Source organism: Perca flavescens, chromosome 6 (assembly GCF_004354835.1).
Source record: "Perca flavescens isolate YP-PL-M2 chromosome 6, PFLA_1.0, whole genome shotgun sequence".
Taxonomy (NCBI): domain Eukaryota; kingdom Metazoa; phylum Chordata; class Actinopteri; order Perciformes; family Percidae; genus Perca; species Perca flavescens.
The window spans coordinates 12748137-12877175 of NC_041336.1; the positions used below are offsets into that span (position 1 = coordinate 12748137).

General features: G+C 39.7%; 4 protein-coding genes and 1 long non-coding RNA gene across 11 annotated transcripts; all 5 read right to left on the minus strand.

Moving 5' to 3' along the window:
• Positions 1-11843: 11843 nt before the first annotated feature.
• drd2l (dopamine receptor D2 like) lies at positions 11844-41926 on the minus strand. Its single transcript, XM_028580269.1, has 8 exons — positions 41770-41926; positions 28454-28843; positions 24734-24843; positions 19693-19829; positions 17444-17661; positions 16459-16542; positions 13778-14132; positions 11844-12130 (listed from the first exon to the last, which is right to left on the minus strand). The coding sequence occupies exons 2-8, from the start codon at positions 28814-28816 to the stop codon at positions 11934-11936; spliced, it is 1464 nt and encodes a 487-aa protein (XP_028436070.1). The 5' UTR covers positions 28817-28843; positions 41770-41926; the 3' UTR covers positions 11844-11933.
• Positions 41927-43636: 1710 nt separating this feature from the next.
• On the minus strand, positions 43637-71284 carry xrcc1 (X-ray repair complementing defective repair in Chinese hamster cells 1). Of its 3 annotated transcripts, none has more exons than XM_028581074.1 (18): positions 71234-71284; positions 70950-71042; positions 69766-69873; positions 69494-69652; positions 69068-69145; positions 65231-65354; positions 64883-64989; positions 61057-61219; positions 60738-60972; positions 59665-59781; positions 54054-54135; positions 53260-53359; positions 49551-49599; positions 48583-48719; positions 48262-48352; positions 48100-48175; positions 47394-47520; positions 43637-43921 (listed from the first exon to the last, which is right to left on the minus strand). In XM_028581074.1, the coding sequence occupies exons 1-17, from the start codon at positions 71282-71284 to the stop codon at positions 47413-47415; spliced, it is 1878 nt and encodes a 625-aa protein (XP_028436875.1). In that variant the 3' UTR covers positions 43637-43921; positions 47394-47412. The 3 variants fall into 3 exon arrangements, with proteins under 3 accessions (XP_028436875.1, XP_028436876.1, XP_028436874.1); XM_028581075.1 differs by lacking the exon at positions 43637-43921 and adding an exon at positions 45330-46327; XM_028581073.1 differs by lacking the exon at positions 43637-43921 and having other exon boundaries at positions 46415-47520.
• A 671-nt stretch (positions 71285-71955) lies between these two features.
• Positions 71956-84282, minus strand: LOC114556512 (B-cell receptor CD22). 3 transcript variants are annotated; one of them, XM_028579442.1, is made up of 10 exons: positions 83892-84282; positions 83626-83704; positions 77906-79416; positions 76253-76657; positions 75316-75627; positions 74964-75227; positions 74192-74464; positions 73648-73750; positions 73387-73552; positions 71956-73274 (listed from the first exon to the last, which is right to left on the minus strand). In XM_028579442.1, exons 3-10 carry the CDS (start codon positions 77946-77948, stop codon positions 73116-73118), a joined length of 1725 nt encoding a protein of 574 aa, XP_028435243.1. In that variant the 5' UTR covers positions 77949-79416; positions 83626-83704; positions 83892-84282; the 3' UTR covers positions 71956-73115. The 3 variants fall into 3 exon arrangements, with proteins under 3 accessions (XP_028435243.1, XP_028435245.1, XP_028435244.1); XM_028579444.1 differs by having other exon boundaries at positions 76253-76654; positions 83892-84281; XM_028579443.1 differs by lacking the exon at positions 83626-83704.
• Positions 84283-88307: 4025 nt separating this feature from the next.
• On the minus strand, positions 88308-96527 carry LOC114557255 (uncharacterized). 3 transcript variants are annotated; one of them, XR_003692778.1, is made up of 4 exons: positions 96416-96527; positions 94094-94184; positions 90805-90964; positions 88308-89191 (listed from the first exon to the last, which is right to left on the minus strand). It is a non-coding gene; the product is annotated as an uncharacterized LOC114557255 (long non-coding RNA). The 3 variants fall into 3 exon arrangements; XR_003692780.1 differs by lacking the exons at positions 94094-94184; positions 96416-96527 and adding exons at positions 91606-91788; positions 92979-93290; XR_003692779.1 differs by lacking the exons at positions 94094-94184; positions 96416-96527 and adding an exon at positions 91606-92094.
• A 23336-nt stretch (positions 96528-119863) lies between these two features.
• lim2.5 (lens intrinsic membrane protein 2.5) lies at positions 119864-122569 on the minus strand. Its single transcript, XM_028581639.1, has 4 exons — positions 122395-122569; positions 120826-120975; positions 120464-120598; positions 119864-119925 (listed from the first exon to the last, which is right to left on the minus strand). The coding sequence occupies exons 1-4, from the start codon at positions 122567-122569 to the stop codon at positions 119864-119866; spliced, it is 522 nt and encodes a 173-aa protein (XP_028437440.1).
• Positions 122570-129039: the final 6470 nt, after the last annotated feature.

Below are 129039 nucleotides of genomic sequence, written 5' to 3' on the forward strand. Positions count from 1 at the left end.
TCTTTGTCTTACTGTAAGAGATTGTATAAAAATAGTGATGCTGTTTTTCCTCTAATGAAGTTGGGTTTCTATGTAAATAAACTGCTGATTGTCAGATTAGAATTGCAGTGAGCCACTAGAATCCCTAAAATCAATTTTTGTACTGTATGTGTTTTTAGGCATAAATCATTTGAAACAACACTACAAATTAGTGTGCAACACACACACGAATACCTCTTTCTTGTTCAGGTGCTGAATCCAAAAAAAACTGTTTAATCGTACTTTCTGTCTGCCAAGCACACACTTTTGTAAGCCCGCTTTAAAAAATCTATCTCATTACATTCAAAAGTTACATTGTTTCCAACCCAAATTGGTTCTATAAGGTACCAGGTATAAATGGAGTGTTTAAACACTGTTGCAAAAGGAGAAAATTATTACCAATGGAGATGTTACTTTAATAATATTACTATGATATGTGGTAGGGTTAGCTCAGTTGGTAGAGCAGGCGCACATATATAGAGGTTTACTCCTTGAAGCAGCGGCCGCAGATTTGACTCTGACCTGCGGCCCTTTGCTGCATGTCATTCCCTCTCTCTCCCCTTTCATGTCTTCATCTGTCCTGTGGAAATGAAGGCCTAAAGATGCCCCAAAAAATAAATAAATATTACTATAATATATTCTAACAATATATATGAAGTCATTGCAATTACTTTATATAACTGTGATGTAAATCACTGCACGCAGTTTGGGTCAACAATGAATTATTTTTGCTTCAGCGCTACAAACTTTAGAAATAAGCTTCTTATAGTTTGTAGTGGTAGTGTGATGATTTCCCAAAATCCAAATTAAATAGGCAGTAAAGAGCCCCTGCAGCCAGATCTACATATGTGATGTTCAATAAACTCTGTTGTTCCAGGTGCAAAAAGCTCACTGATTGAAGAATTGAATTGCCCTCAATTTAGCTGATCTTGACTTGATTATAAGAACATAGAATTAACTTGGACTTATGGATATGCAGATAGGGTGAAGCACTACCTGGTTGCATCTAAATTGAGCTCCCTAAATTGACTAAATATTTTCTCCCTTAACTGATGACCCATCTCTCTTACTTTCATTCCCCATATCCACCTCTTACTCAACAAAACAGTGAGCTGCAGTGATGACCCAGTGAGGGGAGATGATGGCACCTCCACAGACGTGTTTCCCTCTCCAGTGCATGCTAGCCTGCCAGCCCCACTTGTCCTTGGCTGCAAACGTCCCCCCAACAATACGCCGGCCATCACCAACTAGAACTTGGCAGTCTGAGTGTGAGAAGGTGAACAAGAAGAGATTATTATAATTACAATCCACACATCCCTTAATCAGTGTAATTTGTATATATCTTTTTTACCTGCAGTGATGTTTTGTGTCTGGTTCACTGGATTCTTAGACAGAAAAGGCTGCTGAGTTGGGACACTGCAGTTCCCCATCATACCACAGAGAGGAGACGAATGACTGAACTCAGACGGGAATACCAGGAACTTGACTGATTTCAAGAGAGAGAAAAAAAACAGTGACACACACACACACACACACACACACACACACACACATACACACACATGTTAACTTGAACAGTAAAGACTAACATTACAGGATCATCACAGAATTCTAATTATCAAAACACCCAATACAGATTCCCTGTCCACATTTTTTTAAATTACTGCTGACTCTATAAATAATGACACATATTTTAACCTCAACACGTTATTTTGAGCCCAAAACATGTTCCAAAGACTGCAAAATACTCTCTATATTCTCTTTTGACTCCTCTTTCTGATGAATTATTTAAATTCATTCAAAAGCTTCAGAGACCATATTAACTGGCATTTTTTTTTTTTTTTAGATTTCTTTATTTAAAAGGGACAGTGCACATTAATCAACATGAGTACAATGTCCAACATGTAAATGTGCCAGATTTAGCCGTACCGGCTAATTTTCATCTGCAGTGCCTAGCAGGTTAATGACTTAAAAAACAATAAATACAATACAACAATACCAACAAGTACACATAAAATAAGAACAACATATGCTTACATAGGTAAAAACATATCTGGTACTACATAAATACATCAACGCATACTGAGACAGTACTGTAGCAATGAATACAAACACATTATTCTGTATTATGGGAACATATTTGATTAGCCAATAGCCAATGTTTTATGGATTTAGAGAAGGATTTGATAGATGTTATGTTCCTTAATTCTGTGGGTATGGCGTTCCATGTATGGGCAGCACGGAAGGAAAAAGCTGACTGTCCGAAACTACTTTTTCTACGAGGTATTTTACAATCCCCTCTTGTAGATGCTCTGGTCGATGTATTTAGATTTTGTTGGATAAAGTTATTAAGTGGAGGGGGAGCCATACCATGAAACATTTTATATACCAGTAAAATATCAGCAAACCTATTCCATATGAAATGAGGTTCAGTAGGGTACCTAAGAGAGCAGAGATGATGACCAGAGTGGTGATGGTAGAGAGGCTCACAATCAGTAGAAGCTCGCGAAATGAACAGGCTTGAGGTTGTGAATCTGCAAATAGATTAAAAACAAACAAATAAATACATCTTTAAACTATAAAGGCCTTGAGCTTCAAGAGAACCTGACTAACCTCCTAATTTCTAGGCCCAGTACTGGGCTGCATAAGCCATTCGCAAATCCAGCTGTAACATAACAAACACTAAAATATACAGGCTCAAAATATGATTTATTAATTGTTTATTTTAATATTTACTTACTGGCTCCAGATCTACAGCTTTAACATTAATTGTAGCTACTACGCCTGTCAAACTGTTTAACATGCAGCTATGTTAAACCTTAAACATGCAATTACTGATTTTGTTTGGCCACTTGGGTACAGCGGAAACAGGTTGTGAATACAGCATTGACATATCATCACTATTTAAGTCCATATGGTGGAAAGTTGTGTATTTACACATCCAGAACAACATTATCTTTAATTTGGAGTCATATGTTTTTCCCACCTAGCAAACATTAGTCCGATATTTACTCTATTTTAGCTCTGTTTTTGGTCTCTACCAACTCTTAAGGGAAATATCTGGCTCTTTAGCTGCTCAATTCTCCACTATGTTCACCAGCTGGTCTCTAACTGTGTGCTGTTTGGTGCTATTGTACAGTGGGGTTTCAAAGATGTTTCTCTAAAAACAATAAATCTACAGACCAGACAGCTAAACAATAGAAATCATTAAAGCTCCATAAAGCTGAGGAGAGCTGCAGATTCAGTACATATAGCCACTATAAATAATTTTGAATTTTGAATAATTTATTGTTCTATTTCATATAGGCTTCGCCCTCTAAGAGCTTTTGCTATTGGGTTAATAACTTCACGCATGCACAGTTGTGAAGATTTCTTTCGCGCCCTGTGCCCAGCACGGGCCTCTCTTACGTCCGCAGATACTGTATATTACTGCTGTGCGACCAGAGATCTGCTCCCTATTTTTCTTCAGCGACAAATTAGTCTATGTTCTGCTTGTGGACCTTGTGTCGCAGGTGGCATTGGCTACATCAGCTTCGCCCTTAACCCAATAGCAATAACTCTTAGAGGGCGAAGCCTATACGAAATAGAACAATAGTTATGTATTGTAACTCCAGATTCTATGAGTATGGGCACAGCCCTCTAAGATTCAGGTCACCTGCTTCACCAACATTGGCTGAAGAAAAATGCTAATGTCGGGAGCAGATCTCTGGTCGCGCAGCAGTAGTATACAGTATCTGCAGACGTAAGAGAGGCCCATGCGGGGCACAGGGCGTGAAAGAAATCTTCATGACTGCCCATGTGCAAAGGGATTAACCCAAAAAGCTCTTAGACGGCTGTGCCTATACTCATAGAATCTGGAGTTACAATACGTAACTATCATTATAGAGAGTTAAATACATTCAAAAAATAATTTGTATAGCACATTCAAACACAACTACCAGAAATGGCGTGTTGCAAGTTATGAGCCTGAGCTGGTCAGTCTAACCTTTAGCTGCAAGCTGCCTAAGGGTCTTTGGGCCTTTTTAAGCATGATCACCAAAAGGCTCCGTTCAGAGGACCTGAGTGAATTGAGGACAGAGCACATCCATAATGTGAGGTAAAGCATGAGCTGCATGCAATACCTTGGAGGTAAAAAATGTTGAAACCAATTTTATGCTTGACTGACAGCCACCTGAGGCGGGCGAGTGCTGGTGTAACGTGGAACCTCTCACTAGTTTTTGATAAAAGCCTCACAGCATTATTCTGCAGTGGCAGGGGGACTGACAGTGATGTTGTGGTAAATGTTATTAGGTGAGTCTATCGTGAACTCTGGGAGGTAATTCATGCATGTTTCCTTGTATAACTTATATCAGTTTGATGCTCCATATGCCGACTGTGACATATTGTAAACTATGTATATGTGCTGTAACAATATATACCAAACTAAAAAAAAGTGTGACAAACACTATCCCGGAGGATACACTGATAGGCTGGGTTCATCCTCCACTTTGTGCCTAAAGCTGAGACAGTGGATTGGCTAAAACAAATGATGAGAGAAAATGAGATGAAAGCATTTCAATCTTTATAATTCCTTCTAAATCATGAAGAGATAAACAGATCGGAGTAGGGCAGAGTTTGAAGAAAAAAAGTAAAATTGCAATACAATGTTGTGCCATCTGTCCACAATCTTGACATACGTTAATCTACCTAGAAATTAGTTAGGTTAGTTAGTTATCATTAGGTGAAATTGTCAACATGGCTGACATGGCGTTGGTAAAAAGCACAATTTAAAACAACATATGATACACCTGAGGGGGGTAATTATTGGTCAGAGAATAGACCAACATTTTAACAATAGATAATCCTTTTTTTGTGATGCAAATCAATCTAGGGTGGTGTGAGAAATCCGTCGTCTGAGTCCTTTTAAAAGATACCGTGACCAATAGCATCAAAGGCCCTTTTGAGGTCGAATAGCAATAAAATAGATTGTACATCTGCACTCTCCCACATTATGGTGTTATTGCTGAGGCTATAAAACAGCTTCCTCGGCACTCTATGTTTTGAAGAAACTGAGAAATGCTATTGTATCTATCTTGTCTAGCTGATAAGAAACCACTCTGACTGAAGAGGGAATAGGAGTCAGGAACATATGGATGGCTCTGTCGTTTTGTGGAATCAATGGGTCAAGGCTGCATTCTAAAGAGAGGCTGAAAACTGGCTTACATGAAGAAATCACAGATATTTTTAGGAAGTTAGAAAACAGAGCACAATGGAAATAATCATACAGGGACAGAAGCAATGATTTATCTTGAAAGAAAACGGTGGTAAGACACTTAGTGTAAAATATGAATCTTTTACAGTAAAGGGGACACAGTATTAATAGTATGCCAAACCGATCTCAACAGCAATGGAGTATTGTCTGGTTATGTATTTTGGAATAGGGGGAAAAAAACGCTTTGTCTTGTTTGTATTTCTTAGCACCAACCCCAACCGTCCAGAGTGGCGCTAAGCCCTGGCAGCAGAGATAGCGAGAGGGGCGGGACATCCTGTGCATGCGAGACACACCGAATGTAAGGCTTTATCCAACGTACATCTGTTGAGCCAGACTAATCTGATCCTGACAGGAGATGGAGCAGAAGTGTCTCCAACACCTTTGAAGAACTGGCAAGGCAAATAATGACTTCATTATATAGTAGGTGATGAAATTTTGGGCCAACTCTTTGAAGTTTTTTTGTGTGACTAGAAGGGATAAAACACCTAATATGTCATCATTTAAAAAGACAAGAGCAGCAAGGGGAGCAGTAAAGGCCTGTCTGTGCAGATGAAGAACCTGAGAGTGTTTAATTTTCATTTAATCAGCAACATAGTCACTTCACATCTTTTACTTTCTGCTCTTTTGAATAGTTGGGCTCTTGGCTACATATTTTCGTTTTAAGATACACATTGAATAATTTATTCACAGGGATTAATTTTCAGTGGTGCAAGGCTGAGTGCAGATCAATAATGCGGCTGATTTCACTTGGCTACATGACTAAAGAAGCTCGCAGATAACTGAGTATTAGAGATGTACAAGATTATTATGATGTAAAAATAACAACAATAATAAGGAGAGAAGGGTCTACAGCCAAGCTAGCGGCTCTGTGAGGCTGTTTAGGCATAGTGGGTGCATCTGAGGATGATGAGAATGTCATTAGTGTTGCAGGTATTTAGTCATAAACCAAAGACCCTGACCTAAACTCAGGAAGGGTTAGGGTTAGTTGGAGTTGTTGCCCACTTTGACCAGTTGGTAATCCCTCCTTGATTATTTTGAATGGCTTTTCTCAGACAGAGGGTAAATGCAGATGCAGCAGCCATGGAAAATATGAAATAAATAAGTGTTTTTTGAAGATTAAAGCATGTAAACATGTTCTAGTAAATACACAAAATACAAGTATGAACCTGGAAATGAGCGTAATTGGTCTCCTTTAATTATTACTACACCTGGCTCTTCAGCAGGGAGATCTTTGGGTAACATGAGGCCTACTGATCCCTCCTCCAGTGGGCCTCCATCTGACGGTTTCCTCTGCTGAACTTCCTGGGAATTATCACTACAAGGAAGTGCTGAAGCCAGGGTTTTTTGATCTTCAGCCTCCGAGGAACCGGAGGGAGAAGATAAAGTTCCTGGAAGTTGAGCCTCTGATGTTACTTCATATAAGGATGATAGCTCTGGGTATACATTTCCATTAGCTGGAGGTTTATAGTGAGGCATGAGTGTGAGGACCGTAGAAGGGACCAGAGACGATACACTCAGTACTTCATGACTAGTTGGACTTGAAGATGTTGATGACCACTGTTCAAGGGACGGATAGATTGACGCAACAACTGGCTGCTGTGCATCAGAAGCGCTGGTGCTGCTTGCTTGGACGTGCAAATGCATGCCTGTAAAGTCGCGGGTAGCGCTCATGAAATTCAACGTATGTTTAAAGTTAAGGTTTATGCTCTTTGGCGTGATGGTGTATAGCTTGTGTGGTCTGATCAGCAGCGTACATGTGTTGGTCCAGATAAGATCTGCTGGATTTCAGACATGGCTGAGCTGAGAGGTGGGACACGGGCATGGAAGGAAACCCTCAAAACCTCAGCTGAGTCCTGCAAAAGAAACAAAAGCAACAACAAATAATGAGCTTGGAATAATGCTTCTGTGAGTAACTTTAAGAAATTAGGTGCTACAATTCCCATATAATATAGAATAAGTCTAATATGGTTCTTATAAAGTGCATTTTATTATATTCCATTACTCAAAGAAAGAGTTTTGTGAATTGCTCCTTTTTAAGCAAATGTCAGATTGGATCTTGGTAATTTAACCTGATTAAAGTATGAGACAGAATTAAAAAATCCAGAAAGAAATTACTGCCTCGGTTAACATCCAAATAAAAAGTTTGCTTTGAGGAAATACTAATAAATAAATAAATAAAACATGTAATTCATGAGCAAATGTAAAATAAGGTCACAAAAAGTACTCTCGTAAGAATTATGAGTTACGTTACTAACGCTGTTTTAACCTACATTGATTACTTATCACTGCAAGAAAAGGCCTATATGACATTGATTGTTCAATACAGTTAACTCATCACATCTTCACATCTCATCACATCAGTGTACTCTAAACATGTTTTCAAGCGCTCTCACCTGAACGTCAGGCGTACAGATTTGTACGCTTCATTTGTATGCGAGGGATTATTCATCCGAGTGGGTCTCCTCCACTTAATAAACCAGCATTGTACCGGAGTGGGGAAAAGAAATGTAACACTGCTGCACCGTCAGGGACAGGACACCGAAGACAGCCCGCCTGCTCCGGTGCATCTTCAATCCCAAGATACAAGATGTGTGCTCCGTTACTATGAATCCCTCATCTTCAGATGGCACACCTCTTCTCTTGTGATTCTACAACTCTCCTGCTCCTCTCCTCAGTTGCCACTCAATCATCTCGTTGTGTCACCCCCTTCATCATCTCCCTCCTTATCCTTCCAGTCTACTTTTCTTCCCTCTCCAACTTAGCCTTCCTCCTCTGGTCAGAGCAGGGCGAGGCTGTAGCAGGCAGGTCAGTAACGGATATGTGCACTCTTGTCATTGGGTGTCTATGAAATATGCATGGGGATAATTGGGAGCTTGGCTCAGAGTTTAATAACAGAGGGTAATGTACACCACACGAATGAGTTGCTCCCACTCACAAGCACTGAGGAACATAATGGCAGCACGGAAAGACACACATTCACAGAGTCAAGGAGTTGAATTTCTTATAGTTGAAAGATATGTATCCAATAATCATACTCATTATATGAATCAGAAAAGGCCTATTGTGTGTGTGAGTCCTGTGTGTGTGTGTGTGTGTGTGTGTGTGTGTGTGTTTGTGTGTGTGGCCAGTCTACTTCAGGGTATTTTGTTCGTCCTATCACGTTACTTCCTCAGACAGTGCGAGGTGCTGGGCGCTACAAGTAACCCCAGTCGTGGCGTTACTCAGCATCTTCTAGGTAACACTGCTGAGTTCACTTTAAAGATCAAACATGGTGGAGGAGACATGACTGCATCACCTGTGGGCAGGTACTGTATGTCACTGCATCTGCAGCATTGGAAACATGGTGCAAAACACATTTCACTAAACAAACTGACAACATTTTCCAAATAACTGAACTGAAAACGTCCCATAAAATTAGTAAGTCAAACGAAAAACAAATCATTCCCTAAACAACAACAAACCTTTTTTGTAAAATGACATTTTATGTAACAGACTAAACAGAGACAGATTTTTACCTAAATAAATAACTTCAAAAACACAAGACAGAAACACTTACATTTTACGAAACAAAGACGGAAAATATAATATAGATATATAAATATAATAAGTGCTCACACGATCGACTCTGTGAGGCTTTTAGTCAAATGCTATCGTCAGCATGCTAACGTGCTCACTAAAGTTTGACCAGGGTCAGTAGGATTCATCCTCTGGAGAACATGAGTGTCCGTACAAAAAATGTCATGGCAATCCATTCGATAGCTGTTTGAGATATTTTAGTCTGAAGCAAAAGAAAACAATAACAGCAACCAAACATTTAGCAAACAACTAAAGTGTGTACAAACTGCTCTTTTCTTGGTAAATGTCTGTTTTGTGAATGTGTTTGGTGAAATGGTTTTATTTAGCTATGTAAAATGCACTAGTCTTCTATTTTCTTGCAGTCACAATGTTTTCAGCCTTGCTAAACGTTTCCTGAAGTGCTTTGGTGTTGTATTATGCTAAATGCTTTTTTTTTGTGTGCCTCACATCTGTAATATAGCTACACAAACATTTCTATGCTGAGTATTGCTTGCTTGTTGATGTTTATAGCGTGAGCATGGAATTGCACCTTCTCCATCTGCACTGACACTGACTGAATGAATGAATAAATAAATGAAGCGTGCAGGCTCCATTTGCTCCCATGGTGTCAGAGTTCTTGTTTACTCCAATAACTTTGGCTGGCGACTCGCATAAATCCGATCTCCTGAGATACATACAGCTCTGCCAGCTTCGTTTCCCTTCGGTATCGGTCCAGGAAGGAAAGAAAGGCCTCTAGTTCAGCTTCTCCACAGCAGCCCTCGAGGTGCAGCAGCATTTGCAATTTAATAGCATTTGGTTTATCCTGTGCAGACAGGCATATCAGCGAGGTGACAGGACACCAGTGTTCCTGTCGGGAAGCGTCCAGTCGCAAAAAGTCAACCAAACTTTTATATCCATTCCTCATTTCACTCTCGGCAAGTAGACAAATAAGCATGTGCTCATATTATGCTCATTTTCAGTTTCATAATTGTATTTAGAGGTTGCACCAGAATAGAATTATGTGGTTTAATTTTCCAAAAACACCATATTTTTGTTGTACTGCACATTGCTGCAGCTCCTCTTTTCACCCTGTGTGTTGAGCTCTCTGTTTTAGCTACAGAGTGAGGCATCTCACTTCTGTTCCATCTTTGTTGGGAGTCGCACATGCACAGTAGCTAGGTCAGCACTGCTAGCTAATCAGAAGCAGAGTATGAGGGTGGTCCACGCTAGCAGCTAGGCGAGCATTATAACGTGTGTTACAAAGTGACACACATACACAGAAGTAAAGGCTGGACTACAACAGAGCTGTTTGGAGCAGTTTGTGAACAGTGTTTTCTGTTGGAGATGGTAAGTCCCCTTGGGGTGGACTTTGAGCTTTTTCACTTTGTAAACCTATAACATGCACAAAAAAGATATATAACACAATAAAGGAAAGGTAAAAAGCCAAAAAGCATAATATGACCACTTCAAAGGAATTAGTTTGGATCACAGACTGTGTTCTGGCTAATATAAATTATATTAATAGTATTGACTGGTATCACAGTTTAAACATAATTATGAAAGGAGTCAAAACAATTCAACCAACGTTCTACCATCTACCAATGTTCAGTGGCAAAATGTGTTTTTAGGTGTGAATTTTAAGGCTTTAGTGCGTAACTTTTTGATATTAATGAACGTCCGTTACATTCAAGCCATTGCCAAATGAGTTGCTACAAAGCTAATTAAGACTATTAGCTCCATACAACTCTCTCTGTATTTCTCACAGAAGGCTTGTTTCATGTGGACGCACCGACAATTTTGTTGTCATTAATTCCTCATGGGGGCGACAGAAACTACGTAACTACTATAGCTTCAAGGTAATCAATAAGAAGGAAAAAAGGATATTTCAAGGGCAAAATACTAATTTAAATATGCATTACAACATGCCGTAATCTTTTGGGAAACACTAGGTAAAAATACAAACACACCATCCTCCAATTTCAGTATTAAAAACAGTATTTTTCACCATATTGACAGACGGGATGGGGGCTTTTAAATATAACAAGGCTTATCCAAAATCCTCAGTGTGCACTGAATACCAACAGCTCAAATGTGTGCAATACCTGTGTCACACAGGCATTGGGGCTCTTATTGCTTTTTTACTACCTCTGTGCCACTGAGAGAGTGAAAGGATTTGTAAATCTCTTATATTTTATAACTGGTTGTGCTTTTATTCATGCATTGCACTCATTTGTATTTTGCAGATATGTTTATGTAATCTATTCTACTTATTTTCTTTTGTTTTACTAGGATACAGATCACCTTGTAAAAAAAAAACTTCTTTGGGACATATACAATTAGTAAAGTTAACAAAATCAATAAAATAAAATGTATTTTTTAAAATGTATTATTATCAATGGTTTGTACAATACTTGCGATTCCTCTTCTAAACCAATTAAATTATTATTTACAAGACCAAATTTTACATGTACGCACACTTATTAAAAGCAAAACATGTACACATTTAATTAAATGAAAGCTCTTTTCACTGTGATTGTGAATGTGCGCTCAATCGCCAAATCAATAATTCTGCCTTGGTGTAACGTTGCAAAAAGTATGAAAAATGGTCGAGCCTTTGGCATGAGAGTAAAAAACAAACAAAAAAACCCCACTCCTGTACAGTTCACAGTTTTTTTTCTCTTTACCTTGACTTGTTCCAGTCCTCTGAGAAGGACGAGCACATGCGAACAAATAACGAGATGCCGGTTGTCAGGATTACAAGACAAACACAACAGCAAACGTTTTGGGAAAACAGTCACGTCTCAGGGAGTCTTTCAGTGTGGATGCTGTGGAGAGATCAGTCCTCACATATATTCCTCTTTCAGACTGTATGTACACAAAGCAGTGCATGTCATTTTTTCCATAAATATCTCCAGCCTCGTTTGTGTTCTTTTAGCTATCTCTTACTTGTCACACTCTCTTTTTATGATCGTCTAGCATGTTTTCATTTCAAACCCTCCCCCATTTCCTGTATATCAAAAGTGACGACTACTTCTCTCTCTCTCTCCCCCTCCTTTGATCTCAAACCAACGACAGGCTTGACAGTTGACGCTTCTTCTCTCTCCAGCTCTCAGCAGTGCAGGATCTTGATGAAGGCTTTGCGAAACTCGATGTTGAAAGTGGTGTAGATGACAGGGTTGACAGCGCTGTTGAGGTATCCCAGCCAGGTGACAGCGCTGTACAGTGAGGGCGAGATGCAACAGCTCCTGCAGTGGGCCTTCAGCACGTGGGTCAGGAAGAAAGGCAGCCAGCAGATGATGAACACACCTTAGAAACAGGGACAGGAAGTGGATTAGACTAGGCGTCTTCAACTTTTTTTAAGCCAAGGACCCCTTAACTGAAATTAAGACGGAGCAGGGACCCCCTACTACAAGTATTGTATAAAATGAAGTTGGTATATCAAACTGGGCCTACAATAACGTTTAGGGCGGCCTAAAGCCTTTATACATACCTTTTTAGTGCATAGAATACTAAGCTATTAAAATAATAATTGTTGGCATGATTTTATAAATAATGTTTTAATGTTGCCTTTATACATACTTTTTATTGCATAGAATACTAAGCTATTAAAATAATAATTGTTGGCATGATTTTATAAATAATGTTCTAATTTTAAACATACATGTGACAGTGAATTTGTATCTGTGGATGGCTATCTTAGTGACTACTTAATCTAGCCTGTCATCACTGTTTTTTCACAAACAGGCTGATTTATATTTGCTAATAATATGTTGGATTCATGTTAAGGCATTTTAAATTTAGAAAGAAAAACTTTCAAAAAATTTATAATTTGGTGGCCCCCCTGCAGTAACTCTGGAGACCCCCTAGGGGTCCTGGACCCCTGTTGATTATCTCTGAATTAGAGGCTGAGTTCCTGCATGTTTTTAGCCCCACATGTACAAATTCTTCAGGGGTATAACCAGGGGCGTAACACTAAATTCTGGGCCCTGTAGAAAGGCATTTTCTATGGGCCCCTCCCCGCACCAACAGCTATTCATTCAAGCATATTTTTGGGCCCTTCTCACATGAGGGCCTTGGGTACTCAGTCCCCTTTTTCCCCCCAGTCCGACGCCCCTGGGTATAACTAATGAAATATCCCGCCAACTGCTGCATTTTATTTCGCACAGAACCATAAAACTACGGAAACAATACATAAATAGATACATTTAGAGCTTCGTCATCAATTCCAATCACAGTGTTACAGCAGCCAAGTCACATTAATCACAAAACATATGAGGTAGGCGAGAAACAAAATATAATCAAGTGAAAAGCCATAAAATACGGAGAGCATAAAAATTGGTGCCACGGATGAGTTGACAGATTTGACAATTTGTCTCTCATTGTAATAAGTCAGACTTTCTTCAAAAATGCATTCAAAACCTTTCATCTAGAACAGGCTCATTATTTTCAGTTATTTACCAGACCACCACAAGATCATTTAAAACAGATTTTCACCTAGATTGTCTGTCCTCATTCAACCCCCCAAAAAAGGTGCTCTTGGTATAAGCATACACAATGCCTATGGTAATAGAAAGTGAGTTAAAAATTGGCCAAAAAAACTCTAAAACTGAAGTGTTTTAAATAATGAACTCTGCATCTATATAAAGACAGTAAAGGAATCACATGTTACCTTTGAAAGTTAATGAGGTGGGATTTAACAGATTGCAGTTAATTCATCACATTTGCATAGAATGACTTAAGATGCAACATCCCCAAATAATATTAGACTGGTGTGACTGATTACATACATAAATTACATACAGTATTCATGTAGACTAGTTTGTTTGTGTACAAACACACACACACACACACACACACACACACACACACACACACACACACACACACACACACACACACACACACACGCTACAAGTGTACATGGCTCATTATTAACTACCCGCTGCCGCTCACCAAGCACAATAGCGAGCATCTTTGTCGCCTTCCTCTCCTTCTGCTGTGACAGCCTCCCTCTCACCCTCTCCTTGGTCATCCCCCATTTCTCTCTCCCTCCACTGCGCTCCCTCCATCCCTCACGGCCCCTCATGCCGTCCTCGAGGGTGGCGGGACGAGGCATCAGGGCCGATCGTGTCACAGTGGAGGGAAGAACCGGGGCAGGTCCAACTGAGATGGCCAGGGAGATCCTGGCGTGGGCCGAGTGGGAGGGGGTTTGGGGAGCAGGAGGAGGAGCCAGGCTCTGCTCGGTCTGCGGCAGGAACTGACCCGGCTCCACTTCGAGAGGGTGAACCATCGCCTCCTTGACCAGGGTCTGACACATAGAGAGAAGAGAAGGAGGGTGGTGAGGGAGGTACGCGCTGGGGGACAAACAAAGATGTGGATGCTTGATGGTGAAGATGAAACGAAAGTAAAAGAAAGGGGGACGTTTATGGAAGATGGGACAACAGGGAGCAAGCAGAGCATCACTGCAGAGGTAGTCTCGCTTAGCCAGACCTTCCTTCGCAGCGCTGCGGAGGAGGGTCTGGCTAGTCCACACAGCATTCCGGGATGGGATAAAAACATGCTCTGGTTTATTGGCATTTTTTTGTAAACAAATCACAATCATCATATAGCCTCGGGAAGGGACGTCTTTTGGTGGAACGTGTACGTTCAAAGTTGCTTTAGTCGTGCAACAGAAAACTCAGATTGGACAGTGAATAGTCTAGCCAGCTGTCTGAATTTTACCTGCAGACATCTGAGGAGCATAATGTAGTTTATAGGGGTGTAACGATATATCGTGGTACGATTTATCGCGATGCAAAAATTTTACGATATGTATCGTAGAGGTATGGCGATATTATTATAATAAAAATATATATATTTTTTTTTACTACCACTATATAGGTGCTGACACACATATCAGACGGCCGACCATCGGCAGAAAAGCCAGTCGAGATGATCAGTCACGTCCCCGAGGTCCAAAAAACCATAGATATAGAACAATATGCAAAAAACTGCCTCGGGACACATCAAAAAGACGAGACGAGACGTAATACGCCTCCATAACAGCAGGCGGCGCTAATCTGTATTGTTGCCCAAGAAGTGACAACCGGCAGCTGATTGGACGAACACGTCACATGGGTTTGTTTTCTCCGGAAATTGAGAGCCAGACTGTCATGGCGGCTTGTTCAGAATACGATCTCATATTGTACTAAAATAATTCACTGAAACGTGTTTCTGAAAACATTTTAAGCGAGAAATAGGCCGTGCAGTTGCTGAATCGGTCTTCATTTCAGATCAACAAAGGTCAGTTTAAAAGATTTTCATCAGATTTTGAGAGACTCTAGTCACCTCATTCTGCTCGCCATTTCCGGGTGAGTCCCGACTGCCCTGCCGCCGACCGAACATGTCAGGTCGGCCAAATTTAAAGCCGACAGCCCCCCAGACTGACGACGGCACAGGACACAATGAACAGATTTGCGTCACTGACCTCGCCAGACTGTCCAACGGCCGAAAATCGGCCCTGTGTGTCCCGGCCTATGACGTCCGTTTAATCCTATTGGTTGAGCTACCGTACCCGCGTCATGTTTACATTCACTGCATTCATGCTCCAATGAATAGGATATGACGTCTGACTTTACATACAGAAGGTTAAACTAAATCTTGATTTATATTGAAGTATTGTACATTCTTTAAGTTGTATGTATAACAAGACAGGTATTGAACACTGTTAATTTTAAATAAATCTGTTATTTGATTTTCAGTTGAATTTTTGCATTTTTTTTCAAAATATCGTGATACATATCGTATCGTGAACCCAGTATCGTGATACATAACGAATCGTGAGCTGAGTGTATCGTTACACCCCTAGTAGTTTATAATGCCAACACAAAGAAAGCGGAAAGTGACAGACGAAACGAGGGACATCCAGCGAAATTTCCGGAGCAATCCCGGAAGTGAAAAGTTGTGGATATAAACTAATAGCCTCGTGAGACCGTCCTGATCTCGCGTGCTCCAGTTTTCCACTCGCAGATCAGTCTGGCATCTTGAGGCAGAGAAAATTTGGAGCCGTTAGCCAAACGACCGGGCCAATCAGCGTTGGTTTTGAGGTGGGTTTAGGTGGTGATAGACAGATGGTTTATCCAATCAGCTAACCAGTATTTTCAGCCAGCGCTAGCCCTAATTCTGTTAGCTGCTGGCTAATGCTTTTTTCTCTTGGATCCTTCTTTTGGAATATGGTCCGGGAACCTGAAATGGTGACTTTTATTCGTAAATTCTCGTTACACAAACGGGAAATATCCTTTACCGACATGTTGCTTGCTTGCAGGAGCTAACGAGCTATGCTTTGCCTGCAGCAGCAGGGGCGGGCTTGTGGTTGTATTTTCATACGCTTAGTTGATCTGATTGGTTGATTTGGCCCGTCTATCACCAACATAGGTGATAGACAGATGATTTATCCAATCAGCTAACCAGTATTTTCGCTCTTTCCCAAAAGTTCTCCAACGGAAAGTTCCCAGATGGATATGCCGAGCAAATGCGAAGCAATCCATCTGGCGGAGTCAGGTTAATAAACTACTGCAGAGGCAACATATTGTATAAGAAAGACAGGAAAGGGAGAGTGAAGAGAGAGAGGCCATCCGTGTTGCTGAGAGACTCACCACTTTCTTGCGCTGTGGGCCAGCGGTGGCGGGCCTCAGGATCAGGGTGCACAACTTCACATCCTCTGGTTGTGTACACTTATTCTGAAAGGGAAGGCGGCAGCATATAAAAATATGAAAAGCCCAACTCAAACTGGATTTTTGAAGTTGATGCCAATATCAATATTTAAAGGGTTAAAAAAAATTGTTAAAATACACTGGCAGGAAATCGTTTTGTTAAGCATCAAAACAAACAAAAGTGTTTAATAAGCGTTAGGTTTTTTTTGTTACATTTAGGCCCAAATATACACCAATATCAATACTGTGATTAAATTAAATCAGCTAATATAGTGAACATGCCGATGCATTGATTGGGGTCTTTTCTAGACCAAATGGAGCACATACACTGTAGAAGAGGACAGCAGTTACAGTTTTTGCCGACTGCCTACACACTGGAATCAAAAGAATTACACAATTATCAAAACCTTACACTCAAGGAGCAAAACATTGGCCCAGACGTGCACCACTATACGCACAATGTCAGCATCACACTATTTACAAAAAACTATATTTCTCCATTTCTATAGTGCGTGAACCTGATTGGTGTGTCTACAATTAAGCAATCATGTGTTTGCACACCTGATGGCTGTGTTTCACAGATTGGCTCATAGGTGTGGTCATTTGACAGTCAGGAAGTGACATCATGACATACTTCTGTGTCTAATGAATACAAGTGTGTTTAGTGTTTTGCAAATCACTGTGTGTATTGTTTTGCAAAAAGTGTGAGGCTGACATTGTGCGTATAGTGGTGCACATCTGGGCCAATGTTTTGCTCCTTGAGTGTAAGGTTTTGATAATTGTGTAATTCTTTTGATTTCAGTGTGTAGGTAGTCGACAAAAACTGTAACGCCAAAATTAGCCGGAAGAGAAAAATGTGAAAACACAGTAAAAATAAACGTCTTAAGAATGATCAAAACACAGTTGGCATCCAAATTTGTGACTCTACCTTCCTGTGTCGATGACCTTCTCCCACATCAGCTCCGCCATGTGTGTGCAGGCCGTGTCTGCGCGGCGGGGCGGTGCGTCTGCCTCGCTTGCGCAGCACCACGCAGATCTGCGCATAAACCAGCAACGTTACGATGAAGGGAACGTAGAAGGAGGCCACCGATGAATACACCACGAAGGCCGGATCGGCAAAGCTGCACGTGGTGCCTTCCCGGCTGGCTAATGCAGAGAGGAAACATGCAACAAATGAATATTGTAGAGAAACGTTCAGAGAAGATTATATGATTTCTCTGTTGTTTCAGTTTGAATAATTTATGATTTTTTTATTGTTTTAATCAAAAGAGTTGGATCAAAACCACTCTCATGTACCTGGGGGCAGCTTTGCAGACACACACACAGGCACACACACACACACACACACACACACACACACACACACACACACACACACACACAAAATCCAAACATGTAATATTTATGAATGTCATGTTTGCAGTCCCACAGATCACATTGAATTGCCTTTGTGTCTGAATTGTCAGCCAAGGAACTGCTCTTTTTTACACTTTGTTTTTTGAACGGATGAAACAAACAATGTTGATGATGATGACTAACAAGGAATAACTGAGCCTTACACGTGCTAGTAGGTGGATTATTTTACCTTTGGACAGGGCCACACTAGCTGTTTCCCCTGGCAGTAGATTCATTTTTAATGCATATAATGAGAGTTGAAGCAATTTTCTCTAAAGCAAAATAATGTTGATGCAAGTTGACCATTTGAGAACAAACACTGGCACAAGAACTGAATGGAAAATCTACCCAAGAAGTACTTTTCGTGTGTTGTAATCTATGAGCAGCCTGTTACTGAGGAGAGTGAAATATATGTTTTTAAATCTTTCAGTATTTTGCTGTGTTTTGATTGTCAACTCAGGCTGTCTCTCACATAACTTCTTGTTTTCCACTCATTCTCAAGTGGTTTGCTTTCAGTTCAATGCGAGCACATTTCACATTAAGTCCCTCCTCGCAGCTGCCTTCATTAAAGTAGGGGTTAGCAGTCGAGCATCTTCACTGCTGCTCCTTTTGTGAGACAGCAAACAAATCCAGGATTATGTGTTCCCACTTGTTTGCACGTCATCTGTCATTCCCTCAATGAGAACAACATATGGGGAAATTACTGAATGGTCTGTTAATCTGTGCTAATGGATATTTAAGTATAAGGTCTGTTTGTTTACTGAGCAGCATGAGATTTGCTTTCTATCTGCTCAAAGATTGATAATCAAATTCAGGGACAGATGATTCAGAGCACTGCAATGTCTGTGAGTACAGAAGAAAATGTGTATGATGCTTAGTTAGTGAGTTAAATTAGGGTAAAATATCGCTTTGCAGAATAGTGCAAAAATTCAGAAAACATCCAATAACAGCTGCAGACTAAACTATCCATGAAGGACCCAATCTTCCATTTCCATATTAGCATTAATTAAAAGAGCCGTTTTGTGCCTTAACCTGTATTGGTGTGAAACAGGACACGGCCCAAACAGCAACCATGTTAAATACAGGCTGAAGCTAAAGCAGTGAATGCTGCACCTGTAACAAGGCTCTTCAATGGAAGTGAAATGAAGGATCCCAAAATCCTTTTTGACCTCAAAAAGTCAAGTCTTGTAATGTGTGCCTGGGTGGTATTGTTAAAAGGCTGAAGAGGTGAAAGTATCCAGTTTTATACAAGACGAAAAAGCAAAAATCCAAGAAATGTCTGAAAAAAAAACGTTTTGTGTAAAAAAAACATTGTATTTCTTTGTTATCCTTTTAATCAACTAATGACCCTGCAGGGGCCCATTTAGGGGTCCCACCCCCGAAGTTAGGAACCACAGCTAAAGATGCTGGCCCTCAGAAAACTCCGACCAAAGTCAATTGTTTTCAGTTAAAGGCAATAGGCAAAGATAAGCTATCTTCATGTCTTTATATCTTAAAATAAGTTTATCTTTGGTGAACTATAACGTGAATTTGTGCTGCTGAGCAGTTGCACAACTGTCATGAAAGTGATGACCATATAGTGTAACCGCTGCACTACCAGCAAGTAGTCACTACATCACCAAGACCACAGCACCACCTGTTTTGTGAGGACATGTGAATGAATCTGATGTCACTTTGTGGATTGACCGAGCACTAAGACTGTAATCCCTGGGTGGAGCTCACAACACACTTAACTAGTAAATGGGAAGTAAGTTGAGAGAAGGGATCAGATGTAGCTGTTACCAGTGTTGTTGAGTCCAAACAGTAAAGGGCAGGAGATGGCAAAGGAGAGGAACCACACCACAGCAATCATCACCGCCACCCTCCTCCTGGAACTGTATCTGGTGTTGTAGAGCATCGGCATGGCTACCGCTGTGTATCTGCAATAGTACACACACACACACACACACACACACACACACACACACACAGAGAAAATACATTAGCATGCCTCTCTCGCACTCACTCATGGCGCATGCATTTGAACACATTGTCAATACAGAGTAAACACATATTGATGCTTCTTCAGACTTCATTATTCCATCAACATGTTCTCACATTTTAAAGTGAACTCAGGCACTTGACACAGAACACAGAATGGTCGAATTTGCTTCATAGAAGGTTCCTAATGGAGTGAAATGACCCGGAAGTAGTTAAGTGGCTGCCATGATAATAGCCTTTCAAATTGTCTAAGTCAAGGGTCTTCTATGTTTTTTAGGCCAAGGACCCCTTAGCTGAAAGAGACGGAGCAGGGATCCCCCATAACATATTGTATAAAATTGAGTTAAACTGGGCCTACAATAATGTGTAATAGGGCGGCCTAAAGCCTTCATCCATACCTGTTTTATGGTGCATACAATACAAAGCTATTCACATTATTATTATTGACATTTATACATCATGTTTTAATGTTAAACATACATGTAGCACAGTGAATCACTAGGATTAATTGTATCTGTGAATGGTTACCTTACCTTACCTACAGGCCAATAAGCCGGTCATCAATGTGTAAAATTAAAAACAAATCACAAATAGGCCGATTTATAAGATAAGATAAGATAAGATAAGATAAGATAGACTTTATTAATCCCACACTGGGGAAATTCCTGTCTTATCTTTGCTAATAATATGTTGGACTCAAGGTGCTTCATTGTTTCCTTTGTTACCTCCTTTAGCATAGGATACACTGGACCATCATTTATGTCCTACAAGTCCTTGCGGCAGCAAAATTGAAAGCGATCACCATGGTGCGCAGTAGCGCAGTAATATTGTACATATTATATATATGTGTGTGCATTTTATTTTTAGTGAGACATTGCAACACAATAGACCTAATAATGATAATGCACTTTATGGCATTGTTTGAGTGGTTTAATAAACCGGTTAATGTGAGAACTTTACTCTCCTCTCCAACGCGTAACATGACAGTGAGCATGTGTTTACAGAACTGTGAATGAATGGACCGCTGGATCCAAAGTTACACAACGCACCGGACACTGGTTTATTTATAGCCCAGAGCAGCGTCTGAAACAAGTTACCAGTTCGCCCCCTGGCTTATTTCAATATATATGTCTTGTTAAAAACTTGTACAGATATGACTACATTATTATGACCATGTGTAAAAGTAGGAATATTATGTAAAAATGTGTGGATCGGCTCTGACGGCATTCAAATCAATTACCTGAAATACCCATACAAGTTACTTACACCCTTTCTACAGTGTCTGTAGGCTATCGTAGTGATATATCAGTGTTTTCTTCAAAGATGTACTGTTTTTAGTAACTGTAAATGTTTCCATGCGCACAGTAATGTTACTTTAGCTGATATCGTGGGACATTTAAACAGCAAAACTAAAAAAATCTAATTATAAAGTTGCCAGAGAAAACATAACTCGACTTTTATAGCTTATGAAATAATCGATGGAGTCACGCTGTTGACTGCTGTTCTCGTGCGTGAACGCGCACAGCAGCAGCAGCAGACAGCTCTGCTCTGTTTACAGTTTAGAGAATATTGTCCTTATTAATAATGTAGGCTATTTCTGTCACGCACCCACTACCATCTAACCCTTATAACATAGAATATGTAGCCTACCATAGATCTGTAGGTCTAATGCGTTCTGCTTATCTTGCATACATGTAACAATTATTTTACAATCATCCTAATCGGGATTCATGTGGATAAAAATTTGTGGACAGGAGGGTGAGCTGAGCAACCAATAATGAAAATAAACTTTATTTGCTGAACACCTTTCATACAAGAAAAAGCCTACAGCCCAGTGTTTTATAATAACGAAATTACATGCAGTGGGTGCTTCACATGAAACGACATAACCTAATTATTGCAGAATAAGAAGGGGGAAAATGGTGATGAAGTAATATTTTCCACCGGGTTGTCCACATTTATTAATCCTTTTGAATTGTCCTTCACACCTTTCCTTGACCTCATGACGTTTACCATCGCGGTTAAGGAAAAGTGGTTAGGAAAAGGACTTAGGAGGTAATTTTTTGACTTTTCGACAGCAGCCAAGCCATCATTGCCTGTTTCAAAGCCCACTAGGACACAAAACACACACCTGCCGGCATGTCAAAACCAATTCAAGCCGTCTGCTTTAAGCGCAGGGGTGTGCCGTCTTGCTGTAATCCAGACTGCGAGCAGTAACCCAAGACTCTACAAATGAAACTCCGCTTTTAATAGATTCAATTCCCAGAAGGTCTTTGTTGTTTTAGGAGTCAAAATCTGCAACATGATGTTGGAGGCATAGTACTTTAGTTTACCTCAGGAATATATCAGCTGTGAAGGAGTCCTGTAGGGATTGTGCACAACAATGGTCTAGGTCTAGAGATATACATTTCTAATTCCTAGCTGTATAGCTACAGGACAAAATTAAACAATATTAAAGGTGCTCTAACATCTCACTATCTGCTAGCTGCCTGTTCCCTGAACACACGCGGTCTCTGTAGACAGCCCAGGCTCCACAAACGGCAACAAAAACACACTGCGCCAACCTGCACCACGAAACATAACAAACACTGTTCCAGCCAATAACCGACGAGAAGGATTTGGGGGTGGGGGTTGGGGGGTTAGTGCACGGAAGCACGGAAGGGAGAGGGAGGAGATGGGATGAGGAGGAGGGAGAGGGAGAGGCGAGCTAGCCTCAGTTTTGTTTGACAATATTTCGAACATCAACAAGAAGTAACGTCACCCAACATCGCTTAGAGGACCTTTAACTTTAAGATTTTTAAGATTAAGTTATGCTTTAATGACCAGGGAAAATTAAATTTTTTTAATCTGCTGTTCGTTATTACACACAGGCCCCAATTACACACACATTTACAAACAGGACCTAAACATGCACTAATGGAGAGATGTCAGAGTGAAGGGGCTGCCCATTAAAGGAGCACCCCAGCAGTTGAGGGTTCGGTGCCTTGCTCAAGGGCACCATGGCAGTGCCCAGGAGGTGAACTGGCACTTCTCCAGCTACCAGTCCACGCTCCGTACTTGGTCCACACGGGACCTGAACAGGCGACCCTCCTCTAATTTTAGGCTGATGTGTAGACTGTGGAACCAAAGTGCCATGAATAAAGAGGATGCAGACACTGGAATAAACTTCCTCATGTAACCGCTGTGTATTTAGAGAAGAAATAAAACTTAAATAGTTAAGTGGATTGGGGAAATGGGGATCAGGGATCATTAATTAGGTAATCACAGTCCCAGCTCATTCACACAAGAGCACATTCACTAAGAAATATTGGAGAGAAATTGGAGTAGAAACATTAAATATGATGACTTTATTTGGGTTTATTCTAATTTTATCCAATTACTTTCTATCATTCACAACTGGAGGACTGTGTATAAAAAGGGCTCAGAGTCTGACTCTTACAGTACACTAATATAGACGTAATCATCCTTACATTAAAGTTGTCAGGCACTTTAACCTTGTAATTAGCCTGGTTGACACCAGACCCTTCTCAGTTGTAACTGAGAGTGGGGTCTTTGTGAGGTTCATTCGCAGCTCATTTTACAAAGGGGCGTCACCAACGGACGCCACTCAAATGCCTCTGGGTGCAATTGGATAGTCCTTCAACCAATCAGACCAACGATCCGGGTGATGTAACAGCGACAGCGGCATCAACGGTTTGCTGCGCTTCGGTAGCCGTCACGTTGAATGTAAACAAAAAGCTGCTCGCCGTCGCTGCGCTATCGTCATCGTGTAAAGCCCGCCTCAACGGTTGTGATTGGTGCCTCGATTTGGAAAAATTGGAAATGGGCTTGAATGGGCTCTTGGCCAGACTGACTTGCAGAGCACATCTCAAATTTGCCGGAAGTCCGTCAAGGTTTTCCCATGCTACCTTGTAGTAACTGTTTTATTTTTAACTGATCAGGCATGAAGCCAATACAACTGTCTAACTGCAGTGCATATTTTATCGTCAGCTTTGACAAAGCAATTAGACTCTATCCTTAGATATTGCACTAAGTCTAAACTGGTCCAGCCTCAATGTGTGACTTTGTCAGAGTAATTAGGGTGTAGCTGCAGACAGCCTGTCTGGTCACCTCCCCCTAGACCCATGAGAAGGACATCAGGTGGAACGCCAAATCATCATAGACAGTCTCCTTGATCCATGAAGAACAAACTCTAATGGCTGCAGAAGACAATGTAAAAGCCGCAGTAAAGGCCTGACATTTCCTGCTGATAGACAAACAGATGACTAAAGTATGTGGGGCTTCTAACCTGCTGCTGTGTGACAGCTGGATGACGAGTGCATTTTATTTTTTTTAAGATTTTTTTTTCAGGCCTTTATTAGACAGGGCAGCTGCAGATAGGAAATGCGGAGAGAGAGGGGGAGATGACATGCAGCAAAGATCTACAGGTTGGAATCGAACCTGTGGCCGCTGCGACAAGGGCTGATCCTTTGTATATGGGGCGCACACTTAACCAGGTGAGCTACACCAGGTGCCCCCGACGAGCGCATTTTTTAAATGTTTTTAGTGGATGCGTGTGTGTTTTTCTTGTATTGCAGGCACGTGTGTTGCCAGCTCTTTGTCTAGCCCAACTTGAAGCAATCAAGATCAAGACTAGGGGAGAGTATGAAGTAAATAAAATACATATTGATGTTTTTTTTTTATCATCATGAACTCACTGTTTCTTTTTCTCTAACTGTAAGAAAACAGAGAAAGACGATGAGAGTGTGTTATACGTTCAATAAATCAAAGAATTAAAAAAAAGAGAGAAATATGCCCCAGTAAAGAGAGTAAACCAAAGAGTAAAGTTTAAGCGAGAATCCACCTGTCGATGCTGATGGCACAGAGGTTGAGGATGCTGGCGGTGCACATCATGACGTCCAGGGTGAGCAGGATGTCACAGTGGATGAGACTGAAGTGCCACTCTCCAACCACCTTCAACAAAACAAACACAAACTGACATACAACAAGACATTTTTCCTTCACTTTCATTTATAACTTATGTACCCTTCAAGGGCTTTAATTACACCACTCATATTGTACATTTTGGCTGATACATGTTGTAAGCCTAGTGGAGTAGTGTTAATATTAACCAGGCTGGATCACTCAGAAGTACTTAATATTTAATTCCATTTGTCCTTACTGCGGGCCCCAATGACTCATTTCTGAAGTAACCCAATTTACCCACAAGGTTGTATTGTATCTCCAATATCACATTAAAAAAAGATAGTGGGTTTACGGATAAAAAGGACTGAATGTAGTAATTGGTATTTTTGCCTTTTGCACATTAAATATTTATAGTCTGCGAGACATGAGGACTGAATTCAAGTTTTTTTTTATTTTATTCTGGAGCTTAAGTTCTAATAACTTATAAGTACATTTCAGAAGTGTCAAGTAACGAAGTACAAATACTTCGTTTTCTTACTTAAGTAGAAATTTTGGATATCTATACTTTACTGGAGTAATTATTTTACAGCAGACTTTTTGGTCCGTGTACTTGGCGGCCAACGGATTTTCGTTTTGAAAGGAAAAAAACAAAAACGAAAAACGGCCAGTTTCCCAATTACAATTAGTAAATAGGAAAACAAAAAACAACCCATTATTCGTTTTTTGTTTTGATATTAAAAAACGGAAAACAAAAAACTATCTCGTTATCCGATTTTCTTTGATGTGTTTGTAGATGGAACTCGGAAATTAAATTGTGTATATAAATCTTATTCCTCATTCATTTTTTTCGTGACCCGGAAGCGATCGTAGGTAGTAAGCGGCTGCATACCCGGAAATCATTTGGACATCGATGAGACCATGGACAGTTAGAATGATACAGACGTAAAAATGTTTTTAGACGAATATGCTAGTTTTATATTAGAAAACCGAAAGAATGGGATGTCTTGTGGGGATATAGCAGCTGCGTTGGGTTCACAGTTTGGAACGATACGGGGGTTTTCTGAGAGGAGTGTGCGGAGGTGGTGTGCTCAGCAGGGACTTGTGGCGAAACACAAGTTGACTTTTATTATGAAGTGGTCACAGGAGATTAGCGCTGATTGCTCTCATTCATCAAAAATGAGTCTACACAACAAGACAACCATCATAGTCTAATAATAATAATAATGAAGCGAAAACATTTTCAAAATTTCTCATTTTCACATAAAAGGTCTCTAACGTTGTTTTGCGCCATTGCTTTGGCAAATATCTGTCAAACAAACTAAAATCGAAACCATGATATGGCTTTCCCTTATCAAATTGCAAAAGACTCCGATTTAATACAACAATATCTGTCAAACAAACAGGGTTGTCTATTGCCATTGTCTGAAAAACAACACAGACTCAGCCTGAAATAAGTTATTGTTATTACATTTTTAATAATTCATTTAATTTTGACCCTGTGGCCTTAGCAATACATAAGCCGTTCTTTAATGTCGCCTTGTGCTCCTTTTTTTAAATTTAGATCAACTTTTAATGGTTATATTTCTGAACAAACAGAACAGACAAATACAATTGAACAAGGTGCTCCTTTTTTAAATATATATATATTTAAAAAAAAGCTTTTGTCCTTAATGTCATTTTTTTCCCCTTACATTACTTTTACTTTTATACTTTAAGTAGTTTTGAAACCAGTACTTTTATACTTTTACTTGAGGAAAAAGTTGATGTTGAGTTGATACTTCAACTTCTACAGAAGGCTTTTCAAACCCTAGTATCTATACTTCTACTTGAGTAATGAATGTGAATACTTTTGACACCTCTGGTAGCCTACATTTTAAATTCATCAGTAAGGTTTTGACAATTAATTAACCACTTGAGTAATTTCTTGTGCAAAAATGCCAAACATTTGCTGATTCCTAAAAAGCTGAACTCCTAAAAGGTTGATAACTTGCTGCTTTCTTTTGTCTTATGTGAGAGTAAACTTATAATGTTTGAGTTTTGCTCTGTTTGCCAGACAAAATGAGCAATCTGAATATGTCATCTATTCTGAAGAAAGCTGCAACAGGATTGGAAAAGTTCAGGACAAAACATAAACGTTGCAGGCACAGGAAAAATTCATTATAATGTAGGCAGAAAGTTAGCTCATTATTGCACGATTAAATTACAAAAATGGACAACATGACAGGCTGTTTATTATTGAGTTCAACCTTGCAAGTAATGTCTTCCTGTAACCATATGCCTCAACACATAGTGTCAGATACAGCACAGTTTCAGTTTAGCTAGTCTTTCTTACACCTAACTTGTTTTTCAGGCCAGCTGTGTTTGTTACAGAGCTGTAAGTCAATCGACAGAAAATTCATTCATTCATCTGCAACTATTTTAATAACTGTTCATAATATTTGCTGCTTTTCTTTGTCTTATGTGGTAAACAAAACATGGTTAGTGACTGTTGGTTGACTAAACAGGCAATTTGATGACATCGCTTTGAATGAGATGTCACGTGCATATTCCAATATTCTCTGACATTTCATAAACTAATTGATTCAAGGCAACAACTAACTATGTCACTATTAATTCATCGGCAGATTAAAAAAGTGAAAAAATGTCTTAAAATGTCCCACAGCCCACGGAAGATGTATTCAAATTGCTTGTTTTTGTGAACAAACAAATTTGTTACATAAATAATCAGTTTACTCTCATATATGACAAGAAAGAAACAAATCTTCACATTTGAGAATCTGGAACCAGCATATTTCTTGATAAATTGCTAAAACCGATCGATTATCAAAATAGATGTTGTAGAAGAAAATGAATTACCTAACAGTTTTAGTCTCGTTTTATCCTGATATCCTCTTTCCTGTTCCTATTATTTTCTCTGATCAACAAACTTTTAGTGTATCCTGTGTTCAATAAGTCTATCTGCTTTTTGTCTAACTTAGTGTTAAAACAAAGCATTTCACTTTGGTCACTGTGAGTGAGACCTTTTGTTTAGAGTCGGAGCCAGCTACAGCGGAGTTGGCACTTCATTTAAACAAAGGACCTTTTTTCAACAGTTTGAGCAGACGTATTGGGTCTATGCAAATATACTCCAGTTTTGTGAGTGAACGTCTTCTCTGCTTTTTGTTATTCTGTAACTTTGTATTAAAACCATGACCAGAAAACTCATTCTGGTCAGAGAGACTCCCACTGCTTCTTGTGAACTTCTGTCTCCGCTGCACAGTGAATAAACTCATCTGAACCGGCCACTTTATTGGACCTGAGAGAGCTTTTTCTTCCAAAGTGTCAATTCATTTTCTGTGGATTTACTAATTGTTTACTCGACTAGTTGTTAGAGCTCTACGATGATTCATCAATTAACCGAGAAAATAATCAGAAAATTGATCTTTAATGAAAATAATGATTCAATGTTCTGTAACTGCTCTTCTGAAATCTGATGTTACTGCTTCTGTTTAGCATGTGTTGTAATGGAAAACAACAAGCTTCTAGAGAAACAAGAACACACAATCCATAATATTTGTATTCACATTTAGTTCCCAACGCATCAAGCTGTGTGTGTGTGTGTTTCTTTTGTCAGAGCACTGATCACAAAAAGTGCAAGCACTCATAAGTGCACACACACCTCCATGTAGACGCCCCAGGGCATGACCAGCGTGGCCAGCAGCAGGTCGGACACAGCCAGCGAGACGATGAGGTAGTTGGTGGTGGTCTGAAGAGCGCGCTCCCTCGACACAGCCACGCACACCAGCACGTTACCGAACACCACGCAGAAGATCAGGAGCACCAGCAGCACGGCGTAGAAGTTGTACGGAGGAGAGGAGGCTGACGGGGAGCTGGTGCAGTTGGAGGGCGCCAGCGAGGAGGTGGGGAAGGATATGGGGGAGTATGACGGGTCATGGGTGACAAAGTGGGAGAAATTGTGTTCACGGGAGGAGAGAGGGAAGGAGGGAGGGGAGGTCTCCTCTGACTCGTTGAGGGAAGTCATGATCACGCTCCAGTGGACATGGTCAGGCTGAAAATTGATGACACAAACAGAAGGTGAGAAAAAAGAATTCCCTGGCCGGGATGCTTAATGGCCCGTTGCGTACTTGATTCAGTGTTTCACAATAGAGCCGACCAAGATTGGCTTCTGAATCTGACAACAGAGGAATATGAAAGAAGATTATTGTGGCACCAGGGTTGATAATGTGTCTTTGGTCTCACCTCAGAGAAAAGAGACAACTTAGCAGGGCACCAACACAGGACATGCATACAAACAATACCACGCCTCGCCTACATATATACACACAAGTAGAGTCAAGGTCACTCCATGTTTTCCAAACCACTGACGGAAAGAGAGATAAAAGATCTCTCAGATCTCCACAGGGGCTTCTTGGCCCCTAGGGCACTTGAAAGGTCAACTGAAAGCAAGTAACTCTTTTGTAGATATAAAATCAGTTTAACTCTATAACCTTAACTAAAAATAAAGATTTGAAGTACGACAGACTTAAAGCTTTAGTGTGTAACTTTTTGAACGCCTATTACATTCAAGCCATTGCCAAATGAGTTGCTATAAAGCTTATTAGGATGATTAGCTCCACACAACTCTCTCTGTATTTCTCAGTATGGCTGTGTTCAGAAGATGGTGTCGTCCGGTGACTTTCCCGCGCAGAAGCTTGAGTGAAGATAATGACCTCTTCTGTAGAGTCCATCATGTTTTTTTTTAATCCTCTGTTTCCTCCTCAGCTACTAGCAACTGCGTGGAGGAGGGGTGGGGGCGGTGCGTGATCACGGAAGGCTGGTATCATGTGGACGCGCCGACAGTGTTGTTGTCATTACTTAGAATTCCTTATGGGGGCGACAGAAACTACGCACTATAGCTTTAAGGTTGGTTTAAAAAAGAAAGTTATTATTCGAGCAGGATTTTATGTTTCTACCGGTTGTCTGGCATCTTCTCGAGGCAGTAAAGTTTGCTTTCTTTAAACACACAAAAGTTCAACAAAACACATTGTTTGTATCTTAGATACCTAATAAATGTCCTTCCACATAAAACATTTGCAAAGCCATTTTAAAAAAAATATATTTTAAATCATGCATTGTTTATGTCCATGTTTACTATGGATGTAAAGAGAGCCAGATATAGTACCACCATTTTCCCAGTGGCCACTCAGGGTACAGCAATAATAAAATCCATCCCAACAATTTTTCCCCCATACCACCATTATGAAAGAAAAAATTGATCTAGGTAACCTTAACAGGATACCTAGATCTGCAAACTTTTTGGTATATGAATTGCAAGCAATTTATAATTTTTTGTATTTATATTGAGTGAGTGGGCGCCATTTAGGAGTCTTCGATCTAACCAACAAATGTCCTTTTACATCAAACATTTGCAAAGGCAATTTTAAAATATTTTCCAGATGGCCCCGTTAAGAAATGGATTATCCTGCAGGAACTGTTTAGGGATATTTTGAAACTTTCTTGTCTTCACTATGAAAACTCTTTGATTCCATCACAACCAGCATATCCAAGCTGCGGTCTCTGTTCTGCCCAAAGAAGCAAACTACAAACATTTTACTGCAACATTTGAAGTCAGAAGAGGGGGACGTGCATGATACTCATACACTAAGACAGAGTTTAAATAAAGTATCATTTTAGATTTATTCAGAAACAGATTTCTGTGGATGATTTAGGAGGATTATGACATGCATACATGTTTTTTAAAGTTTGAATATCAAGATTTAAAACCAAAACTGAGAATGTCTCTACTGTCATACAACCTGATCTTCTCCCACATATGTCGACCTGCTGAAACTTGTCAAGTAAAGTAGAATTTGTGGGGTCGCTTTGTGATGCAGCATTTACCTGATACCAAAGATTTTCACACTAAGGTAAGACAAAGACGATACAACCGGAGAAACAGCTTAATCCAAGAACCAATAATTTATAACTACTTAAAACAGCAAACTCCTGCTTAAAACTAACAATTAGTAACCAGCTCCTGGAGGTTCATGTGTTTCTGCATGATGAGGATACATGAGAATTTTTCTTCCCTCTCCGATCTCTCTGCTCTGACACACTCCAACAACCAGGCTGTATAATAGCAAAAAGCTGCATACAATATTTATCAGCAACAGGAAGATAAAACGGACCACGGACTTGCAGTATCTCTCCTTCTATGAACTTTCCCGTCAGTCCCAGGGTGATGAATAAATTCAGTGAGAATTCCGCCACCTTAAAACCAATCACGCAATCTACTCACCATCACGTGTCTCACACTTACAGTACATATCCCCTGTCTTTCTCTGACCCTAACCTGTGATATGCATTGCTGATCAACACATGTCCAAGATGAGTGGAGCCGAACAAATCAATAATCCATCCTCACCTGTTGAGCTTGCACCACTGGCCATAGCACCTGACAGTAGTAAAAGTCAGTCCAATCACAACAGGAGGCAGCAACGTGCCAGAGTGAAGGAGAGGGCCAGTGCTTATCTGGTGAAGCTCATTTGAGTGAGCAGTCGATAATGGAGATTATTAATCATTTTTTTAGATATATCAGGGTCATATCAAGAGGCAAACAAACAAACAGCAAATGCCTCAGATATACTGTAATCGTTTTGGCATCAAAAATAGACAACTTTCTGCCAGCCATGATTGTGGAGTTCAACTAAACTGAGCTAATCTCACCTCAGTTTTCTTCATAAATGAGTTAAAAGACGTCAGAGAGATGCCCCAAAGACAAAGGAAAGGAAAAAGCTGTTAACAGATAATAGATAATAGTAATTGTGATTGTAATTACTCACATATACGTTTTGTATGTATTGTTTGGACCCCAGGAAGACTAGCTGTCGTCTCGGCGGCGGCTAATGGGGATCCTTTTAAATAAACAAATAAACAAATAAACAGATAATAGACTGCAGTGTTGTGCTTCAATAAAGCTTAGGGTCAAAGTAATCAGCAGAGTAGAAGATATAGGGCCCTATCTTGCACTCAGCGCAATTGCTTTGTACACCGACGCATGTATCATTCCTATTTTGCACATTTGGCATTTATTACTTTGCCGCATCTCGGACAGCTCCCGCTGGCGTGCGCCAGGCAAATCCGCCGTTATAATAGCAATCCACCATGGAACAAGCGCGCCTGCTCTTAAAGGGAATGTGAGATGGCGATCTGATTGGTTATTTTCACGTTACGCCCAAACTACACCTAGCTACTTCAGACCAACCCATTTAAGATTTGCGTCAGGCGCAAGAGTCATTTATCCCACCCGAGATCCACCCACAAAGCTTCTTGCGTTTTGCGTTTCATACTTGCGTTTCAGATCGTTAAAATAGGGCCCTAAATCTTCATACGGTACTGGGGCATGCTTATCCCAGAGCTGGTAATGTTTTGTTTCCCATTAAAATTATTTATTTTCATTTTTATTAAAACTGATAGAAAAACATTTGGAGCTAATATGTGTATTTTCCACTAGTGTGATCACAACACAAAATTTCTATTTATAATCCAAATTAATAAAATAAGCTACTGAATAGACCTTGTGGTAACATAAACTTACAGTTGGGAATCTCCTGCCACAAAAGCTTGATTTAGTAAAATTAGATGGCTGAGAGAACTACTTTTGTAATAGTTTTTCATGCTTTTAGGTTGTAGAAAGACCTCTCTCAGACTAGATGTTATTTTGTATTAAGGGTTTGCAAAAAGAAATCATGTTTAGTACATGAAGAACAAAACGCTGTACAATGGTTCAACCAGACCTGACAATTGAAAAGGCAGTGCACAATAATACCTATAACCAGATGGCGATTTGTTAATTAGGTGGAACGGATTGTTTGTTTTGTTAGTTCACCTGTGACTAGCGAACCGCCCCGTAAACGATTATTTTTTAATACCCCCACCACTGTCACCTAAGATGAGACAAAAATCGCCAAAAAGGCAGGGCTCAGTGAAAAGATCAAATTACAAATCCCTCTACTACTTCAGCACCACGGACAGCGCCATGAATGTGTCATCGTTAGGCTACTGATAGTTCAGAGCCATGATCAAGACCATTGACTCAACTTGCACAAACCTCACTCAGATAACAGATCTAGGAGTCAGGCAGACTAGACCAACATATAGAACTAAATCCCTTTTACCCTGCACTCTCTCTGCTACTAGGGGATGGCAGGTTAACAAGGGGCAAGCATTTGGGTCATTTTGCTAACAAGAGGGATGGCATCTTCCCTTAAATCGCCTCCTGTCTATAACAAGCTGTAATAAACAGGTGTGTTGCTTGTGCTATAACTATTCTAAAAACGTAACCCTTGAGTTGTCCTTCAGGTCACAGGGACCCGTTGAGTTTATTTGACGTTTTGTATTGGCCTGGCGTTGACCTTCGGGTCCCCGGTGACCACTCGCCTCATCTATTCCTCCGGGGTTTCTTGGTAGCTGACATGAAATGAAAAAGGCCCTGGCGACCTTGAAGCACAACGCCAGGCTAACACAAAATGTAAGTGAACTAAACAAGTCCCCGTGACACAAAGGACAATACAAGGGTTGCAATAGAAATAGAAGGTTAGTCTAGGGTTAGCACCTTTTGAATTGGATAAGATAATATCAGCTGAACATATTATGGACTGACAAACCACAGTTAAAGCCTATTCAATCTAACCACTGAGTAGACTGCAGAGGGCCCAAAGAATAATGGACAAACTAGTTATTAAGAGCCCCCTTGCCCAGTTGTTGTTCAATCAGGATCTAGGGTCACCTACGCTTTTCTAGACTGGAAAACAAATTCATATCAAAGTTCCAACAATATTCTTTCATTTCATGCAACACTATAGGGACAGTCACCAAATGGAAGTTTGAATAATTTAATTGTTCTTCTTTTAGGAGTAAAACTATTCCAAATGTAAATAATACATTTGGTGTCTGTATTATACTTTTTTTTATCTCTGTGAAAGAAGAAAAACATAAATATAACAGCTGATTCCAAACTAGTGTAGTTTTGTTAACAAAGTAATGCATTTCTTTCATTACAAATGGAACCCGAACACAGTAAGCAAACTGAAGAAGAAGCAGAATAATGCGGAGCACCAGCTGTCTTCAGCTGCGTTTGCAATCATCAGATGCTACACATTGAGGTGGCAGTGAACATCTACGATCTAACTTTAAAATGCTGGATTGATGCATGGACTGAAACTGTCTCATTGTAACAATACCGTCCTAAGAGCAAAAAACACAAGATAGAAGTGAAAGTGAAAAAGTCCTTTATCTGTGTCTCCTGTCTCAACATAATGGATGTTGCATTATTTAATGTACAAAAGAATAAGGAAAGATAGAATGATTCATCCCTATAATTCCTCTAAGACGTCCTTGGTTGTGTTTATTTTTTTTCATCCTTCAAGACATGAGAAAGCTGCTACTGTTCTATTCAAATGACTGTAGCACATCCTCTAAAACACATTAGCTCTTTTCAAGGATAAAATAATAAAACATTGTAGGGAATGCTGAGCCTCAAATTCAGTGATATTGTCCATTAACATGAGTTTATCATACAAGTGTCAGATCAGAAAATGTTCATATGTTGTCACATCTGTTGTCAGTTATATGGTCCATTTCATAAAGCATTGAAAAATTACCTATTGTATTGTTTAAGGATAAGGACTTGCTGGTCCGTTTTACAGCTTCTTAATTCTATAAAAGAGATTAGACTGCTTTCTACACTTCTTAAAAGGTAATTTGGATTCAACGTTACAACACTGAAGTCTCACTTCACCTTCAAATGAAAAAGACGACAGCAGCTGATGATTAAACAGCTTTACACACTGAATGTATTGCTAATGAATGCCACCTAGGGCTGGGCGATATGGAGAAAATCTAATATCACAATATTCTTGACCAAACACCTTGATGTCGATATCGCGGTGAAATTGTAGGGTTGACAATAGGGCTGGGCGATATGGACCAAAAGTCATATCCCGATATATTTTGGCTGAATATCGATATACGATATATATCCCGATATTTTTTCCGCAAAGTGAGAGCAAATGTTCAGTCAAAGTCAAAGCCAAATATGACATGTCACATGTAGTTTCATAGAAACCGGCTATTTCAGTGAACAGTTGCAAAATCAAATGAATAAATAATAAACATGTTTCTTCACCTGGTTCAATGCTCAGCTGTTCAAATAACAATAAAATGTGAACATAAATACAGTATAACAACAGGAGTACCTTTTATGAAATCAAAGCGCCATAAGGTTTGTTTTAGTTTTTTCCAACGTTTTAAATTGTTAAATTTTTCTTCTACACATTTTCAGCACTTATTTCTACGTCCCATATTTTCTAATATAGGGCTGGGCGATATAGAGAAAATCAGATATAATATTCTTGACCAAATACCTCGATATCAATACTGCGGCGATATATTCTAGAGTTGACAGTTCTCTCGCAAAATATCTTCACACTTAGATTTTAGATAAATAATCAATAATAAAACAGCTAGAACAGTCTGGTAAGTTCAGAAAAGTACATCACTTCACTGTAATGCAGCCTTTAAAACCAGGAAAAGACACTTATGTCATATCACGATATTACGATATCCAAAATCTAAGACGATATCTAGTCTCATATCACGATATCGATATAATATCGATATATCGCCCAGCCCTAGTTGACAATTGGCGCTTTGACAAAATATTTTCGTAATTTCATTTTAGATGAAGAATCATCAGTAATATAAATATAATGACTAAGCGGTTGAAGGCAAATAATGGAACAGTCTGGTTAGGTTCAGAAAAACCTAAGCCATAATACAATATTCAAAATCAAAAACAATATTGAGTCCATCATATGATATCGATACATCATCGATTTACAGTATTGCCCAGCCCTAATGTCCCAAAAAAAACAATTTCCACTTAGGGCAATACGCCAGCAGAATGGCAAGTAAGCATTTAAAGAGGCTCTAATTATAAACAGGTAACCCTGTTTGACTCAGAGCACTTGCTGTATAACACTGTGCAGTTTTTATTGATCGTAAGGTGAAGACCCTCATCAACATCAGTTTATTGGTTTCCTTTCAAAACCGAGTGCAATGATCCCTGCTCTGAGAAGTCAATTTCATTTCATACATGGCCACCACAGTAAAGCTGCATAACTGTGTATACACGTCTTAAACTGTCCTGAAGTCAGGGATACAAATGTAATTTCATTTTCTAAAATTCTTAAGGTCATGTTTTATGAGATTGCATCCTTGTAGGGACACACTTGAGAGAAGTTGCTTTGCTGTGTTGGACTGCATTACTGACTTACTGCAAGCTTGACAATTTCTCTGACTGACGTCTACTTTGATTTCATATGTTCAATCCCCAAAAATGTCACTTATTCCCGTACATGCATAAGGAAAAGAAAGTTATGAGTAATATGGATGAGCGATGCTTGGAAGCAGTGCCGAGTCTCCCAAACTTTTGTGGATTGAGCCTAATGTGTTAAAATGTAAACGTCCAAATAGACAACTTTCTCAGTGAGGTAATGTTGTGGAAAGTCAGAGTATGGCGGCTGGGCTGGATATTACTTCTTTGTTACCAACAAAGCGTTGCGCTAATGAAAGATTGTGTTACTTGACTAAACTTAATCCAAGTACAAGTTTCCCCACCCTAACTGAACTTAATTTTTTTACATAGCAGTTAAGGAACAGCTAAAAATTAAATATGTTTGTATACAATTTGTGCTACAGAAGCATGTCCACAATAGCCTCGTGAGACCGTCCTGATCTCACGAGCTCCAGTTTTCCACTCGCAGATCAGTCTGGCATCTTGAGATAGAGAAAATTTGGAGCCGTTAGCCAAACGACCGGGCCGTTGGTTTTGAGGCGGGTTTAGGTGGTAGCCCTAATTCTGTTAGCCGCTCGCTAATGCTTTTTTTCTCTTGGATCCTTCTTTTGGAATATGGACCGGGAGCCTGAAATGGTGCCTTTTATTCCTAAATTCTCGTTACACCAACGGCAAATATCCTTTACCGACATGTTGCTTGCATGCTGAGCTTACGAGCTATGCTTTGCCTGCAGCAGCAAGGGCGGGCTTGTGGTTGTATTTTCATACGCTTCGTGGATCTGATTGGTTGATTTGGCCCGTCTATCACCAACATAGGTGATAGACAGATGGTTCATCCAATCAGCTAACCAGTATTTTCGCCCCCTCCCAAAAGTTCTCCAACGGAAAGTTCCCAGATGGATATGCCTAGCAAATGCGAAGCAATCCATCTGGCGAAGTCAGGTTATGTCCACAATATTCCATCTGCATTTCCAAGCTCATTTATCAAAGTTTTATGAGACTGTTTTGTTTGAGCAACAGGCAACAAAGTGAGACAGCCCAGATGTTTTGCGAGCTACAAAATGTTGCACCGTAATTAAAGCAGCTATTCTCATGCAACTCCTTTGGCGCTGTTGCTCTTTAGAGCCTTCATTTACTTTGTACAGATTCACATTCATTATGAGTAAAACAAAGTCTAATTTAAGTCTGAGCTACAGAGACAAATAACATCACTCAGGAATTCAAGGAGGGAGATACAAAATATGGTGAGAAAATAAGGACGCATGCAAAAGCGATGTTTTGTTTTGTATATTCAGAAAAAAACCTGAAGAGATGACGTGTTTGGACATATGAAAAAGCTAAATGGAAAACAAAGCTACTTAATTAAACTATTATTCTACTCATTCTTGATTTAAGAAATCCCTATAAGTGATACATATCTCAGTCTTTATGTCAATATTTGGCATTACTGCAGCAGTTATTACTGCTGACTTTGTGCGAGAAACACAAGTCAGCTCAACTCATGTTTTCATTTTGCTCTTTACATGCTGCCCTTTGCCTTCAAACAAAGAGCTGATTCAACAGTCAATTTACCCTTTTCAATTCATCTTGCACCCATCACTGCCTCAGGCTGTGCCTCTGCACCATCACTTCTTATTCTGGCAGACACATTTAAACATGCATGGGGTTTAATACAATGCATACTGAAACAAGTATGGTCTTTGTTAGAACATTGTTTTTCCATATTGCGCACTCCTGGACAAAAATCTCCCTTCAATAACATCCACCAGCCTTCATCCCTTCATTCAATTCAATTCAATTCAATTTTATTTATAAGTATCAAATCATAACAAAAGTTATCTCGAGACACTTTACAGATAGAGTAGGTCTAGACCACGCTCTATAAATTCCAAAACCCCAACAATTACAGTAATTCCCTCAAGAGTCACAGTGACTTCGAAGGATATCGTGGAAGTTCATGTCATAGCAGGGCACATCGTGTCATACTGAGTAGTGCAGTCTCCTATACCGGATCCTGACTACTCTGTGCATAGGAACATCACAGCAGGGCGTTGCGGGATGTAACGTGGCGCTGCAGAGCACGGGTGGATGCTGCGGATGCAGCAGGACGCAGCAGGATGCGGCCGGGAAATGCAGAGAATCGCAGAGCATAGCTCTGCGAAGAAACATAAGGACTCCGGGGAGTAAACTCCCCAGAGCTAGATTAGTAACAAAGATTTCTGGGACAGGATGCATACAAAAGTAACACGTAGAGATGAGAGAGCAGCTCAGTGTGTCTTAGGGAGGAACAGCCTCCCCGGCAGTCTAGAATTGTAATAGCATAACTTAAGAGAGGCAGGTTAAAGAGAGGTGTCTGGTCGGGCTAGAACTCTCCCCAACCGGATCGGGCTGTACTGGCCTGCCTCCCTCTACTCTCGCTAGATTATTAATTATACAGTATATAAAACTGATGACTCCGAGGAGAAGCAGTGGGCTGGGTTAGGTGGACGCCGCAACTCCTCACTCCTTAACTATAAGCTTTATCAAAGAGGAGGGTTTTCAGTTTACTCTTAAATGTGGTGACGGTGTCTGCTCCTCGAACCCAGACTGGGAGCTGGTTCCACAATACCGGAGCCTGATAGCTGAAGGCCCTGGCCCCCAGTCTACTTCCAGAGACTCTAGGAACCATAAGTAGCCCCGCATTCCGGGAGCGCAGTGCTCTAGTGAGACAATAAGGTACTATGAGCTCTTCTAAGTATGATGGTGCTTGACCATTTAGAGCTTTGTAAGTCAGGAGGAGGATTTTAAATTTGATCCTAGATTTCACTGGAAGCCAATGCAGAGAAGCTAATACAGGAGAAATATGATCTCTTCTCTTAGTTCTCGTCAGAACACGTGCTGCAGCATTCTGGATCAGTTGGAGAGTCTTAAGGGACTTATTTGGGCAAACTGATAATAAGGAATTGCAGTAATCTAGTCTAGAAGTAACGAATGCATGGACTAGTTTTTCAGCATCGTTTTGAGACAGGATATTCCTAATTTTGGCAATGTTACGAAGATGGAAAAAGGCTGTTCTTGAGGTTTGTTTTAAGTGGGCGTTGAAGGATATATCCTGATCATTCATCTTTTCCTCTTATCGCCTTCTCCTCCTGTCTAATATCCTGTTTCTCCTTCTCTGCAGCTCCTTTCTACACTTGACAGGTCTATTACATCCTTGGCCTTGTCTGCCCCTAACACCACTGGAAAAGAAATGAACAACACAAGACTCCTTCAAATTTTGCCCCAGCTCCACAAAGGCAATGAGCTGGTCTGCAGTACATCTTTCATTTCTTTCACTGAGAGGCAGGAATCAGTCGCGGCCACTAGGAAGGATATGGATGTTCAGCTGCAGCATAATCATCTCTCTGGTGGGTTTAGGGCAGAATTTCTTTATGTTGTCTCTTACTTCTCAACCCCCAGTTCTACTCTCAATCACTCCCAGAACACCTCGTTACCCTTGTTTTATTTGCCGAGCAACAAGTCTTGAAAAGAAATAAAATTGCAGGGCTGTATATTTAGTTACACAACGCAGGGAAATTCACAAGTGATCACAAGTTTGTTTTTTTCCCCCAAAAGAAGACAACGCACCTTTTTTGTAAAGCAATCAACCAAGCAATTAAATACAGGGACGTGTCCTCATGACTGCATTTTTATATTGGAGATTTGGATCACAAGCAACTAATCAGAACTACAGCTACTTAATTACCACTATGTTTTTTACACCTGTGCTCTTCTAAAACTTGAGCGTACATGTGATAAGCTAATATACTTTTAATCAGCCTGTGCAGAGCCAAGGCACCACTTAGGATGAAATGACTTACGCTGTGATCTGTGACACCTCATACTGCACAAACAGTAGGCTACTTGACTTAGAAAGAAACGTCACACCTTCACATGAAATGATCAAAGAGATCAAATAAGGCCCGAAGGAATGACAAGAGGGAGTGAGGATCCACTGTGACATCAAAAATATTCCCTTTTAATAACTTAAAAAAAAAAAAAAATCTGAATGGTTTCAACACAGAGTCCGCGAGGAGACCTTCCCCGAACCAACCAAAAACATCTTTTATTCAAAAGCAATTTTTCCATCGTCTCCATCTTTTATTTAAAATGAGAGACTGCAGCTTTCGGAAGACGGTTCCAAGTGATGTGTAGCTAATATGCAAATACTTGAAATTAAACCACCACACAAATTACACACAAGATCACACACACACACACACACACACACACACACACACACACACACACACAGTTGAGGGAAACGTTCTTTAATGTGGTGTGTGATTCTCCCTATTTGCTGTTGAAGAATTTCATGCAGATTGAAAAGGAGTATTTGAAGAAATAATTTATCACATAACACAGATGGTATTAACATTTAAAATATCTGTATTATTAGGGTTGGCTGCTATTTACACACTCATAGCACACTGCCAAATAAGTTCATTTTGCCATTTTAAATCCTCTAGTCCTCTATTCAGGGCATTTCATTATGTTTCCTTTAAATGAGCGTCATTATGCACTCTGCAGCCTTTTTGCCACCAGAGGGTATTACAAATGAGAACTTCATAAAAAGGCATTATATTATGTTTCTTCAACCCAAACGTAGGCAAGATGATTTTATTTCATCAAGGCATCATTACTTTGGAGCCTCGTGTGATGTAATAAAAATTTAGAAAATGCTTAAGAGTTATGTTGCAGTTTGTGCAAAAAGGGAGTACAGACATTTAAAGCATCTATACAGGGACATAAGCAGATCAAGGTGAGTAATGACATTCAAACTTTTGAGGAATTTGAGGGAGAGAGTTGAAATACATTAGCCTATACCTAGAGGTTTTGTTTCATGGGTCTAACGATAAACATGAGGACCCATATGGAATCACCTTCTCTGCACATAGACGGAAAATATATGCACTATACTTATATTCACCTTAGTCTGTATCCTGTGTCAATTACTGTATATCATTGTGTATTTACAGTATATTTTAATTTTTTTAATGCATGGTCCATATGCTATACTGCTCTTTGTTTTATTGTGGAATATAGGTTTGTGTTGTTTTATATATATATTTCATTTTATAGGCTATGTATTTATTGTCTATCAGCTTTGGTTGGTTTGAGCCTTAAAACTATATGTCAGTGACATCTGTTATACACAGTATATTGCTGTTTTAGTATGGTCTATAGCCTACAATTTGTCACTGACATCTTTAATAAACTATACATTGTAAACTGTCTCCTTAGGAATTGTGTTTTTAAACAAAGGGTGCCTTGTTCCTACCTATAGGCTACGTATGACCTGTTCTTTAATGATCAAATGAAAGCTACATTGTAGTCTCAAAAATCGTATAAAGTGAAAGACCCAAATAGCCTACACAATCGATGTCGTTGCCAGTTTTTTTGTTTTTGCTCCAGCAGAAACGTGTCAATATTTCCACAATAGCCTACCACGAGGAATAAGTACAGCAAATCCCGTCATTAAAAACGTTTAAAAGTCACAGCAGCAAGTTCCCCAACGGAAAGAGAATAGGCTAAATGTGCTCCCGAGTTTAATTTAAATCGTCACAGGTCCCACGTAGCAATACAATTCATTTTTTAATTAAAGAGTTTAAATCACTTACCCTCTCCCGGCAGAGCTGCTCACATCCAGGTCCGCTGTCCTGTCCTCTCAGGAACAACACCGGGCGACAAAGTGGCGTCAGGCTGCAGCATCTTACCTAACAATTTACAGCCGAACACCCCCCACCTTGACCTCAGTCAGTCAGTGTACGGTGTGTGCGCGCGCGTGTGACACACACACACACACACACACACACACACACACACACACACACACACACACACACACACACACACAGAGAGACGCTCGTTCAGTCCCCGCTCCTCTCGTGTCGATGGTCGGCGGTAGAGCAGGGGGGGGTCAGCGCGGCGGGGGTCTTGACACGAGCCGTGGAGGAGGATGGACGGATGGAAAGAGTTGGAGGAGAAGAAATGGGGAGGAAATGATCACGCAGAGTTTCGGTTGTATATAGGCAACTTGGAAGAAAAAGAAAAAAAAATCCCCAGGGCAGCTGCTGCTCTCGCGCCGTAGAAATGCTGTAATGCTATTGGCTGAGATTCATTTTTTCATGTTCATGCTTAAAAAACAAATAGTTGGACATTTGGGGAAATGTTTTGCTTATTTTCTTTCTGGATTACAGTTAGATGAGAAGATTGCCAACAGTCTAGGGTTTATATAAACGAGTTTTGAGGGGTGGTGGGGGGTCACTTGTCACGCGCACATTAATTACTATAAAACAGGTGGTTTAGCAGGTTAATTAAGGACATTGTATGGGGAATTTGGGACACTAAACTGCATGTAGAATCTTCCATAGGGAATTTGGGGCACTAAACTGCATGTATTTAGCCTAGAAATCTAGACGCACCCTAGGGGAAGCAAAATTATTTTGCCAGGGGGTCTAGGCACTCTCTGGTCAGGCCAATCACATCGTGTATATTGTCGGTGGGCGGAGCTTATTGCTGCTGCTGGGAACAGTGGTCTTCTGGAAGACCTGGAGTTAAGCTTTTCTTTGAAAAAAGAACTAAGAACGGAAAAGAAATCATTCTTAAAAAAGGAGTTTTGCCGACCAGCAGGGGCGTCGGACTGGGGGGGGGGGGCAAAATGATGCTAGAATTAATAGCTATGGATACAGGGAGGGGCCCATAGAAAATGCCTTTCTACAGGGCCCAGAATTTTGACCTACATCCCTGCCGACCAGATATGGCAAAGATTTAATCTATCAACTAGCTTCGCTACCTTCTTTGTTGCTCTGCCTGGTTAATTTGAAAGACAACCGTATATCCCGCCCCTCGGATTGAGCCCTGTCAATGGTGAGTTTCCGGACCATCTTGATGTGGGTCTGGCTTGTCAGGCTAGCACGTATAGGCTATCCCTAATAACAGTCTCATATCCAATCAGGCAACCAGGTTAGCTTGTACCCCCATTTTCAGTCATTGTGCTAAGCTAAGCTAGCCAGTTGATATAGCTATAATGTAAGACTTAATATTTTTAACGAATGGTAAAAAACTTCTTGAGTTAAATCTCTGCCAGAAAGCAATAGGGCGTAACGTTACTTTCAAAAATGTCCTGCTATTCCTTTAACAGGCATAAATCAATCTAATGGTACTGCAGTTATATACACTTATTACAGGATCCTTTCTAAGTTTCCAGGAAACAACCCTGTAATTCAGCACTAATTATACTGTAGGTAAAATAGAGACAGTGTTCAATTAGTAGGCTAGCCTACATTTCAAATTAAGTTCCAGTTAAAAAGTGTATTGGGGTACGAATGGCATTTTTTTAGTCAGGCCTACCTCAAAATGAACCCAGCCTCATAAAACTACCCCTTTATGGAAACACAATATATTAAAGATCGGTTTTATGACATTTTCATCAACTTTAATATGAAGCAATAAGCAGAACATCTTTAAAGTGTAAAACCCCTGACTGATATTAATGCCCTGATGCAATTTTATGATGTGATGTCAGTTTTTCATTTACTGTTATGGATTACCTTTAACGGCAAAATCTAAAAGAAAAAAACTCCACAGATGCTATGCCATTTGGAGTTGAACAGAAGTTAATAAGTCCATATGGCAAAACTGATTTCAAGACACCATGCAAGAAATCTGTCATAGATGTCATGAACAATAAATCATAAAAACAAATCTCAGTGGCACCATCCTTCAAGCTGGCGATGCCTATTATCAGGGGTAGCTGCTGGGGCCGAAAACCTGAATCGAAAAGAAGAAACTTTGGATCAAAATATAAAAGATCTTCAACAAGAGAACAAAGCTGTTGTCTAGAAAGCAATTGACGAGAATGAAGAGAGAATGTCAGCCTGACTACACATCAACATATTTACTGATGAAACATCTTAAGGTTAATGCCGCTTTAACTGACATGTCCTGATAAAACCAATTACGACAAAACGGGTGTGGTAAATAACAGTGATGGAAAGTAACCAGGTAGGACTACATTTACTCCAAAAATGTACTTTTACAATTTTGATACCACTGTACTTAACTGTACTCCATGTTATGGTACTCTACACTTCTACTTCGCTGAATTTCAGAGACTTGTACTTTTTACTCCACTCCACTTATTTTAAAGCCTTACTTCACAGATTCTGATTAATATAAAATACAAGGAACAAATACATTATGTATTACTATAGATTAAACTACCCAGCAGTGTAAAAAGTAGTAGTATAAAAATAAGCTCCACCTTTACCAGCTGCAAGATTAAAGTTGATATTTACAGCACTTTGATCAACTGTGATGGTTTTAAATGTGCTATATAAATCAACCTAAAGTTGACCTTAAAGTGATACAATACTCAATAATTATAATATGCTGTATATATGAGACAGAAATTGGCCATTCTGCATAATCAGTCCTCTATACCTTTGGTATTTTAAGTATATTTTGATGACAATACTTTTGTATTTTAACTAAAGTAAATTTTTGAAAGGATGAGTTTTACTTGTAACGGAGTCCAATAAAGTGTGATATTCTCCAACCTTCAGTAAGTGCTAATCATGACACAAGCAATCCTAAAATACTTTGCATCAAAATGGGAATGCACATTTTTGATTTTTGATATATTAAAGATGTTTAATGTGCATTGCATGATTAAGTTTTTTGTTATATTTTCAAAAATGCATAATTTTAAATGCCTCATTCTCCACTCCGGCCAATTTATCACAAACTGGACTTAAAAAACAAACAAAAAACACAGACTCCTTCCACCCAGACAGGTATGCAGGGTAATCCAGGTTATGCATGAGGTCAGTCTATTCACCTTTTACTTTCTTTTTTTTTTTTTACATCATATGGTACCTGCATTCAAATGTTAGGTGAGGAGAAAATAATTTCTTGGCTTACTATATATAGCTTATAGTTCTAGCACAAAAGAGAATTTGATCCCAATATATTGAAGAGCTCGCTTAAAACTCAGTGGGTTTGATATGTGTTTAAGGAAATAAATTGCATTAGTTCCAGTCCTTTGTATGTACAGTGCCTATTAAAAGTATTATACCCTAGCTAACTGTTCCTTTTACAATATTTAATCAAAGTAGACTTAATGACTGACAGTAAAAAAAAAATGCCTTGAAGGTCAAAATGAAAACAGATATCTACAAAAATTATCCACAGTACAAAAATACAAATTACATTAGTAAAGTATTCATCCCCTCCAAGTCTGTACTGTCAGAAGAACATAGAAAGAAGAAAGGGAAAACATGACTAAAGAACTACAATCTGATAATAAAAACAATTTGAGCACACATAAATTAACATTACAACTACAGAGTCAGACAATGTTTGGCTATCTTAGCAGTCAGCCAAGGTTACCGCTAAGATTCACAGGAGACATAAAAATGCAAAGAGCACAGAATAAATCTGACTAGAAGAGATCAAGGTGTGCCGTTTGAACAAAGTCGACTTGTCATATGGGACATTTTGAAAGCAGCCCACCCTTTCTGTCATCTTGACAACAGATGGGCATTTCGATGAAATATGACATTGTATCAAGAATGCAGTTAGCTGCTGTAAATTTTCCTGCTTCCAGAACTAAATGGATTTGACCGTGCTCTCTCCATATTATGAAAAGCAAATCAGTGCCTGGTACGAGGTCACAGTAAGTGGTACTAACATGCCTCACACTTGCTGGTATGCATGTGAATTTGCCTTCAGAATGAGAAATACCAAATAGGTTTTCACATATAAGGCATTTGCCTTGTTGTTTGGTGTCTACAATAAACATATAATAGGGCAATAAAAAATAAAGAAAAGAACTGCAACAGTCAAGAACATAAATATAGAATAGAAAAATTACAATAAGAATATGAAAAGATACTTTTAAAATACAATACTATATAGTATAGTACACAATAAAATAGTCTGATCGTTGGCTACTGCATCCAAACCTCTCCATCTTTCCTGCAGCTTCTCTCCCTGTAACCACCCCACCATTTCTCCCTGTCTCACGTCCACATTCGAGCATTTTAATCCCCTTGACTGAAGAGCAGAAGACCTGGTGGCTCCGGGCACAAAACAGGGCGAGAAGTATTAGATAGAGAGCAGAAAGGGGGCTCGAGATGAGAGAAGGAGTGAAAGGGAAGGGAGTGCCTTTTCGAGCTGCAAACACAAACAGGAAGGCATAGGAAGGGATGAGAGCAGCTAAGTGTGAGGACAGTTTGATGAATACAAATGAGAACAATACCTTTATTTAAAAAAATCTATTTTTTATTTAGGCAAAATTATTAAGTAGTATGAGAACAAAAAAAAGTTGAAGATAGGAACTTGAACAAGCTGCTTTGGACAAGCAAGCAGACAGTACTGTAAGCCCGATATCTCTTCGTCTTAAGAAGCATTTTGTAAATCTTGAGTGACACAAACTACTGTCCATTTTACATCCTCACATCTATCGAGCAAGTCCATCTCTTGCAATATTAATTCAATAAACATAGATAAAATCAAAAACTCAGATTTATTAAACTTAAACACACAGAAATCCATCACTTTTTCCACTCAGGACCTTTTTCTTAAAATAAAAAGGAGAAAGACAAACAGTCTTTCAGTATTCATTTTTGATTTGTAGAATTTAGTTGTCCGGATTTTTTGCAGTTGGTGGCTCCAGCCTTAAATAAATTACACTTTTCACCTGACTTTGGGCTGGTCTCATACTGGTCTGTCTGCTTACATAAGTCAGAGTTATCAGTGCCGCTTGCACTCAGGACAGGGTGATAACTCATTTCCAGACAGGGCCTAAGGGTAGCCGTGGTGAACAGCAGCGAACTGCAGCACGAACCAAGAAATTTAAACAAGACCTGAATCAGACCTGAGTGTGTACTTAGTTCATAAAGTGAGCAGCACACTGATGATGAAGATGTTTCTTTCTGGCCAAGCTAGAACTAACAAAAAGATCATATTAAACTAAACCTTATCCTAACATTGACCTAAATAGACTCCATTTTCTCCATCTTGGCTGAAAGGTGAGAACATCTCTGTTGAAAACACCTGAGGACTGAAAACATTTCACGAATAGCAAGTATAAAATCAGTGTAAAGGTATTAATGAAATACAATCGGTTTATTGCTTTAATGTAAGTGAAGCTGTGAATCTGAAAAGGTAAGAAGAAGAAAATAAAAACGTGTCTTTTCCTATCGGTCAGGATATGAGGTGTTAGTGCGTCTGTGCACACCTTTGCGTGTTCATACAGTTCAGGGGACGACCGAGTAGGGTTGGTAGGGCAGTATCTTTTGTCGTTCATTGATTGCATAAATCCATGCGGGTTTGACAAAGTTCAGATTGCCGTTCTCCATCAGCGCCTGTGATCGAAGTGAGAGTGAAAGCGAAAGGAACAGAGAGGTCATGAAGTGTCTTCTTGTTTCATTACAAATGCACAGATGGGAAGAGGTATAAAGCCTTTGAAAAACTGAAAGCTCCAATTGTATAACTAAAGCTGCAAATTCATACACGAACAAGGCCCTCAAATGGCTGAAAACCAATTCTGACCCACAATTTAAAACAGATTAAAAAGTCACTTGGTCCCAACACTGATGTATTTTCACTGGCAAGGCTAAAATACTCCCAATTTGCCTAAAGGCTTTTATTTGATTATACCTTGCAAAACGACTGCTTAATCAGTAAGTAAGGGACTTCTTAGCCATTTTCTTTTAAGCAGTAACTGTTTAAATTGTTTCAGCTGTGAGTTTCAGCTGTGAAGTTTGTATAATTTGAGCATTACATTTCCAGAAGCAATTACTTTCACAAAGTATTGTCTGTGGAAGCGAAAATAAAATTATTCATGCGCACATGCTCAAATGCACATTAACAGAAATGTACAATGTTTTTAAGCTTGTGTTAGATATCATGTTTGTGGAAAAAGAAGCAAGGACTCAACTCACGTCTTCAAAGGAGTTGTGCCATCCTTCACTAGTCACCACAAACTGCACCTTCTCGGTCATGTAGTCCTCAATCAGTCTGGAGCAAAGACAGTACTCTTTTACACAAACATGTACTGCAGAGATGTTCACAGCTTATTTCTCTGACCAATTAAAGTCTCTCACCCATTAAAGGCAACGATGTATCTCAGCAGAAGGCGCCTCTCGTTGTTAGGGAATTTACCGTAGAGGAAAAAATGCTTTCCTTTCAGGAAGTCTGAAAGAAATGAGAACATGGGAAGAGAAAGGAGCAGATGAGGTCATCTGATGACTACACAATATGTAGGAGGAGTAATTATAGGTGCACTTTAAGTTCCTGAAAGGGCAGAAAGCCATCCAATTACTTTCTGTCAGTGTTTGCCATGTCGGACGAGTGTTCCTGTGATGACAACAGGAACAGACAAAAGAGACAGGAGGACACGGAGACCAGAACAGAGAGAGACATACCTGGTAGTTCAGGGATGGGGTGATCCTCTTCAGCCTCGGCGTCTGTGTTTTCATCTGTCGATCCCCCATATGGATCCTCCTGTTTCACCACCTTCCCTCCCACTGCTGCTTTCTTCTGTCTGCTCTCGTTCTCCACCCTATTACAAGGACAGGATAAGGACCTGTTGTATCTTTGATGCTACATGTGCCCATGTCAGCCTCTCAAAAAGAAGAAACCTCTCTCTCTCTCTTTCTGTGACCACCTGACAAATGTAAGTCACTCTCCTCGTAGCTTTATTTTAGTCTCCACTAACTCCTGATGGAAGTATCTGGCTCTTCAACGGCTAAATGCTCCACTATGTTCACCAGCTAGTCTCGAACTTCTGCTGTTTGGTGGTAGCCAGTTAGCATACAGTGAGATTTCAGAGCTTTTTTGCTGGGAAACAATGCTGATTAGAGCCGTGAAAGGGAGCCAGAACAGTAAAGCTGCAGCTCGTGAAACAAAAACAATGAGCTAAAAGATGGTAAAATGCTCCACTGAGAGCGCAAAGTCAGATAATAATCCTCTATGGGTTTGAGTAGCTTTAAGTAAAAGCACAAAACAATATTTCTAAAAGAGTTTTGAGAGTAAACAGTCCTGGATTACGACCCTCTAACCAACCAATCCCTCTGCAATTTAATCAGGATTTCAAAGGTTGTCTTTTTATTTTAAATCAGGGGGCTTTTTTAAACATCACCCTATGAGGTAAACCTACACAGCTTAACTGCAGCCCACTAATCCTAACACACTCTGTGATTATTGTGCGATTGTGAATCAAAAGTTGGCTCAAGTCAGAGTGGGATTACAGATTTTAGAATTAACTGATGGCTGTGTTACTTATGGAGCAACAAGAGAGCAGAAATCAAGTCGACCTTTAATTACACGGGAGAACAAACTCGTCTACATCAATATTGCAAACGGCCTCGTTGCCATTACTTGTTTTGTTTACCTCTGCAGCTCGTCCTCCGTGTCCACCGCAGACTCATCATCACCGTCTCCTGTGAAATCATCATCACACAATCAGAAAAGGTTGTATTGCCACAGTAGGTGACACCTACGTGGGATTTGCCTGGGTGAACGGTGAATACATACACAAGCAAACAGTGTTTGTTAATATCATACCTGCAAACTCAGAAGGGCTGAAAAAGGTGACCGAAAGGCATCAAAATCCACATTGTTATTCAGTCCGGTAGATAACGTTTGTTAAGGCACCGGTGCCGTATTAGCACCGGGTCTCGGAAACCCCCCACAAAATAAAAACTCTTCGGATCTACACGATTCACGTGGATGACATTTTTCCATTCAAAATGTTGATTTTTGCCGAAAAGCGACTAGTTTGCAGGTATGTAATATGGTACAATTAACCTAAAAACCTGACGTCTTTTTTTAACACTAGAAATAGGCCTTGCGGGAAATTATGTGTGATAAGTTTAATATATTTAATAGGGGTGGGAATCTCTTGGCACCTCACGATTCGATTCAGAGGCCAACGATTCAAATCTAAAAACAATTATCGATGCAACAATTTTGTTATGTACATTTCCATGCGTGATTTTTAAAAATATATATATATAAATCTGAGTTTGCTACTCAGAGTTTGCTAATCACTTCCTAGACAAAGCTTAGAGTTTGACATATATTTGTCACACACAAGTTTTAATGAAATGTTTTGTGTACTGAGGTTTTTATTTTGTAGTCATTCCATGCTTAAGCCTTAAACATGCTTGTCAAAGTCCCCTTCTCTCCCAGTAATCTTCCATGTCGGAGGCTCAGTCATGTTTAAAGGTGGAGAACTGGCTTCTTACAACATGAAAGATGAGGTGGTCAGATGTAATGTTATAAAGTAGATTAACAGCCTATATGAGTTTTGCCTAATTATTTAACGTATGTCTTATTAGATCATGTGTATGTATACAAAATAAAATTTTCTTTTGGCCATTTTTGTGTTTGTTTTTTTCTGCATTCTTGCCTAAACTCTAAGTTGTTGTCTATTATCCCATCCTCTTTCAGTCACTCTGTTTTCTGATTTGTACTTGTAAAAAAGAAAAAGCATTAAATCGTTCTAGAGCGAATCGCAATGCATCTAACAATTGATTATTTTTCCTACCTCTAATATTTAAAGTTAATCTTAACACAAGGTCCGTGTACCTTTAAATTACCATCACTGCAGTCTGGCCCTAATCTTAAAACTAATTAACTATGATGATCAAATGTAAACCAATTAAATCTGCATTATATAGTTCTTTGTCCTTTTTGAAAGAGGTCAAACTTGCTATCATGTTTTCTACAAAATACATGGATATATAGAAAGAGAAAAATGCCAGGTGTAATTTCTATGACGCAAACATGTCAGCAGTTCAAAGGATGTAGCCTCGTTGGCAACACTTCCCATTAACATACATGCGTGCTGTTGAGGGGGAAAAGACAAGCAGGTTAAATAGCCTTCTCCGTATGCGTTTGGTGGGTCAGTGTTTGTTGCGTCGCCTCACTTATGCACCAGCACTTCTCACTACTTCTGGCCTCGCATTAACATAGAAATGAGAATCATGCACAAGTCCCTTCACAGTGATTGCATCTTGCATTCATGCATGCTCCACCTCAAACAGAATCTACAGTATGTATGTTGTTCTTGTCCTTTTCACCGTTGGCATTGTCAACTCCATTTCCAAGAGCTTCATAAAGGTGATCCTTTTGTCTAATCTCTGGACCCTTTCATTGGCTCTCAATGTTTTCAGTCCTCTTCAGATCGAGTGCTGCCCTCTCGGTCTACTTAGTTTGGATGAATCACTTCCCATGAGTCACAGCCACTCACAATTCATTGAAAATGTAAGCAAGGGTTGTGGCTGTGACCCTTACGGTTTGTTGCTAGCTTCTCTGTGACTGAAAAATTGTATTTTCCTGCCTTCTGATTCATTGCAGTTTATTTGTGGTTAGTGGACCTGAGGTAACGTGGAGGTAAAGGCCGGAATTCCAGACGCAAGCACAAAAAAATTAATAAAAACAATACAATGAAATATGCAATATGGAAGAGCTCGAGCTTGAGTCGGACAGGCAAAACACTCCACTTCGGGCGGTCCCGGAGTGGTATGACGCATTGCGGACGGTGGCATTTTGGGGTTAAGCAGTGGCCTCATCTAGGATTCTAGTGGCCTGAGGTCAGAAGCTCCTCCTGAGCCTCTCAGTACTGCCTGGTGTATCTGGTACCTTTTTCCCGACCTCAACAGGGAGAAAAGGCCGTTACCCCAGGTGGTTTCGATTTTTAATAATTTTCCTAGCATTTTTCTTGCAGCTCCTGAACACAAAGTGCAGCTGGGGCAGATGGGAATGCAAGTATCGCACATCCTGTGGAAATTATTTGTACTTTAAGTTTCCTCCCCTTTCTACCTGTCTTTTTGGGACTGGACTTTTTTTTTGTTCGTACAGAGTGAACCTTTGCATTATACATAACCCAAAGTGTTTAAAGTGATGGTTCAAAGTAATTTCACCCTAGGGTCCTTTGCACCATGACCTCGAGCCAAACACCCCCCACAGAAGCTTTTTTCACCTGGGTCGAACATTGGGAGAGTTAGCGTAGAGTAGCGTTATCAGCTGAATAGCTTAGTGCAGGGGCTAATGGATCCACGTTTGTATCTCGTAAGTTACCCCACTAATAATGACCGAAATGATACCAAACTTCTACACTAGTACAAATAAGTTATGTACTAATAAAACAATGGATTGGAAAGTTTGTAAGTACACCAGAAGTTTATGAACACTTGCCTGCTCTCTTCTGCTAGCTGCTGCTGCTACCTGCAGTTAGACGAGTGCTTAGGGCCGTCTACAAATTACACACGGAAAAGAGATACAACAAAAATATTTATTAATTTAACTTTTTTTTTAAAGTATGTGCTGTAGTATAACTAGCAGGAGACAAGTAATAATTGACGTAAGTTTGGAGACATTACCTTATTTAATCATTAAATTAATAAATATTTTTGTTGTATCTCTTTTCGGTGTTGTAATTTGTAGACGGCCCTAAGCACTCTTACTACCGGTAACAGCAGCAGCAGAGAGCAGAAGTCAACAGGCAAGTGTTATTTACATAAACTTCTGGTGTACTTACAAACTTTCCAATCCATTGTTTTACATATAGTGCATAACCTATTTGTACTACGAACCATCACTTTAAGTTCAACATATGTGCACTGAAAAAAATAAGCTGGCCCCACATCCTTTTTTTTAACCTTCAACAGACAAAAGATTTTACTTACTTTGAGAACATTTTCTTACTACTACAACTGTATCCGAACTGTAAGTGCCTCTTTAATCTTTGCTTTCATTCTTCCACTTCCTCCATTTCACCGGGCCGACTGCCCGCTTATTCCCCTAACATTACACCCTGTCTATCTGCCTGTCTCAGATTAACTTTGGCTATAAATCAATTAAAAAACCCAATTTACGTCTGTGTATGGCTGTCATCTCGTAGCCACTTTCAGAACAGTAATGTGCTTTCTCTTTTAGCCCAACAGCAATTTCTGTAGTACGCAAAGAAATAAAGAGTGGGGAGTCATTGAAGTGGCAATGCTGATGATGACTGAATCTTAAATGAAGCATCGTGTAAAGCTCAGTTACATTTTTTTCCACAGCGGGACTTTCTATTAAAGCAGTTTGATTCAAACCTGGTTCATCCACATCAGTGGAGCCGGCATACTCATCATCTTCAGTCTTCTTCTCGGGCATCTTTTTCGGGGTCACTTGTCTCTCCTGCTTCGGTGGAGTCTGCAAGAACAGCATGGACAGAGCGTTAAAACAGACTGACTATTACCAACAGGAAAAAGATTACTCATTAGATCATTTTGTATTAGGGGCGTTGAAAATGATCATTGCATCGCGGACATGGACGATTCTGCATCGATGCAGTGACAGTAGGGCTGGGCAATATATTGATATTATATTGATATCGTGATATGAGACTGGATATTGTCTTAGATTTTGGATATTGTAATATCATGATATCATCTGTCCCTGGATTTAATGGCTGGATTACAAGAAGTATGTCATTTTTTTTTTACTTACCAGACTGTTCAAGCTTTTCTATTATTTGCCTTTACCCACTTAGTTATTATATACACATTAATCATGATTATTTATCAAAAATCTCATTGTGTAAATATTTTTTTGTAAGCACCAATTGTCAAGCCTACAATATCGCCACAGTATCGATAGAGGTATTTGGTCAACAATATGGTGATATTAAATGTTTTTTTAAGAACAGATACAATAAAAAGGCGAGTTCATACATATATACCTGACTGCTTGTAGCAATATATATTAATATTGAGGAGGTGACGCATCGTGATATCGGATCGATTAGAATCGCTGACAGGATAATCGCAATCAAATTGAATCGTGAGACCAGTGAAGATTCACACCCCTATTTTGTATAGGCTCACTTAAAAAAAAAACAATTTACCTTTTTGTTGATTTCCTCTTCACTCTGGTCGTCCCCTTCCATTTCGCTCTCCGAGCTCGACTCTGCTCCATCCATCAAATACCTGGAGGAAGACAAAGGAGGGGTGAACAAAATGTGTCAAGATGATTAAAGGCCAGAGGGAAGAGAATGCCTTCACAATATAGCTTGCTACCAATCAGCTTTACTTGTACAAGGTTTCAAACCGCAGTGGGCCATTGTCAGGCAAAAGCAGGTACCCTCTTTCAGTCCTGATGCCTAAAACATTACCAATGCCTTCATATAAAATAGTTTGAAGTTTGCCTGCTGGGATACAAGTCTAATCTACTGCAGGAGGAGGGGAGAAAATAAAACACTTTCAAACTGACGTAAGAACAACCAAGTCATAAATCAGGCTTGGACCCAGTACTCCCCCAACACCTTTTTCTTATTTCACAGTCTCCCTCCATTAAGAGTAGCTCCTCAAAAAGAACGCTACGATGGGCTGCAATAACATGACTTCATTATATAACAGGACACCAGTAATGACTCTGAGTCATCATCAGAAGCCATCAGGAAATTTAAACCACATAGTCAAGAGACTAAATGCTACATTACTGCCTATTCAGAAGTAGCCCTTGTTGAAAGGTGCACCACTGGTGGGACATGAAGAGTTTTATATTGAGAGACCACTGCGTTTTAAGCTAGCAGGAAGAAGAGGATTGAGGAACAATAAAAATTGTATTGAGTACACTCTTCTGAGTGATCTGATGGACAAAAACAGAATAAAAGTATATCTTGGTAGGGAATCAAGACTTCATTTTCATGTTGCACATATCTTCAACCTCCCCAAGTTCTCTCACACTACACCGCTCCTCCGCTCTGTTCACTGGTTACCAGTTGCTGTCTGCATCCGCATCAATACACTCGTACTTACATACAGGGCCACAAACGGATCAGCCCCAGCTTACATCCAGGACATGGTCAAACCCAATACCCCAACCCCTGGAAAAAAATCGGGTGTTTTTGGAGTGTTATATTTATATATATATATATATATATATATATATATATATATATATATATATATATATATATATATATATATATATATATATATATATATATATACACACACACACACACACACACACACACACACACACACACACATATATATATATCTTAAAGCTGCACTTTCATATGACTCTTTGTTTAACTTATTTAAAGCTAATGCACTTGCACTTACTACTTGTTGTCTGGAGTTTGCACCCTCAAGGTTGAAAGCACTTAATTGGAAGTCGCTTTGGATAAAAGCGTCAGCTAAATGACATGTAATGTAATGGAAAGACCACAATGTCAGCCACCAACTTTAGACTGTGACTTTGAGTGGTCCGTTCAGAACAGTGTCGTATTGACCATAGTAAAGGGCCAGATAGGACCCTGAGTGGAAAATCTAGTGAAGCTTTACTTCATCACTTATATTATTAATGCTCCACGTGACTTCAAGTTCTGCTTGATGAAAACATATGCACTTGCTGAATCTATAAACTAGAAAGCATTCAGATGTACGCCGGGGTACCACTGCCTTGTCTGCACAATCATTAAAAAGTTATTTTAATAATAAAACGTCTTATCTTCTAAATGTGTGAGAGGGTTCAATGAGGTGATGTGACATTTCTCCGCGCCCTCTCCATATATTCCCTCAAGCCACTGTAAAGTCACCTGGACATTAGCAGCTTGAAAGTGAAAGAGTCAAAATACCACCATTGAGGTGTAATTATTTCCGCTGACACTGTAGGGAGACATTTACTGACCTATGCTTACTTGTTTCATAAAACTCCAGGAAATTGGAAAAAGAAAGAGGACACTGTGGGCAAGGGAAGTAATGCTGAATCTGTTGCTTATGCCGATAAGTGTTGTTACCTCAAAAGCAGACCAACATGCTCGATCTGCTCTGTTTACAGAGAACTGGAGACACAATGTTGTTTATTAGAGAGGGTAAAAACCAAGTTATACTAGAGCTAAAATGCAAAAAAAAACAACAACAATGGCCTTCAGCCTCTCAGCTCATCAAATATATGTTCTGTTTACTGCTGCTGATGACCTGAGAGGTTGAAATACACTTATCTAGAGCTGAAACAGTTAAATCGAGTAATGGATTAACAGAAAGTTAATCGCAACAATTTGAAAGATTTTGGCTCTGTACACTTCAGGATGCAGTGAACGTTTTCAGGAAAGGACATTTAGGTGAGGGTTTTTTGTATGTGATTAAGTTTTATTCGCCGTAGATTTATCACCATGTGGTTGTGCTGATATTTTCCAATTCCTCTTGTGTTGTTGCGACAGAGCTTTGGTTTTAATGAGAAATTGCTTTAATTATTCAGCTCTATTGTGATGGGATGTTGTAGAGCTGCTTGAGTGTTTTCTGCCCTCTTCTCCTTCCGTCCATTTCTGGATCGTCACTGATTGGATAATGACTATGGAGATTGCATTTCTGGGGTGCTCAGCTGATGTCACAATCTCTTTTATATATACACACTACAGAGAACGGACGGCGGGAGCAGAAGCTCTGCATTTGCCTACAGATGCTCAGTTAGAAAGTGTTTGTGTGCATGATGGAGCAACAGTTTGAGAGTGTGCGTATTTGTTCGGGCACTTATCATCAAAGTAAGTGGTCCCTTTAATTACCCATAGCAGATGCAGCTTTTAAATAAAGGATACATCATCATCAAAGCTGCACACTCCGAGCGCTGCACAATAGCGGTGCTGGGCAGGGGAATGGATTATTCTGACAACAAGAGACGGGGGAGCAAAGCGGTGAGGGAGGGGTTGAGGGATCTTCGACACAATCCGAAATTGACTGAGAAAGGCGAGCGTGGGGCAGAATGACGAGACAGGGAGCTTCTCATTTCAATGTGCTTACTGACATCTTGTAAAGTAATTATCAGAGGTCATAAAACCACAGCGTTGTGTGCCATCGCCCTTCAGAAGTGTTTTTTTTTTTTTTTTAAAGCTTTACACAACACTCTCTCAGACTCTTGGCTCATATGCACACAGTGGCTGTCCAGAATAATCCAATCAAAATGTAACTCTGATCGCTTTCATTTTCTTTGCTTTAGAGACGAACATTAGTAAAAAATTTATTTTTGCGCACCCCGTCTCAACGCCAGATGTATCCTGCTGGAACTAAATGACAATAATTTCTTTGAAATGACAGTCACATCCAAGTAAGTAATTATAGCCAAAAGGAAGCCACACTGCTGCAACCTGACTATCTCTTTTGTTATCAATTAATCTGTCAATTGCTTATTTGATTTGTCTATAAAAAACTATATAAAACCAAGAAAGTGGATCACATCACTCCAGTACTGAAGTCTCTACACTGGCTTCCAGTGCCTCAAAGAATTGATTTCAAAATACTTTTACTGGTTTATAAATCACTAAACGGTTTAGGGCCAAAATACATTTCTGATCTGTTACTACATTATGACCCACCCAGACCTCTCAGGTCGTCTGGGACAGGTCTACTTGTTGTCCCCAGAGTCAGAACTAAACAGGGGGAAGCAGCGTTCAGTTTTTATGCTCCACATATCTGGAACAAACTCCCAGAAACCTGTAGGTCCGCTGCAACTCTCAGTTCTTTTAAATCTAAGCTAAAGACCTATCTTTTTGATGTTGCTTTTCTTTAAATAATCTATTTTATTAACTTTAATTTCTTATACTGCACTGTAACTTTTATTCTTATACTGCACTATCAATTTTATTCTTGTCTTTTAATGTTTTTAATTTGTTTATTATTGTTTTTTAATTGTTTTCTAACTGCTCTTTAATGTTTTATGTAAAGCACTTTGAATTGCCCTGTTGCTGAAATGTGCTATATAAATAAAGCTGCCTTGCCTATAAAATCAAAAACAATTATTGTGAAAACAAAAATTATAAAAAAATTCTAATTGCTTGTTTTGTCCAAAACACAAATATAATCTATAAACTATCATATGAGATGAAGAAAAGCAGAAAATCTTCACAGCTGAGAAGCTGGAATCAGCGAATGTTTGACATCTTTGCTTAGAGAATGATGAAAAATCAATTGACTCTCAATATAGTTAACAATACATTTTCTGTTGATCAACTAATCAACCAATCACTTCAGCTATAAACTGAAATGCTTCAAGCCAACATTGAGCCCCTTTCCGATACATGCACTTCATTCTGAAAAGGATTGTTGTTTTCTTGTAAAAGTCAAATCATTTTTAAAACAGCAGAATGGTTTTAAAAGCATAGAGAACAAAAATAAAAAGGGATTGGACTGTGGGACTTATATATTGGACTCTTAGAAGTTGGAACCGCCGGCCCCTCTACACTACAGTATTCTATCAACAAATATGGGCAGAGCTAAAGCTGACGGATCAGAAAGATAGGATATGATAAAAGTTTCCACTCGGTCAGTCACATAAAATCCATCCATCCTCGGTTATTAAACCTTACAACTCAGCAGCACCCAAAAAAAAAAGCCATACTTCTGTAGGTTGACGAGCTAGAGTTAAATTTAATGATATCACCTAGGGCTCTAGGAAAATGTGATGGACTTTGTTCAGCTTTTTCTGATGTTTTATAGAACGTTAATCTATAAAATTGGCAGATTCATCAAGGATGAAAATAACCGATATTTGCAACCCTAATGTGGCTTATCAAAATAAAACGGCTAAAGAAGGTATTTAGTGAAACTGGTATACGTGCTGTAGAAGCTAGCACTTTTCCTGATTCCACGTTTGAAAATTGCTTAAGAACAAAATAAATGGCAGAAGGCAGGACTTTCTTTTATTAGAGCCGACAGCTAACTCCATATCTATCACAACACTAGTTCTGCATTTTGCTAACCCTACATTTGAATGCAACAGAAGCCGGAGACTAACGAGTTCAGTAACCTTGGATAACACAACAGTGTGGAGGCTCACTCAGCAATTGATTCATCTTCAGGCGAGGCACAGTCATAACAAAAACAGCAAGGATAAAGGATTTCCTTAAATGGCAAGGCAAAACTTCATACAGTGGAACACGAATACAGAACTTTTCCAATTAATTTAGACCTTCCATTGCCCAAGAAGAGTATATCTGCTCTACATTATTCAGTATACAGATTCATGTGGGCCGATGACAGAAGATGTTGTGAAAGCTCCCCCTGTAATGAGGCAGATAATTAGAGAGCTGCTGGAGCCGGCTGGGTTGAATTTGTGATCACAGCAGGCATCAGCTGCTCAAGGTTACAATGTTCTCTGTAGCAAGTGGGCACCACTGCTGTGAGGGGCGTATTTTTGGACGCTTCAATCAGTGTTAGTGCTGTGCGCAGATTTTACGATGTAGAGGTACAACTGTGTCTTATGAGAAAGTATTAATCAGATGTAGAGTCATACTTTGGACACGATGGATGCTCCACACTAAGAGCAGGCTGTCACTCTACAGAAGCGCCCTTTAACTGACACCTTAACCACAGCTGTCCCTGTGGCCAAAACTGAGCTCAGGCATTTCTATAGGTCTGAATTTCCATGCAAGAATCATTACAGCTTCACTTTTCTATTATCGCTATGAAGTCATCTGTGTTCAATAGTTTATTTTGGATTTCACCTTCTCTTACCGTTTATAGGAGATCATCTGTTTCCTCTTATGGCAGTCCATTATCCATTCTCTCCGTACGATGATGCCCCCTGCTGATTTCACCTGGCTGTACTTGGGGGTGTTAGCGAAGGCACAGCTGGAGATTAATGACACACACACACACACACACACACACACACACACACACACACACACACACACACACACACACACACACACACACACACACACACACACACACACACACACACACACACACACACACACACACACACACACACACACACACACATCACTAAAGAGAAGCTGACAAGGGCAGAGGAGATCAAGAGGCAATCAAACTAAATTACTGAGAGTGCTAACAGGGCTGTTACATAACCATGCAATCTGTTTTTAATGATACAAATCAAGTACAGATACAAATCGCTCATAAGAGAACACTTCTGAAACAATTACGAGCTACTTCTGGAAAGATGTTTGCACTTTATGTGAAATAACTCTTTTTTTAATTAATTTTTTTAATTCATTACACATCAGCCATGTTGCATTCATATATAAATGTCAAACAATTTACCATATGCTGAGTACAGCAATGAAATGTGCGATTGTGTTTTTATGATTTTCTCCAAAGAAACCTGTCAAAAATCAGTCTTCATTCTGTTCATTAAGTTTTAATCTTATCGTCTGTCAACATCCTGCAGTTTCACCATGTACTGTGTTCTCTCTCTCTCTCTCTCTCTCTCTCTCTCTCTCTCTCTCTCTCTCTCTCTCTCTCTCTCTCTCTCTCTCTCTCTCTCTCTCTCTCTCTCTCTCTCTCTCTCTCTCTCATGATAAAATGTACATTTTTGCAATTATTAGTCCATCAGGCTGTGGTAGGTAGACTACTATACTACTGCAGGTATTTTAAACAAGCTCACTATTTATTTTAAATATATGTAAGAATAAAACCGACACTTGCTAGCTTCTCTGTATCAACACAAAATATCACAGTATTTTTCTGAAGGAAAAAAACAAGTAGTGCATGATACCGTCAGGACAGTTCAAGCATACAGTTTTCCCATACTTCCTCACTGCATCCTGCTTGATACTTACATGAGGTGTGTGGAGTCGGGTGTCCAGTCGGGCCGGTATTTGGCTCCCATGTCCAGAGCCTTTTCCCTCAGCTCCCCTCTGAAGGGGTTTTGGAAGCCACTGAGGACAAACACGACCCCCTCCATCATCCGTTTGAATGGGACCTGCTGCACGCTAGGTTTCGGTTGTTTGGGTTTGGGTTCGGGTTTGGATTGGCTCTCCCGCTTCCTGTCAGCAGACTTCTGCCCCGGGGCAGCTGGAGAGATGATTTGCAAAAGTCAAGGAACTTTTCCAGGTGAGGAAATCGTCTTCAAGATTCAGATGCTGATGTGAGTGTTACCTTTCGCAGTGCTGGGGCTTGGCGTGCTGGCTGGGCTCGCCTTGTGTTTGGGGGTCACAGCTTTGCCCTCAGGTGAGCCAGCGGGGCTTATTTTCTTCGAGGGTGGAGGGCCGGGGGAAGATTGCCGCGCTTTGCTGAACTCAAATTTCCTTTTTGCTGGTGGCTATGATGAAACAATTAATGTAAGTCACTCAAAAATTGGCACCTTTTCAGAATGAAAAAAATAATGTGCACCTGTATGTTTAAAACAGGTGCGTTGGAGGAGATACTGTTGGATGACAAGTAGAGTAAAGTGGACACGTACAAACTGTCCACATATCCATTTTATTTAATGCCAGAACATTTAATAAACCTCACTTGAGTGTGGCAGGCAATTTCTTGTATTCGTCATGGGTGAGCCGTCTGAAATAAAATGTCCCTTAAGGAAGCAAAAACAACGATTCTGCAGATTTGTAAAGTATTATAGCCTTCCTAAACAATTACACTAGAAAATTGGAAACAGAACTGCAATTAGTAAGCTATCACTTGCCCATTCTTCTGGTTTCTTTCTCAGAGTGGGCTCAGGCAGAGTTACAGTGGTGCATTTTTATTGGAGTCAGGCAGGCAATTAAACATTTCAAACAGTTTTTTCAAAAATCAATCAAAGCTACAACTTCAGCTGCTGCATACCTAACAAAATACATTGTTTTTTTTACCAACAAGAGGAACAGAACATAATGACCAGAGCTCGCACATATGTGAAATATTTGCTGTACATTTTAAGAGCCTGTGTTATACAATACTAGTTATTTTTTTATACTGAAATGTATTATTTTTTATTTACGTCCTGGGACTTTTGGTTTGTGGTGAAGTACAGAGATAGATTCCAAAATAATATTATAATATAATATACAGTGGGGGAAATAAGTATTTGACCCCTTGCTGATTTTGCAGGTTTGCCCACTTACAAAGAATGCAAAAATCTACAATTTTAATCATATGTACATTCTAACAGTGAAAGACAGAATCCCAAAGAAAATTCCAGAAAATCACATCATATGAATTTATTAAAATTGATAACCATCTGATGAGGAAAAACAAGTATTTGACCCCCTGGACAAACGGCATGTTAATATTTTGTAGAAAAGCCATTATTGGCCAGCACAGATGTCAAACGGTTTTTATAGTTGGTGACAAGGTTTGTGCACATTTCGGCAGGGATGTTGGCCCACCTCCCTGCAGACAGCCTCCAAATCATTCAGGTTCCGAGGTTGTCGCCTGGCAACTCGAATTTTAAGCTCCCTCTAAAGATTTTCAATCGGATTCAGGTCTGGAGACTGGCTAGGCCACTCCAGAACCTTGATGTGCTTCTTCTTCAGCCACTCTTTTTGTTGCTTTGGCGGTGTGCTTAGGGTCGTTGTCGCACTGAAACACCCATCCTCGACCCATCTTCAGCTCTCTCACTGAGGGAAGGAGATGTCGGCCCAGAATTCCACAATACATGGCCCCGTCCATCCTCCCCTCAATACGATGGAGTTGTCCCGTCCCCTTGGCTGAAAAGCACCCCCAAAGCATGATGTTGCCACCACCATGCTTGACGGTGGGGATGGTGTTCTTTGGGTTGTACTCGGTGTTCTTTGCCCTCCAAACACGACGAGTTGAGTTGAGGCCAAAAAGTTCTATTTTGGTCTCATCTGACCCATCACCTTCTTCCAGGCCTCTTCTGAGTCGTCCAGGTGGTGAATGGCGAACTTCATGCGGGCCTGTACATGTTTCTTCTTGAGCAGGGGGACCTTGCGTGCGCTGCAGGATTTCAATCCATGACGGCGTAGTGTGTTACCAACCGTTTCTTTTGTAACTGTGGTCCCAGCTGCCTTCAGTTGATTCATCAGTTCCCCCCTTGTGGTTTTGGGATGATTCCTCACCGTTCGCATGATCAGGGACACCCCACGAGGCAAGATCTTGTGTGGAGGCCCAGACCGAGGGAGGTTGGCGGTGGTGTGGTGCTTCTTCCATTTCCTGATAACTGCACCGACAGTTGATCTTTTCTCTCCAAGTTGCTTTCCGATTCTCTTGTAGCCCATCCCAGCCTTGTGCAGATCAACAATCTTGTCCCTGATGTCCGTAAAAAGCTCTTTGGTCTTGCCCATGGTGGTGATCTTGGATGCTGGTTGTTTGGGTGTTGACAGGTGTCTTTTATACAGGTAACGAGGTGAGGCAGGTGTATTTGATGTAGACAATTGGTTTGGATTGGGGCTGTGTCTTAAAGAAAGACTAACTGGCTTGTAGGAGCCAGAATACTTGCTGTTTGTCCAGGGGGTCAAATACTTGTTTTTCCTCATCAGATGGTTATCAATTTTAATAAATTCATATGATGTGATTTTCTGGAATTTTCTTTGGGATTCTGTCTTTCACTGTTAGAATGTACATATGATTAAAATTGTAGATTTTTGCATTCTTTGTAAGTGGGCAAACCTGCAAAATCAGCAAGGGGTCAAATACTTATTTCCCCCACTGTATTCATGAACATTTTCAACCCTCGAACACATACAGTACTGTCACTACTACTTACAATCAACATACAGACTGTTTTGGGCAAACAGCTGTTCAATATGTCATGGTTTTTTTTATATACGATTTTTGGTAAACCAGTGTTTGAGTTATTCCTGGAATGATATAGCCAAGTCCAAAAATATAATTTTTTTGATATGATGAAAATCTGAATATTTGAAATAGTTTCAATACTCACTATCGAAACATCTGCACCAGCTGTGCTTTCTTGCTCTCTCTTCTCTCCTACAGTTGACAAACACACCGCTGCAGTGCACACATAACCCCACCTCCGCTCACTCAAAGTGCTGTCTTCTCGTCGCTCGTTTAATTAGCTCCGGTTGAATACAATAATTAACTGATTTTGTTATAGTGTTAGATCACTGAAGATGGCAAGTGCAGAGCTTCTTCAACTGGTTTTGGTTTGTTTTCTGGTTTGAATTCACTTCGGTTATCAGGTCCAAAGCTTGAGTTTTTAAACACCATTTGGTTCTAAATCAAATTAACTTTCCCAAACGTGATGTGGAACTCCCAATAACTATAGATCCCATCATACAACAAGCTTTATTGCCTCTGCTTCACTTTCTCTGCGTACCTCTCAGCGTTCTTGTTGTCTAAATAAAGCAACAAAAAAAAAACCTACTGCTTGTTAAGCGAACTGCTGTTGGCTGGCTGTCCTTCAGTGGAGAAAATGGAGAGGGAGTTAGATTTTTAACTGGCATGTGGCACGTGCCAGTGGCATGTACTTCCGGTACTTCCATATGCCAATTGCAATTGCTTATGAATTGACGCCGTAGCGAGTAGTATGAAACGGCAAAAATCCGTTTAGGTACATTGGTCAGGGTGGAGGATGGGTAAAACACAGGACTTTCACCCAGGAGAGCAGCGATCAAGTCGTGCGTGTGACTTTGTGTCCCACGATTGATATTTTTTTTTCACGTTTGTGGTTTTCCTAACCCCGTTTTTCTTGTCCTAATCCCAAACGTTTCTTCTTTTCCTGAACGCAACCCGCGTGTCACATAGCCTCACGATAAGACATAGCCTCACGATAACACGCCACGTGGCTTTAGAAAGTGCCGCGTATATTTTAACGAAATGTTACGTTCCAAGTTATATTTTAACGTTATAAGTTCTATTTTACGTGTTACGGTGAAGAACTAAGTTATATTTTAATAAGTTACATTTTACGTCTTACGGTGAAGAACATGCCACTTCCGGCGGCTCATGCCAGGACATGCCACTTCGGCTGCCACACGCCACTTAAAAATCTAACTCCTACTGAGAAAATGTTTAGTACCTGTGGTGAGGCAGAGCTGGAGGAGGAAGCTTGGCCTGATGAGTGGGAGCTGCCACCAGCCTGCAGGGCAGCTGCAGCGTAACTCAACCTCTCATTCTGAGGAGACACTAAAGAGAGAAAAGTGCAGAGGGTGGGAGCGGTGAGGGAACAAAGTAGCTTCATAATAAAAATGCCTTTGAAATAGCTCTTCCCTCGTCTCCTGGCAGACTGAAATAGCTTAAAATGAAGGCCAATTAGTGCTCTCTTGGCGTTTTTCTGGGATTATTCAAAGTGATTCGCACTTAGTGTTACAAGGACATGGGAGAATTTAATTGGGCTTTAGCGGCTAGTATATTTAAGTGGATTTACCTTTGAGTGAAGTACTGGACTTTGTTGCATTGTCCCGACTGAAGAAAAGACTGCCAGGCTGAAGGCTGGCAGCAGGTGAAAGAGGCTCCTCCTTCACCTTGAACTGTCCCAGCTTTGTCAGTTTCTGAGCGGAGAGAAGACAGAGAAGTTTAGTGCCCAAAGAGAAGGTAGAGGCACTGACTTTCTTTGACTATAGCAAAAATAAGTTTCAACTCATCAAATTACTTCATGGTTACAAAGTTGTGTAGATCACAGAATAAAATAAGGTGCTACACACGCTACGCTGCTGTGAGATGCTGTGCCATGTTTTAAAGGGCTGGGTATCGTTAAAAAATATTCAGTACCGATACCAATACCGTGACTTTGATACCGGTTCCTAAACAATACTTTTTTTTTTCAATACCAATTTTATAAAAAAAGAAATTACAACATTACGGCACAAATCTTATTTTTTTCAGCTCCTAATACGTGAGCCCAGTCTCTGTGAGTAACGTAGAGTTTTTCCTGCATGCCTCTACGACGTGTAACGTTAGACAGCCAATCACCAGCATCATTAGATCTTGGCAGAAGCATGCTGCATGCCTATTGGCTCACTGACGCTGATGAGATTTACTCCTTCAGGGTAGGGCTGGGCGATATATCGATATAAAAAATATATCGATATATTTTTAAATGAGATATGGAATTAGACCATATCGCATATATCGATATAGTTCAAATGTGATCCTTGCTCCCATAGATATATACACAGATGTCGCCTTGAGGTTCTAAACATACGTCAAAACCGCCGCCATCTTGGAACAGGGGTCCGAAGCATTCAGATCAACGCTAAAGATGCCGGACTTTTGTACTGCTTAATTATGTTCGATAGAGGAAATGAAAAGAACAAACAGCAATGAATAACATTTAACAGGTGACAATGTGTTTTATGATTATGTATGCCGCCCGACCAGCAATCTGAGCTCTGGCGACAGCGGGAGGCTGAGAGCTCCGTGGCCGGCCGCAGCGCCTCTTCCCCCGGGAAAAACACAGCTTTGCCTCGCTGCTGCGCGGGTCCCCGCTGATCCAGATCGGACCAGCCAAAGACAGAGTGGTGATCGGTAGGATCTTACACGTAGTCCAGGACGACCTGTATGTCGATATCGGGCGGAAAGTTCCACTCAGTTTGCCGGGCGGCAGGCGGACGGAGAGAAGCTACAGCGGGCAGCAGAGACCGCTCTGCGGCTGCAGGATCTGGAGCTCAGTGCCCGTTAAAATGACATGTAACGCATAAATACATACAGAAATAAATAGTGGAGGAATGAGCCTGGACATTTCAGTCTGTTTTAAACTTCACCTTGAAGCAGAAACTCTTAGTTCAGAAGGGTGAAGTTTCCGTTTGGACTCAGATCTGTGAACCGATCATTATAAATATTCTTTGTATTAACACATTAATTAGTTTCTTTGTTTTGTAGTCGATAGTTCATCTTTTAGTTTACTTAAGTGGAAGCAGTATCAAGTGGAAGAATGGGACTATAAACCTAGGCTTACAGGCATGAGGCATTACATTTTGAACAAAGTAGATTATATTAATATCAAAAGCTTAATTGACCTTTGGAACGAATCACAAATATGGAGCTTTGATTTCAAAAAAGGTACTCCTGTTATACAGTATTTAGGTTTACATTTTATTATTTGAACAGCTGAGCATTTAATCATGAACCAGGTGAAGAAACCGGTTTATTATTTATTTGATTTTGCAACTGTTTCTATCAAACTACTTGTGACATGTCATATTTGATTTTGGCTTTGACTGAACATTTGCTCTCACTTTGCGGAAAAAAATATCGGGATATATATCGTATATCGATATTCAGCCAAAATATATCGGGATATGACTTTTGGTCCATATCGCCCAGCCCTACTTCAGGGTACCCCCAGGATCCTCCAACTTAAATTCAAGGCTTTTTAAGATGTTTTTAAATACCATTTCAAATGAAATTCAATGCCAACTTCGTACCCATTCCGACAGAAGTATGAGGGGAAAATGTCAAATCTGTATACATTTTAAACCCCAGAAAATAATTATGTTAGTTATGTAGGCTACTTGAATTAAATAAAACATTTTATTTAAATTATCAGTCATATTTAATACAATTTACTGGATTATAATACAATCCAATAAAATAAGATATATTACACTACATAATGAGCACTTATATATATATATTTTGATAATACTTTTGTACTATTACTTAAGGAAGATGTTGAATGCAGTAATTTGTAACTCTACAACTCTACTTTTACTGCAAGAGTAAGTCTTCCACCTCTGTAAATCACCAACAACAGTCGTGCATGAATACCTGCAGCAGTGTTTAACACTGAAAACACACCGCTCAGTTCAGCGTTTCCTTGCAGCTCTGCTACAGTAGCAGATAACCTTTGATTGTTACCTGCCGGTCACATCGTCTCTAAACAGTCCGCTCACAGTGAAGTCCTGCACGGATCGACAGATGTTAGAGTCCGGTGGCTGCTCGCTCTGTTTGTTATAAGACGCACACCGAGCAGATTAGCCTGTTATCTTGAGCTTTTTCTGAAGGCGTCGAGCGGCCAGCCAAGGTCCGACACACACCGACACATTCCGCACATCCTCCCCTCAGTTTAACCGCTATAGCAGAGTGTTTTCGGTCATAGTGGGGCGTTGCAGGAGTAGTAGGGCACAGCAGGGCATTGAGCAGGACCACGGCGGCAGCTGCAACCATGATTTAGGTGGCACCCTAATCCAAGTAAAACTGCGAGTTAAACTGAGCTCAGTTTTTAATTAGCCTACATTAGTAACAGTTAAATTTGTTACGGTATGAACTTAATCCTAGGAAAGGCAAACAATATAAGACCTTTGTAACGAAATCCAAGACTTTGTATACCAAATTCAAGGCTTTTAAAGGTCTTAATTTGAGATTATCAAATTTAAGACTTTTTCAATGCTTTTAAGACCCCGCGGGTACCTTAGATATAGAAGTTGGTTATTGAATGACGAGGCATTTTTCAATACTTTAGCGGTAATTCGGACAGTGCCTAAAAAGTATTGAAGCACTGCTGATAACAGTGCAGCCACACATTTAATCTTACAGTAACATGCTCACAAAGACCATCTTCTTATAATACTACATTTAATGCAGACACTAACATGAATGGATAACTTGTTTACTGGTGGTCTGTCTGGTTTCTCCAACTTGTTTTGTAAATGGTAGTAACTTAAAACCTTATTTAATAAACAATAGAACTGGGTGAACCTTAATACTTCTTGGGTTTTAAGTGAAATGTTTCCCATAGGGTCAAAAACTTGGTATGACAAAGTCTAAAGTGTGCATTAAATGTCTTTTCAGACAAGCTGGTTTACTTATTTTTTGGTCAGGCAGTTTTCTGATTCAGATAATAATTTTGTGAATTTGGGACTATTTCACTTAGGCAAAGTGCTTGTATGAAGTCTTGTGTTGAGACAACATCCACAACTTGAGATGCTTATCTTTCTTTGAAAAGGGTTTTGTAGAAGAAAATGTTTGTACTTTCCAAAGTGAGCCATCAAAAAGTATTGTTTTGGTAGAAGTACTGAGGAATCAGCAACTATCAAAACCCAGCCCTTGTTAAAGCGTAACTCTCGCCAAAATACAACCTAGGGTGTTTTTGTGAATATACCCAAGTCAAACTTTGAGAACATTGTTTGTGTACACAGAGTTTACTAAAAACAAAGGTTTTGAACAACTCACTTAATAGTATTCTCAGGTCTCAAGGGAAAATATTCAAAGATAAAACAACATCTCCAGGCACCGTGGAGTTCGAGAACTTGGCATGACTTACCGGGGATGTTGTTGGAGGAGGATCATTTTTGTCAGGCGGCGAATGAAACTTAACAAAGGCCACTCCGTACGCTATGTTCTACGAAGCACACACACAAAATCAAACTACATTTAATATCACAAGTATATGCTTTCACAGAAGTACCCTTTAAGCTTGATAGTTATCTTAACTGAAGTACTAAACACAACATCTACAGGTGCAACCATGCAGCTTTAATACAAGTTGATCCTTATGGTGCTCTGTGTGTAACGCAATCATTTGTACTGTCTGTCAAATTATGTTGCACTGCTATTGGTGGTGGTGGTGAAAGTGCTGTAAAATAGTCCAAAATGCAAATGGTTTACTTTTGGATTCTGTTGATTAAGAGTTAGATGGATAATACATCAGTTTGCACAGTTTTCTGTATTTAAATGATTGGGCCCTTACCTTGCTGTATGGCTGGCTACACACAATTTTCACTCGGTCCCACTTCTCCTGTGCTGTGCTCTTCTGCAGCTGGTTGGGCCCAAAGAAACGCACCCGGTTCAAGTTGGTGCCGTTACGGCTCTCCGTTGGGGACATGAAGGAAGACGTGACCAAAAGAACCTCAAAGAGAGAAAGATTGACATCAAAGAATAAGAAAAAATGACAGTAGTAGAGTGATTATAATTAATTCGGAGGTGATATGCTTTGGAATTGGGTTTGGTTTGCAAGAACACCTCATAGTCCTGGTCTCTGACAGCTGAAGAATTCCCCACCAGCACCTCGATGAAAGCTGATCCTTCATTTCCAATATCAATGCTGTGCACCTGCTCCTCCTTCTCGAACTGAGAGAAAAGAAAAACAGTGCAGGTTAAAATAATGGATGCAAGAGGTTAAACTATTTAACCAGCCCCTACTTTTTAACATGTTTTTGCCAAGGAAATGTACATATATCAACACAGACTGTCCCTTAGTGATACTTGTACTTTGTATTAGCATATACAATTTCCTAATCAAAATTTCAAAGTGCGCTTAAAGTGCTTTTAACATATTCTGTAAAATATCATAATCGATTCTTAAAGCCTCAGGCAAAAGTTGAATAGAGACAAAGATGAGCACACTATGTTATCAATATATTTTCACCCAGCCTAATCCCTTAACCTAATGCCTAACAATTCTGTCAAGTCCGAAAAAATCGTCTGCAAGAAAATGAAGAAGGGAATTCCAAAAGGACACAAATATATCAACAAACGAAAAGTGGAAGTCAATATTTTGTTAATTGGTGACACACCACACAAATGCGCTATGTTCCACTAATCTTCTGTCGCAGACTAAAAACTCATCTGTTTAGACTGCACCTTGGCCAATAAAATAAAATGTATTTATAAAATAAAATGTAGGCACCATTGTATCCACATGGTTGAATGCCTTCATTGTAAGTCACTTTGGATGAAAGCATCAGCAAAATAAATGTAATTGCAAATTGTTTCACACTTCAGAAGTTACAGAAAATATGACTGCCCAACCCTTACCACTTGACAACTACAAACGGCAAATTGGATTATAATCTTTCCTTTTCTTTGGTGGATACACGGCCAGGAAAGAAACTAGCAGGGCAATCTGGGACATTCTGTTCTGTAAATCTCAGCATTTAGATCAGAGCACCAGTATTTACTCTATGGTTAATGTTTTTATTCTCATGTATGTATATTTTAAATGTTTGTTGTATTTTTGAGCAATCTCTGGCAAAAGCGTTTTTTTTCAGGATTAATGGTCTATTTGATCTTGATTTGGATCAAATTAGCTGGATCACCAGGTTTTAGGAGTAGACATAGGTAAACTTCACATCAAAAATGACAAAACATGTTACGTAACCACTGCCGGGTAAAAATCTGTGTACACAGGAGGTTAAAAAGCATACCTGCAGAATGACTGATGTCTGTTTCTCCCCGGGTCTTGCTGCTTTCCACTTTCTGTAGGTGTCAGAGCTCAGCAGGTTGTCTGCCTTGTGAGTCTGTTTAGCATTATGACAAGAAGAGAGTGGAGGAAAGGCTCACATTTGGCTAAATAAAAAAAAATATATATATATTTTTTTTTCTTTAGGGGGTAGGGGCTATATATATATATATATATATATGCAGAGCTTGGTGTCAGGAAACGAGGGGATCACTTTCCAAATGCAATGCAAGTGACAAATGAACTTACAGGGTCCTCGGTGGTGCAAGACACGACGTGTTTGAGTTGGATTTCTGGCATGTTGTTGTTGATTCCCCACAGGTAACAGACTGATTAATAAGCCAGTGTGAAGGAAGATAAAACAAGCCGGGCGCTTGCCTTGCCACTAAGCGCTATCGCAACCAGTTAACAAAACATAAATCACATAAAGTGTCCTTTCAGTGGATGCAAATTCACTTTGTTGCTAGTCAGATATACCGTAAGCTAACGTGATAGCATGCTAGCAAACAATAGGCAGAAGGAACTTTTCCTGATTAGCCTGATGATTTTAACACACCTCAAGTGCTGTTACGCACAAACCTTTGAAATTGCTATATACTTGACACATAGCCGCCTACTTTGGCATTACATTAAAAATCAGAAAACATATATTAATGCTTTTAATTTTAAGATAAATGTACGTGGAGGCGAACTCATATTCCCACCAAAAGCATGATATGCTTGGTGCTGTGACGCAATTTCCGCCTAACTGCATTTCCATCCAATCAGAGCTTTGTCTTCTTCTTTGTCAGTTAAATAAAAGCATCACCAGAGTTTTATCGCCACCAACAGGTTCAGAGTGTGTACTTGAGAGTGAAACCACCTCGTTCCATACGTTTAAAATATGATTAAAATGCACATTTTCAAAGGAAGCGTAATTATTAATATAGGCTCAATTTCTTGCATCTCTGACTTAACTGCAACTGTGAAAATTAAACAGCAGCGTTCTCTAATCTTTTATTTCTAGAAATCAGATAACACTGTATTCATCCCTAGTGGGTGTCATATAGAAGCACCAAACACAAACCAGATAAAGACAATAAAAACAAAGCAAATGAAAAACAAATAGGAAAGGTACATCTTCATGTATACATATGTAGAATTAGTACAGGAGTAAGTAGAAAAAAACTAAACCAAATAAACCAAAATAAGAAAGCTATATAGACTACAATATGCCAGTGTACATAAATGTTTTTTGCATCAGTACATCAGTGCACCTAAAGCACAGACTTAAACTCAAAACTCAACTTAAACTTAAACAACTTAAACTCAAACTATGTAAATGCCCTTAACAACGAAACATTTAAACATCTAATTAAACAGTTGAATTATATATGTAAATGGATGTGGAAGTTAGACTGCAATCATTTATATATTGATTGTAGTGGCTTTTAGATGGACTTTGTGGGTTGATTCCCAGTATTTTTTCTTTCTTTAATATTTTTTTTCTTCCTCTGCAGTCACAGTAAATATCACTTCTGTAAACATTTGCTTGTGGCATTTTGTGTGAAAAACTACTAAAAAGTTCAAATTTACTGGGATGCTTATTATTATGATTATTATGATTATTATGATTATTATTATTATTAGTAGTAGTAGTAGTAGTATTATTATTATATATATATATCATTAGAGCTGTGCTTTTCCTGAAATGACATGACATATTCTCTCATGAGCACTGTGATACACTTCCTGTGTTTAAAACACCGTCTGAGGATCACTTTGTGTTAGACATGCTGCAGCTGTTGTTGAAAATGTGTTTGGAGCAGCAGTAGACTGGTAAGACCAAATCAAATTTGAGTGATTGCGTGGGTTGTAGAATAGACACAAGATGAAAAACTCTTATCAAACCTTTACATGTTTGAAAAAAACAAAAAAAAGAGCACAGAGGAAGGTTAAATGCGAACAGAAATAGAAATTACTTAATATGGAAATGTGGAGAGTGACAGACCACCAGTAGTTATTCAAGAGATCACATAATGCATGTACAATATATACAATAACTGGAAGTTACATTAACTATGCATTACCATCAGTGTGAGAAAGAATCTGAAGTCTAATGTAAGTTTAATGTAGCAGTAGAACAGTGGGCTCAGAGGATCTCCAAGTATATGGCCGTCTCTGCGTCGCCCACAGCCGAGCTCTGCACCTCTCTCGTGCCTCTGACTCCCAAAGCCGCTCGTCTGTCTATTCCTCCACCCTCTCCATCTCTTCTTCTTCTCTCCCCACCTCGTCTGCCAATTGGACGGATCTAAAAAAAACAAAAGAAAGGGACAGATGTTGCTAATCTTCAAATTTAGAAATTACAGATGTAACAATGTTTGTTTATGCAATGCCCCTTTGTTGCCAGGGACATAACCTACCTGCTTAGTATGGACAAAAAGAGGTGTGCAGTTCTGGTATACAAGTTGGTAACTGCCGTTGGTGTAGATATGGGTGACTTCTGTGCAGTTAACGTAGAGGGGCATCCGATCCTGATAAATTCCCAATCCTCCAGGGTACACGGCTGGGCGTCTACTCAGGACATGTCTGAGAGGAGCACAACAGGTACGTAAAACCTCACAATAAAGGAAGTGATACACATTTTAAGGGGAACATTTAAAGGACTGATTTGCTTCACATACTTTCCAGCTCTCTTTCGGCAGCAGTAGAAAAAAAGAGACAGAAGGAATACGACCAGACAAATGGACACAGCAGGTATCACCATCCACAATAAAGGTGCCATCTCTGTAAAATAGACAAAAGGAGCAGCGATGGATCAGCATAAAATGTGGAACTATAATAATTACAATTTTCCTTTCCCACTATTGGTAAAACAGCATGGATTAAAGTTTACTTTAGATCATTCAGGCATGTAATTGATGTAACGTCTTCACTTAGATGTTCCATAAAAAAATCGGGGGAAAGCTTTTTATTAAACTGAACACTGCAATATAAAGACATATAAAATGGACTGCAGCAACTGAAAAGCCGTGCTCATAGTTTAACAAAGGTACAACAACATAAGGTTTTCTATGTAGCATTATTCAGCTTATTCTCTTCTACTTATGTTTCCAAGCTGCAGGCATGTTGCACAGATGTTTCAGCACCATCCCGTCACTGGAGTGAATAAACAACAGGCAGAGCTGATGTCTGTGTTAGTGTGGAAAAGCAGTGCTTTGAACTCACCTTCACCTCCCTGCAGCAACACCAGGGAGTCATTTCCCATTGCGTTGAAAGCAAAGCAGATCACAGTCTGAGGTTTGTCCATGCGGCCCCTCAGAGTAGCTGTTAGCGTGTCGGGCTCAGATGTTACCGACACGTTGTAATCACGAGGTGGGATAGTTCCATTCACGCTCCAGGTAACTGCTGGTTTGGGGTTGGAGTTGACTGAACAGTGACACAGCACCTTCTGATCCTCCACAACACAGATGGAGGACAGCCGGAGAATGATTGGTTTATCTGCAGCAGGGAAAGACCACATTTAACTTTTAAACTTTTTATTCATGTAATATTGAAACTCTGTTACACCATATTGTGTCTACTCTGTACACATGGAACCACTCCATTGTGTATGAAGCTTTAACTATACAAAACAGGGTCTAAGAGAAATACGCTTATTCGCTTTCTTGCAGCGTTAGATCAGAAGATTAAAACCACTCTGGTGTCTATAAGCTAAAGCCAGGAAACAGCTTAGTTTAGCGCAAAGACTGGAAACAGGGAGAAACAGCTTTCCTGTCATTGTCCAAAGTTAACAAAAAATCCTATATGCAACCTCTAAAGCTCACTAATTAACACATAATATCTTGTTTTTTGATTCGTACAAAAACCAAAGTGTAAAAACAACATTTTGCCATTTTAAAGGAGGTAATGTACCAGACAATTTCTTTCTTGTGAAATAGTCTAAATATATGTATGTGTGTATGGCCATCAGTGGTAGGCCTACAAGAAGTAGGATTACATTGTATGTTCAGCAGCGTGGGCCGGGACTCTCCTCGACCAATCAGGTTCTGTGCCGAGCAGCGGACCCTCATGTCTCGGGTCACGTTGAACAGCCGGACTGCGTGTGTGCGCTGGTGGAGGTGCACCGTGCGGCCGTGTTGACTGTAGGACCAGCGGTACTGAGACACCGGAGGGTCAGCTTTACATGAGCAGACCAACAAGGCGCTGCCCCCCTCCTGCACTATCAAGGACTGGACCTGAACCGTTACATCTTTTGGGGAAACTATGGAGTATAAGAAAACACAAAAGGTTTTAGTATAAACTGAGCCAAGAAACACAACAATAGGCCTAGCGGTGAAAACTATGCTTACATGTCACATGCAGATCCTTCGAAATGGCCAATGCTTTGGCTCCTGGGTAACTGACTTCACATTTGAGCCTGGGTTTCACCTGGTGAGACACAGTAAAGGACAGAGAGGCCAGTAACATTGGCCTGTGGGGCTCTGGGTGGAGTGTCTGTACCTCCCCTGGCCTAGTGCTGTTCAGCTGGGCTCCCCTCTCCCAGCTCCACCGCAGGGATGGAGGTCTGGAGGGGCAGTGAAAGCTGACGGAGCAGTTTAGGGTGACCAGCTGTCCCTCTGTGGCTGACAACATGCCGCTGATGACAGGAGCCTCAGGGGTGTCTGTCAGGGAGGAAAATCTCCCATCATTTCTGTGCGTTACTGCTGACATGTATTCCATTAAAGACAAAATATTAATTCTACTAAAGCACAGTGCAGAATCCCCTACAAAGGCCATTATTGTAGATTATATGTTTGTAATAACCGATCAGCCCATTGTGAGATTGCTTATTTAAGGTGGATGATTCCACATTCATTTTTTGGTCGGTTTTACAAAATTATTTAATCTTTCTGTGATTGTTTCCTAGATTTTCTTCATGTAATCTTAATTTATTCTTTTCTAAGTACTACTTGACTGTCAGGGTTATTTTGCATTCATTTGTCCATTTATTTATTGCTATGTTTGGCATGATGGTGACCTGAAAGAGAAGAAATATCTACACGTCATGCACTTCAATAAAACAATTATTGTATAATACATTCATCTCAGCTTTTTGGGTGCTTTTCTTGTGTCTGTGTCGGAGACACTCCACTGTGTGTTTGCATGAATACACTGTATTTCTGCTCCTACGCAATTCCAATTGATTTTTAATTCTAAAACCTGGATATACATACTTTATCTGGTTGTTAAATATCCAAAAGAACTGCTTTTATAAAGAGAGAAGAAAGAAGCAGCATGGGGACTCACCCACAACATCCAGATTGAAGCTCACTGGCCGCCCCCAAAGTAAGTCATCACCTCTCTTCAGAGCGATCTCAAACTCCCGTGAGTCATCCTGGCTGATCCTTTCGATCTTCACTGAGCAGTCTCCATCTGGGATTTTCCCAAAGAGGGACGTCCGGCCTTGGAAATCCCGGCTCACTTGATCTCTGTCCTCGCTGTTAAAAGCGGTGCTGCGGAGAGGGAAGAAGCGACCACCACCTCTGAACCGCAGACGTACATCCACCCTCTCCTTCCTCCCCCGGAGAGTATGAGGAGCTAGAGGAGTGAAAGAACAGGGAATCACCACACAGGAGCCCACCAGGGCTTGGACATGGTCTGGGACTGAGGGCACAGGGGAGACAGCCTGGACCCTCCTCCACAGGGCTGCAGCTGGGATAGAGAACAGAAAATGATTTACCAATACACTGGATCTGATGTAACTAGGCCTTGTGTTAGGTTCAGGTTTAAATCAGTAAGACAGAAGGTTTGTTAGCAAGCAAGGGCGTTGTTTTGGTTTTTTTCAACATGGGGGAACATAATAACAGCACGGTCTGGGGGTCCTCACCCATAAATCTTCAGCGTCAAACACTAAATTTACTTTGCTCCTGTATTGTTCAAAACTATCTGCATATTCAAAACACCACGCGTGTTTCGGGATGTTTTTTAGGAATCATCAACAAATCTGTCAGACAATGAGACCTTGTTAAAGCCAAGCTGCAAAGTTTAAATCAACATAAATCTATCTTTGTTTTTTCACGCTTCTGTTGTGTTCTTTATCCCCCCAGTGTTGCACAAGTAGACACCGTTCTTGTTTTCCATACATGTTTTAAGCCCACTGAACGGTTATTTTTTTTTATATTGGGGGGGGGGGACAAATCCCCTGCATCCCCCCCGAAACCTACACCAATGTTAGCAAGCCATCCAACCATATAATTGTGCCTTATCATTGTTATATTCATATCTTATGTGTTTCATGTTGTATTTATTTGACCACTATGAAGACAATTTGGCATGGCCAATTAAAACGTTTCTGTTCCAAACTAGCTCTCCCAGGTCTAACTGAATGAATCCCTTGAGATCTTCTAGAAAGGTCATCAAAAAGATACATTGGAACTAACAGGACATTAGAACTGCTTTTTTTCAGCTGCACTGTCTGCAAATTCATTAAATGACCCAGCACAATTTTGCAACAGATGTATATTTAGAAAAGGGAAGAGGGCAAGTGCACTTTTGGCTCTGGAAAATCTACTACACTTGAGTTTTACAAACTTTTGATATTATGTAGTAAATAATTTAAAATTAATTATTTCAGAAAACATTTGTGTTGTCACATTGTTATCAACTTCATGGAGAAAATAAATGAGCATATATCTTTTAAAGCAACAGAAATGATCCTCGTCGGTGATTATAATGTGATCATCAACTACATTATATTCTACAGGGTTCACAGACAAAAAAAATAACAATATTTCCATCTCTTACAGTAATCATTATGGCAATAACAGTGATATCAGAGGGCGTAATCTAATGAGTTCAACATCAATAAACAATGAATGAATAACCTTGAAATTCATACAGAAATTTGAAGCTAATGCATTTCTTTAAAAAAAAAAAACACCAAATGATTAAATTACTCACCAAAAATCAGAGGACACACAAGAAAGACAGTGTCCACATGCATGACTGCAACCCTGCTCTGCCAGCACAGACAGAGGTGAGGATGAAGAGAGGGGCAAAGAGGGGGAAGTTGGAGTGTTTCATTGTGCTCCTTGTACTATGACTTCACTTTAATGCTTCCTCTTATTCTTCCAATATCCAGTATCTTTGAGTATTACATACATTGATTACATACATACCACTGAGCTAATTTTGCAATCAGCAATGGTAGGTTTACAACTTAACAATTATTTAAGCATGTCAAAAGATTCAAATACGTATTTAAGTGGTGGAACTAGGAATTGTTTGGGGAAAAAAGACCTCAGCAAGTATCTGTGAGACAACACATGACAAAGGGTGTGAGTCACTCTCATGCTGTTGGCCATTTCCTCAAAGGCTCCAACAACTACATGTGTTTATGTCTGATTCCTTTTGTCTACACAAACCAAACATCTTACAATGTGGCAAATGTAATAGTGATAAAAGTTCCATAGAAAGTTGAATGAAACTGATTAATGATTAACATTTCTGCCTGCCACGGATTCATAATTGTTCACATCAATTAATGTATGTAGGTCATCTCAGTTATGCAAGAAGTTGGAGGCAAGCTGGAAAGTTTCAAGCTACAACTTTTGTATTTCAACAAAAGAATGTTTAAACTGCTGGTCAATCTGTTTTATATACTCAAACTGACTGTTATAGTCAGTTTTTCAGCATTACATTGGATTCTGAAGTCACAACGTTATAAAAAATGAATAACAGTTTGATATTTTTCTTCACTTTTATGTGTTACTCCCAAGTCACTTCAGGGGATTGGCATGTTTTAGCATGATCAAACAAAAGTGAATAATCAGAAGCAGGGACAAAGACTTGAACGTTGAACTATGGACCCTTTGAATGGTTATTTGAATTGCTGTCGACAGCAAGCAATAGCACTCCGCCTCCCTCCACTTTAAGACAGAACACAAACTGCTCTCCTGCAAACACTCAAGACTGCAAAGGCAAAAGTAGACGAAATGTAAAGTGACACAGAACATAATAAATTATTTCTTTAAGGTAAGCATTTTAATCAATGAGCCTTACTGTACTAAATTTTTCATACTGTGAATTTGTCATTTCTGAATGCATGACATTTTGTAATGTATTTATCTTATTCCTCCCGACAGTATTTTCTGAAGCCATGAACTCAGCTCAGCAATTGCTCCGGTCTCAGAGAGACTTGTTGCTGAACTGGACTCTCGACCACCCAGCACCCTTGCTGCGTTGGCTGCATGATGCTGAGGTGCTTTCCTTGGCCCACTACCTGTCTCTGCTGGAGAGGTCACCTTCCAACGCCGTGGCCCAGGCTCTAGAGATGGTGTGTGCCACAGAGGAGAGCAGCCTAAAGTTCCTGCAGGTGCTGAGGGAGGTGCAGGATTATTACTGCAGAGATCTGCAGGTCTGGGTGGAGAGACACTGCAGGGACTATGTTGTCAGTAAGCCAGTGCCTGCACCTGTACAAGTTGAAGGTAAGGTTGTGTTAATACACTGGTGATGACTGTAATTAGGTATTGTTTATTCAACAGATGCATAAGGAAAGGTAAAAAAACTGGCGGTGCAGAACTAAAGACAATCAAGTTTTACTGCATGAGTAACAGGTGAAGGAAGATTATTAACAGGGCACAATCACCTGTAATGTCTTGCCAAGTAGTTTTTGCTGACTTTGGCAATTTTTTTTTAACTCAGCTATGACAAGTTCTTCTCATATCCATCATGCTAGGGATGGGCTCAATGTTTGCTGGTCGGTCCACCATTTTGGTACTATAGGGCGGATTCAGATAGATTTTTTTTGTTATGAGTGAAATGTTGGAAATGTAATGCAAACTGTTGGATGGATTGCTGTGCAATGTTGTTGTAATGAATTACCCAGGCTTTTCCTCTAGTGCCAACATCAGGTCAAAATGTTCAAATGTTTGTTTAAAAAGTTGGTTTACGATCAAATACCTGCAAAACTGAGCCATTCCCACAAACCTAATTAGCACGTTAACATGCTAAGATGGTGAACATGGTAAACATTACACCTGCTAAACATAAGCAAGCTGGCATTCCTACTGTGAGCATGTTAGCATTCAGTACAGTTCCTGTCTCCTGGGAATCTGACATTTTTAAACAAATGTATAGTATCCAAACAAACTTGAAATGTAATATCATATAATCCAATGTGTTATTTACCATATGAATCCTGTGATTTCCACAGAAAAGAAGCCTAAAGGCCCCCTTGCTAAACTGTTCAAAGGAAAGAGCAAGAGATTTACCCTTACTCCTGAGGTTAAAGGTATAGATTTATTATGTTATCAAAAACTAGATTTGTAGAATATTATATATATTATTATATTTTCTTTCTAGTGGTAAACATACTTGACACTGTTCCCATGTTTTGAAAATGCATTCAAGTGAAATTATTTTATTACTTTATTGTGTAGCTAAAGAAGAACTGAAACCTAGCAGGAGTGTAAAGCTGGCCAACATTCGAGGTATGTAATCTTAGGTAGCTGAAGAAGGTAACTCAAAATATATATCTTCTAGAAAACTGAAAAGTAATTTAAGTTTGTTGACAATATATTTCATCTTGCGGTCTTCCATTGTAGTTCCCATTTCTGCCCATAAAACAACCCTACTGAAACGCACAGAGCAGTTGAAGTGTTACTCAGAGGGTGAGGGAGTGGCTTCAAACTCAGCTTCTCACATTGAGATCCGCTACACTGACCTTTTTGTGACAGAAGACGATGACTTAGTTGACAGCCGCCAACATGAGTACTTTGACCTGGCGAGCAGACGAGCTCGCATCTACGTTCATCAGGCTTGCCAGCGCATCCGGCCGTGCCATCTACTGGGCCCCCAAGGAACATCGGGACGGCCCCCCAAAAGGGTTAAAGTGAAGGGTATTGCTGGTATTGGAAAGAGCGTAGCAGTACAGAGACTCGTTTATGAGTGGGCAATTGGGAAGAACATGCGTGAATTCACCTGCATTTTTGACCTGCGCTTCAGAGAGCTCAATCTGATTGAAGCGCCACTGAGTTTATTGGAGTTGCTTGGAGAACGGTTCCGGTACCTTAAGGAAGCTCTACCTGATCTGTTCACTTCGCCAAGCTCTTTGCTCTTCGTCTTAGATGGTTTAGATGAGTTCAAATTCCCCTTGGACTGGAACAGTCCTGACAAAAACATTGACGTTCGTTCGAGGGTGCCGGTGTCAGAGCTGATGGTGGCTTTAATCAAGGGAAGCCTTCTGCCAAAGGCATCGGTCATTCTCACGACTAGACCATCTACTGAAGCTCCCAAGCGTTTCTTCCAGAGATGTTGTGTGGTGCTGGGCTTTGAGGAGGACCAGGTGAAGGAATATACCAACAAGTTCTACAAAGACAGAAAAGTTGCTGAAAAAGTCTACGATTACATCTTGAACAATGACAACCTTTTTGTGCTGTCCTTCATCCCTCTTTATTGCTACATCATCTGTACCGCTATGGCTGAGTTCTTCTCTTCAGGAAATCAAGATGTTGGTGACTCAAAGTCTCTGGAGCTAAACCCACCCAGGACAGTCAGCGAGGTGTACTTCTGCTACCTGTTCACAGCAGTCAAGCACCATGCGCTGAGGGGGGAGCGCAGGGAGAAGCACCCCAAGATCTGAGGTTCTGTCACTAGCAAAGCAACAACTGACTAACCTGGGAAAACTGGCTTATGAAAACCTTCTACAGAAAAAGATCATGTTCGACAGAGCAGATTTGGAAAACTACGGCGTTACACCTGCTGATCTGCAGAGCACCTTTCTCTGTCACATCCTCCAGCCTCTCAAAGAGGAAACGGTGGAGATGTTTTCTTTCTTCCACTTGACTGTTCAAGAACATCTGGCTGCCCTCTACTGCGCAATCAATATCTTCAGCCAGGAAGACATAATCCAAGCTCTGGACTTCTGGTGCTTTGGGCTACGTCCACCATCCTCCACAGCTGCACCCCTGCAAAACACACACCTCAACATGGACAAGCTGGAGAGCCTCCAGATGTTCACACGCTTCTTCATGGGAATGCTCCGGGCTCGGCTGGCAGGCCAGTTGGATGGCCTTGTTCTTTCCCCCATGGAGAAAGGGGATGGCATCTCCACCAGGCTGGGTTTGTGGTTCCAAGACCAGTTCAAGGGTAGGAAGCTCAAGAACCAGGCCGCCCTGAATCTTCTCCACTGCCTGATGGAGTTCCACATGAAGGAAGCAACCAGCATTGCAGCACCAGAGATCAAGAAGCTCAACCTGTTCAAAATGAAGTTGAGTGTTGTGGACTGTGCAGCCATGCACTACGTGCTGCAGTTCTCGCCTCACAAGCTGCAAGAGCTCAACTTAGGCTACTCCAACATTGGAAACAGAGGACTGAACAGACTGGGGCCAATCCTACACCGCTGTGAATCTCTCTAGTGAGTAACTGACTTTGTATTAACCTGTCAAATTACAATTTGACTTTTGACAAGTCTGGTTTTGAATTTCCTGACTGGCCGATGCCTTTCTGTGGGTAGTACGCATCTTCTTTCTGTGTTTACCTGTGTAATGCACGCTGTGATTGACTCCAGCATCTCTCGTGAGCCTCCTCAATTGATAAATTGACTGCTAAAAACAACGTTGACCTAATGTTTTTCTATTCTTTTTCAGTTTGAGATACAACTGCCTGGATAGGCAAGCTGCTATTTTAGAATCTGCAATTCTGAAATCGAATGAGTGCCAAGTGAAGAAGCTCTTGTAAGTCATTGCAGAGTACTTATTTCAATTACTAAAATGCCACTTTTGAGAATAAATAAATTTAAAAACATTTAAGAACTTTTTATTACTAGTCATAACAGAAAAAATGACAGAAAACTAGTCAGGACAATAAGGCCTTTTTTAACATTATGAATGTATTGACATTTAAATCACATTTTTGTCAGTTGTATGTAACAATAATTCCTAGTTCAGTAATGTGATGAACTGTGATAAAATGTGTTCTGTATCCAGATAATTGGCAGAAAGTTAATGGATGGGTTAACCAATTAATATATAACTAAAGGTTTTGGTAAAATTGACACCTGCCCATAATGTGACGATAAGCCTCCTCCAGTATGTACTGTAGCTGGCAGTAGCGACAGGGTTTGCTCCATGTCTGGCGCCGCTGACTGACACTACATAAAAAAAAGACTGAAGAGTCTCCTGCATGCACAATCCACTGGTGCACCAGTCTATCTTGTGGTTTACAGATCTGTCGTCTCCCGACAGCCCACAACCACATAAAGAAAAGTAACTAATGTTATTATATACAGCAGATGAACTTTAATTCATTTTCTAACATTTTATTATATTGTAAGGCCTTTCTTTGAGGGGACTGAATTTAATGCTTTTTAATAATAATAATTACCTAAATATAAAACAGAAGGCAATAATATTAAAAAGATGACAAATAAAATGATGTGCTCACATTCATTCATAAAGATAAGTTTAAAGAAGAAGTTTTTAAACTTTTCCAGACTTGCAGATACTATGAGCTTTCTCTATGCCTTTGTTATGAGTTATTAGACACTATACTATATATATATATATATATATATATATATATATATATATATATATATATATATATATATATATATATATATATATATTTAACAGTAACACAATTATTACACTAATGTATACAGTATGTGTGGCAATAACCGGGGTCCGGAGGGGGTTATGGAGCTGTGGAACGCTTTGGAGCACAACACCACTGTGGAGGAACTCTATCTGGACATCACTGGCATCACAGAGCGAGGAACAGAAAACATCGTCAGCTGCCTCAGCAGAAACACCTCTCTGAGGACACTGACGTAAGACTAAAACACATCAACTTCTGCTCACTGTTCTCAATGTGATAATGTATGGAAACACTGCCATCTAGTGTGAGTTGTTGGCTTGTTGCAATAAAAAGTAATAACTCTTACCTGGTTATGTTCTCCTCCATCAGCATTGTTGGGAATGACATCGGAGAGGTGGGGAGGAGGAGGTTGAGGGAGCTGGAGCAATGTCGACCGGGACTCTGGATTATTGCAAACTTTGTGGATGACCTCGGGTTACTTCAGGCGTACCTGGACTGGGTGGAGGAGATCCGGGCAGACAGAGACCAGATGGACTCAGTGAAGAATGCAGACGCCCTGCAGTCGGTGCTGAAGGGGCTCCAGGTGGCAGAAGAACATGTGGAAAAAGGAGAGAACGCAGAGAAGGCCAAGGAGCTCCGGACAAATATTGTGGAGTTACTGAAGTCTTCTACAAATCTTATTGGAGGAAGATAAGTTTTGTAGCAAATTGTGTGTAAGGGTTGGGGGCTCCATATCCATCATCTCCATGGCAGGTGCCCCCATGAGTTAAATAACATTCTGACTTTAATCTGTAAAAAGGGGAATTCCTTCATCCTAATGTTCTTCTTGGAGTCCTGTATACCCATACTGTTATGGATTCAGTGTTTTGTGTCTGCACTTTCTGTAACTTTCTGTTCACTGTAGTGTTGATGTACTCTGTTCTGTGTCTTGTGTGTTTTGGTTTATTCCTGTGTTCTCTGTTATCCCTTGTGTTGCCTAGTGTTGTGTCAAGTGTCTGTATTTAGGTTACGTCATGTTTTGTCTGTTTGTCCTGCTTCCAGTAAAGCAAGAGATCACCGGAAAAGTGCTTCTAATAGCCTTCACTGGTCTCCGTCCAGAGCAACGGGGTCTATTTGTCCATTATATACTGTCTATGGTCCCAGCTAGCTAGCAGCTTCCCCGAGTCCCGGCTAGCTAGCAGCTTCCCCGAGTCCCTGCTAGCTAGCAGCTTCCCCGAGTCCCGGCTAGCTAGCAGCTTCCCCGAGTCCCGGCTAGCTAGCAGTTCCCCCGACTCCCGGCTAGCCAGCAGCTCTCCTGAGTCCCGGCTGGCTAGCAGCCCCCCTGATTCCCCGCTAGCCAGCTGCCTCCCTAGTGTCCCCGAGCCCTCTAGTGTCCCCGAGCCGCCCAGTGTTCCAGCGCTGTCCAGCGCCCCAGATCCCCGGCTGGCCAGCAGCCCTTCAGTTCCCCGGCCGGCTAGCTGTCCCCCTGAATCCCGGCTTGTGACCGTCCCTGAGACATTGCCGGTCTCCGGCACCCATGAGACCGCCCAGGAACCTCTGCCGGCCTCCGGTGCCCCTGGGACCGCCACTGGGACCGCCCCTAAGACTTTGCCGGTCTCTGGTGCCCCTGAGACCACCCATAAGACTTTGCCAGTCCCAGGCGCCCCCAAATCCATCCCTGTCACTGTGCCTGTCTCCATTCCTGTCCCTGTCTCCATCCCTGTCACTGTGCCTGTCTCCATTCCTGTCCCTGTCTCCATCCCTGTCACTGTGCCTGTCTCCATCCCTGTCACTGTGCCTGTCTCCATCCCTGTCACTGTGCCTGTCTTCATCCCTGTCACTGTCCCTGTCTCCATTCCTGTGCCTGTCTCCATCCCTGTCACTGTGCGTGTCTCCATCCCTCTCACCGTGCCCGTCTCCATCCCTGTCACCGTGCCCATCATTGTCCCTGTCACCGTGCCCGTCTCTGTCCCCTTCAATATCTGTGTCCCTATTACTTTCCCTGCCCCTAAGTCCAAGTCCGTCTCGTTTGTGTCTGAGTCTGTCCTGTCTGAGTCTGTTCTGTCTGCGTCTGTTCTGTCTGCGTCTGTTTTGTCCCTTTCTGTCTCGTCTGAGCCTGTCCTGTCTGAGTCTGTTCTGTCTGCGTTTGTTTTGTCCCAGTCCGTCCCGTCTGTGTCTGAGCCTGTCCCATCCGAGTCCGTCTTGTCCGCGTCTGTTTTGTCCCAGTCCGTCCCGTCTGTGTCTGAGCCTGTCCCATCCAAGTCCGTCCTGTCCGCGTCTGTTTTGTCAGAGCCTGTCCCATCCAAGTCCGTCCTGTCCGCGTCTGTTTTGTCAGAGTCTGTCCCATCTGCGTCTGTCCCGTCCGTGTCTGCATGTGTTCCATCCTTCCCCGTCTGTCTGTGTTGTCTGAGTCAGTCCAAGTCTGTCCAAGTCCGTAAGCCTGCAGTCCCTTTTCCCAGGTGTCCTGTCCCTAGCGGCCTCTTTCTCTGTGTTCCCCCGGGCCTCTCTGGCCCCTCTCTCTGTTCCCTGTGCCCCAGGACCAGGCACGGATTTAGAATGCAGAGGCCTCTGGGCACAAAATCTTTGAGCTCCCCCAACACTAGTAAATGACACCAAAAACAGAGGCAAGAAAAAAACAGTGGTGACCACAATTTTATCTAAAGAGCTGACTTTGTAAAAACAGCTGATTGTTGAGCACCTCTTTCACTCTCTCTCACGGTCTCTCCCCTTCACAGAGAAATAGATGATCAACGATCTACTAGCCTAAAGTGTATCAGAGCTGTGTTTGTAACATTGTAATCAAATCTATGAATGAAAATAGGTTGTGTATAACTTATATACGTATAGGCCTATACAGCTCACTCTCACAAGAAAACTTTTTGACCATTGGCCTCAGTAAAATTAAATCATGGATGCAAACCAACTTTCTCAAACTTAACTGTGACAAATCAGACACAATCATCATTGGTCCCAAATTCCTCTTCAAAACATTGCACAACTTTTGCTTCACCATCTATAACTCCACTCTGTCTCCCTCCTCATACATCCACAACATCAGGAGTTATTTTTGACAGCAACCTCTTCTTTGAAAAGCATGTCATCAAAATCACCACAACTGCATTCTTTCACCTTAAAAATCTGTATCAGTATCAGTATTATCTTATGGTTTATATGTTTGTATATTTGTACACTTTACATTTTTAGAGAAAGAAGTATAGCCTACTTTATTTATTTATAATATTTGTTCTCTGTCCTGTCCTGCTGCTGATGCTCAGGGTGCTGATGTTGTTCCAATTGTTAATCTGAAATAGCAAGGCTGGATGTTGTGCTAAACTCCTCATCGCTAGCATCATTGCAGGCGTCGCCAGGCTCTTTATTAGCGTTGAGACGACTATTGAAAAAAGTGGAGATGGTTGGAATATTACTCCTAATTAAATCCTCTCTGCTATCCTTCTCCCTTTTAGCTTTCCGTTTTGTGGCTCCACTGCGCCACCGTTTTTTTTCCATGTTTGTTTTGTCGATTTCCTCAAACTCTTTCACTCTATCCTCCACCGCCTGTCTTGCCGCTATCTACAGTTTCCGCGGTAACCTGACTCGTAGTTGTCAGACACAGCTAAAAAACTGATCATGATACTTTTTTGTGTGCAACTAAATTATTGTTAACACACATACACACAGACGCACACTAATTAATTAATTAATTGTATTTTAATTTAATTTAAAATAGAAAAAAAAGGATGAGGCCACACAGTTAGCTAGTGGGGTCTTGGAGGCCCCCTAGAAGTCGGAGGCCCCCGGGCACCGGCCCAATCGGCCCGGTGGTAAATCCGGCCTTGCCCAGGACTCTCTCTGTTCCCTGTGCCCCAGGGTCCTCCGCTCCTTGTGCCCCAGGGCCTTCTTTCCCTTGTGCCCCCAGGACTCTGGTCCCTGTACCAGGACTCTCTGCTCCCCCTGGACTCTCTCGCCCTCCTTGGGTTGTTTTTTGTTCCTTTTTTTTGAGTCGTCTGGTATCCGCCCCTTGAGGAGGGGGTACTGTTATGGTTTCAGTGTTTTGTGTCTGCACTTTCTTTAACTTTCTGTTCCCTGTTGTGTTGATGTACTCTGTTCTGTGTCTTGTGTGTTTTGGTTTATTCCTGTGTTCTCTGTTATCCCTTGTGTTGCCTAGTGTTGTGTCAAGTGTCTGTATTTAGGTTACGTCATGTTTTGTCTGTTTGTCCTGCTTCCTGTTTTATTTTGATAGTCTGGTCTTCTGTCTTGTCATGTCTAGCTTTGCTTTCTGTTTCCCACCTTTGTTGATTGTCCTGCCCCGCCCTGATGTGCTTCACCTGTTGTCTCACCTGTTTCTGATTTACCCATCACCTCATGTATTTAGCCTCTGTGTTCCCCTTGTCTTGTGTCAGATTGTTTTGTAGCCATGCCCTTGTGTTTCCTCCCTGTGCCTTGTGTTTGTGCCTGCGTCAGTTTGCTCCTGCCTATGTTTTTCCCGTCAGTTTATTTTTTGTGAGTTTTCCAGTCTTTGTACTGCCGCTTTTTGTTTTTATTAAGTCCTCCACTTCAACGTTTGCCTGCCTGCCTGCCTGCCTGCCTGCCTGCTCTCTCTGCACTTTGGGTCCGCCATTCCCTACTCCTCCCTGCTACTTCCCTCACCCTTAACACATACCCTTTTTAACAACTCAAAAAAAAAACATGGTTAACCTTGTTTTATCAGATTGATTATGAATTCAACTAATTTTATGAGAATTGCTTACAAACACAATTTTGAACTGATGATGTGTCAGTTGACAGCTGCTTCTGGCTACAAGCCTTGACGTGAATTGTTAGGCACAATTTCTACTGTACAGCAGCACAATTCTTCTACTCGCTCATTGTTTGTTTGTTATTGGTTCAATTATAATTTTGGCCCAGAAGGGAGTTTTGGAGCTGTGGACTGCTCAGGACTCAAGATAATGACCCATAAAGAAAATGACGCATCAATTCTGATGTCAAGCTGTTGAACATGATTAAGTACAACAGATGTTCTATCTTTTCTATATCTGAGATCTGTGTTGAGAGTACTTTGTACACAGCACTACACCAAATACCCAATATGTGTATTTAGATTTCTCTTAATATAGAACATACAGTACCTCTCACTATGTAGCATACAGTGACTATATAAGATATATCATACATTTTGACAAACAAATGCAATATTTATTTGTTTATACAAAGCCCAGATAACATTTAAAACATTTCATGTTTTAAATGTTATTTGACTTATGGCCATTACTGTATTTCGTCACCTTTATCAAATGTGCAAACCTAGTTTGTGGTAAAGGAAAGGGTTATCATGAAGTAAAAGGCAGATTGAGTCTGTTTTGTGACATGGTACATCAAGAGAGATCACCAAACCTCTTATTTTCAGACTTTCACCAGCATTGCCTAGAATGTTTACTTCTATTGACCACCAGGTTTTTTTTCATAACTTAAAAAACACTATTGTTAGAAGACACATTTTGACATTATCGTATTAGGTAAATATGGTGGTAAATATGCTGTAAATATCACTCACTTACCTACTCTTCAGCAACTTCCTCATTTTCAAAATAATTCCTACAAGCTCTGAAAATGCAACCTCACTTCGAAGGAACTTCAACATGACATCTTTCATCTAACTGCAACACAGACCTGATGAAAACGTAAGTCATTACAACTTCTATAAAAAACAGATCAATAAATCAAAAAGAAAAGTTCATTCACTGGGTTTCATCTTAGTAATATCTGCAAATTTGGAAAGAAAAGCTAAAACAGATTCACAGATGGTCATTGAGAGATGAGCAAAACATTTTAGGCAGGCAGGCAGGCAGCCGATTGTGTTTTTTGACATTCTGACTTAACAAGCTGTAATTCGTTAATTACAAATAATTAAAAAATAAAACAGCAAACAAGTACAGAAAATGTTTCACTGTTTTAGCATTTCACTTCCTGTTTTTCCTTTACATCATGATTTCATTTTCTGCATTCTGTTAATGAAAGGAGTGTGTTGTCACAGTAATGTGTCCACAGCTATTTGTTTTTGCATAACAGTTAAATGTATCTTCCCCATTTTAAAGAGAACTATGTTTATCTCTACGGTACAGGAGGGTCACACAGAAACACACATACTGACCTTTAACCGAATAATACCATGATCAATGTTTTATTTTAAAGTCTGTCAAATCTGTTACATTACTACTTATACATTTAATTATTCAATTTTGATTTTAAAAGTCATTGTAATTATATAACCACATATTACTATTTTTCCTTATTGTAATAAATAGGTGCACTGCGTCATCCTGCCTTAAAGAGCTGCTAACAGATTATATAAAATTCATATATTTTAAATCGGATGGGCTTTAATTGAACATTTTAGTGATTTACTTAAATACTGTTGTTGCTTTTCCACCATGATGAAGATTAAAACAATATAAAGGTTCAACAAAAAAGTAATCAACCTGAGAACTTAAGTCACATTTGACACAAGCCTGCTTTAAGATCCTGTTATTTTAGGGATGAAATATAGCAAACATGTGAACTGTTCCATCTGTAATCTCCAGACTGTTTTAAACTTGAGTTTCTGCCTCCCCTGACAAACAAAGATGGCTGCAGCTCTGAATTTCCTTCTCGTTGCCTGTCTGCTGCAAGGTGAGTTGGGGTTCATTTATATATGGACCAATAACTATAACAATAAAAAACTTAAGAAGACAGTAAACAACCTACTGTAAACTATTTCTTCAAGATTTGTATCTTGTGTTTCAGGTGCCCTGTGTGGAGAGTTTGAGGCATTTATTCCAAAGAACATCGAGGTTCTGAGTGGATCCTGTGTGACCATCCCCTGCTCCTTTGACATAAAAGCTAAACATGAATCAAACTTGGATAACACATGTAAAGCAGTGTGGAAAAATGATCATGGGACTGTTGTGTTTGACAGTAATTCACAACAAACCATAAGGAATGGAGAACTGATAGGAAACTTAACAAAAAAAGACTGCACCACAGCCCTGAACAACATGAAACCTGATTACAGCAATTCATATTTCTTCAGAGTGGAATGCAACAATAGACTGAAATTTAGTTTTGGTCAACAGAAATTGTATATTTCAGTCAACGGTAAGTTGAAAAGGCCATATACATACACTTTGGTCATTTCCCTATTAGAGAAGTGCTTTGACCTTATTTTGTATCCATTGCATGTAGCAAATAGTATTTTATACAATTGAGAGAAATTAGTGTTTATTTAGTGACTGGTTGGTATGTACCTTCCCACCAGCTGATCCTCCCAGTCCGACTCTGACTCCGTCCACACTGAAGGTGAAGGAGGGAGACTCAGTGAGTTTGTCGTGCTCTGCTCCAGCTCCCTGTCTGTCTCATCCTCCCAATCTGACATGGACCCCCGGCCTGGGTGGCAGTGAGGAGACACTGCAGGACAATCAGGACCAAACTAAAGTCAAGATCTCTAACGTTACCTTCACTGCTTCTCACCTCCATCACAAGAACATCTCCTGTACTGCTGTCTACAGCAAACAAGATGGCAGCACTGAGTCATCTGTTAGCACGAGTTTAACAGCTTATATTTCATGTGAGTTCATTTATCCTTTGCTGAAATTCATACATTATGAACATTTGTCATTTGTAAAATGTAGAGACTTCTATGTTTTAAGGAAATTACCAAGAAAATGCATTGGAACAAAAATACACTTACAAACACAAACATTGCGCATTTTAGGATAAAAACACATCCACACTAACTGTGGGTTAAAAAGGCTTTGAACAAATGTAAAATCCAAAAAATTATAAGAATTTGGATATAGTCTCCTTTTCACCACCACTTCCATTAAACATTTGTTTGCTTATAGCAAGACATATTGTTTGAATGATTGCAAACTTAACCTTCCTTGACCCAACTTGACTTAATTCTTATATTTAATGTTTATTCTTTACAGTTGCTCCCCAGATCCTGCCCTCATCTGATTGCAGCAAAGCTGCAGCCCAGCTCAACTGTTCCTGTGAGACTTTGGGAAACCCTTCTCCCACTTTACAGTGGTATTTGGATGGGTTACCTGTCAATCACTCAGACAGGTTTGCCATCAGCTACGAGCCTCTGGATGACACAGGTCTGAGGAGCATCATCACTGTGAATCAGCCACAGGAGAGAGATCTTGCTCCCTTGCTCTGCCACAGCTCCAACTCTCTGGGATCTGCTACTCAGCGGTTTTATGTCTACAGCCTTGAGCTTCAAACATCTGCGGAAAGTCAAGGTCTGTCTGAATACAAGTTTTATTGATTAGTCGAAAACTATTAGGATTATTTGAAATTCTGATGAACTTGATCGGGAGTCCAAAGCCATATTCTCTATATGTGCAAAGTTTATATCTGTATTTAGTGTTCTGGTTTTGCATAGGCTACTGTAGAGGAGAGGCATGTAATCGGCATGTTAGTTAGTCGCACTCTTGGTTTCAGCTTCTATTATTAACATCCATCATGTCTGGGATGGATCTGTCAAACTTTGATACAGAAAAAAGTATTTATTATAAAAAACACAATCACAGTCTTCAACCTACTACTCCTGAGACTACATATTGGTGAATTTTAAAAAGAAAAGAAATGCTAAACAAATATTATAAATAAATCACTTAACCCTTTTGTTGGATTTTAAATTGTATTTTCTCTTCTATTTTAATTGTATATCCTACCAATACATGATGTTAAACCTCAACCTTTCAAGCTCCATGTTTGTCCAAAATTACTTCACTAAAAAAATATTCTAACTGTTTTAATGCTTCTGAATAACTTTCATAATCTTGAACAGAATGTTCAGGTCGAGTTCCGTGGCCATTCTTCATCGTCACAGTTGGTGTTCTAACAGCTGCACTAATACTATGTGCTCTACTGTTTGCTATCAGGTAGGTAACAACTTGGGACATGTGAGTGTTCAGACTACCACTACGCAGCAAGGTTATTGTTGTTCATTTAACTCTAGTATAAAAACTGACTCTATGTCATGTTTTCTAGCTTTAAATGCTCTCTGAGTGGACTAACTCCTGTCCAGAACCAGTGTTTAACACCGTTAATTTGTTGTGATTGCACAAAATGATAAATGTATTTCATTAAAAAGAACATACAATTTTAATCTAAAATGTGAAAACAATTATATAAAATCACAATAGCCAACAAATCCACTAACAATATAAAACAGTGACAAGGGTGTTTTTCAAGACGATTTCCCCCTGACATTTAGATTTTTATTTTTTTAAATGATTCTGCTTCTGTAGAGCTAGTCCCGTGTTGCCTTGATAATCTAAATATTAATAGATAATGATAAGCAGCTGTGTTTTATCATTGCTAACTATAAATGTACCTAAGCAATTATGAAACTGTTATGATAATGATAATGATATGTTATACTGTAGGTAAGTGGGATGGAGTGTCTTACTGTCCTATCTTGTAGGGCTCAGAGGACTGGCTGCTGTAACCCATCAAAGACTCCGTGCTCAGGTGACACCAGCACAGCTGTGATGAGTCGAGGCTTTAGTGAAACGGAAAATAAGGTACAGACTGTTTCCTTATTTGGGTATTAGACAGTGGTAGTCTAGTCTCACTTTGCCAGACCTTCCTACACAGCGCTGCAGAGGAGGGTCTGGCTAGTCCACAAAGCATTCCGGGATGGGATAAAAATCTGCTCTGCGTGGCTGAGTTGGGTCAGTGGGTAGAGCAGGTGCACACATACAGTATTTGGAGGTTTATGCCTCAAGGTCCAAGGTTCAAATCCAACCTGTGACAAGTTCCTGCATGTCTTCCCCCTCTCTCTCTCTCACCTTTCTCACCTAGCCGTCCTGTCAAATAAAGGTGGAAAAAGCCCCCCAAAAAAACGTGCTCTGGTTTATTGGCAATTTCTTTCAACCAATCACAATCTTCATGGGTGGCGCTAAGCACCGGGAAAAGCCACGGTGCCACTGCTAAATATCCTCGGGAGGAACTTGTTTTGGTGGAACATGTGTACGTTCAAAAGTAGTTTTGTCGTGCAACAGAAAACTCAGATTGGACAGATAGTCTAGAGAGCTGTCTGGATTTACCCTGCAGAGATCTGAGGAGCAGTTAACAATAGTCCTCATAAATCCACCGGAAAATTAAAATTTCAACGCAAACTAAACGGAAGTTAACAGACATCCGGCTGAAAAGAGTGAAATCCGACGGAATTTTTCCGACGGCAACGGAGCAATCCCGGAAGTGGAACGTTGTGGATATAGACCAGGGATAGTCTAACAGAATACTGTATCTGTACCACTGACAGATCTTTTTTTATTTCAGGTATCTACCACAACAGAGGAGGATATCTATGTCAACACCAATATGATGAGAATGTCAAATGTGCCATTTACTCATCGAGGACATCAAGAGGTTGCCAGTACAAGCTCAGAGAAGAAGAATGAAGAAGGCAGTGATGTGATTTACTCCAGTGTGATTTGGAAAAGCAAGGAGAAGAAGAAGAAGAAGAAGATGAAGAAGGGAGAAGGCTCTGGGGGTAGGAACCCATCTGGTAGCTCCTACCTGGAGGAGGAGAGGTGCAAAGAGGGAGGCACATGCAGGAATTATGTAAGCGATGCACTGGAGATGGGGAGTCTGTATGACACGGTTGGGACTGGAAAAGATGCAGAGAAGACGATGTATAGTGAATATGCCCAGGTTAATTTTAGAGATGCCTAATATGTTTAATTTCTAAGATACTTGTTGTGGTGGTGTTGGTGTTGGTAATGATTATGCATTGGATTACATTATATCGTTGTGTTTTGTCCCTCACGTGTAAATACATGAAGAGGTCATATATGTAAACACTACAAACTAAATTAGCACCTCTCTGACTATCCCAGAAAAACAACAAATATAAGGACTACAATCAATTTGAATAATATAGTAAATCATCAGTGTCAATGTTTTCCCCCTATATATAACAATGACACTTAATGACAGTCCTATTCTTCCTTTCAGTTTGTATTAACATGTTCTCATAAGACATTATGACAAGGCTTTGGAACATAATTTGTTACGTGTAGAAAAAAAGGAAAATCCAAGGCACTCATCTTCAAAATGATTTAAAATGCATTTATTTTACTGATTATTTCATAATAGAAAATGTAAAAGACATAGGGAGAAGCAACCCACGTGTAGCGGCACAGACAGCCTTCTTCAGGGTGTGAAGAATTTGTTACATTGGCTATTCGCTGTTATTGGCTATTATTGTTAAGATGATCATGCATGTGTATTATAATATCTTTCCAATACAGTTTTCTTAGCCAGTAAATAAATGTGTAAGATTTAAGATTATATTGCATTTTTAACAAATGTGTAACTCTTAGTGGGAATAAAATCCAAGTAGCTTTAACTCATATAATTCCTTTTAGGCGTCCCATGCCTGGGACATGTACATTAGTTCTAAGTTATCATTTCTAAGGGTTTATGATCAGTAAGGCTTGTGTTTAGTTGTGTGGGTCTATTAAGCTTTTCATTGTTTTAAATTATTATTATCCCTAAACATGAATTTTCAAGTCCCTGCAGGGTTTTTAGGCAATTATCCTTCACATTAACTTGCAAATCATGAATTGTATCTTTTTAAATTTGTATATGTGTAAATAAAGGAAGGAAGAAACAAACAAACAACGAATTCTTGCATTTCTTATTCTGAGTAAACTCCCCTGACACTTCTTTAAGGGGTTACTGCCATAGACAGTATATAAGAATGGACCAACAGAGCCCGTTGCTATGGACGGAGACCATTAAAGGATATTAGAAGCACTTTTCCGGTGAGCGCTGAGCGTTACTGCGCAGCCTCCAACTGAGCTTGAAGACGTAGATGTGACGTGAGCAACCTGTCTGAAAGTTGTAAGTTGTCTTCTGGTAGCTGTGCCAAGAGAAATCTCAATCATTCCCAATCTTGCAGAGACGGAGAGCGTAGGTATACATTACAGGCCAAAAGTTTGGACACACCTTCTCATTCAATGTGTTTCTTTATTTTCATGACTATTTACATTGTAGATTCTCACTGAAGGCATCAAAACTATGAATGAACACATATGGAATTATGTACTTAACAAAAAAGTGTGAAATAACTGAAAACATGTCTTCTATTTTAGATTCTTCAAAGTAGCCACCCTTTGGTTTTTTTGATAACTCTGCAAACCCTTGGTGTTCTCTCAATGAGCTTCATGAGGTAGTCACCTGAAATGGTTTTCACTTCACAGGTGTGCTTTGTCAGGGTTAATTAGTGGAATTTTTTCCCATATTAATAAAAAAGCAAAGGGTGGCTACTTTGAAGAATCTAAAATAGAAGACATGTTTTCAGTTATTTCACACTTTTTTGTTAAGTACATAATTCCATATGTGTTCATTCATAGTTTTGATGCCTTCAGTGAGAATCTACAATGTAAATAGTCATGAAAATAAAAAGGAAACGCATTGAATGAGAAGGTGTGTCCAAACTTTTGGCCTGTACTGTATGTAAGGAGATAACATGGGCACAGGCTAATTATTGCTAACTAAAATGCTAGTTAACATTAGTAATTAAACCTAAACCTAACCTTCTCCTGTACTATACGGTAATTCCTCTACTGTGCGACAGTAAGTCGTGTGGTTATGACACAATCGTTAGCCTATTTTTACAAAAACGTTTGCTACGGAGCCATATAACGTGAGGTACAAGGTAATGGAGCCTTTTATACATTGTCGTGTTTCTTTAGAAATAAACAATAGACAAATAGAGTCGCTGTCAAAGTGACGTCAAAATGAATGGCAGTCAGTGGAATGCTAAGGGGAGGTGATCGCTTTGTATCATCAAAATGGTGCCATAGGAGGTTCGAGTTCTGAAGCGAAGCTTACCCCCTTGGTTACTGCCACAACAGAGAGGAACGGAAAACACTGTCAACTGGCTCAGGAAATAAACAGCTGTCAGAAGACACAGACTTTACAGGAAAATAAACTCCTGATAAGTTACAACAAATGAACACACTGCCATCTAGTGTTAGTTAATGGTTATGTCTTCCATTATCAGCATTATTGGAAATAACATCACAGAGGTGGGAAATATGGAATGCCGTTTTATTCAGAATTAAATAAATAAATAAATACATAAATATGCCTTTGAAATACATCATGAAATAAATAAATGAGGCAATAAATACATAAATAATTAAATAAATGTAATTATTTCTTATTTTTTACTTTATTTATTTATTTCAAGAGACTTTTATTTCATAAGTCCACATTTACTTATTTCAAGAGACTTTTATTTTGTATATCCACATTTATTTATTTCCGTGGACTTTTATTTCCTAATGCCACATTTATTTATTTTTATTACTCACCTCTCTGAGGACACTGACGTAAGACTAAAACACATCAACTTCTGCTCACTGTTCTCAATGTGATAATGTATGCCATCTAGTGTGAGTTGTTGGCTTGTTACAATAAAAAGTAATGTGTGCTTGCAACTTACAATGACTTACACAGTAATTTAACTATGCAGGATTTACCCTATTATACTTTATCAACAGGAATAGATAGGTCAAACAGCCAGCCACAAATAGTCTATAAATCAGGCTGTCTTTGAGATTTCACATGAACAACGGTTAAAGTTACTCAGGCTACCGAAGAATACCACAATTCCTCCATTCAATGAAGCGACGAACCCCAAGCTTCCATCCTTAACAAACAGCCATGTATATGGGCTCTTCCAGTCTCTCCACTGCTTTAACGGGAGAGAGGAGCAAGAGGGGTTAGGATGGTGACCGGCCTCTGACGAGCTGTTACCACCACCATCTTAAGCCAGTGAGGACATTATTTCTTCAGCTTCTTCTTGCGTTGTCACCCCGGGGGAAGGTGTGCCAACAGGGCTTGCAGCAGGTGAATCGGTCCTGCTATTAATTTCATCGCTACTGTTAGAAAAATCTTAAAGACGTGATCGTTGATTTCTGAGCAGGAAGAATAGGCTTGGTCCAATTGAGAATTAAGCAAAAGGTTTAATAAACAACATGATGAAAGTGACAAGACAAAAACAATCAAACATAAAACACTAACACTGTGGACAGCAGATCTATGTTTCTCCCTGATGGAGTCACATAAGAACCAGTCCTGTGACATGACAAAATAATACACTGTAAACAGCGGTCTGCAAGCATGTTTCCCCTGTCGGGTAACAGTTTGCAGCCCTGAAATCACCTCTGTTTCAGAATTATATTCCTTCGGAATTGTGGGTGTTTCCTTGAATGGAAACTCTCCCAGGTTAAGAACATACCTCTGAATTCAGGTTTACTCCAGGTCACAGACAAAGGTCGTTTATCATGGTAGTGCAAATTCTATTCAACTTTACAGAGATATGCATTTCCTTTGTTCTAATCAAGTCTGGCCCAGCAGGAAGTGGCTCCCCAAAAGGCAGAAACAACAGTTACCTTTCCTGTGGGAACAATGAGTCTTCTCCAGTATGCGAAATGTCAGACAAGAACTGATGATTCTTTAGAAGCTTGAGGTGTGAGCCAGACAAATGCTAATTAAGTGTAGTTATTTGATTAGATCTAGCTGCAGGCTACATAAAACCAAAAGTACATTGTTTTCAAAACATACACAATTTCTTAGTAAAAACCTAAATGAATTAAACTGCCTTGTTTTCTTTTTGCAAGGTTATATGATGCTTACTGCAGAATGGATTTCAAGGACTTTGCGTCTTGACTTAACATCTATCTTATATCTTATCTTATATATACAGTATCTATCTATATATAGACATATATATATATATATATATATATATATATATATATCAATAAATTGCAGAAAACGTCTGTCTGTCTGTCAGGTATCTTGCTATGGGCAAGAGTAAGTGCAGTGCCAAGGTTGACGTTTGGATTAGAAATGCAAACGATATCATTAAATATATAGGTAAATGAAGCACACATTGGCTTTTGCCACTCTAGCAGCTGGACACTCCCCCTCTTACACTGAGGACCAGAGACAGAGAACAGTGGAGCTTTGGCAGCTAAAATGTGACATACACATACGCTAATGTCTGAATACTCCACATTTTCAGTCAGTAGTAGGCTATACAGTGAAGTGGCATTTAAGTGGTTTGGGGTCCTTCTGTAAGTAATTTTGGGGTAGGGGAGCGCGGGGCACAAAGTAACGCGGGGTTAAATGTAACACGGGTTTTTTAGATGGTTGCACAGGGTAGAACTGGATGTGCTTCAGGGCATGTAATGACATTGCCATTAGACGTGTTCCCGCCAACTTGGAATTCTGTTTACTTCCGCTATCTCTGAGAGAGAGAAGAAATTGTGTTTTGGCATCATGTACTGTAAGTATTTTTCGATTTCTAAAGAGTGTGTGAAAGTCAGTGTATCTAATGTTATATTGCCTTGATCACCGTCCTCTTGGCTAAAACATTGTACCATTATAAAAGATGTGACCATCGCTTAGCAAGTGCTAGCCAGTCCTGAGGTAAACCTAGGCTAGTTGTAACACGGTGTTACAACTAAGCCGCACCTATAATTATACTACAAAAGGAGCCATTTTTAACTCACAAAGTCTTTTATTTGCATTAATGTTTCAAAACCAATATTTAGAAAGTATTGAAGTACAGCGTGAACAATTATGTATTGCATTTCTTTTGACCACAGAATGAGAATGTTTTTTTATTATTATTTTTTAATAGAGCCATAAATTAAACTAGTATATTATGCAGAGTTTAGTAAAGAAGTTTTTTATACACTTTTATTAGGTGTATAGCACAATGCTATTGAATTATTTGTGTTTAATCCAACTTTTTAACAAGTGTTACAACTAACCCTCTATCTGTTACAACTAACCCCGCATATGGGGCAGGTTGTAACATTTCACCTCTCGCAACTCTCGGTTGGTCCTACAAACAAACTTTCAGTGCACATTTGTAGCAGAGATATGTATGTTGCTAGTATAAAAATATGAGCAGTAAGACTGGAATGGTTTGAGAAATATCTAGCCAAAACCAAAAAGTGTTACTTTGTGCCCCATGCTCCCCCAATTTGGTTTTGATGAATTCTACAAGCAGCAATACCACAGGCCAAGTAATCGCCCGTTGCAAACAGGCACTGTACTAGTGTACTAAACATGAGTTGAATTTGCACCGCAGCGCCGCCACGCCTTGATGCTCATGACACAAATAGCATGTATAGTTATCTTTATTGAAGTGAATTAGCTTTAAATCGGCGTCATGCATGAATGAATGATATTTTTTGCAATTTTACACATTATAATCCACGATGATCAAGTTACACAAAACTGAAATTGCACGTCAAAGTGCCACATTGTCAATATTTTTAGAGACCCCCCAAAATTTCACAAATCACGTTTTCAGGGGAGCCCATTTCTTATTAAGGGGAGACGAGCTCCCCGTAGCTCCCCCGTAGTTTGCACCCTGTATGTGAGCATATTACTGTGTCTGCCCCATATGTGACAATTACAATAATTAACAGTCCTGTATTATCTTTTACTTTGCATAACTAAAGTTGTCATGGATGCCCCTTTAACTTACATGCTTAAATTCAGACTTGCATGTAATTTCGAGACTAAAGTGCTGATTTGAATTTGACTGAAGATAAATGTGCTATTTCCATAATTATTGCATTATTGAGTTTGTAGCAATTTGAAAATGTGTCTAAAATCATTTCAAATCAGGAGAGACTTTGTTGGAATGCAAAGGTTTATTGTACATATGCATAATAAAATGTAGCAGGGTCTTTGGAGATTAGACTCCATCGTTGTAGTACTAATCATTTTTTTAAATAGGGGTAGAGAACTATGTAATAACCCCCCGATGGAATCCAGTGGTGGCGGAGAAGTAACCTGAAGACCGACTGAAGGAGGCTCCGGAGCGTTCAGCCGGAGAAAGACGACGACTGGAGGTGGAAGGGGAGGTGGAGGGTTGCCCCGCTTTGCCTGAAACGACAGATGATAGCACAGGGAGAGAAACAGATTTAAAGCAGGGTTGTGATGCTGTGATTGGCCCTTGAAATTTGTGGCCGATTCTGATTTAACGGGAAGGTTAACGCCTCCAACAGCTGATTCGATTTAGGAAGAGCAGTGATTAATTGTTAGGTCTTCCTGAAGGAATTTACGCTGAGCTACATTTCTGATAAAAAAAAAAGTACAATTTTCATTTTCACACGCATGTGCACTAGTGACTTCCCCATTTCCAAGTCTTGCACAACTTTTAAGGAACTTCTTCTCACTTCTCTACACATCTTTCATCTCACTACTCCAAAGACCTGAAGAAAATGTAAGTCATCATAACTTAAATATGACACATATCCAATCATCAAAACGGATATTAAATATATTACTAAATTCTAAAACAAAACATTAAGTCAGTCACTTGACTTTAGATCAATTAACAATTTTAAATAATTGATGTCATTCGATTGTTGTTTTAGACATTGTTATGGTTGAATATATTAGTTGCCTAAAAAAATATATATATTGTTGTAAATACATAGAAAATAAATAAATAAAAGACTGTATGTACTTTTGCCTTTTGCTTTTAGCTTCCTGTTTTTCCATTTCATTATAATGTCAACATTTTTTAATTTGTAATGTTTAATAGAATTTTTCAAATGATTGAAAGCAGTAATCCCCTTTTTCTCTATAAATGATAAATAGGTGTGCTGTGTCACCCTGCCCCAGGAGATACTGACACAACTAAAATCATTTCATTTAGTTGACATTCACTTGAGGTTTATGGTGTTTTCACACTTGGTCTGTTTCAGCCCTCCAAAAGAACTCAGACCTATTTGTCAGCATCTTTTGCACATATGTGAACCCTCCAAAGGGACTCAGACCCCTCTGAAACGAGCCACACTCAGACCTCCTTGGGAGGTGGTCTGAGTACGGTTTGCTTCTAGTCCGGGTTGCAGTTGTCTTCACCTTTGCATTGTGAACACATCTTTCAGATTCTTTTTGCCTTTTACCTTTACCAATTTATTTCTATCAGAGTCAAGTCAAGTGGACCACAAAGAGAACTGAGTCCTTTGTCTGTTGGTCAACTTTTTGGTCTACTTTAAGAGGACTGAGTTTGGTTGATTTAAAGAGGACTACATGTGAAAACACCCTTTGAATCTCAGATTCTTGTATGGGCTTCTTGGGAACCATTTCCATTTCAATAAAGATCAAACAAGAAACATACGGTTGCAAAACATTTCTCCATTTGCAACCTCTACAAATGTTGCTACCTCTAAATAAACCCTACTCTAAACATCAGAATTAATCACAGATGAAATGCAGTAAACGTGTGAATTGTTTGATGTTTAATCTCCAGTTTCTGCCTCTCCTGACACAGAGATGGCTGCAGCTCTGACTCTTCTTCTCATTGGCTCTCTGCTGCAAGGTGAGTTAAAGTCCATTCACATTTGGATCAATGACTAAAAATGATTAAAAACTGTAACAGTACATAATGTTAGTCAAGCATTCACACCACAGTCCAAACGTATCTGTAGTACATGCTGCAGCAAGTAAAGGATGCAGTGAGCTACGAAAATGTTCTTGTGTGTCTTTTACAACTTTTATTTCATGGGTGACACGCGTAATTTTAATGTAACAAAGTTGTCATTTTGGATAATTCTAATGATAAGGTATAGTCAATTTTAGTTAGGATACCAAACAAGAAGTGACAATACCCATTAGCAGCACCTGTGAGTTTATCATGTGACAGCGAAAACACAAAAGGCGGCGCAGTATATCCTGTATGTCCTTTACCGGCTAACGTATTTCAAGATGGCAAATGAATATGGAGCAGAAATTCTCTGATATGGAGCGTCTACCCCAGTTCATGCAAATGCAAATGTGAATTTCAAGCCAATAGGAATACTTGGTGGTGTAAATATTCATGAAAAAGGACAAGTTTGTGAATGGGCAACACAGATTTTGATAATGAACAACTAAAAATATTACACACTGGACCTTTAAGTAGTATTCACTTATTTAAAGATTTGTATCTTGTGTTTCAGGTGCCCTGTGTGGAGAGTTTGAGGCATTTATTCCAAAGAACATCAAGGTTCTGAGTGGATCCTGTGTGACCATCCCCTGCTCCTTTGACATAACAGCTGAACATGAATCAAACTTGGATAACACATGTAAAGCAGTGTGGAGAAATAATCAAGGGGCTGTTGTGTTTGACAGTAATTCACAATCAACCACAATAAATGGAGAACTGATAGGAGACTTAACAAAAAAAAACTGCACTACAACCCTGAACAACATGAAACCTGACTACATCAATTCATATTTCTTCAGAGTGGAATGCAACAATAAACTGAAATTTAGTTTTGGTCAACAGAAATTGTATATTTCAGTCAACGGTAAGTTTTAAAGGCCATATATGTACTTTGATTGATAATTTCCCTATTAAAGAACTGCTTTGACCTTGTTTTGTATTCATTGCATGTGGCAAATAGTATTTAAAAAAATGGAGAGAAATGAGTGTTTATTTAATAACTGGTTGGTATGTACCTTCCCACCAGCTGATCCTCCCAGTCCGACTCTGACTCCGTCCACACTGAAGGTGAAGGAGGGAGACTCAGTGAGTTTGTCGTGCTCTGCTCCAGCTCCCTGTCTGTCTCTTCCTCCAACTCTGACATGGACCCCCGGCCTGGGTGGCAGTGAGGAGACACTGCAGGACAATCAGGACCAAACTAAAGTCAAGATCTCTAACGTTACCTTCACTGCTTCTCACCTCCATCACAAGAAGATCATCTCCTGTACTGCTGTCTACAGCAAACAAGATGGCAGCACTGAGTCATCTGTTAGCATGAGTTTAACAGCTGATATTTCATGTAAGTTAATTTGTCATCTGCTGTAATTCATTCATTATGAACATTATATTTGATCTCATTTTTTTTGTTTTCTTGACTTAGTTTGAATTAGACTGAAACAATTAGTCGATTAATCCATTAGTCGAGCGACCAAAAAATAATCAACAATTTCCATAAGCAATTAATTATCACATTTTCTTTTGTAAAAATGTACTATTTCATGTTCTCAAAATATGAGAATTTGCTGCTTTCCCTCTTTTATATCATTATAGATTGAATGTCTTTGGGTTTCAGACTGTTGGTCAGACGGCAGCTTATTGAAGACGTCGTCTCAGCCTCTGGCGAACAGTGATGAGACTTTTTCACAATGTTCCAACATTTTCCAGAGCAAATGATCAATCGATTGACAGATTAATTGAGAATGTAAATAATCATTAGTTGCAGTTTAAATGGCTGTTACATTACTGACATCTGATGAATAATCAGTATTTAAATGCTATAAGTGAACTAGGTCATCCTGTCTGACTGATTTGTTCAAATCTAAAATGTGCTGATTACCTTGCTTTATTATTTATTCCTCCAAGAACTCTAAACTCCAAAATGACAACAGCTCTCATAAATGTACCTGATTAGGAAAATATTTCCATCTGAAATATACAGGAGAAGATGTAGATCAAAATTGGCCTGTTAATGCAGCACTTTTGTAAATGTACTTATACATACCACCTCTGATTAAGTTAAGTTTAAATTTTAAACTTTTTTTGCAAATGTTTATTGCCAACACTATATGGTTTCCACAACTTTAAAATCATGTTTATGCATTTTAATTAGCAAATAAATTAGGCTTCAAAACAGTCCAACAAGTAGAGAAAGCTCAAGAAAGGTAGCTGTTTAATGTATGTTGATCACTGTGAAATTCCAGAAAGAGACCTTGAAACTGATAGCCTGGTTGACACCAGACCCTTCACAATTGTAACTGAGAGTGGGTCTGGGAAAGGTTCATTGACAGCTCATTTCCAAAGGGGCGTCACCAACAGACGCCGCTCAAATGCCTCTGGGCGCATTGCAAAAAAACCCAAAAAGCTGCTCGCCGTCACTGCGCTATCGTTGTCGCGTAAAGCCCGCCTCAATGGTTGTGATTGGTGTGAAGCCCGCCTCAGCGGTTGTGATTGGTGCCTCGATTTTGGGGACATTGGAAATGGGTTTGAATGGGCTCTTTGCCAGACTGACTTGCAGAGCAAATCTCAAATTTGTCGCAAGTTCATCAGGGTTTACCTTACCCATGCTATGAAACTGAGGCTTAAAGGAACATGGCGACTTATTGGGACTTTAGCTAATTCACCGTAACCCCCAGAGTAAGACAAGTCCATACATACACTTCTCATCTCTGTGCGTGCTGTAACGCTGCCTGACGGTTCCATCATTAGCTTAGCCTAGCACAGATCCTTCAGGTGAATAGTTCCAGTAATCCTACTGCTCCAAATTGTGACAAAAGTGACAAAATAACGCCAACATGTTCCTATTTACATGTACAAATAACAACGTAACATGAGACACAGCCATCTTCTAACAGTAAACAAGCCGGGAACTATATTCTCAGACAGGCTTGCTGCGAGCATATCACTCCGCCAAAGTACTATATTCTTCTGCCTGAGAATATAGTTCCCGGTTTGTTTACTGTTAGAAGATGGCTGTGTCTCATGTTACGTTGTTTTTTGTACACGCTGTGACTCTACAAATCACAACATGTAAATAGGAACATGTTGGCGTTATTTTGTCACTTATTCGGAGCAGTAGGATTGCTGGAACCATTCACCTGCATGTTCTGTGCTGGCCTGATGCCGCTGGAGCCGTCAGACAGCCTTACAGCACGCACGGAGATGAGAAGGGTATGTATCGACTTATCTAACTCTGGGGGTTATGGTGAATAAGCTAAATTCCCGATAAGTCGGCGTGTTCCTTTAAGCAGCAATAATTAATCAAATGTTAAGGTGGTCTGTAGCTCACAATGGCCTGTTCAATGATAAACCAAACAAGATAATAATTTTTTTTTCCTTGTATGCCTTTCACAAAAATGTGTCAGCAGCAATCTAATTTTACTGACATAACCTGCCTTTATTTAGATATAAGCATTAGATTACCTTACACCTATAAATAATACAAATGATTTATTCGTCCTTTTTCAGATTCCCACAAACACACCACAGTGTCAGTTAATCCCTCTGGTCCAGTACCAGAGGGCAGGAATGTGTCTCTGACATGCAGCAGTACTGCCAACCCAGCAGTAAGGAACTACACCTGGTACAGAGCTGATGGAGGCCAGGAGACTTTTATTGGGACTATGTTATATATACAGTGCACTGATTGAATAGAGTCATTAGTTGGTTTATTTAGATAATTAAAAGACTATCATTAGTCAATTAATAAATGAAATTTATCATTAGTTGCAGCTTCTGTCATTCTGAAATCTTTGTAAAATGTATTGATTTTCTACATCTGAAAACACCAATAAAACGAAAACCTGAACACTGTATTAACTGTATTCAGTCTCTTAACCATTGGTGAGGGGGCACAGGCTGGGTGTGGTCCCTCTGAGTGTAGGCCCTCGAGATTCAGTTAGCCAGTCAAACAGGCGCCTTGCTGTGAAAGATCAATGAATTTAAATAATTATTAACAGATTAATCAATAATGAAATATATTATTTGTAGCATCTCATGAAAAATTCTGGAGTCATTGCAAAGATTTCTGCATCTGAAAACACCAATAAGAGGACAACATGAACACCTATGCCAATAATATTTATGTTTACATTTTTCAGATTCCCCCAAACACACCACAGTGTCAGTTAATCCATCTGGTCCGGTATTAGAGGGCAGGAATGTGTCTCTAACATGCAGCAGTACTGCCAACCCAGCAGTAAGGAACTACACCTGGTACAGAGCTGATGGAGGCCAGGAGAGTTTTATTGGGACCGGAGCTGTTTTAAACTTTAAAGTATCTAAAGAAGACAGCTCTTTTTTCTGCAAGGCTGAAAATGATATTGGAGTTGGACGATCCAATCTCAGTCAAATAGATGTTCAATGTAAGTATTACATTTCAAAAGCATATTTCAGTAGATTGATTTAAAAATTCTACTATTTATTTATTAATCTATATAATATTTTTGAACTAATTAAGACATTATTGATCAATCTCCAAAAATGTAGCGACGTTTGTTGCACTGTAAACATTTGATGTAAATTTACAGCTAAAATCTCACAGTATTTTACTGTTTTAATGTTATACAGGATCAGACTGTAAATGGCAATGCATTCTGGGAGAAAATAATAGTACAGCACTATCTGTGAATGTTACAAATTACAGGTATTTACTGTTAATAGAAATGCATCTTGGAAAAATAAAGGAAAAGGTGGCAATTACACAGCAGCCAGTAAGTATATCACTGTAAATTCAAATAAAACTGTATGCTTACTGTTAATAAACACTAGTTAACTGGCGAAGCTGCTGCCAGTATATTACTGTAAATTCATGGTGAACATTTTTACAGTGTGGAGTAGGGTTTAATATTTTTCCCGAAAATGAGATGAATCAGATCCCGGGAAATAGACAGCCCAAATTACGGGAATCCCGGGAAATGGCCGAGAAATGGCTGTATCGATATCATTCAAATATGCGTTCCCAAAATCCCAAACAGACATTTTTTAAAGAACACAGTTTATGTCCATCATCAACACATAACATTTCCCGGGAAACGGGAAATGGTTTTGATCAGATTTCCCGGGAATCCCGTTTCCCGGGATTAAACCCTAGTGTGGAGATACTGGCTGCTGCATCTGCAAAAAATGGCAAGTGTGAAAATACCCTTACGTTAGGTTATTTGTAGTCTATATCCATGACCTTCCACTTTCAGGATTGCTCCGTTGCTGACAGAAATTCCGCTGGATTTCACTCATTTAGGCCGGATATCCGTTGCCTTGGGCTTCCTTTGTGTTGGCTTTTTAAACTCTGGTCGATTTCTGAGGAGTTTTCTGTTGCACGATACATGTTAATTTAAAAACTAACCTAACTTTGGGTTAAAAAGGGGTACATTTCCTGTGGTAACAGGGAATATAATGGACTTGGAGAAAATACATATGCATACACAATGCATTTCGCTTTGCATCATGATTGTCTAAACTCACAACTTTTCTTAATCATAATTTTTTAATGGATTGATTACTGTAAATGTAACAATACTTGTCTCTAAACATCTGTTTTCTCTACATGGATTACAGTTGCTCCACAGATCCTACCCTCATCTAACTGCAGCAAAGCTGAAGCCCAGCTGAATTGTTCCTGCAGCACAGTGGGAAATCCTTTTGCCATTTTACAGTGGTATTTGGATGGGTTATCTGTCAGTCACTCTGACAAGTTCGTAATAAGCAATAACACTTTAAAAACTGATAAGCACCATCACTGTGAATCAACCCCAGGATTGGGATCATTCCACCTTGCTCTGCCGCAGCACCAACTCTCTGGGATCTGCCAGTCAACAATTTTGTGTCAACAGCCCTAAGCCTCAGTCAAGTCAAGGTCTGTCTTATGTGTACTGATATGTGTGCAAATTTTCTTGGTTAGCTGGAAGGATTATTTGAAATTTTGGTGAACTTGATGAATTTGACAGACTCCAAATATTTTTTGCATACTGTAGTGGAGACTAGATATGGTTGGAATATTTGATCTCCACTACAGTATGCATATTGGTAGTCATTAAACACTTTTGGAACCATTTCTATGATTTGTCATTAGTATTGCCTCAATTTTTGTTACAAATACTGAGAAAGAAATGCACCAGGAAACTATTACTGTTACATTAATTGTTATAACATGGTCAGGGCTCGAAATACCTATCCCTAAATAAGTACTATACAGTATGTCCATGTGAATATATGCACTGTACACAGAAAAAAAGTATTATGAATGCATGCATTGTACAACAGAAGCGGGAGAGGAAGGTATTTGTATCATTTTACAGAGATACAAATTGTTGCACGTGCTTAGAAATATAAATATTAGTAACTAGAAACATTTAATGGCTTCAGAGTTAACTTAAGTGTGTTTTGTGTTTTGCTAGAAGTGTTAAATATTAAGTTTAATTCTTTTTATTGACTGCTCGTGTTTGCATGTCAGAGCCCTATTTAAATTAGTAGCAATGTTTGTGGTGTCAACCATTTCTTCAATTATTTCAGGAAGTGGAAGGCTTGAAGTAGGTATGTGATTGGGGAACACAGAGAGCTAGTATGAGAGGGACACACACTCACACAAAATAAAGGAACTATAAAATGGGCCAGGAACATAAAGAAAGAGACAGAATAAGAGAGACTTACTAGAAAAGACTGTTTTTTGACAGGTGTGTTAATATTTGACAAATTACACACATTATGTGTGTGTGTGTGTGTGTGTGTGTGTGTGTGTGTGTGTGTGTGTGTGTGTGTGTGTGTGTGTGTGTGTGTGTGTGTGTGTAAATTTCTGGTGCGACTCTTTGAGGTTCTAAAATGCCATGCTTCCTGTTATCTAGGCTGTTTAACAGGTCACTTTTAAAATGACTCAAATTAATTTCATTAGATATACTATTGACTAATATGTTAAAAAGAAAGGTTTCTTGGATTGTTTTTTCCTTTTCTTTAATACTTATATACACACATACACACTACTTACTCAAAGATACTTCTACTTGACTTGACTTTTTGGTGTGTTTAATGTGACCTGACTCACCAAGCTGAGTTCTTTATACAGTATCCTTTTATCAGAAGAATTATCTCTGGTCTGAATTACTTCTTTATCCTAATCTTCCCTTGTACTGTACATTTCAGACCCAGTGATGTTGCCAGTCTTCATCACCACAGTTGTCGCTCTACTATTACTCATATGTTCTCTGCTGTGTGTTATCAGGTACGTTAACAGCTCAAGACACCAATATGTAACACATAGCCTACTGTAACAGTTATTCTTTTACTAACTTGTACTCCTTTTTAACTCTGTGTGTATATAGTGGCACTATGCAGCGTTTATTTGGGTCTTCATCCATCAGAACAAATGTAGCACTTCTTAACTTCTTGAGCTACATCAGTAGACCACGTCCGGTCCATAAGCAACAAGTTGCTGTCATCAAATTGCCACTGCAAAATTAACTTTATTATTTAACACAGATCATTTGTTGTGTACAGACAAAATAATGCACTTTGAGATGAACTTTACCTTAGCTAAATCCACTGCCCACTACAGGTGGGTATATACAGTAAGGTACATATAGGTATATAATACTCATGTCAATCACTTTGCAACCCCATATGTATAAGAGATGTCCTTATCCCTGTTTGTAATTTTAACATGTGACTACCGCTCCTCTTTGCAGATGCAGTTTGTCTGTGTTTGCCATATGTTGTTCTGATTTTCAAGACTATTTTTTGCTAAGATATACATTTTCGTATAGTTAAATAAATATACAAAAAATAAATCCACTGCTGAAAGCTCTGCCAGTAATTGTAGCCTATTTCACTTCAAATATTAAAATGCTGATTGCCAGACATCCTTTTTTTGCTGCTAACTGATAATCAACCTAATATGGTTTACCTTTATAGCAGTGTTTAGTTACAGCAGAGTTTCACTCAATACTCATTTCATTTTAGCTAAGCTACTCCTGTTGGTTTACTGTCTGTGTGTCAACTTTTCATTATGTTGATTAATACATGAGAAAACAAAGAGATGAATCAGATATACACATGTAATTTAAATGCCCATTGTATTTTCCAGGGCTCAGAAGAATCAGCATAACCTTCAGAAGAGTCAGTGCACAGGTGACACCAGCACCGTTAATATGAGCCAACCTCTAACCAGTGGAGAGGGAAATGAGGTACTTTGACTTAGCCATGCAGTTTTCTACTGTACTTTATGTAATTTAACTGGATTAGCACAGTATCTGTACCACTGATGTTTTCTATTTAACTGTATAGGTACCCAACACAACAGAAGAGGACATTTACGTCAACACTAACGCACTGAGACAGGCAGATGTCCCCACCCCTGCAACGATCTCTGAACCAAACAGCACAAACTTGCCAAGCTCTGGACCAAACAACGCACAGGGAGACGGTAAAAGCTTAAAGACACAGAATGAGGAAGGCAACGACGTGATCTACTCTAGTGTGAATTGGGAGAAAAGGAGCAAGAAGAAGAAGAAGGGAGAAGACTATGGGGACACGCACCAGCCTGGTAGCTATACCTACTTATCTGGAGGAGAGGTGCATGGTGGGAGACGTGTCCAGAGGTTTTGTGGACAACGCACTATATATGGGAAGACTGTATGACAATGTGAAGCCTAGAAATGTGGAGAATGAAAGTGAATATTCCCAGGTTAAATATAAAAACAGAGATGTGATGCACAAATAGATCACAGTCCTACATTGCTGTGCCAGTTATGTAATTTGTAATTTTTAGAACGTCTTGCTCCATTGTGTTATGTTTTCTTGTTTGTCAGCTATGTCACGGCAATTCAGAAGGACTTATGTTAAGCTCATGGGGATTTTAAGATGTTGACCAATTTTACATAATTGCATAATTAAAGTAGTGCAAAATAGTAATAATCATAATTTTTTTCCCAATTTATACTGTGTTAATACATAATATGAAATTGTAAGCACAGGTGAGACCACCTGCAAAGGCACTTCTGTCTGACGCATTTCCGCCAGTGCCTTTTGGTCCGGCTGCGGGGTCATCAGCCAGGATGCACCCTTCACAGATGTTTCGCTCCTTTAATCCCGGAACACCTCCGGGTGGTGGAGCAGCAGCAGGGACGTCTCCCTGCCGCCCCCTGCAGTCAGCCCTAGGATCCGTCTCTCCCCCAAGCCTTGTCCTTTCTACGGAGCCATAGCCAAAAGCTCCCTTGCTCTGCCTCCTCTGCCAGCTCTTTGAGGACTCTGTCCAGTTTGGTGCCTCTGATGCCAACGGTCTTGAGGAATCGCTGGATGGAGGTCCCAGTGAAGCCCCTGCAACCAACTTCCACTGGGTAGGTGTGTGCTCTCCACCCAGCTGCCAGTTCCGCATACCTCTCCTTTTTCCTTTCAAAGGCAGCCTCCAGCCCATCTTGCCATGGCACGGTCAGTTCAGCCATAATGACCATCTTCGTGGCGATGGACCAAATCACGATGTCTGGCCCGGAGGGAGTTTATGGCGATCTCCTGATGGAATTTCAACTGGCGATCCAGGTCAGCTCTAAGGGCCCACTCCCCTCCAGGTGTCAGCTAGGACCTCTCTCGTACTGTGCTACTGAGTGCCTCTCCCCCTTGTCTAACGAACTGGATAGGCGGATATGATGTTGGTGTGCTGGCATGGTTCACTTCGAGCCTGCGTGCTTCGATGGCTTCTGCTAGCTTCCGCAGGACTCTGTCATGGCGCCACCTGTAGCGCCCCTGGGTCAGCGCAGTCTTGCAGCCAGAGAGGATGTGCTGGAGGCTGGGACTTTGGTGGCCACAAAGTTGGCACGGTACCAGTGGTGCAGATTTTGGGAGCTTGGGAGAGTGTCATACGTGGCTCTGATAAAAAAACTTAGCCTTGCTTGGGACAACTTCCATAGATCAGACTATGTGATGGATACTTTATATAAACATTTAGTTTTTACCTTTAGTATGATGTTTGGCATGTGTACATTGAGAGAGATACTGATGTTTAACATGTATTTGGCAATGTGGCTTTTTTTGTTTATCATATTATTTTTAACATTTACTTTTTGTTCAAACTGAACTGGCTGAACATATAAACATGAGGAGAAACCAATAGAGCAGTGGTTCCCAACCTGGGGTCCGGGTACCCCTCAGGGGGGTGGCAAAGATCACAGGGGGTGCGCAAGTCTTTATCTGGTTTGAGGTAAAAAAAATATATATATTTGCTTATGTTAAACAAATTATGATAATACACTAGAATAATGTGTACAAAAGTCTGTATAAAAACTATATATTTTTGTTCTCGCTTAAAATTGTAGGCAGGCTACTTAGTAGGCCAAACCTCCGGGACCTCTTAACCTGGGACCCTTGCTGTCATCAGGTCAGCTGCTAGCTGCTACCATCCTCGTTTTTCCTGCTGCCACGGCATCACTATGTTATGAGTGAAACATGGCGGGGAAACGTAAAAGTGCTGATAACTCCTCTGTATCAAAAAAGAAAGTAAGGCTCTATCTCGAGAGTTACCTCAACTTCGGTTTCGGTGGGGGGGTCTCAGCTTTTCTTAGACATGAGTAGGGGGGGCACCAAGGAAAAAAGGTTGGGAACCACTGCAATAGAGATTTTTTTTCTTTAGCAGAAGTCTCTACATTCTTCTTTATATCCAGAGTTGCTAGAGTTTATTCTGTTAAGCCAGAATGTTTTCATCAATCTCCAATTTTGTATTCAATATATCTTTTAATGCATCTTACTGCCACCGTGTTTAAACGTTTGCTACTGTATAACAAGTTTCCAAGTGTTTAGTGTACCAGATTTTTAGAAACCAGCAAGAGCCTCTCTTTCAGGCTTTCTCATGGTTCAGGCTGACTGCTTTAAATGACCTCAGCAAGTTTCCTGTTCAAGACTGAATAGAACAGAGGGGTATAGAGGGGATTAGGTGGTGGTTAAAAGGTGGGCTAGAGCCCAGTTGCACATCAGTGGGCCGTTGCAGACATATTCATGTAGCAGCTCATCTGGCAAGGTAAGCCCTCTTGTCCATATCACTGAAAGGGAAATATGAATCCTTTAAAACTCCTTTCACAGTACTTACATTCTGATTTAATGTTACGGAATAAGTCTGTGGTTGGTTTTAACAGAAAATTAAGCAAACATCTTTTTACTTTGATAAACCTGGAGGTGCTAGAGGCCTATACGGGGGGAAAAAATGACTCCTCTAGATGATTTGCAGTGACATAGTCGCTTAACATATAGCTGATAATTGACTATTGAACATCTGCTCAGTACTATTTTCAATAGCTTCCTGTGTTACAGAATAAACAAGCGTATACATGTGCAGAAATTATACAAGACAGAAGCATCATAATCTAATTGTAGTAACATTGTTACAGGTGCTGTGTTTCCGAAATTAAGAGGTCAGAAGGTGGCTTACTGAATGGTGTACAGCGACTAGCCTACTTTCTTCATGGGGACTGCTCATCTGCTTAGACTGCTACGCTTGTTTACTGGTAATATTGAGCTTTGTCTTTTTGTATATCTGTTTCTGAGTAACATTTTAAACATAAAAAAGATAACACAATAATAAATATTAGTGTCATCTTAAAAAAAGGTCTAACCATCTACATGTTTGGCCCAGAACTGGAAAAAGTAAAAAGCAGCCTCAGAACCTGCATAATTCTCAAATACAAATGAATACAGCAATTATTTACGCCCTTCATTATTACTAAGATTTTTATTAGAACATTGTTGTAGTACCTTTTTTGGGGGGTGGACCTAATTTTACTACCTAAAGCAAAAAGTGTGTAACCATGAACATGTACATTGCTTGATAATATGGTAATAAATAAAAAGTATTTACAGCTTTTCTGATATTGTATAGTCACACATTTTATTAACATTTGTAACGTAGCTGATCTTTAAATAAGGGAAAAGGGTGATGTATGGTCCTTATATGTTGTAAAATATTCTTAAAAAACACTGACAATCCTGTGTCTTTGGCATGGTTTGTTACAGCATTATTTTAACTTTGTATCTGAGACGTCATTGTTTATTTTTGTCATGTCAGTCTGGCGGATGTCTACATACTGCAGCAACCGCAGCTTGGTGGTTATTCGACTCTCAGAGTAACATCGCTCTGTGCAAAAGCATTTCCAGTTGTGTCACATATTTTATTTCATCATTCGTCAGTAAAAGTAGCATTTCAAAACAGAACAACCACAACTAATGTTGTCTTCTATACTACCCCTCTGACTCTTCCATCCTCCTCTCACCCTACAAAGGCATTTCAGTGCTTCAGCAGGTGAGAAGCTGGAGCATCGCTGTACCCAAAACAATTACTGCAGTGGAGGGGAGCTGTGTTGTAGTGACATGTCAGACAGAACCTCATTCTCGGGTCATCTGGTACCAGTACCATAACAACTATTATCCTGTGGTGTATGACGGGCGTCAGCCAACTGCAGTGGAAAACCAGTTCAGAGGACGCACCTCAGTACCGGGTAAAGCTGAAGAGGGCAACTGCACCCTGCTGATTAATAATGTGAAGCTAGCAGACCACAACCTCAAAGTTTATGTTTGGATCGACCCAGACTCTAAACAAACTCAGAAATTCTATCATCAAACTGTAACTATCTTTGTTGGTAAGTATTTGTAAACTTAAATTTAATTTAGGAAATCCAAGCCGAAATGCAAAACCTAGCAGTTTCAGGTTACAATTATTAATAGAAATATACCATGCAAGAGTACCTTACTTTTTTTGTTAAAGGCCAGTGATTCCCCCAAACTCCTAAAATAGTATTATAGCATTCACACCACAGCCACACACAGCAAAAGGTGGCTGCTCAACCTAATCTATATTTGAAGATGTTGGTGACTACACCTGAAAGCTACACAGTACTGATCCTAAGTGTTCAATATAAAGGGAAACCCTGACTACCCTTAATTTCACATACATTTCGGTAATGTATAGCTGTGCAGCTACACAATGGCTAATCTAGAAAAACGTAAATATATTTTCACTATATTTTTTCTATGATCCATTTGTTTTGACTTTCAGAAAGAACGGCTCCCATTATTGCCATTCAGAAGCAAATAGTGGATGGGGAAATTTTCCAGGCTAACTGCAGCGTAAAGTACTCCTGCCCCTTCTCACCTCCATCCCTTCATTGGAACACAAGTCTATTTCTAAAAAGCTCCACTTCAATGACTCTTAACGACCGCGTACAGGGCCAATTGTTGTACACAAAGATTATATATATAATCCTATTATAATTTTATGTTGTGACTTCCTATATCTATAGATGAACCTGTGACTGTGACCCTGTTATTGGAAAAGGAACCGGTAATGGAGGGCGGCAGTGTCAACTTGGAGTGTGCGGCTAACTGCAACCCACAACCACACACGTACCTATGGCTCAGGAGACAGATGGGTCAGACCAACGAAATAACTTCAACTGAGAGAAAAAGGCCCTTCAACAACATAACACGAGATACTTCTCTCTCCTGCATCGCTCACAATGATATTGGCACAGGGAAGTCCGACTGGTTGGATCTGGATGTCCAATGTAAAAAAATTACATTCTATTTCCTCTATTGTGCCAGAATTTAATGTAATATTAATTTAACCCTAACCAATCCCTACTCCTCATGCCTAAACCTAACTACATCGACCATTCTAGCAGATCCGATTTAGGATTTACCTAGTCTCGCATTGCCAGACCTTCCTCCAGAGTGCTGCGGAGGAGGGTCTGGCTAGTCCATACAGCATTCCGGGATGGGTGAGAAACGTGCTCTGGTTTATTGGCATGTCTTTAAACCAATGACAATCCTCATGGGCGGCGCTAAGCGCCGGACAGAGCCCTGGCGGTGCTGCAAAATAGCCTCGGGAAGGAACTCGTTTTGGTGGAACATGCGTTCCACTTCCGGGATTGCTTTGTTGCCGTCTGAAATTCCACCAGATTTCACTCTTTGCAACCGGATGTCCGTTACCTTCCGTTTTGTTTGTGTTGGAATTTTAAACTCTGGTGGATTTATGAGGACTATGGTTAACTGCTCCTCAGATCTCTGCAGGGTAAATCCACACAGTTAGCTCGACTATCTGTCCAATCTGAGTTTTCTGTTGCACGAATAAAACAACTTTTGTACGTCCTTCCTGAGGCTATTTTGCAGCGGCACCATGGCTTTTCCCGGTGCTTAGCGCCACCCAAGACAATTGTGATTGGTTTAAAGAGGACCAGTTTAGAATCAAATAGGTCAAAAACCATTCCCATTCTGAACTGTAAATAGTCAACATAGTCACACCTTTATGTATATTTGCAACAGCCTTTAACCAAATGTTGTTAATGAAAGTATCTGTTTGCATTGCATAAAAATGTAATTGATGCTAAATTTATATACTGCAGTTTCCTTTCATACAGTTTCTCCAGCATGGCTAGTTGTCTAGATATTCACATTTTACCATATCATTCATATTGACTGGAGTTTTGCAAAAACTTGAATTACATACACATTAGTGCCTGTGACAGTTTTAAACATAAAGGGCTCCATGTTTATTTCCTGCTGCAATGATAATTGATGTTAATGTAAATAGGGTGACAGGAAGGAAATCAATATTTAAGCTGTTCCCAAGCAACAGAAAACAGATCTACTGTTGAGACTACATGTGCAGCTATTCAACTTTTCTGAAACCAAACATGTCTCAATTTGCTTTCCTGTGATAATGCAAAATGTTTCTTTATCTGAAATGACGGCGTGTTTTTTGTGGCGTAGGCGTAACTTCGAATAAATGAACATCAGAGTTTATTCATACAGATATCTAGTGGGAGGGGGTCCTTTATTAACATGACCAGTATAAAAGTCAACATGAGCTACAGTTTTGCATTTAAGTTAATATTAACCAATTGGTCTGCTCATTGCTCAGTGTAGAACGGATGGAGAAGTGTGTCACACTGGGGTTTTACATTAGCTGACTCACTGTTTCCGGCTTATAACACTTTATATCAGCTCATCTTTGAACTCCAAAGTTATAAACTGGAAAGGCACAGCAAGACAAACAACACGGAGCGTTAGCTGTTTAAAAAAAAAAAAGCCTTAAGACTGTTCTACTTGTAAGTAAATATCTTTATTTATCTAATCAAACATTGCAGATCCTTTTTGCTATTGAAATTCCACATCTGGTGTTTGTAATCTGATCTTGACAGCTGACTATGTTCTGTCATCGGACTAATGAAAAGCCATTTTCCTAACTGACTTTATTCATTTTTATATGAAATACCAGTTGCCTGTAAACAATTGATTAAATCAATTAAAATGATCTACAAAGTTGCTGAGAGAAACATTAAAATGCTGATTTGATGTGTTTGATCAGATACATTGAAAAATAATGGTAAATAACTGCATCAGCACTGATAAATTATTTGATGTCTATGTCTTGTCTTGTGACTATTACCAACAGTATTAGCCTTCAGATAATACCTCTCAATCAATGTGAGACTGATGGCAGATTCCAATAGTAGTTTTGAATGTGGGACTATGGTTTAAATTGAGATGGCTGGGAATTTTTTGGGAGATTATGTGGTTTTTCAAACATGATTTGTATTCCCTCAAAATCTCTGTTCTGTAGAAGCTCTGAAAGGCAAGGCAACCTCCTAACATCTTCTACGTAAGAGAAACTTTTGGCCAACCTTGTTTGAGAATATTTCACTACTGTTATTAAACTGCTAAGGAAGATTTTATGATACAACCAGAGCAACTTGTTAACACTAAATAAACCCTGTGGTGGGACTGTTTAGGCAACTAATGTTAGTTAGTATTTTAAAGCTTTAGTGCGTAACTTTTGTTATATTAATGAACATCCGTTACATTCAAGCCATTGCCAAATGAGTTAATACAAAGATAATTAAGACTATCAGCTCCACACAACTCTCTCTGTTTTTCTCAGTATGGCTATGTTCAGAACATGGTGTCGTCTGGCGACTTTCGCGCACAGAAACTCAAGTGAAGATTATTACCTTTTACCTTTACCCTTGCCTGGCATCATGGCGGTACCGAAAGTCGGAAGAAAGAGACTTTCTAGACTGAGTCCTTTTTGATCATCACTGTGTCAGATAAAAGCAAGTGCCTTGCGTGGAAGGTGGTAAAATATGTGGACAATTTATTAAAGGGAAAAATCCCACGAATTTGAAAGTACATTTGAGAAGCGCGCACAAGGAGGTTAACCTAGCTTACCTAGTACCAGATTTTAGGGTAAATGCTAGATCCGGATCCGCTAGAAATGTCGACGTCAAAGGACGTGCCTCATGGACTGCCTTATTCTGTCTCTGATTGGCTTACCCTGGTATTCTTACCCTAACATTGTGTATCAGTAACAAGATTAGTTTCTTTTTTTTAACCACATCATGTATACCGACTTCACTGATTTGTCACCATAAAAAAGTAATTTGTAATTTTTTACCGCCTGTCTCTGTTTCTTTATAAATTCTGATTGGTGTGCGTTTACTTCCTTTGGTTTAGGGTCAAAATGGAGCCAGTGGTGAGGAGTGAGGTCATTCTCTCTGTTTACATAATTTCCTTCGTCATAGGCCTACCAGCCAACCTCCTGGCTCTCTATGCCTTCAGTGTTAAGATCCATTCCAGGCCAGGTCCAACAGACATCCTGCTTCTCAATCTGACAGTCTCTGACCTGCTCTTTTTGATCATCCTTCCTCTCAAGATGCACGAGGCAGCGTCAGGCATGAAATGGCTTTTGCCCAGCTTCCTGTGCTCCATCACCTCCTTCACCTTTTTCTCCACAATCTACACCAGCTCCTTGCTGCTGACGGCGGTCAGTGTGGTTCGCTACATTGGGGTAGCTTTCCCTATCACCTACCATCAGCTGCTCAAACCTGTGTATGCGATAGTTACCAGTGCTGTTATTTGGCTAATTTCAGCAGCACACTGCAGCATTACTTTCATTACCCAGCACCACCCAGCCCTGTACAACAACAAAAACTCCAGTGTCTGCTATGAGAACTTTACTGAGAACCAGTTGCAGATTCTCCTCCCATTACGTTTGGAGTTTTTCTTTGTGCTCTGCCTCATACCTCTTCTAATTTGTGTTTTCTGCTACCTGCGCTGCATCTATATTCTGTACAGCCGCCCCAGGATATCCCGGATGCAGAAGCAGAAGGCCATCGGCATGGCCTTGGGGACTCTAGCTGTGTTTGTTGTTTGTGTGCTGCCATATAACTTCTCTCATGTACTGGGTTACTTCCAGGGTGAGAGTCCACAATGGAGATACTACACTTTGCTGCTTAGCACCTTCAACACCTGTATTGATCCCATCATCTTTTTCTTTTCCTCCTCCACTTTCCGCTGCAATAGTAAAAAGTCCATTTTCAGGAGGAATGTACTGACTGTTTCAGGATTACAAATGCAAGCCACAAGCTCTAACTAAGTGTAAAATGCACTTTCAATATAGTATGTACATATCCAGCTTCAATGTTATTGTTGTACCGTATATTATGGACATTACATCAGAATGTGTAATGCTGCACAGATTGCTTTAACAGTTCAGTTCATTTATAAAACTGTCTCACATCTAGGTTTCACTGGTTACTGGGAAACAAAATATTTTTTGTTAAGGGTGACCGAATCCTGCTCAAAGGGACAAACAATTGTAAATTATTTTATATACACATTTTTATACAAAACCACAACACATGATTGGTGCATATTCAAAATTCCAAATTTTATTATTTTACAGTAAATTCTCTATTTTTGAACTGGAATTGATATCCTTTGCACCCTTGACACGTTATTTCATGTTTACTTTAACGTGGGCCAGCCACTCTTCTGCACTCATGCATTCTGTAGGCACACATGTAGAATATACCTGCAAAACAAAACATAAGTCATGTGGCATTTCATTTCCACTAAGGCCATTTCTATTGCACACAGACATGCCAAGTACAAGTTAATGACACAATAACAAACATATTAAAAAAAAAAATTATATATATATATATATATATATATATATATATATATATATATATATATATATAAAAAATAAATAAAACAAAAAATTATGGCAAGACCGTTAGATTAGTTTTCTGTTGTAAATATATGTTAATGTGTGATATTGAAAATATAGTGCCCATTTGTGAAAAGCTGATGAGACTGTACTTATTAATTTCTGTCAAGAAAATTCCAAGAAAATTAAATTGTTAATGTGACAGCATTGCATTGGTGATTTTATTTCTTTTGTTTCTTTTTAAGATTTGACGGAGCTGTTGAAAGAATTTGGAATATGAACTGTTTTTCTCTGTTTGCAAACTGTGATATTCGTGTAAGAACTCAAACTGATTTTGTTTACCATCAGCAAGAAGTAATAACACCAAACGCTACAGCATACTTTAATTTGAACAAACCTGCAAAGAAGGTCATGAGCAGTGCCACCCAGCCTAGTATGTAGGACCAAGAGAAGCGCCAGTCACCAAAGCGCTTTCCCAGGAAGTTCACCGTCACTCCAGTGTAAATGGCCATTGCAAGCAGAACAAAGAGAGCTTGCATAGCAGGCAGAGAGTGACACATATTAAAATGGAAATCCGTAATAATAAAGATCATCTAAGCTGGAAGTTTCTGTGAGAGTGTGACTTTACACGACAGACCAAGTGAACTTTGTTTTAGATTTACATGATATGCAAATTATTCAAATAATAGATATTAATGGCAGATGTGATGCAGAACAAAATAAATGTGACATTATTTGGTTACTGGATCCATAACTCACTTGAAACAAAGAACATGATCCCAGCAGCAAATGAGCGGTTGAACCTCTCAAAGGCCGAAAAGTGGGCAAAGGAGAGGATTCCTGCGATGATGCCAGCAAAGCATGACATGGCAGAGAGGATCATGAAAGCACGAGTGGCATTCCAGTAAGCTGAGGAGTAAAACAAGGGGGAGAACGTACTAAGATATGTGTAGGAAGATAAATAGAAAATGATAAACCTTTCATGTGACATGAACAGTTTCATACCAAAATGCATTCAATGTAATTTGAAAGCTCGCTGGAAATGAATCTATTTCCTAATATTTCTACAGACCCCACAAATGTTGCCCTTGAACTTGTAAACTGTTCCAGTGCACTGCTGGACTCACACAGCAGCAACCTATAACGCTGTCATGCTGTTTGAAGGCAGGCACTTATAAAACAGTAAAGCTATAGTAAAATGTACAGCTGTCAAGTTGCACAGGGAAGTGTATTCACTCAAGAACAAATTGAGGTGAGGTTCAGGTTTTTTGAATATTTGCATTTTGTGTGATTTTAATGCATTTTTCCATTTTATTTCAACTTGAATTTGACAAACACTACCGTTTATCTGGCAGTAGCAGTTTCTGTGCCAATAAGATTTTACGTTTATAATGCAGTGCTGTACTTCCCACCACTATACTGAGTAGGTAAGTTTATTTCCACCAAGACAAGCTGCCAAATGTAGTTGCTTTTGAAATACTAAAAATACTACCTAGAGGTTAACCACACAATGATAATTTAAAACTCTAAGAGAGACAGATCTTCAGAATGAAGCCTCATCAAGACACAAGCGTTTTATCACTTTTACTTAAGTAAGATTCTTACTGAACTTACTTAATAACTAACTTACTTTACTTTTATTGGACTACTTTTATATTGCAGTAGTTTTATTATCAGCCACACTTGTGTGTCTTATAGGATGGAAATGTCAGTCAACTGATCAGTCCACCAATTTGGTCCAGACTAAAATATCTCAGCAACTATGGACTGTTTTCCATTTAAATTATCTATAGAAAGTTATGGTTTCCAGACAATGTATCCAAACTACTTTGGTGATCCCCTTACTTTATAACCAAATACCTAAAAAAACTAATAACATCCCCATCAGAGTCATCTGTACTTTGTATTTAGTGCTTATTAGCTAATTATAGCATGCTAACACACTAAACTAAGTTAGACATGGTAAACATTATACATGCTTAGCATCAGCATGTTAGCATTGCCATCGTGTAAGCATGCTGACATTAACATATAGTTTCAATCACTAATGTGCCTAAATACAGCCCCACAGAGCTGTTTAGATGACTAAGTCTTAAGTGAAAGATGCAGATATGATTTCCATCATTGTTGCTGTCGTTTTCTAGTCTGCCTGTATTTACTTCTCATCTTATGAAAGTTAGTTATTGTACCTCAAAAGTAAGGACAGTCATTATAATCACCAGTGTATTTAGATAAGTACACATAGACTCTGGTGAGAAAGAGAGCTGCTATGCCTCACGGAGACCCAAGGGAATATTTAAGTGTCTGAGAAGATATTTTCCCACTTACCAATGCTGTCAGTCTGCATGTAACACTTGCCAGACATGCAGTACCTCCACAGGCCCTGATGGGCAAAGCTGCCAGACAGACGGTACTGCATCCAGTAGTCTGTGGCTGTGGAAACCACCAACAGGATGTTCCCCACGATGGCACAAAATAGGCCCCCTCCCATGAAGCTGTGCATCATGAGTGACACTATGACAGTGGCTAAGGCTTTAAGCACTGTCCAAAAAGGAAAGAAGATGGGAGTCAATGTTGCAAGTTACCTTGTATAAATGAAGTTAGTCATTGTATATAACAGGGTTTGTTGCTTTAGTTTTAATGGTTATTCAGTATGAAATGGATTGAGGAGACAGGAATGACCTGAAGGAGTGGATGCAGGGGTAGGAAAAGACTGTACACATCTAGGAGCTGCCAAATGCAGTCAGTCTGATGTAATATGGGCCAATATCGCCATAGGTGAAAATGGGGGCTTATCTTTGAGCTACATTTAGGGCACCGTGATTTAAGTATCTAATGAAGGGAGGGGCTTAAAACAACATCCCTCGTACTCGAACCATTACTTTACCTCCTGGCAATATTGTTGAATTTATACAGTATTTCCTTAAAGACAGAGGTGACTACTTCTTGTGAACTATTTGTGAGAAATAAATGTGTTTATCAATTCACTTATCTTTGTCATATAAATGACACATAAGTTGCAACTAGCAGCAACATTTGCAGTTCCTCATTCAAAATAGATGCCGCCAACAGATAACATGAGGATGTTAAAACTAGTCCATCTATATATTGCATATCAATTTGTCTTGACTACGCAGTTAGCTGTAACAACAATGCTCTGAACTGGTCATGAGAGCTGCTGACCTGGACAGAGTAAGCATACCAACTACAATACAATAAGATCATAGCAACAACTCTCTCTGTGCATTTTTGAACATGTTTTTTTTATACTCACTACTGCAGTTAAACAAGCCACAGATACATTTCCTAGTAAAACCACACACCACCCAAATCATAAAATAGCCAAAAGCCCAGTCAAGTCATACACAACTAAATCCTGTGAAAGATGGTGATAGTCGATACAAATAAAGCCTTGAATTAAATACTGAACACGGTTTTAAAACGAAGAAAGAAATCAGCATTTTACAGCAGAGCATGTAAACATGTCAAACATCTGTGTCAGCCAGCATCCATTTCGCTCTAAGCTCTAAGAGTGTCTGAACACCATAGATATGTATATCTGTACATATGAAATAAAGCAGATTTTTTTTTAATCTCAAGTTCTGCATATTATGAAAAATGTCTTAAGTTAAAACAATTCATGGGTAATGCTGTAATAATAGAGATTTTAACAAAACAAGAAATCTAACACGCACACGTATACAAAATAGGCACATTGCATGTAAATGATGTGAGCCAAAATCCTGACAGCTTGTCACTATCACATGGTGAAGGCCCTCTAGGCCCACCTGTGAGACATACACTCATTGGTTAGCATGCCATGATATGCATTCTACTTTATTATTTTTACTCCCAATTCTTGTCATCTAAGTGGGCATGATCAATTAACAAAAGACACAACATCATCTTACCTGAATTCCTTAGGATAAATCAACCCTCTTAAGTTTCAGCCTTCCCTCAGGGAAAGAGTGAGAGGGAGTGCAAGCCAGGAGTGAGCGAAACGTCAAAGAGGAAGCCCTAGGCTGAATTCCAAAAAGTTATCCCCTCCACTTTTCTGTTGATGGAGGCAAAATCATTTAAAACAATCAGCACAGAACAAATGCACTTGAGCTGGTGGGCCAAAAGCCACGTGACTCTTTGGGACTATTTTGGGGGGTCAGGGGAGAGGGGAGGGGGTGATGGTGTTGGATGGTGATGGGGGAGGGTCTGGGATATGAGGCCGCTACACAGTCCTTGTCTGTTGTTCTATTAGGCATTCTGGAACCGTGGATGTGCAAAGGTATGCAGTACTGCTGTGGTCAATGGAACATGCTGAAGTGCACACTTCCTTTCAGTTTGGCTGGGGTGTGGTTATGGGGACACATACACGCTTAGAACAGACACATGACCAAAGTGCTGCTTAAAAAATAGGCACACTGCATTCAGAGTGCACTTTACATGTTCACTCTGAATATGTAATATAACATTGTGTGAAACATATGGTTAACAGGCTCCCAAATACTGCATAATACACATATAATGAAACATTGTACACCCAAAAGTATTTACAATATTAGTATCAACACTGAAAGCTTTTAGGCATGCATCAACATAATTGTATTGTATTTGCACAAGTCTCCTCCTGAGAAGCCTTCCGCTTTCTCATTCGTGTAATCAGCATGCCACTTACCACAGCATTCTTATGTAACTACCAATGAATTTTGCGTCACAGCTGAACTCAAATGGGGTGGACGTCATCTTGTCTGATACAACTATCATCTACACTTGGCCGGTGGTGGTGCAAAAACATTCAAAATACAAATGGGATGAAACAGTAATAGCATCAAGTCTACAGAGCACTGCCACAGACAATTCACATGGGGATCAAATGGTGATGGCTAGATCACTGGGCATCTAAAACAGAAAGAAAATGAAGAGTCACAAGTTCAAATTTACCACTGAAATTAGCATTATGTACTGTAGAACTTTTACTGACCTCTCGTGCAACAACCTTATAGGCACCGAAGATGTCGCTTAGCGTGGTGTAAGGTGGTTTCTAGTTAACTGATATGTTGGTTGGTCCATTACTGTCTGAGCAATTTTCCTCCTTCAGTGTTATATCTTATATAATCAAAAATTTAGAGCATTCATAACTGATTATGATTTGGAAGAAGAATTCAGATATTTTACTTAAGTAAAAGAAGCAATACCACAGTGTAAAAATACTCAAGTAAAACGTCCAAGTACACCAAAGTTACAAGAAAACGTCCTTCTTTCATATTCTTTCTCAAGTAAAAGTATCAGCATTAAAATATACTAAAAGTACCAAAAGTAAAGGTACTCATTATACAGAACATCCCATTTCATAACAATAAGTATTATAATTATTGATGAAATAATGGGTTCATCACTTAAATGTTGCAGCTGCAAGTTGAGGCCAATTTCCATGACTTTTAAATACTGCTGGGCTGCTTAGTCTATAATAATACATCATCTTTCATTATTTGATTTATATTTTGTATTAATAAATACAAATCTCAATCTTAGGTCTGCATGTGGAAACAGGCAATTACATACAATTGTCATTTAGGGAGTACTAACACTGATGGCTGAACCGAGTTCTTGGATAGTAAATATGATGATTTGTGTACTTGGGTTAAAGGACAATTCCGGCACAAAATGAACCTAGGGGTTAAAACACGTGTACCGAGTCAACTGTTCTCGGAGATCTGTTTTCATGCTAATCGAATGTGCTTGAGCTATGTTACAGGTTACACAGCGTTCGTCGTTCGACTGCTCGTGAATGTTTTCCCAAGATGACGGTACTGTCTTTATAAACTCTCTTTTTTAATAAACTGTCTGTACACTTACAAAGCTCTCAATGCTTCGGTTTACATGTATGGACCCTCATTATGCTACTGTGGAATTGTGGTGCTATTTTGAGCCTTGTTAGTGGTAGTGATTTCTTTTTACTTTACCCTTGCCCCGAACGAGCTAATTAGCAGTTTGCGCTAAAACTGGTCACATTTTATTAGCATGAAAACATATCCCAGAGAACGGTCGACTCGGTACACGTGTCATTAACCCCTAGGTTCATTTTGCACCGGATTTGTCCTTTAAGAGCTGTGAAAAGTCCAGCCTTCACATTGCTCCACAGGAAGTAGCTGGCAGGTCGCTTACCATCTGTGGCACATGCTAAGAACACATTTGCACTATACTGAACAACTGTCTTGCGATAATGGAAAGCAGCATTTTTTTGTCTATCAAAATTCAAAATAGAGATCGTGTTTACTGAAATGTTTGAAAATGATGCAGACAAACTGTTTCCAGAAAACATTCATAACTTTTAACATTTAGGTGTTGCCAGTAGGGTTAATCAAAAAGCATAACAATGAGTATGGGAGTTATAGCAGGTTTGTCCAGTGCTGTTTGTTTTTTAAAAACTTTTTGTAGTTTGGCTTCCTTGCATTTGGATTGAGGCCTAACCATGATGTGCCTATTAACTTCTTTTCATGTAGTTATAGCGGTAAGACAAAAATAGTATGAGCATTGAAGAGAAATAAACAAAAAATAGAGATGCAGGCAGACAAAGACAGTAACTGCAGCATTGCCAACTCGCGTTATGATTATTATGATCTATATTTATTTAAGTATAATAAACTAAAATAAATAAAAGTTAATAAAAGTCAATTTCCATTGTACTAACAGGTTGAAAATCTTTATGTGAAGGGATGTCTTTAGCACTGCACAATAGCACCATCTGCTGCCGAAATGTTCAAGTTCAAGTTACTTTATTGTCCCCCAATGGGGCAATTTGTTGTGCAGAAGATAGTATAGTACAAATCACACACAGACACAGTTAAAATCAATAAAACAGTCAACAAATAGTAAGTCAATAAGTTATCTATGGTTGTTTATCGAATTAAGAAGTAAAATGGCTGCAGGTACAAAAGAGTGTTTATATCAGTTGGTTCTGAATTTGGGGAGTTTAAAGCGTGATCCAGATGGCAACATCTGAAATTTAGCCTGTGAGGGATGAGAACTTTGAGACAGGATAGATTCAACCCTTCGTAGCATCTGCTTCTGATAGAGTTCCTCCAGGCCTTTCTGCTTAGAACCTGTGATGCAGCTGCTCACCTTAATTAACCTGGAAAGGGAGTGTTTTTTTGTTTTACAGTAATGGACCCATACCAGCAGATTAAGGAGAAGGTGACAACTGATCAACAAAAGAACCTATAGAAAAGAGTCATCAGGGTCTTGTCCACATTAAACTTGGCCAGCTTGCTAATGGCCTTCCTTGCAAAGCAAAGTAGTAATGGAGCTCAGCGTACATTCTTTCAGGAAGACTTCAAATAACTTCAATCACCGCTCTCTCTTTCTAAAACAAATCAGCTGTTTAGAGGCGTTCACTTTTCAGTTAAACCAAGCAGAATCGGCCATGAATTTCACGAGCCAATCACAGCATTACATCCCTGCTTTAAATCAGTTTCGCACTCTGCTGCTGTCAGCTGTCATTTCAGGCAAAGCGTGCAACCCTCATCCTCCCCTTCCACCTCCAGTCATCGTCACCCACGTCACCCTGGGTCTTTGGGCACCTTCACCGCCTAAGTCTAAACAGTCTAAACTCCAAAGACTCTGTACATTTCATTATGCATATATGTACAATAAACCTTTGCATATCTGCAACAAAGTCTCTCCTGATTGAATTAGTATTTGGCTCAAAACACAACTTGTCATCAATAATGGATCCTAATAATTGTACTCTTTAACAACCTCCATTACCTGACCATTTATACTAGTTTTTACAGTGTATATATAAAAACATCAGATCACCATGATGGAAACATCTGACAGCTATTTGAATGAGTGTTTCCCACAACAGAAGATGCATCAGGGTATTACATGCTCTGTATCCGACAACACCATTTCCTCTGTAGGCTCCTGACCGACTGGCATCACTGGTTTAGGTTCTGTTCCTGTATAAAATACTTATGCACATGAAAACATTCAAAAGTAATGGACCATCACAAAGTATGTATTTTAGAGAAAATAAGTACTGGTATTTAGAAAACTGTGTTTGAGTGCTGCTGTAGATAAAGAGATACAGTACTAGTAGTGTGAAATAGCTTGAAATATATTGTAGATACAAAAGAATAAGGGATGATCAAACGAGCCCCCGTCAAGTCTGGTACCTGGCTCTGCAGAATAACTCTCCACTTGTCACCAACCACCACATCAGTGGAAACTAAAGGAAGCTGATCAAAGCCTAATCATATGGAGAGAAGATGATGGGATACAGTGGTGAGACACATAGCGAGGATTATGATGAGCACAACAGCGTATTATGTCCCCGGAGGAAACAAAACCGCACCGCTATCCTTTCAAATGCTTCATCTTGTTATCCGCCCACTAATGGCCAAGACTGAATCCACATACAGCAGCAGATCACTGTTACAAAGTATGGTGAACATACCAAAGCTTGAAAAATAGTAAACATTATCCAAGAAACTATTTTGCCAAGAAAAATCTTGAGTGACAAGGAAGTAAGGTCCGCTAGGAAAGCCCACAGTCATCATCTGTCCCACAAGGGAAGCATACACATATTTCAAATCGCAACTCAAAACACATCTGTTTAAAACTGCCTATTCCACTTAATGTCAATTGCATAGTCCTACAGGTGCTTAACTGTCAGGGATTGAAATAAAAATGATCACAACATTACCTTAATAACTCAATAAATGGAAACAAAACATCCCTGCCAAGTCATGCTCATTGATTGAAAGGAAAATCAACTTACATCCCTGTCAGCGTCTTTAAATTAGGAAACATATGCAAAGTATTACAGTAGGGTGCAGTCTATCAAATTTAGCATTGCTATGATCCATTTTTATAAATACCACAAAAGTTAACCTATGCAAGTAACATTAACTGGTTTTTATAGAGCACATATTGATTCTGCATACATTTTCTAATTGATCAAAAAAAGGAAAGGGT

What these genes read in the sequence shown, in the direction of transcription:
- drd2l (XM_028580269.1), bottom strand. Translation starts at nt 28,816, where the DNA reads ATGACTTCCCTCAACGAGTCAGAGGAGACCTCCCCTCCCTCCTTCCCT. An exon ending in GCCCACAGCGCAAGAAAGTG is followed by an intron (nt 14,133 to 16,458) that starts GTGAGTCTCTCA and finishes TCTATGTGTCAG; the next exon opens with ACCCTGGTCAAGGAGGCGAT. An exon ending in GATGCTCGCTATTGTGCTTG is followed by an intron (nt 12,131 to 13,777) that starts GTGAGCGGCAGC and finishes CCTGTTTCTAAG; the next exon opens with GTGTGTTCATCATCTGCTGG.
- xrcc1 (XM_028581074.1), bottom strand. Translation starts at nt 71,284, where the DNA reads ATGCCAGAAATCCAACTCAAACACGTCGTGTCTTGCACCACCGAGGAC. An exon ending in AGACATCAGTCATTCTGCAG is followed by an intron (nt 69,874 to 70,949) that starts GTATGCTTTTTA and finishes CTTTTCTCTCAG; the next exon opens with TTCGAGAAGGAGGAGCAGGT. An exon ending in GTAGCCAGCCATACAGCAAG is followed by an intron (nt 69,146 to 69,493) that starts GTAAGGGCCCAA and finishes TGTGCTTCGTAG; the next exon opens with AACATAGCGTACGGAGTGGC.
- LOC114556512 (XM_028579443.1), bottom strand. Translation starts at nt 77,948, where the DNA reads ATGCATGTGGACACTGTCTTTCTTGTGTGTCCTCTGATTTTTG. An exon ending in CACGCTGCTGAACATACAAT is followed by an intron (nt 74,465 to 74,963) that starts GTAATCCTACTT and finishes TCCCTGCTGCAG; the next exon opens with ATAAACCAATCATTCTCCGG. An exon ending in GTTGCTGCAGGGAGGTGAAG is followed by an intron (nt 73,751 to 74,191) that starts GTGAGTTCAAAG and finishes TCTATTTTACAG; the next exon opens with AGATGGCACCTTTATTGTGG.
- lim2.5 (XM_028581639.1), bottom strand. Translation starts at nt 122,569, where the DNA reads ATGCACAGCTTCATGGGAGGGGGCCTATTTTGTGCCATCGTGGGGAAC. An exon ending in GATCATGTTCTTTGTTTCAA is followed by an intron (nt 120,599 to 120,825) that starts GTGAGTTATGGA and finishes CTGCTATGCAAG; the next exon opens with CTCTCTTTGTTCTGCTTGCA. An exon ending in GCTCATGACCTTCTTTGCAG is followed by an intron (nt 119,926 to 120,463) that starts GTTTGTTCAAAT and finishes TTTGTTTTGCAG; the next exon opens with GTATATTCTACATGTGTGCC.